The 144,179-nt window shown below is 32.7% G+C and overlaps 1 protein-coding gene across 1 annotated transcript; it reads left to right on the top strand.

The window, feature by feature from the left end:
* Positions 1-68,199: 68,199 nt before the first annotated feature.
* On the top strand, positions 68,200-140,965 carry LOC124367435 (clustered mitochondria protein homolog). Its single transcript, XM_046824245.1, is given in 24 exon segments — positions 68,200-68,369; positions 92,438-92,673; positions 101,984-102,145; positions 105,297-105,450; positions 108,916-109,046; positions 112,903-113,039; positions 115,130-115,359; positions 117,450-117,586; positions 118,623-118,817; positions 119,720-119,917; positions 119,919-119,933; positions 120,702-120,982; positions 122,637-122,748; positions 123,812-123,971; positions 124,564-124,769; positions 125,465-125,671; positions 127,845-127,946; positions 128,778-128,998; positions 130,601-130,730; positions 131,383-131,655; positions 134,042-134,167; positions 135,504-135,719; positions 136,249-136,457; positions 139,057-140,965. Coding segments are annotated over 24 exon segments (4,080 nt in total). The 5' UTR covers positions 68,200-68,281; the 3' UTR covers positions 139,211-140,965.
* Positions 140,966-144,179: the final 3,214 nt, after the last annotated feature.

Here is a 144,179-nt window from a genome sequence, read left to right as displayed (position 1 = left end):
ATGATTAAGTAAGTCAATTTATATAACCAGAAGGCAATAAAAAATTGGATAAATAATTTGTAAACACAAAACTACCCCTATATTTTCCCCAAAAATTTCATAGTTGAGAGTTATCCGTTGTTTGTTGCTTCTGGCTTCTACAAGAGTGTATTTAAAATGGTCGTGCTCGCGTATCTCTTGACAAATTCTATTAAAACTAGTAGAATTGCAATAAAACTCTCCAAATAGTTGGAATCTAGTACAATTTTTATAACTATACTGGTTTTTTGTTATTTTACTTTTAAAATTATCAACTGACCATTTTGTTAATATTAATGAAAATAACACATTTTTTATTTGACTCTTACCAATTGAAACCCATGTGCCAAATTTTGTTTCTTTAGCTTTACTAGTTTTAAAGATAATAATTTGTTAAGAACAAAATACAAAATAGCAGCTAGCGGCTAAACGAAATGCAAATTGTAAAAATGTTGTTCTTCATTTTTAGCTTAGAATCACACACAGAATTTGGAAATGCATAGCCAGACCAACCTTTTGTGTTACACCCTGTTTATATAGAACTTTGCGAATAATTTTATTCATATCGTTTAATGGAATCAGCATCATTTAATCATAATATTCATTTTGTTGTGTTTCCCTCTACAGTATAAAAAGTTAAACAAATGACGATATAGGGGAAAGTTTAAGGTTTACTGAGCTCTTGACCGTGTGCAATTAATAATCTGAAGTTCAGACAATACGAGGCCAAATCCTAGGTAAGGCTGCTACCACAAACAAAGTTGTATTTTCTCATTCCCTTGTAGTAACATTATATTGCCCATGTTGTTGGTTTAAAGCTTCTGTTCACTTTTCACCCGCTGGTAGACGTTTCTCTCTCAAATTAAATAAATTATAGTTCATTAAAACTTATATTACTTTTCTTGTCTTAGATATTCTTGTTCTCATTAGTAAATATAATTTGCATTACTGTGGTCTATAAACATATACAAGGATTAATAATTATGTTGTACTTTTCAGATTAGCCGTGCTAGTGTACAAAAAGTATGCAAATTAAACAAAATGATATATATATATATATATATATATATATATATATATATTTTATTTGCTCCTTTTAAAATTATTTTTAGAAGAGCGCATACATTTCTAACCACAAATATCGTATGATATTTTTACATTTTAAGCTTTAAGGTAAGAAATGCCAAACAGCAATAATCTATTTTTAGGTTAACATAGTAATTATTTTGAAATAATGTTTCAATAAAATAAACGATGTTTTGCTAAAATTTTAGATCTTAATATTGGAAAACCTACGGAAATTAACACATATATGGAAATGTAACATGTTTTCTACAGTATTTAAATTTTTTGCCAATATTTACTCCTTCTTGGGTATTTCGAGCCTACACTGATATTTCTATTAAAGTCAATATTGAGTTTAGCTCCAGTTCACCTTCCTCTTAGTGTTATCTGAAACGTCAAAATTCACATTCAACCCTTCCCATAATAGCTGCGATGTGTTAAACATCCGGTTGTTCTACCGTACTTTGGGATGGTGCTAAAACATCGCTTTGCATTCAGTTGTGATCCTTATGAGATGATGAGAATACCTCTTCACCGAAGTTACGCGATATTTTGTAGTCTTGGTGTCACTGATGTCAAAATGGCTAAAAGAGATCATTTTGAGCTTCTTCGAGACTGGATATTTTTCTCTTCAGAGGAACATGATTTCAGAATCGAGGAGGAAAGTCTGTGACAGCGTCAGATTCATTATATCATTAATAACAATATTAGAATTTGTGTCGTTTTACAATTATTGTAAAACAACATCCAGGAATTGCCATTTCTGTTATTGTAGAGATGTGTCAAGGTTTTGCTAACTAGTTTTAAAGTAATATCGTTGTTGGCTGTGGAATTTGTTTAATAAAGCTTCTCTTTTGACAGTGTAAAGTCCAATTTCTGAAAAATGACTTTATATTTTCAGTAATAAAACATCCCTTTCATGTCTAAACTCTTAGTTAACCATTTCCATTCTATGTAAAAGACCTTTCTTATTTACATGGCAATATCACCACCTAAAAATTTCAATTTTGAGTCGATTTATATACTATTACGTATAGGTTAGGATTTTCTTCACTGCACTTATCCTACATCCACTCTCAATATCAGTCCTGAATTTATAATCCTGAAAAAAGGAGCAATCTGATTACGTACTAAATATAAATTTTAAACCTACCAAACAACATGTACAGGTGGTTTTAATGTATAATGTAACTGGCAACTTCATTGCGATTCCAATTTCCAAACTTGTAAAAACACCTAAAACAAGAAATTCGATATTCGTGGATACCGAAAGATATTTATTAATTCACATTATGAGATACGTCTTTTTTCATGAAAAGAACAAAATTATCAATAGATATAAGATTTAGAATTTATTATTTATCGAGGCAAGATGTTTGTGGAAATAGTATTGAAATAAGTAGCAACAGAAACACAAAACACGTGTTTAAAACACAACCACGTAACCGAGACTTGTGCATTCTAGCGGACAACTGGATACTAGAATGAAGTTGTATAATCTTAATCAGTGTTCTTACGTATCTAAAGAAACTAGAACTAAAGCAATTTGTTGCGTCCCTTCTTGGTACAGAACTAGGACGAACGAAATTCCATTTAACGTTAATATGTTATAGACGAGTTGTTCAGACTGTATGTGATGTGATATTTCCAGGTGTTTTTGGTACGGTCTATAACAGTGGGGTGTTTATTAAATATGTAATGAAATCGTTGTTTCTCCAAAACAAATTGTACTTTAACTACGGCGTTTTTAAAACGTGTATCCAAAATAGCTTGTTTTGAATAAATAGTATAGGTCGATATTAAACAATTATGATATTGTAATATACGTTACAATATATAAATAAGTATATTTTCTCCTCTAACATTTATTTCTTTCCACTGCAGTTTATCACACAATTTTATCTTCGTTGATTTTGGTTCAGGTATTCTACTGTAATAAACGCCTAATTAGTTCTAATTTTACTATTTTATTGTACTGCTATTCCATTATTTGAATATTCTGCAATTAAACTATTTAAAAAGTCTCCCTTTGAAATTGAGAACAGAAACTGTAGTGAGTAACTTGCGCGTAAGGAAATGAATTCTACTCTTTGCGTACATCCCTACGACATCCCTCGATAACTTGATGTCCAAATCAAAAAGATTGACAGGTTTAATGATGTTTATGCCCTGTTAATTTCAGCCTTGGCTTTTTGTTATTCTATTTACATTGATGAACGTCCTGCAATCAATTATTAATTGGTAAATAAACACTTTGACTTTTATCTTTATACTTATGTAGATCCACAAGCTATGGTGTTGTGAATTTATAAAAAAGTTTTAACATTTGCCGATTTAAATTTTATTACATAGAACGCCTTACTCCCAACTAGTTTAGTTATGTATTACATACAATTTCGTAATAAGTTTGACATTTTTAGGGATTTTTAAGCCCCTAGAGGTTATTTTTGGTGATATACAAGTTTTAATAATTCCAGTACACACAGTAGGAAACGCGAATAATATCGGAGGAAATGTCGATACAATCAGGTGTGCATACCTCAGCGGCAATAACATTTCTAGCGGTAACCTCAGATAAGAATGACGTCATCTAGCAAGAATAGGATTTCGTATAATCACAATAATAGCATTGGGATTCCATTACGTAAGGCAAACATGAACCTTTCAAAAGCTGTTATTGGTCATATCCAGACTAGATTTATTGAAATGTATTAGTTATTTTGTTGGCTAATATTCTCCCTCGACCCCAATGGTACATATAATTTTAGTTTATTTTATGCACGTCTACAAAAGTCTTTTTGACGCTAAAATTATTTTTACACGTGGTCAATATTTACTTTATTTTTATTTTATTTTATGTGTATTTGATATAGAAAATATAACAGTTAGCAAACGCATACTACGAAAAATGTTTAAAAAATAGTTTGCATTCTAACTTGTCCTATTATACAAGTAAAAACTGGACTCATAAATGTGACTACTACTGTAGCAGAAGCTGTTGTAGACCTGACACTTATTTCACCCGGATGTTAAAAGAATACCGTAAAAACGTAAACTAAATTGTTATCTCCGTAACGGTTTTTATTTCACCCAGCAGGAGTCACTTCTGGTTGTTTTGTACTTTCTAGTTGAACCCATACTGGGCACAACAGAAACTAATGTGTCCCTCTGATTCACTAGGATTTTGTAACATAATATACACCATGAATAGCTTTAGCTTTGAATATTTGTATTTCCAGGAACAAGAATCATATTTCAGATGTTGAAAGATTAGAGTACCAGTAGCGTAGGTAGAGCAAGGCACTTAACTGTGTTGTTAGCTATAAGCAGATATTCTCACCGCAGTCGAGATACCAGTCGTGTATCACTCTACCGCTTTCGCTACTTACATGTGCAGTATTTGAAGCCAACTTATATTTAGAAATCTAATATTTAATTACTTGCTACAAATTTCTCTTTATATACCAGCTCCTTCGTAGTACGAATTTCAAGATTACGAACGTTTGCCATCATTACATTATGTTAAATGAACAACTATAACGCTTTGAGGATTGGAAATTATCAACATACTTCTTTTGGTGTCAAAAACGTAATATGCTGAGTGTTAGTGAAGACTATCACTCAACGAACTAGAAGAATTTTTATTCCTGTTTCTCTGTTTCTTTGTCTATCTGAATGTTTTACGTTCGGTATCTCGTAAACGAATTTACCGGTACACTTAAATCTTGCATGAAGCTTCATTCATTTGTAAGCAACAATGCGTAAGATGATAGTGCTTGTCACTTCATATGAATAATAATATATGAATAATATGAATTTTAACGTGTAAAATGCAATTCATAGTACACTAAGTAATATTCAACGTTAAAGTTGGTAGCAAGTTTTGATGTCAGCTTGTTCATGCGTTCAAATACCCTTCCTAGCTCACCGGATAATTTATCATTAATTTGCCACCAACACCACTATCACTTTAGTCAGTAACCATTGACGCCGCTAGATTAATAGCCAACGTTTGACAGATACAATCACCGTCAGTATGTGAATGAACAGAATCTCAAAAACGTCTGTGTTTTATTCATTTCACATTTTAGAATGTACCGATCATACAACACTGACATCTTTGACTCTGTAAAAATTCTGCTTGTACATCAAGTTTGATTTGTTTTTCAACCACTAGTTATTATTATAGAAGTAATCAATTTGTACTCTAGATCAAACCAGATTCTTTTGATGTATTCCCGAATGCATATTTCAAAAGTGCTTAAAACGTTATTACGTTAGTGCTTAAATATAGTATTATTGGTGTATAAAAAATTCAAGATAGAAAATAATGTTCTATAAAATAAAATATATTTGTGATCTAGAACGTATTTTTCATCCTATAAAGATTGAATTTCAAAACTGTTTCAAGAAGAATGAAACATATGGCTTATCAAACAAAACTTTTCATCCAATTCCAAAACCAGTTTTCACCAATTATTGTCTTACAACATAATTTTTGTTTGTCGTTATGATATCCATAAGGTTTTGCATGAAAGCGGGCAGATTTTACAGTAATTTTAATTATTAAGTTTAAGTCAATTTACGAGTAATGTGCTAAAAATATAAATCAAATGGTAATATTGGACATATCAAATAAAAGGTTGTCTAACCAAAATATCAAGATTATAAAACACACGTTTACGGAAAATCACCTGGTTGTTTTTCTTTACTATGAAAATATTTGTAAGGAACTTTTTCAAATCAACTCGATGAAACTTGAAACTGGATAACTGAAATTGAGTAACTTTAATTGGGTGATCAACTGATTTTTCTATAACTATTATTATTATATATTATCTCAATTAATTGTATAAACCCTATGTATCTGTTTACAGTTATAGCAGAATATGATATTCCATTCTCTTGGCAGAGTTTGCGAATGTTCATAATATTTAGATATTCTTAGAATAGAATATTATTTTTTTGATTTGATTCCACACAATGGATCAAATTATGAAATATAGTCTTACACAAATGGAATGTGGAATAATCTTTGCTTCATTTGTAAATGTTTAAATGTAATTAAATTTAGTTTGGAGGAGTATTAATTAACAAAACCTCTAAAACAACCCGAGCTACTGCGGTCACCTCCATACGAGTAAGAGGACACACATTATTACGCGGTACACTAAAATGTCAGTGGTTTTTATGATACTTTATACGTAAATAATTTGCAGGTCTTGTATTCATAAGATTTTTGTATAAACATTTTATCAACAGGAACAAATTTTAAATCTTATGATTTTCAAGCCTGAAAATTCCGAAATGGCTATATATACGATATATATATATATATATATATATATATATATATATATATATATATATATATTCAAAAGGAATTTATGCTCAATATATTTTGTACGGATTTAATAATTCCTTTTTAATAAACTTAAGTTAAGTATTTTTATATAAACTAAAAAAACCAAAATATTTTTGAAATCATATATATATATATATATATATATTTTGTTACCTTTTTGTCAACTAGATCAGTGTCGCCAGCAGCTCACAGAGTGTAGGAAAAGTTTCATGCAGCTTAACAAACGGAATATTCTTTTTTTCTATTATCGAGATTGAAACACCTTTTCAATAACTCGTTTGACAAGTTAGACTCGTGTTAAAGATTCGATGATAAATTCGTATTGACTGCAATTAGGCGATAGTGCACGACCTCACCGGGTGTGACGTTTGAGTGGAAGTGAAAATCAGCGATGTCACAAGAATGTAAGAGTTTGAGTGAAATTGAAAATCAGCGATGCTACAGGAATCTTAGAGTTTGAGTTAAATTTAAAATCAGCGATCTCACAGGAATGTAGTAGTTCGAGTGAATCAGAGATGCTGCAATAATATGGGAGTTTGAGTAAAGGTGAGAAATCAGCGATCTCACAAGAATGTAAGAGTTTGAGAAGAAGTGAGAAGTCAGCTATGTCACTCCTATGTAGGAGTTTGAGTGAAATTAAGAAGTCAGTGATATCGCCTAAATACAAGAGTTTGAGTGAAAGCCAGAAATCAGCGACATCGCCGGAATGTTGGCGTTTGAGTGAAAGTAAAATAATCAGCGAAACTGTCGGAATATATTAGTTTGAGTGAAAGTAAAATAATCAGCGAAACTGTCGGAATATATTAGTTTGAGTGAAAGTAAAATAATCAGCGAAACTGTCGGAATATATTAGTTTGAGTGAAAGTAAAATAATCAGCGAAACTGTCGGAATATATTAGTTTGAGTGAAAGTAAAATAATCAGCGAAACTGTCGGAATATATTAGTTTGAGTGAAAGTAAAATAATCAGCGAAACTGTCGGAATATATTAGTTTGAGTGAAAGTAAAATAATCAGCGAAACTGTCGGAATATATTAGTTTGAGTGAAAGTAAAATAATCAGCGAAACTGTCGGAATATATTAGTTTGAGTAAAAGTAAAAAATCATCAATGCCAAACGAGCGACATCCTGTAGGATAGGACTAATACCAATACTACACATCCTAAGGATGCAAATTATACGGAATTATGTAGCGCATAAATTCATCTCTTGTTAGAACAGTAAGTGTAAAGCGTGTACATTTTACATTTACATAGACAGTGTAATATAAACGCATTCTCCTTTATAAACACCACCAAAGATACTAAGTAAATTTTCTCTGTATAATTGAGCGCTAAAGGGTCCTTTTGAAGCTTTTACTGAGCTATATATCTTCGCTGTTATATTTAAAAAGTGAATTAATTAAACTGACCTTCGTCTCTTTCTTGTTTATTGTTATCATTATACATATATCGAGTTTAAAATTATTAATTTTTTTCGGTTATTTTCCCGTAGATACAAACTGATATTAACTATTTTACAACTCATTTGAATACTCGTTTTTCTATTATGTATATAAATACCTCCATATTTGTTTCTTTTTTATTAATAAAACCAGTTTCTCGTACAATTTATCTTCAGTTGTTATCCTTATATTTTGTTACAATCTAATTCAAATCTGGATTGATAACAGCAAAGACGATTAAATAATGCACTAAACCACAACACTTCTTCAATTACTGTGGATACAGTGTTCACCGAGAAACGATGATTAATTCGTAAAGTTTGCTTGAGGATTACGCAACTCTTAGAAGGTGTACTTTGTATGAAAGTAAACTACAGCAGTTTGTAGCGAGACTTTGTTTTATGAGTTTCTTCAAGTTCCAACTTTGTTATACAGCCATAACACTTGATTTTGTTGAAAGACTAGTTATTTTTTACTTAATATGTAAAATGCTTACTGAACGAACGATAAATAAATAAAGTTTTAAGCGGACTGAGAACAATTTTATGACATTAGTTCCACGTGTAACTGTGGACTCGATACTTGTCGTGCAACCACAGTACAGTTTCCACGTGTAACTGTGGACTCGATACTTGTCGTGCAACCACAGTACAGTTCCACGTGTAACTGTGGACTCGATACTTGTCGTGCAACCACAGTACAGTTCCACGTGTAACTGTGGACTCGATACTTGTCGTGCAACCACAGTACAGTTCCACGTGTAACTGTGGACTCGATACTTGTCGTGCAACCACAGTACAGTTCCACGTGTAACTGTGGACTCGATACTTGTCGTGCAACCACAGTACAGTTCCACGTGTAACTGTGGACTCGATACTTGTCGTGCAACCACAGTACAGTTCCACGTGTAACTGTGGACTTGATACTTGTCGTGCAACCACAGTACAGTTCCACGTGTAACTGTGGACCCGATACTTGTCGTGCAACCACAGTACAGTTCCACGTGTAACTGTGGACTCGATACTTGTCGTGCAACCACAGTACAGTTCCACGTGTAACTGTGGACCCGATACTTGTCGTGCAACCACAGTACAGTTCCACGTGTAACTGTGGACCCGATACTTGTCGTGCAACCACAGTACAGTTCCACGTGTAACTGTGGACTCGATACTTGTCGTGCAACCACAGTACAGTTCCACGTGTAACTGTGGACTCGATACTTGTCGTGCAACCACAGTACAGTTCCACGTGTAACTGTGGACTCGATACTTGTCGTGCAACCACAGTACAGTTCCACGTGTAACTGTGGACTCGATACTTGTCGTGCAACCACAGTACAGTTCCACGTGTAACTGTGGACCCGATACTTGTCGTGCAACCACAGTACAGTTCCACGTGTAACTGTGGACTCGATACTTGTCGTGCAACCACAGTGCTTGTGTTACAGATATTTATGAAGAAGAAAACAAAACTTGAGAGCAGTCTAAGCATGAGAAACATATAAAATAAAAAATCTGATCGTTCACATTGTATTATCTTTATTATACTGCTAAATAAATATAAAAAAACATCTGGCCCCAAGCACATTACTGTTGCCGACAGTACAGTTGCAGTTTACTAGCGCGCCTGGTGTTACAATGCAAAACTACTTACGGAACAGTGTGTTGAAAATCTGATCGCAAATCACCATCAAATTTATTTCTTAATTAAAAAAATTATAGTATTAATTATTGCCTTGGGCCAGCATAGATTTTGATATTTTAGTCAATAAATACTTTGTATATTAGTAAAAACTGTAAATTTTAAGTTATAAGATAAGTTTTATTTCATTTTAATTTGTTAGGCTGTATCTTCGGACTCAACATGTAGGAACAGTTTTACTGTTTGTTTCCTAATATTATTCCTAAATATTAGAGTGTAGTTTTAGAGCAAAGCACATATTTAGCAGAGCATTTAGTCTACGTACTGTTGCTGCTTGTTGACGGGGAATGATAATTGGAGCAAAGGATTGCGCGAAATATAGGGAAATCGTAAACTGAACCATGTTGTAGGGTTGATATCCTGCTGCCAAACATACACTCTTGGGTCATCTGCCAACAAAGAAACAACTAAGGGAATGATACTCTTAGTGGAATAGGGATTGGCCAGGACATTTTAATTTTACATGCCTTAATTATGAGGTAATTCTATATGGCCAAAAGGTATGTTTTTGCAAGAGATATATTGTTAAATAGGTCAGAGAAGTTTCATAGGATATAAAATTTAGATGAAATTCTGAAGTCGGCTCTATCTTTTAGGTAGGCTAACGACTGAGACTCGATAAAAATAGTGATATAGAATAAGTCGATATAACCATGAATATACTGTGTCCTATGAAACGTGACTAGTACTTTTGGAAAGAACAAAATTACACAACCTTTTAAAATAAGCATTGAAGAAGTGGTTAAATTCCGGTTATTGAAACCGTTATTGAAAGCGTTATCTAAAATATTTGTTTTAATTGGAATACGATGTATATATATATATATATATATATATATATATATATATATATATATATATATATATATATATATATATATATATATATACTTTATTTTAAGCATATATAGAATAGAATTTAAAATGCATTTAGTGCGATAATCTCCATTACGGTAAAATCAACATAGTTCAGACGGAATGTTGAGTTAATGTTTTTAATTATTTATGCTAAATAGATTAAAACAGTTTTGTAGAACATCAACTACTCTCACAGTTTGTTTACTGGAGTGAATTTATTCAGCAGTAAGCAGTACTCCATAAGTAAACACCAATGAAATGTATTTCAGTATAAATAAATAAAATATCCCCCTGAATTAATTTACGAAAAGTACATTGAATTAAATCTAATTAATGGTTGTGATAGTTTTCTTTAATACCGTTAACTGTATAAGGCAGACTTCATTCATATCGTACTGAAATGGAAAACCACCTCTGTTTCACAGCTACTGTATTTACACCCCTTACATTGTTAGATCTTACATTAGCGTATTAAGTAGTAGAGGTCGTCTTAGAATTACAATCATTGTATATTTTAACAATCAATGTAGCATAAATTATATATATATATATATTTAAACCTGGTAGTTGCATGAGACATAACCACGAAGAGGTTTAAATATTTGATTTTATATTACTTGCCCCATTTATGCACCGAACATTTTCAAACTACACATTTAACAAAATAGGTTTTTTAAAAAATATTCTGTTAAAATTAAAGCTCCTTAACAATTGTTAGAACCAAAATGGTGACATATTGAAGATTTTATCATTTTGCTTCCTATACAAATTTATTTCTTGAATTGATTACTGTGTTGCAGTTTTAAAGAGCAGCTGTTTAATAACGCTCATTTTTGAAAACAGCTGTTTGATTGAAAAATATTTTGTGATGTAAAAAAATAACCTAACCTCCTCCATTACAGTTTTACTGATATTGAACTTCGAGAAAAGGCTTTTAATGTTGAACAAAAAGTGAAGTGTTGTGTATGGCAACATTTTTAGCTAGGCCACCCCGATCCCCAGATTTAACAGTGTTTAATTTCTTTCTATTGAGTTACTTAAAGGAACGAGTTTATACTCGTAGCTTCAATAATGATGAGGAAATAAAACAATCAATCGAAGAGGAACTGCTTTGAATGCCGCAGAATTTCTTTGCAAGAGCTTTCGATAATTTTTTAAACGCTGTTACCAGTGTGTCTCTGTGGACGGATTACAATTCGAATAATTGTGCACTGTAATTGTAGGACTTTTAATAGACTATGTTCTAATTTTCTGATTAAAATGATTTATTTCTCTAGAATATGATAATAAATAATTTTACAAAACCAAAAATACAGTTTTATACCGTTTTTAAAGTATAGTGTTTAAAAATGGTACCATTTTGTTTCAATAATTGCTAGAGAGCTGAAATTTTCGCAGGATATTTTTTAAAACCTATGAAATGAATTGTGTAGAGTTAGAAAATGTTTTCATGAATAAATGGGCAGCAATACAAAATAAAACGTTTACATCTGTTCGTGTAACACCAATATATTTTTTTTAAATTATTCACATGAAAACGGAATATAGATGTTAAAAGTTGAGACGTTCGTTAAAAAGGACAGACTGAAAGTTAAAGAGAGTTTCACATTGATGTCGCTGGGATACGCAAACCATTGTTGTTGAGTCCCAGCCGTTTCCTGAAAGTTAGGGTCAACTTAAAAACTTTCAATCCAACCACGACCCTAGCTTTGTCCAACCCTCCCTCCCTCCCTCTCATCCTCTTTCCCTCCTTCCCCCTTCTCTCTTTCCACCCCGGGAAACTCTACCACCACAAGCTGTGCCCTATAGAGGCTTTTTCGCATATCACCATCTATATCACTAGGACACCAACTATTGTTTTGTGGACAGGAAAACTGTCGTAAGTCCATATTGAATCGTACTAACTTGGTACAGAAGTAATAATAATTATTACAAGTACTTTGCATAAGTTCTTTAGGTAATTTAATAACTAATAAACGTTCACTAGATGGTGAATGTTTTATAATTAGTGCTCAAGTATTATCTTGGGAATTCCATGGCATAGATTAAACCGGTAGCCACCTAAATTATAGTTTTATAATCGTCATAAAAATATTGAAAGTCGCCATTTTCTGTCTTCCATTTCAGATGAACGTGACTCCAGATTCCAGGAGTCATGTCTGTGACAGTATCAGATTCCAGATGCTGTGGAGGAATTTAAACTGGAACTGAACTCATCATTCGCATTAAATTTGTCTCTCTATTTCGAAAAAAAGGAATTCACACATGGTATTTTCCGATTGGAGCAATAATCTAATTATAACAGCTTCAAGGAAATAGGATTATCTGGACATTTGTCATCGTTCAGTAATACAAGATAACAAACAGTTTTTTTTTCAAAATCCTTCCATTAACGTACCGTTAAACAACTGTTACTTTATTATAAATGTTATGATGACATACATAAAATATTTTTATTACATTACGAATAATATGGTCATTAATAAGTAAATGTATACAATAAATTTGATCTTTTTGTTTAGGAGTGAAGAGGAATTTATCTATTCGCCCCTGAGCTACTCTCTAAACTTTCCTCTCTTCACATCAGTCGACACTTATACACTGACATTGTTTACTCATAACCTCAGGCAAGGCCTTTGAACACTCGATATGAGGGTGCTCTATCCTGTATATCACTGCTCTACCTCAACAAAACAGATTATAGAGTTCCAGCACAATTGCGTTACTGGAGCACGACTCTAACAAAGTTCTCAGGTTCTGTCTCAAATAGAAGTGACGATGTCTGAAACGTTTACAACCCCTACAGTTGGGAGGAATGTGCTCGACCGGTATAGACTTCATGAAGTTTCCGTGGCCTCTTTTAAAGATGCGATTAAAGATAGAAAAATCCTTTCGGACATTCGTAAAATTAATGAACAACGTAGTGTTATACATGAATAAAGGAATTGATTCCCTTGTCAACCAAAGATGCAAAACTCATCCCTTTCAATCAAAGATTAAAATACATTTGTTTCTTAACTAGATTTCCACCTTCAACTTCTTTCAGCATATAAACTTCATAGTCCAGAAACCTAGAACTTACTTGCATTGCATAAACACACAACCTGGTTTTTATTAGAATCTATAGGTATAGTTTTCTCCTATAACATAATTGATCAGCCCCTCTAGTTTTTGTGGTGGTCGCAAAGAGAAGGCATGAAAAGTGTTTTTTATTTTCTGTAATATTTTCTCAAATCACATTATTTAAACTTGACACATTTCAAAACAATTGTCATTAAATGTTACATCGCGTCTGCTAATCATACACTGACCCTGAAAGTTGCTACTGTCACTCTCTTTACCTAGTTATCTGGCGGTAATACAAACTAGATAATATGTGTTTAATAATGTATATGTTTATTGGTCAGTTTTTAAGTGTATCAAACTATTGAATAATATAACTTTGGAAAACGTGATTTTTAACCCTTTCAAAGGACTATTATAAGATTTTTACCAAAACTATGTTGGCTCATAACCGATTTTAGCCTAGGAAGGAATTCCTCTGACTATTGGTATAAAAAATAAGGTTGTGTGTTTATACAGTGGAATCAAGTACAATTTTTACATATTCCAAGCTCAACAACTGAAGGCAGTGAAGTAATTGAAATATAAATTATTTGCTGGCTTTAGAGATTTTATAGTTTATACAATTCTCCTGCTAATTTTGCAATTCTGATTTCAAAGAATCTGAAGCTGTACGTCACAAAGCTTTATTTTTATTGTTTTGAATTTTAGCAGATGGAGAATTTGCATGGGGATTACGAGATGTTACAATATTCCCTTTCCTGAGTCTGTATGGACTATATTATAACATAATTATATCAACTTGGTGACGCTGCATTAAATAAACGTCATGTAATCTATGGAATATGCAAGTTAAGGAGTTAGATATTCAGTGTGTTAATTTCTTTACATATTACAATTTACTAAGGACAGGATGCTGTAAAATAGTTTCTTAAATGTAAAAGATGGTTTGAATATTAGCCTACACTCAATGCCTTCTATCCATTAGTTGATGTTTTTACACGACTATGTTTGAGCTCGAATAGGACTCCTTGGGCGTTCCTCACTAAGATCAAACAAGTAACTTAATAGGAGTACTGGTCTCACCTGACTTTCCTCTCTCAACCAAATGATCGTGTCCAAGAATTGAACCTTTAGCAGCCCTTAAATGACTTTAATCAGGGCAACCCAATGGATATCAAGGAGTGACACACCACTAACAGTACATTTCAAGATATTGGGTTGAAAAGGTGGATAAAAGTAGTTTACTGTGAAGGATAATCTAGTCTAGTTGGAGTGGATGGATCTCCCTTTGTGTTAAAGGTTGTTCCTAACCTGGAAACTAAGGAGAGCTGTCACCTTTCCACTTTGACTGAAACAGCCTTCATCCCTTCCAAGGTGATATGCTTGAGATAAGAAGCCTGTTATCTCGACAAAAGGTAGCCCCTACCTCCAACCTTACCCACATTGAATGCCCTTCCAGTCCGGAAACAATAGCAAATCCTTTTAGGATCAAGTGCATTGAGAGGTTCCTTAGCTTCCATGATGATGTTATTAGAATCAGTGTTACAGTTACAGATTGTATTGCAGTCTAGTATGTACAGTCATCCAACACTAAGTAGGTGAATGTCAATAATTACGTCTCTGTCGATGATCATATCGAACTTGTGGCATCCCTCATCAGTGACACACACCTGCTTTTGTCTTACAGCCAAGCCTATAACTGTGTACAATGTGTCACATACAGCGGAGTCACACTTAATTAGACCACTGCGCAATCTGTAATACGTGGTCTACATAATCAGGTCAGCACCTAGATCTAAATACCGTACCACCTTTAACTTGCAGTTCCTATTCCTGAAGGAAGAAAACTGAGTTGAACCTAAATCATTTGGAAATAACCCTGATCTGGGATATAAAGGGGGAAAGACTGCAACCATGTTGTGGTGGTAATTTCTTGTTCTCTCTGTGTAATCATCCTTCTGTGTAGGAAGTTCCCTTTTAATATATATTAATGTTAATATTTACTGCTAATTATTCTAAAACTTTTGTTAGAAAATCACTAGTTTTTCAAGAAACTTTATTTTAGTTGCAGTTTATTGAACGAAAACAGAAGGATTTGAATGAAACAGACTACTGCTTTTCACAACTCGAGTGGCGTTTATATGTTTAACGCTTTATTCATGCCAATAAAACCATTAAAAATGTTTTGTATCAAAATAATACAAATTAGACCACAAAATTGTAACATTTGTTTCAAACTAAATGTTAAAAAATCCGAAATCTTTCGTTTCCAATAAAATTCTATATTCAATTTTACCACTTATGTAATCATGTAAATATTCCCACGTGTTTACGTTTGGACCGGCTTGGGCGTGGGAAGTCTATTGAAACGTGTATTTTGAACCTTTCTTGGCTTAATCCTCTTACATTTAATTGAATTAACTTATTATTATACAATCATTAACACTTTAAAACTATAGAAAGTCTTTATTTTGACGTAAATACTATTAGAAAATAAAAACTCATTTGGTTTAAATTTGAAAAATTTGAAATATGACAAAATCGATTTTATTGATATGTTGACTTGGATCACAGAGTTAAAATTGTGTTACATGCCTAAATAACCGTGAGTTTATTGTAAAAGTAAATGTAAAACATTATGTTACAGTATTCTAACAACTGTACTTACCATATTGTCAAGTAGAAGTAAAAAGTTTGTTTTTACAAAAACGCTTGCTTACAATGAGATTTAAAATTATTTATAACTGTACTAATGAACTTCCTTTAAACGCTTCAGAAGTGTTAATTTTGCTGGGAAAAACAATTTTTAATATTATGTGATTTTATATTATCTTTCAATCGATTTGAGACACTTTATATGAATAGAACACTATGCTATATACCGACGCCGTGTTTAAAAATCCTTTTATAATTAGGAATGAAATTTGTAACTATTTAATGTCTACTTTACTAGCTACGTACCGCTTATAAATGGAATAATAAAAACGGTTGGTCAACATGATTGTGTTTGATATTAAATGTTACATTAATCTAAATGTAAAAAGTAGTGATAAGGAAAACACCACATGCTGTTCAACCAAAGCGAACTAATAAATTCTTTCTAATTGATCATTTAGGTAAGCCCCCTCATATCGTTAGCGGAATATTCATTATAACCGGTCACTTCATTATATAAGTACCAATTAGCATAATGATATCGATTCCAAATATCGAATGATCTGCTTTCTCTTAACACATTAGTACCACTATTTGTACAAACGCACGATATTTTAATTTTACATTTAAGAGTCATAATGAATATTTAAATCGTTACAGCTTTCAAACATTTATTCAACACGAAACTTTGCATGTTTCCAAACAATTAATTCGGAATATTCCTTTATGGAACCACTGAACTAGGTGAGTCGAATGATCGTACATCGTATCAGCTCATACGATATTATAATCGATACATCCGATTATCGATATTACTGAAGTTCAAACCTACTTGTCTCTTGTAAATTTGCTCAATTAATCCTAGACTGTAAGAGAATGAATCTCTCTTCGAGGGTGGTAATTACTGTGGGGTTGGGAAGGGATCTTGAAGGCCAAGGATTAGGATGAATGATGCGTTTACTACACTTCCTGTATTTTAAGTAGGAAATACACAAATACTAATCGAAGGACTCGACAGAACGTAACATCTTAATAATCAGATGATTACCTTTTTATAAAACTAACCATTCTAACAAAAGTAACTTCACCATATTATGTGTAACTATTACAGACGATAAAATGCGATTACCAACGGCAGAGTCGAGCGTGGCTACTGCTTGGATGGGTGACCGCTAAACGATGTTGTCCTTGCAAGCGATACCTACCCGCCGTTGTCAGTGGTTCTGAAGTCACCTTCAATTCGTTGGTCCCCATGTGGAGTGTTAGAGAGGGCTTCTTTATTTCAACTTCACCTTGTGAAATAAGGCATTCTTTTCTTTGAGTCCACTTTACTTTTAAAATGTTATCATTTTACTCAGTTTGCTTACATATTGGTTTATTCTGTGACTACTTCGTTGCCTTCATAATTATTCACAGGAACCGTGTACAAATATTTTTACTCCAAAATCAATAAAATTTTTGTTTGGGCTGAATCCTATTTATCAATATACCAAATTTAAAATCTCGAGGGTCTTTCAATTAATATTTATTGCACAGATAAACACAAGAATATACAAGGAATCGATTTTTAGAAATCCAATAGTTGATTTTTTACCAGATTGCTTGGATTTCTAAAATAATTGGATTGTATCATCGACAATATCCTATTCCGTAAATGCACCTAGTCCAAATAAAACAGCTGATTACCGAATTAGTTCATTCATTTCTATGATTATATTATCAATAGAATCAAATAGAATCAATATTAAATTATTATATTTCTAGTATTTAACTAAGAAATATAATAATTTAATCCAAAATAAATCTTGAAGTTTTGCAGCATTCAAGTTCGGCCGAGCGAATTTCTTAAATGTAACTACGCCTTAGAGAGGTGTGAGGATGGATTACTTTGTTTCTTGAGAGTGAATTTCCTGTATCGTCCCCAGATATCCCGTAACTCATTCTTAACAATGGAACACTGCACTGATCCACCCTTCTCTGGTAACTTATTCTGGAGAAATGGGTTGATTCAATGTGAGAGCCTCTGCCATGATTTAAATTTCTCAGAGGCACTTTAAATTTCAGATTCAATATTATTAGATTTACTTGCAAGGTAAGTATTCTTTAAAAAAATACAAGTCTCGGTATCTGTACATAACCCATGTTACCAGTAAGATATTAAACAAAGAATTCTATTTACGTTAGAAATTTATAAATTTAAAATCAACATAATATTATAATTAGACATAAAGCTTACATGGATATACTAAAGAAGCAGTTCATTGCTACTATAAATAGATCCCTACTTTGTTAAATGTTCATAATAATTATTTAAATTTTTTTCAAGTTCATATATGTGTTGTGTTTCCAATTGCCTTTATTATTATTATAAGTGTTCAAACAAAAAACAATATTTTTTATTGAAACGGTTGAAATGATATTGATCACATTAAATCCGGTTTTTCAAATTTTATAATAGTTCATTTACTGTCATTATTTTTTCTTACGATTTCCCGGGGACAGGCAGACGGAAGACGATCATGCAAACAGAAAATTTGTCCATCCCTGCTAGATAAAAAGGGAATTGTACCAACTACCGTGTGACAATCTCCATGCGCAACGCTCAGGACAATCCCACTGATGTACATTTACCGTCACCGAAATCATTCTTGTCTGTGTAGAAATGAATTTCCATGCTACATTCAAAGTCTACATATGATATCTTTATTGTGATATCTTCCATGTAGTTAGGCTGCCTGGGTTACTGGTTCACATTTTAAAATAATTCTATATATTATATTATTGTAGATTTATTCTGTTATGTTTTCGTCATTGCCTATGAGACCAATGTAATAATGTTTGCTAACGCTCGTCCAAATTACATGAAGTGACATTCACCCACCGTTGTGTTTGATATTGGCTGTACAGAAATGCCATCAAGTAAAACTTCAATCTATGTCACTTCGTGCTCAATATATCAAGCGTACAGACAGACGGACAAACGAGTAAATGCATTTTTTCCAGCATGACGAGTAATAATCTTCACTAATGCTCAGCCATTAATCAAATCTAGGTACGTCATTAGTTGAATAAAACTACACTCGCTTTGATCGAATACATTTTAAATTATTTCAAAAGAAAACAAACATTTATTTCACAATAATTTCTAAAAAAAACACAATGCGTTTGAGCACTGAGTTAAAATTAAATTCTCTCTAGCATGTTACCACGCTGCGTTAACTCATTTCAGCATATCACAATGCATCAGCACTGGTTTTACATCCGTATATCACGTCACACTCGATGCTTACAACGTTAATTAGCGTCCTTTCGTGTTACCTCAGTTATACACGTTGGATGATCCCACCAACGACCAAACGTCGCTCTGGCGCAAGGCAAAACTCAGATAAAAGTATAAGGTTGTTTAATAATAGGTACCTCTATCGAACAAATGTGGTTTTAGGAGAAACTTAAAAAACCAAAATTGCAGGCACTTTTTGTAATTTTCTTATTAATTAAAAATCGAGGTTTGGTATTCCGCACGGTACAAGGTTAGTTTTGATTTGTACTGACATGTTATTACGAGTGAGGGGCCGCTTGAAACCTTACTAGTTAAATAGTTTCGATGTAGCGATAAAAATGCTGATCAGTATTTTAGATTACAAATTTAGGAAATATTTATTTTATTTTATTGTTGGAACCATCTTAAATACGTCTCATGTAGGAGTTCACGCATGTAAATAAAATATGTTTTAATATTGAGTAGAAAATAAAATAGTAATAAATAGATAATGGATTGAAAAAATAAACATGAAGGCATCACTATCAAAATTATAAATAGTACTAATTGTGTAAAGGCCAGGCATAATAATATTTACAAAGTGTAAAAATAAACATCAATTTATACAAGTACAAAGTAACATAACCTAAGAAACAAGATAGTGTAAAAAATGCTATAAACATAGTTAATAGTTAGTTACACAAAAATAGCATAGCTAAATAGTACAAGCGTAAATAACTAACTAATTTACTGCAATTTAAAGGCATAAGATTAATCAAACGGGTATCTAACCAATAGTATTAATATGAGGCAACGCGTCTAAAGGCAAAAACTCGTGGAAGAAAACCGCCTGGTAGAAATCATATTGAGAAATAACCAAGAATAAAATTATTCATAAACGAATTGACAAGTGCGGTATTGAATCTCTTTGTTTAAATAACCTCATGCCTGGATTGGGACTTAATTTCAACTAGAATACTTTTTAAACAGTTTGAAAAACTGCCAAACTGAAACATTAAGCGACGTAAAAAACATAAGTTTCTAAAAATTACTGAAAGTTATTATTGTTTATTTTAGGTACATGTTGTGTAAAAACCAAGAATACAATTTTGGAAAAATTTCCAAATGGTCATCAACTTATCATTAGTTGAGACTGGCTATCGAAACTCACACGAGACACATTTAAGTTCCCAAGCAGTAATTTAAGATAGTTTTAGAGGAGGAATTAATTAGAATAAATTCATTGAGAACAATTTGGTAAATATGTCTTTGTTTATGATTTTCGTTAAATTATGAAATTTTCATTATTAATTTAGTAATACCTTGATTGATTATTGAAAAAGCTTTACAGACAACAACGTGTAAAAATAATACATTTTCTATAAATATATTTAATGATAATGAATGAAATGTATGAATATACTGTAACCATTGCTCCTTGTGAATGCATGGGCGTTTGAATCTGGAACTGGAGTAAATGGGATCTACAGTGTTAAAGGGACTCATTACCTTTTGAAAGAGGAGTTGAAACTTTAGCGGAAATGTTCTAGTTGTCTGTCTTGTTTGTTGACTCTGGCCGAGTTTCATTATAAGAATAAAACATCGGTTTTATTATACATTTAATGTTAGTTGCTCTTTAAAAGGAGGTTTAGCTGTACTTAGTTTTATTTTATTGTATTTAGTTATTAACACGGTAATATTGTTTTACAGTACTATATATAAATAACAAGCTATCTTAGTGCTAGGACTTACTGCGAAAAATATGGTACGAGTAATACAAAACAAAAGTGTAAGAATAGTGATCATCAATTGAAACAAAGAATTGCATATAAACATGTCAAAAAAAGACTCTTTTAGTCGCTAGTATTGTGCATATTTTGTAAAAAAGTAATTTACTAAGAACTACTAAAGCAGCAGATACCAAACTACGCACATAGGTAGTAAAAACGTAAGAGGTATTAATTAAAAAAATACACAATATATAAATATACTATACCAATGAAAATAACTTGAGATAGTATCAAAAAAATAATGAGACATAACGATTGCCAATAAAAATACAGAAAACTATCAATAACACAGATTAAATATCAGCAATAAGACACTACAGTATTAACAGTTTAAAGCCATAAGATATAATAGCAATGATTGTAGAACATAACAATAACAAATGAGATGTAGGCTTGGGTCAATGTAGGCAAATCCTACTATTATAAACATACTGTATGGACAGCCTAATAAATAGGATAACAAATAATAAAACTGTAACATTAATATATATATATATATATATATATATATATATATATATATATATATATATATATATATATATATATAATGCAAACCAAAATAGATGCATTAATAAACATAGCAATAATATGGGTTACATATACACATATACAGGGTGTATATTATGTCTGGAAACACCCAAATATATCCTTTAATAATTTAAATATAAATTTGAAACCTCTTACAATCGTGATAGAGATTGGGCATCTACTTTTTGGAACAATGTTTTGTTATGTCACACCAACGGGGGACGTCCTGCCGAGGGTATCGTGAATATTCTTAATAGAAGCCTATATCTTGTGATACATAATTTTAAAGGTAATAGCTTACTGAATTGAATGCCACAAAACCGCATCTCAAGGGAATTATTCTATCAGAAAATAGAGCATTTTTAGTATTGAAAATTTACTGATGTTCAACAATGTAATTTTAACATGGTTCTTGCCACAAAATGTGTTGCACTAATTTTTTAGCATTTTTTTAAATGTTCAATTAAATAAAACAAATATTTCATTTTAAGCTGGTTCTATTAGCACAAATTTGCCAGTTTTTATTACAGTACAATTATGGAAATACTTATGTTATTGATTTCTTATTACAAATAAAAAATAATGTATGCTGTTAGAAAAGTCTTACAACAAACGTTTTACCTGCATTTGGTGTCAAAGCAATTGTTCGAACTGTGTTCCTTCTACGGTTTGACAATGAGCCAATCTTGTGTAAAATGATTCGACAGAGTTGCCTAACATTTCTTCAGTTATCAAAGCAATCTCCTCTATAATCCTTTTTTTTAGGTCTTCCAAATTATGAGGCTTTCTTCTATAAACATTGGATTTTAAATGACCCCATAGGAAATAATCGATTGGTGACAAATCCGGAGATCTTGGAGGCCATTCGATTTTCTCCTCTTCGGCCAATCCATTTATGAGGAAACCTTAAATCCAAATTACTCTCTTACCTGTCTCCCATAATGGGGTTGGAGCACCATCCTGCTGAAACCATACATTATCAAAGTATTCTCCTGATGCAATTTGAATAGCTGGGATTATTTCATTTTGGAGCATATTGTAGTAAAGTTCGGCATTTTAAATTTCCATTGATGAAAAAGGGTCCAACAATTTTGTTACCTAAAATTCCACACCGTACGTTCAGTTTTTGTGGTTGCTGTGAATGGGACTCAGTAATCCAATGTGGGTTTTCACTAGCCCAGTAACGGCAATTGTGCCTGTTAACATTGCCATTTAGGAAAAAAGTTGCCTCATCAGAAAATAGTATGTTGGTCAGAAAATCTCTATTGTCATCACATTTGCGCATCACAAGTTCACAAAACTCAACTCTTCTGTCGTAATCATCCTCACTTAACTGTTGGACTAAATGAACTTTAAATGGTTTGTATTTATTAATTTTCAAAATCTTACTCACAGACATAGGGTGCATATCATGTTGCTGTGCAGCTTTTCTGAGCGATGTATGTGGGTCTTCAATAAATGTTTGCAAAACATCTAGTGCATGTTCTTCATCTGTTGCAGATTGTATCCTACCCGACTTTGGCCGATTACGTACACTCCCTGTCATTTCAAAATAGTTTTTGATATTGTTGAAACACTTATGGGATTCCTTTCTGGGAAAGTGTCATTAAACAAATTACAAACTTCCCGATATAAGATCTTTGACGATCGCCATATCCTCGCATCATCAACAGAGTAGTTCGTTCTCTTTCAGACAATTCCATTAAAATGCCAAATAAAAACTGAACTACTGTAATTAGATAACTTGTTGACAGCAATGCTTCAGAGACACTGATTAACTCGACAGGAATGATATGACCTTTGTCCATTTGTAATTCCCAAGCTTAGACCTGTCTAGTGAAAGCTCCATGCTCAACAAACTGAAACCTGTAGACCAGATGATTAATAACACAATAATGTTTCTCATAGGCTAGTGACCTTTGTCTCTTTAAACCTTCCTGCTGACTGGAAAACACCAAGTACAGATTCATAAGTAATCAGAGAAAGTGACTCATAAGTTTTATTCATTGTAATAAAAACTGGTAAATTTGTACTAATGAAAACCAGCTTAAAAATAAATTGTTTATTTTATTTTAATTGAACATTTAAAAAATGCTAAAAAATTAGTGTAACACATTTTGTGGCAAGAACTATGTTAAAATTACATTGTTGAACATCAGTAAATTTTCAATACTAAAAATGCTCTATTTTCTGATAGAATAATTCCTTTGAGATGCGGTTTGTGGCATTCAATTCAGTAAGCTATTACCTTTAAAATTATGTATCACAAGGTATAGGCTTCCATTAAGAATATTCACGATACCCTCGGCAGGACGTCCCCCGTTGGTGTGACATAACAAAACATTGTTCCAAAAGTAGATGCCCAATCTCTATCACGATTGTAAGAGGTTTCAAATTTATATTTAAATTATTAAAGGATATATTTGGGTGTTTCCAGACATAATATACACCCTGTATATGAAATAACAATAAATTAATACAACTATAACTTGAAATAATAAATGTAAGCAAATTTATCATAAGTGAATACTAGGAAAACAATAACAGGTAATTAAAGAAAAAAAACAAACTTTCATGAATGAGTGTAATATCAAGACTTAAGTTAGGAACTCGTTGAAGCATATCTAATAGGTAACTTGTAAAAGTTTGACCGTATTGAAGCCGACGGTGTTGCAGACATCACTGCTTGGGCAGAGAAGTCTTGGAATGGTGAAATAGGACTGTTTCAAAGTTGGTCTCGAGGAACGTAACTTGATTGGTTTCTATTCGTTGTATAAACAATACAAAAATGTATATTTAATTTCACAATTGCAGTTCTTTTGATAGTTTAGACACAAAGTAGTAACAACCTATGTTATGTTAATGCTTTAATTGGATTGAGCCTAGGTTTACCCTACTTTAAATGTGAAAATAAACCATTTAGTGAAATAAAATAAATTTAAACTTTTGTTACTTTTCAATGTCTAACAATTTCGCAATCAAATTAATATTGACTGCAATTTTTATTTGAATGACATGCATTGAAGTATTCAAAATTATTTTAAGAGTTGTAGCATAATAATAATATATTATGTAACGAGTAATTATAAAAAATCCTAGTTGTTATATATATATATTTCTAAACAACCATATGAAGTGTTATAGCATCATATATTTGAAAAGTAATCTCATTTTTGTTTTTTATATCCATTGTAGAAGGTTATAAATTACACATTAAATACTAAAAGTCGTAACTAACGGATCGTAATAATAATTTTTAGTATTTTTGTTTGCTAAAAAATATTTCGTCTTTTTTGTGTTATTTATTATTTAAAATAAGGAAATAATTACGCTCATGTCTGAATAGAATTGCAAAGTAAGGAGTAATCATATAAATCCCACTTTCAATATATACATTTGTACATAACATATAAAATATTATATTATAGAATCATATGTTTTTAAAGTGATGTAATATTTATTTTTGGTTTCCATAGTAGAAAGGTAACATATCACATTAAATACCAACAATTGAAATTAACGAATCGGAGCAATAATTTGTAGTATTTTTGTTTTATAACAATATGTTTTCTTTTACCTTAATACGTGGTTTGTTTCATTTACTATTTACAATAAGGAAATAATTACGTATATGTCTGAATGGCATTGTACCCGAAGATGTAAACAAAATTTACTCAAAATCTACTACTAATTTAGTACAGTCACATCAGTTAAGATTAAAATCAATAGTACCCTTTGGTCTGAATAAAATATATTTTTGTTTGATGAATAATTGTCTGTGACGCTCGCCAAGAAAACAAACTTTAAATGCTTCAAGATATTTGATAAAAATTGAATTGCGAGTCATATGTACAAGCAAAAAGTTAAATTTAACAAACCAATCTACATAGTTTTTCAGTTCTTGATGTATCAAAATTGTTAATGTATGAGTTTTACTATGATAAACTTAATAAATATGATCCATATTTAAATTTATGTTATACGGATATAGATAGTTTTTTCTAAAAATGAAACGAGATCCTTATAAAATTATTAAAGAAAATATCGATGAGTATGATACAAGTGATTAACCAAAAGACCATGAATTTTTAACTAATAAATATAAGAAAGTCATAGGAAAAATTCAAAGATTAATTGAATAGCGAAGTTTTAGAAGAATATTGTGCATTGGGATCGAATATGTAATCGTACAAATATCTAGATAAAAACCCAGTTATATGTAAAGGAATTAAGAGAAGCGTTTGTAAATAAAACAATGAATATGGATAGTTTAAAGAAAAGTTTGTTCGATGATAAAGATGAATTTCGTGAGATGACTTGCATTAGAAGTTATAATCATCAAATGTATACAGTTAACATAAACAAGCTTGCACGGAGCTCGAAAGATTATAAGAGAATTGTTTTCGATAATAAGATCGAAACAGTACAGTATGGTTATGAAAAGAAACAAAATCTGATAAATTATATGAATAAAATAAAATAGGAAGCTTTGAAAATTGTTAATTATAAATGGAAGATGATTTAATTCACTGTCTCAAATGTAAACAGAAAGATTTTACGTTCCACGTTCACGTTTCAAATTGTTTCTAAGTAAATGGCGAACGTAACTTCAGAAGAAGCAAAAAAAAAACTTGATCAAATAGAAAAGAAATTAATCAAAGAATTTAAAATTTAAATTTATTCAACCTGTAACTTCTGCTATTAACATTTTTAAAGGAAAAGTTGAAAATGTTTTAAATAAAATGAAAATATGATGGATTTAGTTCCAGTTGTACGCCAATTTGCTGATATGTCTATTCCTTAATCTGAAGTAAAAGAATTTGAATTTCCAAAATTACAATCTTAAACACCATTTAGACCTCGAATCATTGAAGATAGTAGACTTTTGAATGATGTTATCAACAATATTTACCTTTTGAATTGCACGTTCCTGGATACCAGTATCTGGGACCTGGAACAAAGGTTGAAAAAAGAGGAGATCCTGGTATAAATAAATTAGATATTGCAGCAATGGAACTTGATAAATTTTATGCAAAACGTAGAGATACAAATTCAAAAACATATTGCAGATAAAACTTTTATAAGATAAAGCAATAGATAGATTTTTATTAAAAGTGGCTAGTTTAAGTGAGAGATTTGTTACATTTCAACAGCTGAAGCAATGTTATTGAAGAGAAAATTAGGAATGGGCATAGAAGAGAATTTGAAATTTTAGCTATATAAATGGAGAAGAAATCTGTGAACGTAAATTTTTAGTAAAAATCAGAAAGAAAAAATAAAATTTGCTTTTAAGAAAAATATACCTGTTAGTATTCAATTTAAAATAGTTAAAATAGATCAATTTAAAAATGGAAACGATGAGATATTTTTAACAAATAGACAGTACAATAACTCGAAAAACAAGAGAAGAATCAGAATAGAAATGTTCTAGAAATCAGTTGAGAGAACTTAAAAATGGTGGACTTTTGATAGATTTATTAGATTTTGGAGAAAATATTCCAGTTGTTAAAAATGTTGTTCCATATGTTAGAAAAGCTGCTCCAATTGTTAAAAAAGACGTGATTCCTATTGTTCGAAACATTTTAAATTGGTTAGATAAAGAGTTAGAAGATGTTACAGGATCTGAAAGAAAAAGATTAGATGAAAAAAACTTTTAAAACATTAAAAAAAAAATTTGAAATCAAACCATTAACATTCGGGGAATTGGAAGAAATGTGCAAAAACATTAAAATTTTATAGAAATTTTCATGCGTGATACATTACCTGAAAAAGTTAAGAAATTTGAGTGTGGAATTGTGAATTTAGACTCGATTATAGGAAGTGGAACGCATTGGATTTGTTATTATAAAATTGATGCGAATGCATATTATTTTGATTCGTATTGAAGAATTGAGGACAAACCACCGAGAGAATTAATCCAATATTTAAAAGTAACACATTTATTATAAAGATTTTCAAATTAATGACTTCAAAGATCTACCAATCTGTGGTCATTTATGTGTTTTAGTTTTGAATGAATTGACGATGGTAAGGATTTTAAAGAAGTTTTTAACAAATTATTACCTAATAAATATGGATTTGCAAAATATTTTTTGGTGTATTTAGAACAGAAATTAAAACTGAAAAATGTTCAAAAAAACTTTAGATTAGATTATTAGAAATAAAGTTAATAGATTTAACATAAAATTTGATGAAAATAATTTGTTTGACAAATAAGTTTGATAACAAGTTAGAAAATGTATTTCAAAACCTCCAGATTCGGATGTTATTGATGTAAAAATTGAAGATTTTAAACAGAATATGAAAACAAGATTGCAATTTACTAACTTTGAGAACAGAATTTGATGAAAAAATAAAAATATTGAAGAAAGAGTTTGAAGCTGGAGCGATAAAAGTTGTTTAACAATGATGTCTCATATCGAAACAGCTGATAAGATAACTGATTATGTGAGTTTGGCTAGTAAAAAAGGAATTTTTGGAGTAAAACCAAGTATTGATAAACGTGATGTTGTTGTTCAAGATCAGCAGAAACCTCTAAAATTATGAAGGAAAACATCGATATTTTTGATTTAAATGATCCATCTGTTAAGAATTCCTTAGATTTTAAAGGAAGAAGAATTTGACGTGTTAGTAAAGGAATGTTTCCGTTTGATGTTATCGTAAAAGAGCAATTAGATGATTATATAAACATTTTTGATGAACTAAAAACGAAAATTTTGAGAACCACAAAAAAGATGTTAAAGATTTTACCACATAAGTCTATGAAAAATTAAAAGATAGAAATAAAAGATTTATAGAACACTGTGATGAAATTAGTGGAAGATGAACAAACTTTGGAGAAAATTATAATACATTTAGTTCAGATGTTAGAACAGTTATGGAAAATGATCATAATATGTTTAATGAACAGCATAATGCACGTATGGAAAACATGAATAGAATTATTGATGACTTTGAGAGAAATTTTCAAATACTTGAGTTAAAATTCGAAACCTTGGAAAAGTTGCACAAGAAAGAAGTATTAGAAATTAAGGGAAACATTTCCACAATTGTGAATACATGTAAACGTGATTTTGATGATTGTATTCAACGCAATGAAAGAAGTATTGGAAAATTAATAACTGGAATAGATAAATTAAAGGATAATTTCAATAAATTTAAAGAAAATCTAGATAAAACTTTTAAAAATATTGACAACAGATTTAATGGATTAGATGGTTACGATGACTCAATTTAAATTTTTTTCTTTATAAATGGTACTCATGTATTGTGTGAGGAGTAAAGAAAATATTTGTAAAGATATAAAATATTATTCAAACATTAATGGAGTGATACAAATTTCTGGAAAATGTGCTGAATGTAACACCAGAAAAAGTCAATTTATAAAAACCTAATTTGAAATTTTTCGTAATAAATAGAGATGGCTGGACATTAGCAGTGCTTTTGATCTTTTTATAATGGAACCTGAAAGAGATTTAAAACAGGAACATTGGGATGATATTTCTGAAAAAATATTAATTATCTGAAGATATGATGAGATTGTACATTAACAAATTAAATTGGTATAACATTGCAAAATATCAAAATTTGTCCTCAAAATCCATTAAAGAAAATATTCATTACCAATTGAAAGAATACATGTCTGTTATTTGACTTTATTAACACTTGATTCCAGCATTTTTGAAAGAATTTAAAGATTTAGTTGATTGGAATAATATTATAGATAGTGGATATTATCCTATGCAAATTTTACTGAAACATGAAATTGTAAAATTTAAGGAAGAGAATCCTAAATATGATGAAGTAGATCATCACGATTCGTGAGCTATAAAGATAACTTTTATTAAAAATTCTATAATTTCTTCAAAAACTATAATTACATCTTATTTAAATTATTTGAAATTTTTATTAATAAATGGCGAACTACAGAAAGTATGCAAGCGCTATTGAAAAGGCACAGTTTAAAAATTTGTATCCAATTAGTAAACAGCATTTGAATGAACCAAATAAAAGAACCGAGTTTAATATAGGTTTTGGAGATAATTTTTGCTCGTCTAATCTCCAGTTTTATATTTGTGGAACTTTAACAAAACAAGATGGTCAAGCATATCTTGGAATAAATAATGTCAGATTAATTGCTAGTTTCTACCATTTTCATTCTCTAAAATTGAAGTAAGAAAAACAACAGAATAAATTGAAAATTGTGGTCAATTAAGTATAATTAAAGTAATCATATCTTATTAAAAAAATTATGTATTTTCAAATAGTTTTGAATCAACTTTTAAATTTGGACAATTTGAAGCGGTTACCGATTTAGCACATTTCGGCTTAGGATTCTTTAAAAAAAATGTAAATTTACCAATCCATAAAGGTGGATTTTACATTAGTTTCATAAGAGCTGAAGATGATGATGCTATATTGTAAACAAAAACTGGAAATGATATTCCAGTTGATGGAAAAAATTACAATTAACGAGTTTTTTATTCGAGTTCCAATGATAGATTCGGTTAATTGATGAAATTACAAAATATCAACATATTATGTTTACTTTTCTAGATTAGCAATGTATTTCAACAAAAATTTATTACTGGAACAACTTATCCGTTCGATATCACAAATATTTATATACATATATTGAATCCCAAGTTCGTTATTATAGGTTTTCAAACAGATAGACATAAAAATCAAGAAAAAAATCGTTGTATTTTCTATTATGTTCATCGGATAGTTTTTAAAATTTTACATAATTGTTAAAGACATTGATAAAAGTATTAATTTTAAATTATATAAAAAAGTTTCTAAAATAGGGATGATATTAGCTAAAATCTATTTCAAGGTCATCTTAAGGGTTGGACCGGAAGTGGTGATTTAAAAAAAATACTTTAATATTTACTGATCCTATGTACCAAATTTCATCAAAAAATCTCAAACAGTTCTCGAGATATAAGAGTTTTAAGATAAGGGATGATTTGGGTAGATTTTGAAAATGTTGTTATTTTATTCTTTAAGTAGGCCTTGCTTGTTTTTGAAGTTTCGGTTTCAAAATGGTGATTACACATTTAATGGTTTGTGTGCACTGAAATTGGTTTTAATAAATATGAAAACGTAAAACGTCAACATGATCGTTATATTATAATAAGCGCGTATACACATGGTCTCAAATATATCGCTCTCTATGTGAGATTATATATGTAATGATAATTTTGGCAAAAAAGGAGCTAATGATAAAACATCTATATTGCGTTATATACTGTATTAGTATAATAGCCTCGTATATACGTATTCTCTAATGTATTGTTCTCCACTGGTGATGGTTTTGTTTGTACTGAAAACCGCTTTATCTACTGAATAATGTGAATTTCATTTTTCAATGACACTTTTCACCAATACGATTAACCAATTTGATATAGACATAGCAATGATTTATTGCGTATCTGTGTGCATTATAATGGTATAAAGACATATACTTAAACACATTTCTATTTTTAGTTTTTACGTACAAGACACCCTTACGAAAACTTATTTTAGTTTTCCAGAATTACTGTGTCACCAGAGGTGTGATGTTGACAAGCTGCAAACAGGATTAAATACATATAAACATCGCCGTTAGGATATAGGTTAAACCTAAAATTCGAATATATGTTTTTTCGAACAATTACTAACTAACCCATATTTAATTTTCATGGTCATTCTCTGAGTTCAAGAGAGAGTATTTCACGATTAATCCAAGTTCCAACACAGATATCCTGAACACAATTTATTATAGCGTAAATTGATATGAACGTTCCTACGAACAAATATTATTTGAGAAGGCGCGTGCCTTTAGAGTCTCTAGACAGTCTTCCAGAGTAAATTTGCTTTCAGAAGAGGCCACTCGCTTTAATATACCCGTAAACCTCAAGTGACTGGGCAATCTCGAGGCTCGAGTCTAAGAATCGAGGACCTCCGAGAGGAAAAAAACATTTTTATACACCTAGAAATCCTAAGCGTTCTCGTGTCTTGAAATTACTGGAGGTAAGGGAATTCCAAACTCTAGAAGCATGTAGAAAGACGGTTATTCTAGAGGTTGTGAACTCTCTCAGAGTTCCCTGATGTTCAAAACATGTTCCAGTAATAGGGAGTTTCTAGAATCCTGGATTTTCCGACGCCGGAAGATTTCAGATGCAAGAAGTTTGTAAATCTTAGTCTTCCAGAGACAAAGCGTTAGCTTATAGGGGATATAATATTCTTGACCCGAGGGCCTCCTAGAGGTTCTGAGCATCCAATATATGTTGATTTCTAATAGCTTGCACTAGTTTCAATAGGCTTTAAGATTCGACAGCGATGCAAACCGATTATTTGTATGGTTTCATCGTATCTTTGAATTAATCTGAACATAACCAGAATGTTGGTGGCCAGGTTTTGTGAACTTTTTTTATTTACTGAGTAATAGCTTTTAAGGAGTATATTATAAGGGTTGTAAGAACTATAAAGGACGTCTATTACCATTATTTACATCAATAATTCTATAAATATTTCTATGTATTATATTATTCTATATTGTATATTATATTATACAATATATATATATGTAGTATACTGTTTAGATAAACTGATATTTTAATATCCGATAGTAGAATGATAAACAACTTTAAAAAATAAATAAATCAACGTTGCTCAATTTTTCTTTTGTATCGTCAACATTTCCCTAATGGACACATAACTAGTTGATAGCAAACTTGTCGTAATTGAATTAAAAACCAATTATTATCTCAAATACAATTTGAATGAATGATGCACCCTTGATGGAGCACATTGTAACACAATTTTGCGAAGCGATACATCAACATCTTGTGAACGGTTATTGGTGGAAACTTGAAACTGTCTGACAAGATAGTGACAAAGTCTAAACTTTCCGAAACTTTGGTTAACAAGTATATTGTGTTTTAGTTTGCTTTCATGTTTGATACTGAGTTACAGGCCGCTTTAACATCACTCTTCGCATTTCATATCTGGCAAAACTTACAATTATTTTTTCATTACACTTATAAAAGAACTATCAGTGTATTTTTTTTATATTTTCTGTTTATAAATATATTAAAACGCATAGCAATATGTAGTTTAGAATAGTTGTGTCATAAATCGTAATAAATAATATAAACATAAAAAGCGACAAAAATGTTTGCTATTTATTTATAGATGGTTATCACCATATTTACATATACTGTATTGACAACTATAATAATATAATTATAAAGATGACAAAACTAGTTGCAGTTTTAAAATAACAGGAGAATGTTTCTTAGTTGCCTGAAAAAAGTGTAAGAAATCTACAATAGTAACTATAAGAGGAAATTGCCACAAGGACTGCGGTAGTTATATATGAATCCTGTGTTCAACTGTCATGCAGAATAGTATATAACATTATTAGCGAATATAACTACTAATCAGTAATAGAACAACGTTTCAAATTCAGGATTGACTTATACTGGAGTGAAACTCTAGGGATTTGAAAACTCAAACCAATAGTCCACACTATTATAAAAATCGAATGGTGCCCTTTTTTGTTTGTTTTATTCAATGAAGTAAAAACTATTGCACCGATTGTATTACACTTTTGTATGAACATTCTTAGACTCCCTGGTTAATACTTGCGCCTATTTGTATCTCAAACATCCTTCCGGACTACGCCCCAATGATCTCTAAAATCGAGAATAATAAATACCACGTAAGTCTCTAAACTTCCATTACAACAAAAGAAATCTAGATGTAGCAGTCTGAACAGTCTTAATTTTAAAAAAAAATTAAAAAAACTGAAGAATCACTATTTGTCAATAGGCAATAGTACTGGCTACCACGAAGCTTGTTTTCGAGAAAAAGGAGTCCATGCAACAAAGATACTTTTTGATTAAGTTGACTAAACGAATCGAGACGTTGACACAATGACCCCGCAGTGTGATCGATCCTGTGGTTGCTGTTAGTTAGTTCCACACTGGTTTGTCAAATAACCACATTCAAAACGTGTCACAAATGTCCTCCGATTACCACCGGACCTTACAATATCGATGTAGCTTTTCTCAGCAATATCGTGGAGGAACACCATCATGATGCATGAATGTTAGTCTTGTATATTTAATTTAGTCATGAGCTTTTTTGGATGGAGCAATATGTCCACCAGAGCTGAAACATCACTCCCACCCACCCAATGTGAGGGGGGATCAGTATTGTAGTCATCAGTTATCTTTAGGTTTGTTCTCTTAGAACAAGAAGTTTACATAATTTCAAATAGTTCTATAATGCTCAAAGTGACAGGATACTCTGGATGGATAAGGTTGGGGGTAAGGGCTGCCTCCTGTCGAGATTCATGAATAAAAATTTAGGACACTAATCTCAAATCATGTCCTCGGAAGAAGAGAAAACCAGTTCTGAACCATATTCTCCAGTCAAAGCAGGCAGGGAGTGGCAAACTTATGTCTAGGCTGGCAAGAACCTTTAATCCTTAGGGAGCCCCACCAACTCCAACAGTCTACCGCAGTAGACTAGACCTATCGAGTTACCCTTGCGCCCCAGAATCTCGACATTTGCGGTTAGTGATGTGCCGCTCTTGGACATCCAATGAGGTTGCCCAGATTTAAGTGACATTGATTTTTGCTGTACCCAATGTGAGTTAAACTTGAAGGTATAAACCAGCTAAAAGTGAACCCTCTAAGGATTAGTTATCTTACAATCAGTCCTATTTTCTCTTCTGTTATCTATTCATTTGTTTTGATTTATCTAGTTGGTTGGCACTGTATAAAATTGTCTATCCAGGTACTCGTGAAATTCAATTAGCAGTGTGGTAGGATAAATCAGTAAATGGTGTAAGAAAAGTAGAGTTTGTGTACGTTTTATGAATGTATCATTTATATCATTTGGAAAAATTAGTTTGAAAACAAAGTTGCGTTTTCCAACAAGCCACGTGAGAGGATAAACGCACGAAACTTTTAAACCTGCAAACTGAAAACAATCAAAAGTTTTAAACCACGAAATTAATCGGTGAATTTCATCAGAAATCTTTTAGTCGTTGATTGGTATGAGGGCAGCGCAGTAATTGATACGCTTTAGATCAACTTTTGGGTGTAATTCATACATATTCTATTGGTCATGAATATATGCTAATGGAGGGTACATACTCCGGAATTACTTACTTTTATATATACATTATACATACATACATATATATATATATATATATATATATATATATAAATATATTATGTTTTATATATATATTATATATTATATTTATACATATTATATATATATTATATGTATATATATATTTTATTTAAGTCATCTAGTAGACACCTAGATATAGTCCTGGGTGCCTCTGATGTCGAAACCGATGGTATCAGTTAACATCGTAGTGCACCTGATGAGACAATGAGAATACCTCCTCACCTAGATTGCACTACGTTTTGTAGTCTGAGTGCCTCTGATGTCGAAACCGATGGTATCAGTTAACATCGTAGTGCACCTGATGAGACAATGAGAATACCTCCTCACCTAGATTGCACTACGTTTTGTAGTCTGGGTGTCTCTGATGTCGAAACGATGCACGAGTAATTCTGGACCGAGTGGGTCATATTTCCGACGCCAATGTTGAGTTTTCCTCCTTCCCACGATGAGGAAAATACGTCAAAAACTTTATATTTATGGCCATTATAGTTTTTAAGTATGTTTTTGTTAGCTTCACTTCTTTTCCGACAAGTAGATATATCAAAGATAAGGGAAGTCTACTTCTGGCAAAAGTGAACTAAGATGAGTTTTTATATCAGTCTTTAAATTTATAGTAAATATAATAATACTTAATATTTTATCAAAATTTACAGTTAAAAGTGCATTAATAATAATATTACGTGTTTTTTTCTTTATAAACTGAAAAAATATTGTTAATACTTTTGAACATATAGAGCTGGAATTGGTACATTAGTTGAAAATTAAAGTCCAGTAAACTGTCATGTAGCATAGTTCTTGCCGACTCATTCAAAGGGAGTCTTCGGTGTCAAATTCTGACCATCCTATGTTTTTAGGAAATTTTGTAAGATAAATGATTACTTACAAATAGTAAACCTGAACATAATAAACTATGTTTACACATAATAGTTGATTACATTAGAAATCCTTTTTAATTAATATTTCACATCTTTAGAGACCAAGGTGTGATTTTCATTACTTTAAATACCAATAGGGTGTGGTCCAGAGGTATTTTGAAAGAAGAATAGACCTATATTCATCCCAGGGACCGTAAGAATTGCCATGCAACATTTCAGTACAATCTGTTGAATAGTTTACGCATGAAAGGCACTTTCACATTTATAATATTATTAGGACGTGTATTGAATATTAGTGTGATAACTTCAACACAAGCCTTACTCTTCTAGTGAAGATTTATTTATTCTACATACAAACATTTCTCCGTTAAAAACTAATTACGCTGGGGTCTTGTTTGAGCGAGTTTCTAAGGAGAAGTGTGTATAACATTACCAAGTACAACGAGCAGCTTAAGCAGTAACTTTGCAGTGGAACAGTTTCAGGTTACAGTCATCTTAGCTTTTAGGCTCATGAGGCTTAAGTGTAAGATCAATGCTCAAATGAATCTAAAGTTCACCTGACTGCTCGTTTATAGTATCTTCAAGTTTTATCATTCTTAGATCCAATTAAATGTAAGAATCTACCTGTACGTTGGTCGCTGCTCAGGCCAAGAACAGGAGTCGCTAATGTTGTTACTGCAACCAGAACCGACATCCTCCACAACATTTGCCGTGTAACAACATCACAGAGAGGATTGCGTATTTTATAATTTCTAAGTCTCAGTAATAACGTAATAGTGATAAGAACAAGAAATACGAGTACGTCATTATAACTTGAAACTTCAAGCATCTTTATTTACACAGCTGGAAGTTTTTTGTACAGGTTTACTTTACATTAAAAGTAATATCAATATTCGTCAAAATAATATTAGCATTCGTGCATTAAGAAATCTGTTTACAGGAATACAAAGGAAATCACAGTATATACAATAAATTAATAAAAATTCACAAAAGTAGAACGAGCTGCTGATCACAGTCAGTTTAAAGTGGTTTTAAAATTATTAGCACTTTAAGGAATGCGAAAATTGAATTAAAAAGACCAAAAAACTAAAACTTGATATGAGCAATTAAAAGACGATCGATCAACCAGTCTCTACTTTTCTTGTGTCTAGTGTAATTCTGACTGAGGACTGAGCAGCTATGTTTGCTTTTAAACACAAAACTACTGTGTGATAAATCAGAAGTCTTGCCAGGGTGAGAGAACCACTTGATCGGAAGAGCTCTTACAGCTGTCCCCCAGACAACCAGTCTCTACTTATCTTGTGTCTAGTGTAATTATGACTGAGAACTGAGCAGCAATGTTTGTTTTTAAACACAAAACTACTGTGTGATAAATCAGAAGTCTTGCCAGGGTGAGAGTACCACTTGATCGGAAGAGCTCTTACAGCTGTCCCCCAGAAAACCAGTCTCTACTTATCTTGTGTCTAGTGTAATTATGACTGAGAACTGAGCAGCAATGTTTTGTTTTTAAAACACAAAACTACTGTGTGATAAATCAGAAGTCTTGCCAGGGTGAGAGTACCACTTGATCGGAAGAGCTCCTTACAGCTGTCCCCCAGACAACCAGTCTCTACTTATCTTGTGTCTAGTGTAATTATGACTGGGAACTGAGCAGCAATGTTTGTTTTTAAACACAAAACTACTGTGTGATAAATCAGAAGTCTTGTCAGGGTTGAGAGTACCACTTGATCGGAAGAGGTCCTTACAGCTGTCCCCCAGAAAACCAGTCTCTACTTATCTTGTGTCTAGTGTAATTATGACTGAGAACTGAGCAGCAATGTTTGTTTTTAAACACACAAAACTACTGTGTGATAAAATCAGAAGTCTTGCCAGGGTGAGAGTACCACTTGATCGGAAGAGGTCCTTACAGCTGTCCCCCAGAAAACCAGTCTCTACTTATCTTGTGTCTAGTGTAATTATGACTGACAACTGAGCAGCAATGTTTGTTTTTTTAAACACAAAACTACTGTGTGATAAATCAGAAGTCTTGCCAGGGTTGAGAGTACCACTTGATCGGAAGAGCTCCTTACAGCTGTCCCCCAGAAAAACAGTCTCTACTTATCTTGTGTCTAGTGTAATTATGACTGAGAACTGAGCAGCAATGTTTGTTTTTAAACACAAAACTACTGTGTGATAAATCAGAAGTCTTGCCAGGGTGAGAGTACCACTTGATCGGAAGAGCTCCTTACAGCTGTCCCGCTCGTCCAATCCACAGGCAACTGTTAATACTCGTTTTTGGATGCAGAAAACCTACTGAACTTGGTGAGCTTAGCAGAAAATCTGACGCTAACTTTTTATTCGAATAAGCCACTATAACCCAAGCTGAGAGTTTCCCTGGAGACAAAATTAGAAAGGAACCTTAGGGCAAAAGTCGTATAACTAGATATACCCAACTAGCAAGTCAATGTGGGTGCCCCAATTTATATTGAAATGAACTCCAAGAAATTTTTAATGAATAGAGATTGTTGAGAATATGAGTGTTGAGAAAAAAATTGGTTCGGGATGTTAATAGATTTTCGGGAATGATATTTCGTAAGATTCATAACTTAAAGTTCTGGGATTTCACCTCATAATCACTAAGGGGAAAACTAAACACGTTCCATCTGAAAGGAGGGTTGTTTACAGTACATTCTAATCTTTAGTATTTATGAAAATCTTATGGAAATCTATATCGTAAAGTATAAACAGCAACGGTCCCAGCACTAAGCCCTGAGGAACGCCTGTCTTAATAATGAGTTGTCCGAATGATGGTGTTGGCCTTTTTTTTGGTTATTTTTACACAAAGAACAAGACAAATCGTGTAAGACTGAAATCATTCCAGCGTTACACCCATTCCACGTTATTCAAATTTTGTTTTTAGAAACATGCCTTGATCGAATATATCACAAGCTCTGATTAATCGCAAAATAAACTAGTATAATAGTAAAGATTAGTTTGGTATTTCAATACTTTTGAAATGGGAAATTAAGAAACGGTTCTTCGATTTTTCTAAAAAGAATAATGACTAACCATTTGAAGGCCAAAGATTCACTGATGACTAAAAGAGTTGAATTTCAGTTCTTACTTTCATATGCAGAGTCAAATTTAACGATGATCTCATGTCTATGTGTGTATTTGATGTGATTATTATTAAAAGAAACGTTTTATCTCAACAGAAAATTTTCACTTTCCAAAGATAATGATGCTAATTATCTCATGGGTCAATATTGTAAGAGGAAAGTTTCTCTTCGTACTAATCCATTCTTTTTTTAATTGTACTAGCTTAAATAATTGAGTGCTTGGTGAAAAAGCTTTTGAATTTGATTTGAACTGATTGACCGGTATTGAGCTTAGCTTTTATGAAAATAGAATTAAAACTTTGCACGCTTAACTAAATGGACAGATACGGTATTGACAGGGTTAATTACTTCATGAAACGAGGCCAATTATCCTTCAAGGAAGTTAACGAGTTCAGTGAGACGCGACGTGAGGATCAATGGTATTTATAGTCAGTGGTAAAATCTTAAGCAGTAAATTAATTATGTCACGGGAAATACGACTAAAGTATCATTTATACTTGTTGCAAAAAAACATTTGTAAAAATATCTTTCTGCAGAAATAATTGAATAAACATTTTGAACTGTAATTATTAACAAACTAATAATACGTACTCTTTAGAAATTTCATCAAAATTTGAAATATAATGCAACATTTTTCATTACCAGCAATACACATATGATACTTTTCTTTATTTTTGTCTTTTTTAGAAGGCTATTTTTACTATTAGAGTACTACTCGGATGGTTGGTTAACCTGACTGATATTTAACTTTCACATATTGTTGGAAAAAGCTGCTTAGTGAAACATAGAAATCGTGTGACAAGATCAGTCTAAAAATTGCTTTTAATGAAAATTTTGTGCCTGATTATCACAATAGCATGTTACTTTTTAATTGCATCGAATATCGAATATTACAATATTTAATAAAAAATTAACTATAAAATATAATTAATCATTTTTCAATAATGAAACACCTAATTAAATATTTTAAAGCAGTGTTTCACTAAAACGCCTGAATCCAATAGTCGTCCACCACAGTAGACCAGACATAACGATGTAACCTTGCACACCATACTTCGTAATTTGTGATTGGTGATGTGTCCCTCCGGAACATTCATCGATTTGTCCAGATTATGGTGATTCATCGGTTTTGCCTGTACCCAGAAATGAGCTATCCTGGGGTACTTAAAGTTTATTTAATATGGCCATAAAACAGTACCATATTGGTTATTTAAACATATCGACCTACACTCAGTTCTGATTAAGTTATTTATATATTTAGACGTACATTTTTATTTATGTTTAATGCTTAGTATGCAGGTCTAAACTTTTAAAGCTGCACAGTTTCATACATTATAAGTTTTACCTATTTAAACATATCGACCTACACTCAGTTCTGAATTAAGTTATTTATATATTTAGACGTACATTTTATTATGTTTAATGCTTAGTATGCAGGTCTAAACTTTTAAAGCTGCACAGTTTCATACATTATAAATTTTACCTATTTAAACATATCGACCTACACTCAATTCTGATTAAGTTATTTATATATTTAGAACGTACATTTTATTTATGTTTAATGCTTAGTATGCAGGTCTAAACTTTAAAGCTGCACAGTTTCATACATTATAAATTTTACCTATTTAAAACATATCGACCTACACTCAATTCTGATTAAGTTATTTATATATTTAGACGTACATTTTATTTTATGTTTAAATGCTTAGTATGCAGGTCTAAACTTTTAAAGCTGCACAGTTTCATACATTATAAATTTTTACCTATTTAAAACATATCGACCTACACTCAGTTCTGATTAAGTTATTTATATATTTAGACGTACATTTTATTTATGTTTAATGCTTAGTATGCAGGTCTAAACTTTTAAAGCTGACACATGTTTCATTACATTATAAAATTTTACCTATTTAAACATATCGACCTACACTCAATTCTGATTAAAGTTATTTATATATTTAGACGTACATTTTATTTATGTTTAATGCTTAGTATGCAGGTCTAAACTTTTAAAGCTGCACAGTTTCATACATTATAAATTTTAACCTATTTAAACATATCGACCTACACTCAATTCTGATTAAGTTATTTATATATTTAGACGTTACATTTTATTTATTGTTTAATGCTTAGTATGCAGGTCTAAACTTTTAAAGCTTGCACAGTTTTCATACATTATAAATTTTACCTATTTAAACATATCGACCTACACTCAATTTCTGATTAAGTTATTTATATATTTTAGACGTACATTTTATTTATGTTTTAATGCTTAGTATGCAGGTCTAAACTTTTAAAGCTGCACAGTTTCATACATTATAAATTTTACCTATTTTAAAACATATCGACCTTACACTCAATTCTGATTAAGTTATTTATATATTTAGACGTACATTTTATTTATGTTTAATGCTTAGTATGCAGGTCTAAACTTTTAAAGCTGCACAGTTTCATACATTATAGAATATTAACAATTTAAACCTTCAGCGACCAACCAAACTCAAATCTAGATTAAGTTATTTAATATAATTAGACTTACATTTTTATTTAATGTTAAATGCTTAGTATGAGGTCTAAACTTTAACAAGCTGCACTTCATACATTATAAATTTTACCTATTTTAAACATATCGACCTACACTCAATTCTGATTAAGTTATTTATATATTTAGACGTACATTTTATTTATGTTTAATGCTTAGTAAGCAGGTCTAAACTTTTAAAGGCTGCACAGTTTCATACATTATAAATTTTACCTATTTAAACATATCGACCTACACTCAATTCTGATTAAGTTATTTTTATATTTAGACGTACATTTTATTTATGTTTAATGCTTAGTATGCAGGTCTAAACTTTTAAAGCTGCACAGTTTCATACATTATAAATTTTACCTATTTAAACATATCGACCTACACTCAATTCTGATTAAGTTATTTATATATTTAGACGTACATTTTATTTATGTTTAATGCTTAGATTATGCAGGTCTAAACTTTTAAAGCTGCACAGTTTCATACATTATAAGTTTTACCTATTTAAAAATATCGACCTACACTCAGTTCTGATTAAGTTTATTTATATATTTAGACGTACATTTTATTTATGTTTAATGCTTAGTATGCAGGTCTAAACTTTTTAAAGCTGCACAGTTTCATACATTATAAGTTTTACCTATTTAAAAAATATCGACCTACACTCAGTTCTGATTTAAGTTATTTATATATTTAGACGTTACATTTTATTTATGTTTAATGCTTAGTATGCAGGTCTAAACTTTTAAAGCTGCACAGTTTCAATACATTATAAGTTTTACCTATTTAAAAATATCGACCTACACTCAGTTCTGATTAAGTTATTTATATATTTAGACGTACATTTTATTTATGTTTAATGCTTAGTATGCAGGTCTAAACTTTTAAAGCTGCACAGTTTCATACATTATAAGTTTTACCTATTTAAACATATCGACCTACACTCAGTTCTGATTAAGTTATTTATATATTTAGACGTACCATTTTATTTATGTTTAATGCTTAGTATGCAGGTCTAAACTTTAAAGCTGCACAGTTTCATACATTATAAGTTTTTTACCTATTTAAACATATTCGACCTACACTCAATTCTGATTAAGTTATTTATATATTTAGACGTACATTTTATTTATGTTTAATGCTTAGTATGCAGGTCTAAACTTTTAAAGCTGCACAGTTTCATACATTATAAATTTTACCTATTTAAAAAACATATCGACCTACACTCAATTCTGATTAAGTTATTTTATATTATTTAGACGTACATTTTTATTTATGTTTAATGCTTAGTAAGCAGGTCTAAACTTTTAAAGCTGCACAGTTTCATACATTATAAATTTTACCTATTTAAACATATCGACCTACACTCAATTCTGATTAAGTTATTTATATATTTAGACGTACATTTTATTTATGTTTAATGCTTAGTATGCAGGTCTAAACTTTTAAAGCTGCACAGTTTCATACATTATAAATTTTTACCTATTTAAACATATCGACCTACACTCAGTTCTGATTAAGTTATTTATATATTTAGACGTACATTTTATTTATGTTTAATGCTTAGTATGCAGGTCTAAACTTTTAAAGCTGCACACAGTTTCATACATTATAAATTTTTACCTATTTAAACATATCGACCTACACTCAATTCTGATTAAGTTATTTATATATTTAGAACGTACATTTTATTTATGTTTAATGCTTAGTAAGCAGGTCTAAACTTTTAAAGCTTGCACAGTTTCATACATTATAAATTTTACCTATTTAAACATATCGACCTACACTCAATTCTGATTAAGTTATTTATATATTTAGACGTACATTTTATTTATGTTTAATGCTTAGTATGCAGGTCTAAAACTTTTAAAGCTGCACAGTTTCATACATTATAAATTTTACCTATTTAAACATATTGACCTACACTCAATTCTGATTAAGTTATTTATATATTTTAGACGTACATTTTATTTATGTTTAATGCTTAGTATGCAGGTCTAAACTTTTAAAGCTGCCACAGTTTTCATACATTATAAATTTTTACCTATTTAAACATATCGACCTACACTCAATTCTGATTAAGTTATTTATATATTTAGACGTACATTTTATTTATGGTTTAATGCTTAGTATGCAGGTCTAAACTTTTAAAGCTGCACAGTTTCATACATTATAAATTTTACCTATTTAAACATATCGACCTACACTCAATTCTGATTAAGTTAATTTATATATTTAGACGTACATTTTATTTATGTTTAAATGCTTAGTATGCAGGTCTAAACTTTTAAAGCTGCACAGTTTCATACATTATAAATTTTACCTATTTAAACATATCGACCTACACTCAATTCTGATTAAGTTATTTATATATTTAGACGTACATTTTATTTATGTTTAATGCTTAGTATGCAGGTCTAAACTTTTAAAGCTGCACAGTTTCATACATTATAAGTTTTTACCTGTTATATAAAGATAACTTTAAAGGATACGAGCATTTAAGACTATTACACGATAAATCACAGAGAATACTCGTATTTTGACTACTAAATTTCCTCCCCTTGAGCTAAAAACCTGACAGAAAATGAAATGCTGGAGAGAATTGTGGTAAAATGGCGGCACGCTAATCATGCAATCACCAGATGCTTTTATCTAGTCTATAACATTGTTATGTCGGATTATACTTCTATTGTATTAGCTTTTTAAAATTTAAACATTGATGTGCACTTTCCGGCACATGTAGCAAAATGAAATGATAGAGCTCTAGACTTTGACATTTTGCATGCAGCTTCGGCAGTGCTTGTTTCCGCGACACGATGTTTTGTTACACTCTAATATTAAAACATAACGTCTTTCCAGGGGGTTTTACTTGCAATTTAATGTCTTTTGGATGAAATTAAACGTCCAGCGAAACGTACAGCTTCCTACATTTGACCCAATGACGAATGAATATCCATATTCATATCCCTAACCGGCTGATCACTAACGGTACATCACTAAAAGGGTTAATCGATATCTTGACTGTGAAGGATGGACGGTTAGGGTGGACTGAGCTATGCTTCCTTTCTTCCAAGGTTATATGATATATACATTGCCAACTATTTCTTCACAAGGTAGATGTAACATCAGATCTAGACAAAAGGAAACCCTAATCCCTACCTTACACATTCTAAACATTCTGCTACTCAGGAATCAAACATAAAATTATTGTTTTAGGACTAATTGCAATGGGGAAGTTTCCTCGGCTTCTTTTCGTAAGTGAATAAATAAAACCATTAGTCTTGATATGTGCATTAATATATTTTTAATGTATTATTTTTACATTCTATAGCCCAGCGCTCTGAAAACATTTTTAGTCTAACTTGGTCGCCATTATCGTAAACAATTTTGGAAAACTGTTTACCAAAATTTTCCTGAAGTAAATTATTGCTATTATAAAATTTTATTTTGACGGCAGTTACCTAAGAATCATTCGGTTTTAAGCATTGACTGCCATACCAAAGGTATCACAATAGTTTCTCAGTGTACGTATACGCAGTGACATGAACATACGTACACATTTCTGGGAGGAAAAACAAACAGCTACAAAATGTCATGTCGTTTCGTTCAGTAATATATCTTGGGGGGGGGGGGGGTGGGGGGGGGGGGGGGTGGGGGGGGGGGGGGGTGGGGGGGGGGGGGGGTGGGGGGGGGGGGGGGTGGGGGGGGGGGGGGGTGGGGACAAGGGAATTGAGGTCTTAAAATGGTACTGCCCAAAGTGTTTGACCAAAGTGCCGTGTACAGAATCAAGAACTTTAGGTGACCATTTACTTTTAAAAACAACATACTTAAGATAGTTCCGCTTTAATTAGCATCATAACATCCGAACTTGAAAATATTACAAAAAAACAATTTGGTTATATGTGAAAGACTAACTCAATTGGCAAGTGAAAGTGAGGTTATGAAAATACAGTTGAATGAAGTTGTTCAAAATAACTGTAACCAACAAATCAGTAAGGAGAGTAGATCAGTTGAATCGTATAGTTCTGTGCTCGTGAACGGTTCCGTCTGAGGGACCGGTTTTTTCAACTTCCGACCCGGTATGTATCGGATGGTAAAGTACAAGCCACGTCATCCCAAGACCCAAACAAAGCAGAAACTGCATCAGCTCCGTGTGCTGAGTTGTCTTCTACCCTCTACCGACTCAGGCGACTTTCATGGATTTGTCTCGGCTGTTACATTGGACGGCCTAAATCGTAATAATATGTGGAATACTGTGGTTGCCAAGAAAAACAGAAAACTGAAGATCAGTTCTGAGAATCAGAAAGTGGTCATCGGCGATAAGTGCGATAAAGTAGTTGGTAGTAGTAACTTGAACCAAAACAATGACATTAGAAATGAGAAATATTTAGAGGACTAAGAAACCCCTTAAACCTAGGTTTGACGGACAAATTAACTCGAAAAGTAAAAAATCAGTTAATTTTATTATAGGATCTGCGACAAATGATAGGAAACTGACTGTAGTTGAAAAGAAGAAATTCCTTTTCGTCTCTAGGACTAGGTGAAGACGTTGATTGTGAATATCTCAAGGACTACATGAACTTTAAGGTTAAAGGTTCCCATGAGGTAAGCCAAATTGAAAACAGATACCCGGGTTACAGATCATTTAAAGTAGGTATTCTCCTCTTTCTATGGGACAAAGTCTATTCACAAAATTTCTGGCCTGATGGAGCCTATGTTACTAAATTTAACTTTTTAATTCAAAGTGAAAATAGGCCTAGGTCTAGTGGTGCTTCTGTACATTTTTTAGAGAAAGGAGAAGGTTCAAACACTATCAATTAATTAGCTTAAGAAATGACGAAGGCTTAAATCCTTCATTCGGCCTATCTAGTGTAAATCGGGATATTATAAATGTAAACTCTAACACGTTAAATTTATATCACCAAAATGTACAGTGCCTGTCTAATAAAATTGGCATTATTGAAAATTTATCTGTAGAATTGAATCTTGATTTTTTTATGCCTCACTGAGTATTGGATGGCAGAAGAAGAGCTGAAGCAGTATTTGTATTTGTTAATAAACAACCTTAAATTGGCTGTTAGCTTGGGTAGGGTTATGATAAGCGGACCCGGTTTTTTATATTGAAATTGGCAAATGATATTACTTAATCATAACCATCGATATAATCACAGGACTCGTACAGAAAACCCCATTATGTGAAATTTGTGGGAAAGATACAATGTTACTGTGAGAGGAGCAAATATGGTCGTCTTCAGTTTTCCTAATTTTTACTATAATAATTTGTTTGATCACTGTACATATTAAATTCATATTTTAATTTAAAACATATGATTGTTATTGAGGACTATAGATACTTTTATATCAATTGATAGTCTAGGATTTGAGATGCGAATATTAGGTATCAATGACTACATTCTTCAATATAAAAAAACCGGGTCCGCTTATCGTACCCTACCCGTTAGCTTTTGTAGATCTTCTTCAAAACGTGGTGGTGTGGCCATCTACACGAAGTACCACCCATCTCAGTTCAAGGTAATGCATAATTTTAACAAATTAGCAATAGAACTGGACTGTGACATTGCTTGTGTAGAACTTAGATTCTAACATAGTGCTTTTGACTGTTTATAGAAGTCCAAGTGGCAATGTTGAATCTTTTCTTAAAGTTATGGAACAAGTTTTGGTAAATCTTAAGATCAGCGACTACTGCTCCGATCGCCGTAATTTTTTTTGCATACTAACACAGGTTAACGTAATTTCACCGAAAAATTGTCCCGATTATCGCCGTAGCTGTTTACTCCCCCCCCAAAAAAAAATTTGAAAAAAAATAAAATTAAAAAAACCTGACTGACAGTGCATTTATTCGTTTTTTTGGTGTTATTAGTTCGTAGGGCAGTAGTCCAGGTACTACTTCTAGTATAAACTCGTCTTATCTTATCAGTGATAAACGCGCGCCGCTTATATTTTGCCTGTAATGAAACCTGCATTAGTTCTGTCTGAGTTTTGTGTGTGTAAGCAGTCATGGCGTGATCTGGGCTTGGAATTTGCAAGCTCGAGTTAATTTTTTTTCTAAAAGAGCAAGCATCGCGTGATCTGAGTTTTTGAATAGGCAAGCTAGGGTCTCTTTAGCGTGTGACAAGAACCATCGCACGCCATGTCAATAACTTCACTAATTATTCCTTGTCCATGTGGGTTTGTTTGTTTACGTCTGGCGGTCAATCGAAGCCGTCCTATAGGTCACGTGATCCGCCCGGCCAATCGGAAAATTTCCTGTTTGTCACGTGACTACTGTCAACTCATCAAAACGATCATGGTTGGCCATTGTTTTTAGTTTGATAGTCGAAAATCTTGTTATTTATGTGTTTTGTATTGCCAACATTGTACTGCCGAAAAACTGGTTTTTATATGTTAGCGGTAATCGGGATTATTTTTTTCGGTGAAATTACGTTAACCTGTGTTAGTATGCAAAAAATTACGGCGATTGGAGCGGTAGTCGCTGATCTTAATATTTACCCAAGTTTTAAGTTACTTAAACAGATTGAACAAGGACTTGATAATCTGTGGAGACTAGTCAGGATAAAAACTCTGAATTTTTTATAAATCTGTGTGGAATGAAGGAAACAGGATTTTTCCGGACATTTGCCATCGTTCAGTGAAACAAGAAATCAGTAACACTACGTTTCGAGATCTGCAATCTGATCTCTTCTTCAGGTAAAGAACTTTGTTTCACTGAATGATGGCAAATGTCCGGAAAATACTGTTTCCTTCATAATCCTTCCATCGTCAAACTGTGTGGAATGTTTGGTCTAAAAATGAAAATTTTTGAGCCAACTAGAGGGGTTAACTGTCTGGATAATGTCTTCACTTCTCTTCAAGACAACATTGCTGTCTTGGTTGAGAACTCCCACGTCAGTGACCATTTAGGACAACTTGTTTCCGTTAGCCCTGAACTTGAGACTGCCTAACCTAAATCTGAACCAGAACTAAGTTATGTAAATAATGTTTTAGTAAATATAAATGACGACTCCATTAGGATATTTAAACACTATTTAAATAAAGAAAATTGGAGAGATGTAATTTTATCTAATGACTTAAATACTAGTTTTAATTTATTTCTAGATACTGTAATTTATTATTTTAATTTGAGCTTTGTTAAAAACCGAAATAAAACTAAAGCGAACTTACCATTGCAAAAACGTAGAAATCAAAGTAACAGTACAAAGCGGTACACTGATGAACTAAAGTATATTAAAAATAGCCTAGACTTGTTATATATGTTATCCAAATCAGGGCTAAATCAAACTTACACTTACAAACTTATGTACAGTAGGCAAAAAGCACTGTATCGTTACAAGATTAAGGAAGCTAAAAAGAAAGGAAACAGAAGCTATATTGAGGAATCTTGTAATCAGACTCGAGCCTTGTGGAATATTGTAAATAACAAGAAACTCCTGATGATGTAAATACTTTTTTTGTAAATGTGGCAAGTGAAGCCATGTCAAAATCAAGTAATGTAAATATAGGATTAAGTTTTAACCAATTGTTGACTAATTTTAAGATTCCAGACAATGTACAGGAGTTTGGTTTTAAATGTGTAACTGAGAAATGTGTTTTGGAAGTAGTTAGACAGCTTAAAGTGAAAAAAGTAGAGACCACTTTGGCTTATCTAACACCCTGGTTAAAGACACCATTGCTTACTTTGTAACTCCATTCACTGTTTTAGTTAATAGATGTTTATCTCAAGGCACTTTTCCCTGATGTTTTAAAAATAACAAAAATCCTTCCTATCTTTAAGAAGGGAAAAATAGATCAGTTGAGCAACTATAGACCAATTGCACTTGTCCCTGTTCTATCTAAGGTTATGGAAATAATAATAGGTAAGCAACTAATGAATTACCTAGAATCAAACAAGCTGATCATCAATTCGCAATTTGGTTTTAGGAAAGGGCTCTCCACCACTGATGCCTTAATTAGTTTAGTTGACAAAGTTATGGAGTCATTTGAAAACAAAGCCTATGCTGCAGTAACGTTCTGTGATCTCAGCAAGGCCTTTGATTGTGTGTCACATAAGCTTCTTCTTCATAAGTTAAAATATTTAAAATGTAAAAAATGTATCACTTAAGCTTTTTGAATCCTACTTAGAAAATAGAGTTCAATATATCTCCTTAAGTAGTAAGTATTCTTGCCTTTTACATGTAAATTGTGGAGTGCCCCAGGGGTCTGTCGTTGGGCCTTTACTCTTTTTAGTAATGATAAATGACCTTAGCGCATGTGTTCCAACGGAGGTCATCCTGTATGCTGATGATACCACCATCATCAACACACAGAAGATTGGCAGTCGAGCATTGGCATTAGCAATATTCAATCAAAATTTTGTTCAAAATTGGTTGACTGCTAATGAATTGGTTTTAAATGAAGAAAAGACTTCCACAGTTCTTTTTGGAATTAAAGAAAAATCTGGCCCGGCTGATAGTCTTCCAAAATTTCTGGGATTCACTTTGGATCCCACACTTAACTGGTCACCGCATATAATTGGCCTCAAAAAGAAACTGAGCAGCAGTATTTATGCTCTGAAGCGTCTGTGTGGTGAGTTGGATCAGGATGGCCTCCGCCAAGCTTACTGTGGCCTGTTCCAGTGTCATTGATGTATGGGTTGATAGCATGGGGTAGCTCTGTCCATGCACATGATGCATTTCTTGTTCAAAAAAAGCAATTCGTACTATAGCTGGAGTTGGTAGGTTTGAACACTGTAGAAATTTATTTAAAGATCTTGGATTACTAACCTAGTTCTCATTGTATATTCTCCAATGTCTGATTTATGTACGGAAAAATGGAGACAGGGTACAACAAAGAGGTGAGATCCATGCATATGAGACTAGATTTAAGCATTATGTCGACAAGCCTCAAACTAGGCTCCATAAGAGTGATAAGAGCCCATTGATTATGTCTAGTAAATGCCTTAATAAAATTCCTCTAGAGATAAGACTGCTTAACAATGCTAGTTTTAAGATAAGAGTTGAGGAATTTTTGTTAAAAAATGCTTTTTACTCTATCCAGGAGTTCATGAATGGACAGTGGATAATCTTAGACTTTTAAGATATAACTGTGAATTTAAGGTATGATAAAATTTGTGACTTGCCTATGTATTTTTGTATGAAATATTTATGTGGCCAATAAATGATTCTGATTCTGACTCACCTCCCTGGTGTTCCAGAGAGCCCTGAGAGAGATCGACGATCCCGGAACTGTAGTGGTGTCGCAAAACCTGGTCTACATCAGCGTGTGATATCTGGAGCTGAGACTTAGACAGAAGTTGGGGGAGTTGTGCAGGATCCAGTGCACCAGTCTGGACCTGAGCAAGTATCTGACACTCTCGTCCGCAGACACCAGGTCTCCTCTGTAGGAGTTCATTGACAGGAGTTGTTGCGAGTAGTATGGCGGAAATCACTGTTCAACTGACCATCCAGAACAGACAGGCCACCATCTCTGTCGCCCCTTCTGCCGCCTCTCCTGTCATGATGCACAGCACTTAATCAGAAAAACCGTTTGTCTGTTGGAACTATCCTCTAGTGAAGATGATTGAAGATGCTGCTGTCCAACAACGTTTAATCACCTCTACCATTCATCTTCGACAAGAAGTTTTTGAAATTTTTGGTGGTAGAGTTCATCCCGAAGAATAGAATTTTGAGGAGAACCCATTCATATGTTACCTCCCCAAAACGATTCGCTCACAGACAACCAAAATTGTTATGTACGATAATAAATTTTCTTGTGTACAAATACTACTTTATATTGACCTGTGTGCTATAACTCTTTAGAATTCACTGCTTTGTGCATGGTTTGTCTGATCATGATATACAGTTGCTGGAAATTTTCGGAATAACAAATCTAAAGAATCTTGTTTTAAGAAATTTAACTACAAAATTCACAGATTATTTTTTTATATTTTAAGACAATTGTCTTAGTTAAACTGGTGTGAAGTTTTCCAGTTTTAAAGGGCCTAAGAAAGTTAAAACCACTGGAATTTAATTAATTATGAAGTCGATAAACAGAAGCTTTCAATATCAAATGTGTCACTTGCACTAGATGGCAAAGCATTGGCAGACCCAACCTTGGTTGCTAATGTTTTTAATAATTTTGAAGCAGTTGATAGCTTAATACTTCCTAGCATTTCTTCAACCAACCACGTAAACAATATTGAATGTAAGCACTCAAACCAAATGTCAACTACTTTAAAATTTAAACCAGTAAATGAGGTTGACCTAAAAGGAATAATTTCATCATTTAAAAACAAATACTCATCAGGATTTGATGAAATTTCAATTATTGTTCTAAAGCAGTCTTGCTCACTAATAGTGAAACCCTTAACGCATTTGATTAATTTTTCTCTGATATCAGCAATTTCCACAGTTAAGTTCAAAGTAGCTAAAGTAATTCTTATTTTTTTAAAGGAGATCCAAATGATCCTGCATGTTTTAGGCCAGTGTCTCTCCTGCCAGTATTACCAAAAATGTATGAAAAAGTTTTTTTTTAACCAATTATTATCTAGAATCCAATAATTTCTTTAAACAGCACGGTTTCCGATCTGGACAACTTTTACGATTACCGCAGGTATTGAGTTATTGATTAAATAATCAAGTCAGTGGTTAAGGGAGAACATGTGATTTGGGGTATTTTTGGACTTTACCCGAGCATTTGACAGTCACATTGTAAATAATCTTAAAATTAAAGGAAAGGAACTTCCATTGTTTAGTTCTTACCTTCAAAATAGGATCCAATACGTTGAAATAAAGCTAATAAATGTTTCAAAGAGTGCTTATATTGGTGCTGAGTTCCTCCTCTACCCAACTTACCACTACCAATGAATACACAGAATTCATTGCCATTACGAACATTACCGATAAAGTTATCAACTCATTCATTACTATCATCCATGCGGCATTGTCTCTGTGATCATTTATTTTTGGTTGGCCATTTTCATCATTTATTTTTTTACGCTGTTTTATTAAAATGTATGGTAATACTAATACATATTCTTTAAAAAATAGAAATAAAATTCAATCTTTTATTTTAAATTCAATTTATGTATTTTTTAAATTTTTTATGCATACGCGGGATTTATTATTTTACTATTATTGTGATTATTACTAGTTTGTACTTATCTAGATTGGATCTGGAAAGCACGCTCAGATATTGCTCTATGCACTGTCAATTTTCATACATTTTGCATGTACAACTTTTGGAAATGTCTTAAAAATAAATTTATTTGAGTTCGAGTACTTTTCTGAAGAAAAGGTTTTTACAGTTGTTTTAAAATTTGTTATAAGAATTAAAGTCATGAGATTATCTTGGATGGATTTAAAATCTCCCTATTGGAATGTATTTGAGTAAAAATTTTTTTAGTTACATATGGCCATGATTGTAAACGCAATTCTTATCTTATGTGTAGAAAAATGAATGCATGAACATTTTTCAAATAAATAGCAAGTTCATTGTTGGATGGATGTTAGTTCAAACCGGTAGGAATATTCATAGTCAAAGACAAGATTATCTCTTCACAGCAATCCTGGACATTCTGGCTGACAATAAAATTTAACCAAAATTGGTATGGACTTCTTTCTATTAAATAAGTAGTAACAGAATGATTTATTCATTTATTTTTTAGCCAAGAAAGTGGAGGCAAGGATTGTAAACATTTTTACAGAACTAGTTTGTCCCACTTAGCATAGACTAAAATCCAAGTTGTAATTTTTATTGTTTAGATGGGACTGACTATAACAAAATAAAGGTAGCTCTTTTGGGGTCATGGAGGCGTAGCCCATAGCTTTAACCATGAATCCTCAGAATGATTCATAATCAAGGCCCATAGGCAGGACAGTTTCCATTCACACAATGGCGGATCTGTGGAATTGGACATAAATTGGTAGGAAATGTTTTATGAAACATGTTTTAATCAGACATCATTATTTTCATGGACAAAAGAAACTCAGCTGCAGGGACAAAAATGTTTTCCCATGAATACATTTGTATTTTTCTAATCTCTTCAATGCATAGACTAAAAATTATTATACTTTATGGAACAAACATTTAACAAAGAATGTTAGAACTCTTTGGAAACGAAAAGAGATGTGAGAGACTCTCATGGCCAGGAACTCTGGGAGTCCAGGAGTTTTAGAGGCTGGTACCTCCCAAAGCTAAGATCTACCAGAAGCCAAATTAATCCCTGCCATTTGAACAAGATTTAGGATATTTTCAAAATTTTTGTTCCAAATTGTTGTTCCAGCATTCAAAGATCTTTAAAATAATGTACCACACAACCTGTCTTGCTATTTGAATCTGTGACACTCTTTTTGACACCCTATAATTTAAACGTAATAAAACCAATTTTGCGATGTTCGCTGTACGAGATTTATTAATGAAGGAGTTTATTCTATTGCTCTATTAAAATAGTTAAATGTGCATACTATGCTCTTTTCGAGAGTCATCTGAGGTACGCAATAACAGTCTGGGGCAACTCCCAGACAAATTTAACACTCAAAGGGTACTAGTGCTTCAGAAAAAAGCAATCCGTATACTAACGGGAACAGGACCTCTAGAATCGTGTAGAGGTGCGTTAAACAGCTAAGAATACTAACCTCAGTAGCCCTGTACATCTTAGAAGTAGTTGCATATGCAAATCAACAACGTCTGACAAGAGGAAATGACATTCACACCCTCAACACAAGATCTGCACACGACTACATACTTCCCACCCATCGTTTGACTCTCTATGAAAAAACAACCCACCTATGCTGGTGCAAAATTTCTTAACATCCTGCCACAAGAGTTCAAGAATACCACGGAACAGCAATAACTCCGTCGAAAACTGATCGACTGGCTTCTTGACTGGCCTTTTTATACAATAGAGGAATTCCTGAACTGGAGGACTAACTACCTGACCACATCTCTCGAACCACTGTGATTTATCTCAACTTAAAAAAAATTGTATTTTGATTAATGACACCATTCTTGTCTCAATGATAATGAATAAAGTATATTGTCTATTGTCAGTTCAACTACTGAACGTTGAGGCCAGGTGGGCTGAAACACCCTGTATATTATCAAAGAAGAGTAGCACACTACCTACTCATATAGGCCAATCGATGAACAGGATAGTGCAGAGTTTTATAACAGATCACACCAAAAAGTATGTGACTTTTTTGAAACCTGTCAGCATGTAGTCTAAAGTTGTTTAAAATATAAATTGAAGAGAGAGTAAATATTTCTAAATTTTTTAGGTGGGGTTTACAGAATTGTTTTTAGTTTAGCTGAAAAACAACTTTCAATATCGTTTTTAGAATTTTGAAATTTTAGGCACTGCATATTACTGCATACCTAAGCTGCAAATATTAAAAATAGTACTATACTATATAATGTTTATAGTACCTACAAGCGTGTGCATATTAAATAGCTTTAATTGTTTCAATTTATTACAAAAGAGATTATTCTCAGATTAAATCAAAACATACATAGTTCATTAAAAAAAAATTAATGTGATCTCTCCAGTATCAATTTATGTATTATCAAGAAAAGAACATGACCCAAAACTGACCCTTGAGGAATACCTTATCATTAATGAAGGAGTTTTGAATAACGTTAAGTACCAGATGAGTCATTAACAAGTATTCATTGTCATCATCCTTCAATTTAATTTTTAATTTTAATTAATTCACAATTTTTATTTAAGCAATAAATCTATTAATAGTTAATATAAAGTTCTGCAGCCCTCATTTCTACAGGAAACTAAACATAATTTTGTTACTTTTACATCATAATATAATATTAATAATATTATTAGAATGAAGCATAAAACACTGTACCTATAATAAATGTATTTCCCTTTCACTGTGTGCTACAGAAAATCAATGTCTGGAAAAGTACATTGTAATGTACATAGTCAAAAGTCCTTTAAATGCAGCATATAAGACAGATAATACATTGTATGCCTTGCCAAGGAACTAAATTCTGAAGGATATATCTTTTAAAGTTTAAACTACTAATTATTGTCTTCAAACACTTGTAGTTCAGTCTCAGTAAGTACTTATAATTGATAAACAGTGATTTTTGTTTTGTTTGGAATAATTATCTTTTGTTCTATTTATATAATTTGTTGTGTTGAAAAAATGGGTTTTAGTGTTAGCGACAATATCCTGTTTTGTAGTAGTTTACTTTATAGAGTACAGCTGGGGGCAGAAAGCACAATGGGCTAAGGAGTGAAAGTTTTATTATTTTTTCTTAAAACAAGCTGGGAGAATGAAGAATTTGAGCTACATTGTTAAAGTTATCAGGGGTCTGTTGTCCAATACGTATTCAGTAAAAGGTTTTATATTAAATTGTATTTATTAAAATTAGGCAAAAACAAAAATAACAAAGCAAAAATATATGCTTTGCTTCCCTTAAATAAGTTTATTTTTATGTAAATTTATAAAAATTAATTTAAAACCATCATATTTTTCAAGAAGACAATTACGAAATATATCATCAATCAGTTGGACACCAATTTTCATACGATTACGTACAATGTAATGTAGACAACATTTCAAGACGTACCATAGGCTACATTTTTTGCATGGCGAGGATTTTCAAACCTTCAGTAAAACTTTTGTTGGATTGACATTATATCATATATGCAATCATAACTGCTCTCATTTAAAAACAACAAATCTTAGGTCAGTTTATCTTTCTTTAGTTTGCTCCTGTGACTAAGAGTGACAGCAAGTGCTAAACTAGGAATATTGCAACATAAATTGAATCACACTAACTTAGAGTTTATGTAATTGGACTTTTATCACTCAATTTACTTATCTATTAAATGTGCTGTTGAAAATCTCCAAACCATATTAGGTGTCTTGATAACAATGTTGGTTATAATTTGAGTAAAATAACGCCCATCATCCAGAGTTTCAAATATGAAATGAAAAAAATACAAACATCATAACCGGATCTGGTCTTACACAGTAGATGGTAGAAAACCCACTCAGTGTTACCAGTTGTAAAGAAAGTAAATTACCTGACGAAGTAAAAAACCTAAAATTCATCTAGAAGTGTCTTTTGGCCTCAGCAACCTCCTTGGATTCAGTTTTTATTCATTCACTGTCACCCTCATTGTAGCATATCGATGGCACGGCTTTGGGATATCATCTGTATAGAGAATTTTCTCTTCATAAAGATTTATCTTAACATAGGACAAAAAAGAAGGCAAACATATATTTAATAAAGCAGAAGATTACAAAATGTTAAACACTAAAGAGACAGGTAAAAGAAAGGAAGATTCAAACATACAGATTAACAATGTCTTTAAATAATACTATTTAACATATTTCTGCTAGTAGACAGTTGTATATTTTGGTACTGTTTTCTTTAAAACACACTCCTTTCATTGATAACCAACTAAAATTCCAGGATCATATTGATTTTGTCCGCAAGAAATTGAGTTTAGGGACATTTTAAATTCATACTTTATCCAATTTTGCAGATACTCGAGTAACTTTGCCCGCATACTATGGGTTGATATGTTTTATACCTGTCTTATGCTGTGGCCATTTAGAGATTTGACTGTGAACGCACCAGGTCAATATTCAAACTTCAAATAGGGCATTGAGAGCAGCATTCAGGAAACCACGCCAATCTTCAAGGATTCCAATATTCTTACCTTTTCGTCCCTTTAAATTTTGAGTTGTTTAATCTTTGTGTGAAAACACTTTGATTTGTTTCACGTAACACACACCCCAATTCATTATAATCCTAGGCAGTCCAATAACAAAAATTCCTAAACATCACACAAGTTTCTTTGATCGTCATCTCTTTATTAGTGGTACTAAGCTTTTTATAATAATAATAAATTTGTTTATTTGTCGTAAAACATGTTACATGCATTGACAAAGTCTAATTCAGTTACAGACTAAATAGCATGGTCTCAAAATAATATTTAATAAGTATAATACAAAAATATTTTATATATATATATATATAATTTATTTCAATAAACATTGAATCGCAAAAAGTACTTGCTCCACCGGGACTCGAACCCGGATCTCTCACTTGCCGGGTGAATGTGCTCCCATTACACCACAGAGCACTCACTTTTTACGATTAAATTATTTTGTATTTGGCCGTTTCTTTCACATATGTGTTTAAATAACCAAACTAACATATGATTGGAAGACCAAATACCTGTCAAATGACTTCTATTTACATTCAATTAATTTGTATAAATGGCAATAGCCGAATTTATAAAAATTAATTGAATATATATATATATATATATATAATAATACAAGACATTAATTGTCTAGTTGAGAATTATACTAATTATATCATGAGTTTATCTTAAAACAATCATTAAAAGTCTACTTTGTTAATAGAAAAAAACTCATCAATATTATAGAAAGGGTACATTAATATTTAATGCACTGCCTGACTCCCGCAAGGCCGAAAGCTTTTGAAAGAGGTGTGAAAACTCTTCTTTTGAACAGTTACCCTTACAGCGTTCAGGAGTATTTAAACCGTATTGTTACGGCCATCTGAAAAATAGAAGATTTTTAGTACATGTATATTCTCAATTAATAATAATATTATTAGTTGAAGATTGTTTGTAGTAAAGGATTTGAGTTCTGAGTACTTTGGAAAAATATTAAAGAGTGTTTTACACACCAACTATATTTTACTCCCCAATACTAGTTTGGAATAGAATATTTCCAAAGCTTGTTTGTATGAGTTGATAATGGGTAATGGGTTAATTACTCCAGAAATAAAATACTATATTAGTATGTAAAGTAAATTAAGTCTGTTATGCACAGGCAGCTGTCTCTTTATTTTGAACAAAACAATCTGATTTCTGAATTGCAGTTTGGATTTAGAGAGGGAAGATCCACTATCGATGCAGTCATGAATATTATTGATCACACATTAAAGCATTTGATAGTAAGGAATCTGTAGCTTTGTCACTTTTGGATCTGAGTACGGCGTTCTATTGTGTCTCATTTACCTCTATAGTACAGAAACTTAAGTTTTATGGTATCTCAGAGATTTCATGTAAAATAATTACTTCATATCTTGAAAATAGGCAGCAATATGTGTGTGTGTGAAAGACGACAAGACAATTCTTTATTTTCACATTCATCAAGAAGGAAATGGCGTCAAATACAAATTATCTTAAACATTTTTCCCAGGTTTGTTGTCATTAGCTGCCTAGGTCTTCACATTCTCTGCGAGTCGGCTCTCCAATTCAAGAATTCTTTTACTGAGTAAAAGGGTCTCTCTTGGAACCAGGAGTGCAGGCTTTTCTTCAACTTCCTTCCTTCCATTTTCTTCAGCTCATCAGGGAGATTATTGAAGAATTTTGCTCCATGCAATAGACAACAATATTAATTTTGTACGAAGAAATATCAGTTTACCATTGATAATGTATTACAACCTTAACTTATCGACTACTGGAACCAGCCAAACCAGGATATAAAAAAACTGAATCTTTATTTTTCACCATTCAGACAATTTTAAGTTATTGACAGTTTTTCTCTGACCTCTGAATTTCAACAACAGGAGGAGTCTGACAAACCTCGACTCAAAAACAGTTATTTCTCTAACTTTTGAATTTCAATAATCAACTACATTTATACAATATTGACATTTCCACTTTTTGACAATTTGACTCCTCAAAATATTATACTTTTTTAACAAATTTATCTACAACAGGAATAAGACAAACCTGGCTGAAAAAACTGTTTCTACATTCAATAACACACTTTCTACACAATGTCAAACTACCCTTGTGGCTCCTGTGGTATAGGAGTCAAGTACTCCTCAATTGCTTGCACAGGGCCTTGCAAAAACTGGTTTCATGGAAAATGTGTGGGAATAACAAGTGCTGACCTTAAAAAAATTTCAAAGGCTGGTTACACCACCTGGAAATGCAAACGGTGTAGCGTGCTCCCTATCACAAATCAAAATGAGCACCATCTTAACAAAGAAGACATTCTACAGGATCAAGTATATTATACATCATATACCATTGTGGAAAAAATTCAAAATTTAGAGAATTCCGATGAGGTTGACCTTAATCTGTCTCTGGCTCTTGCGGCTGAAGCAGGAAATGCCCTTCTACAAGAGAATCTACAATTAAAAGCAGAAAAGGCCCAACTCCTTGAAAAGTGCACAAGACTCGAGGCAAAGTTGGCAGATACTACAGAAGAATTAGAGGAAGTGGACCAAATTAAGGAAAAATGTCAAAGTAAAGTTGAGAATCTGCACCAAGAACTGGCAAACTTGCAAAACCAACTAGACAGAGAAAAACAAAATCAAACTCAACTACATCAGTTCTTTGAAGAACACGACATTAATCAACGTAAAATCATTGATAGCTATGAGATCAAGATTGCCAACCTAGCTAACACCATAAAATTACTCAGTACCAAGCTAGAATCAATGACAAACGACACAGAAATCCACCAAGTCCCACACAGAAATGTCGATACACAAACAAGTCCACCCACTAGAGACGTTTCCTTGCCACTGGCAATCACTTGTAAACCGACTGACGATCAACCAAGCAACCATTCCCTAATACAGGATATGACCTATCTAAAAGCCCGACAAGATCAAGTTGAGAACTCTATTAAAATACTACAGAACCAGTTGCAGAATCATGCAGATGGACTCCAGCCCAGGCCAGCAAAGCACATACCCTCTAACAAAAATAAAATCACAACTCCAAACAACCACTTCAGTGTTTCCCTACAAGTTGCTAAAAATAGAGTGTGTAAGCAAAACAAAAAAGCTGCTCACATACCAGCAGTTAGTCCCCACCATATAGAGCCAACCGAGACTACACCAGTGTCTTCTGCAGAAAATGTCCGGAAAATGTCTAAAAACCCACCTTTGAACTCAAAGCAAAGGGCCAAGGATGAGACCTGTGAAGAGTTCTTCTCTAAACACATTGTGTTTTTCAAGAACCACATGGTCAAGCACTATGGCTACTTGAGTTCACCTGCTGCATTACCACACCTTAAAGATCCAGATCAACCATCCCTCACCTCAGTCGAACTGACACCTCCAACAACGTACTCTACCACAAATGACCTGCTACAACACCCAAAACATTTTTTAGACCACGACTTAATAAACAGCAAATTAAAGTAGCTAGGTCCCAGGCCACTACTTCAAAAACCAGAACAACTCCCATCACCATCTTCCACCAGAATGTTCAAGGCTTAAGAAAAAAGATAGAAAGAATAAATCACTTAATGAGTGACCTCGAACCTACTTTTCTGGTACTTACTGAGCATGGACTGAGCACAGAGGAGTTATTACTTACTAAAATCAGTGGGTATAATCTAATAACACACTTCAGTCGAAAAGAACACAGATCGGGGGGAGTTGCAATATACATCCAAGAATTTGCTAATACAGAGGTAGAAGAAGTAAATATCTCAAACCAAAGCATAGAGTTGATCATGGAAACGGCATTAGTATAAATAAAAATAAAAAATAAAACACTTTACTTACTGGGTATTTACCGCTCTCCAGGAGGACAGGCCAGACTGGCTGTTGATGTTTTATCTGAAATACTTGCCTCTTTTCAAGCAGAAGGCAAAGTCCTTGTTTTAATGGGTGACATTAATGTAGATAGGCTGACTGAAAATGCAGACAACATATACCTCGAAAATGAACTACAGACCTTTGGAGCAAGACGACTACCACTTCCAGCGACAAGAATCACCAACTACTCACAAACATCTATAGACTGTATTTGTACCAATATACAGGAGGATTTCATTGAATTTACAGTAGTTGAAGCTGGAATAGCAGATCACACAGGCCAAACATGCACTGTCACAATAGAAAAAGATGTACCTTTTATAAAAGAAACTACACAAAAAAGAATTTTTTCCAGAAAAAACCTAGACAGCCTAAAAGATGAACTCTCCAAAGAAAACTGGGACAGAGTTCATAGTGCTCCCGATGCTGAAGAAGCATACAATGCCTTTCTTACAACTGTAAGACTAAAATTGGATCATACATGCCCCTGTAAAAAGGTAAGAGCAAAGCGGAAAGGACAGAAAACCATTCAATATGATGAAGAAGCCAAAACACTAAAACAAGATTTTCTCGCCGCTCTACACAGATACCAGATCACTGGAAGTGAAAACGACAAAAAATCAATGGTAGACAGAAAGAAAAACTATGATCTGAAGCTAAGAAATCTAAAGCGAAACACTGTAGCAGAGTACATTACAAGTGCTGATAATAAGTCTAAGGCTATCTGGGAAGTAATTAACACAGAAAAACAATGTAAACAGAGGGAGGAACCAAATCTGCAACTAGAGATAGACGGAAACCTCGTAGTTCAGAGCCCTGCGGACATCGTTGAACAATTGAACAAATACTTTGTTGAAATAGCAGATGCAACTTTAGAAAGAAATAGAAACCAATTTAAAAATAAAACAATAACACATCCAATGATCCTACCACCTAGCAGGAGTTCATTTCATCAACAAGCTGCCACACCGAATAAAAAAATGCCCCAACGCTCAAGGCGTTCAAAACTCGTCTAAAACGCTTTTTAGCGACACAGGCATTTTATAATGTCGACGAGTATTGGCAAAAAACTGGGAGACCAGCCAATAGGTATGTCGCCCCGTCGCTGGTGGTGGGATGATTGGCGAATAAAAGGAAATGAATGAAGGTGAAATTGTATGTTTGATTGAGGATTTTGATGTAGAACGGATGGAAAAATTTTAGTTACAATAACGTTATTTGACGCATGCTATACATGTTAACCATGTCTTGGCAATAAAGAAATTTGATTTGATTTGAGCAATATCCAGCCATTAATTCTAACACCTACAACAACTGAAGAAGTTTTAAAAACAATAGCCTCATTAAAATCCAAGTTCTCAAGTGGAGTGGATGAGATTCCATCAAAAGCTGTAAAGCACTGTGCCAAACAACTAGCAGCTCCTCTTGTCAGTATAATAAACAAATCTTTCAATGTAGGTCAGTTTCCTTCTGCTCTAAAGATAGCTAAAATATACCCAAAACACAAAAAAGGCTCATACACTAAACAGGAAAACTACCGACCTATTTCATTAATCTCAACCTTTTCAAAAATAATAGAGAAGATCACACTTTCAAGAATGATGGCCCACCTGGAAAGATATGATCTAATTGCGAAAAACCAGCATGGATTTCTCAAAGGCAGGTCTACGACCTTAATTGAGCACACTATTGACCATCTGGAGGCTCGCAGGTACGTTTCAGCAGTACTGCTAGATTATAGCAAAGCTTTTGACTGCCTAGGTCATGACCTTATTCTGAAAAAACTGTCAACGCTGGGAGTAGAGGGAGTGGGTGGTCAGTTACTTGAAGGGCCGCAGTCAATTAGTTGAAATTCAACAAAACATAAATGGAAAAAGATGTACATATCGATCCAAACAGCTCCCAGTCACCAGAGGAGTGCCCCAAGGCTCAGTGCTGGGACCCTTCTTATTCATTCTCTTTACAAATGACTTTTCCAGCTTCATCAGTAAGGAAAATGTGGAACCTATAATGTATGCAGATGATACAACTCTTCTGTTTACACATAACACTCCACAAGGATTACACTCAGATATCCTATCATCAACAGATAAAGCACTTCAATACTGTCTTCAAAATGATTTGGCCATCAACCCCTTAAAAACAACACAGATAAATTTTAGCAGAAAACAGGAGCAACTCCCAGAAATTCCACAGTGGAAAAAAACTATAAACTTCTAGGTCAAACTATAAACAATTGATGCGGAACTTTCTTGGAACGATCACATACACAACTTGTCTAAAAAGCTTTCGTCTGGAATTTATGTGGTGAAGAGAATGATGTGGATAGGAGGTCTAGAAACAGCTAAAACAACATATTATGCTGTGATTGAGTCACATATAAGGTATGGATTGATCTCATGGGGAGGAACATCTGAAGGAAATCTTAACAAAATCCTAGTTCTCCAGAAAAAGGCTGTCAGGGCACTCGCAGGACTAAACTACAATGATAGCTGCAGGGAAGCTTTTAAATCCCTAAAGCTTCTAACTGCTCCAGCACTCTACATCCATGCCGTAGTCATGTATGCAAAGGAACTAGACCTTCCTAGGAATGAGGATTTTCACTCCTATTATACTAGAAGAGCAAACGACTACAGTCTTCCTGCCCATCACACAACCCAATACAGCAAGAAACCCTCATATATTGGTCGCAAAATTATCAACTCCCTTCCATTTTACCTGAAGACTACGCCAGTGAACAAACTAAAGAAAACACTCTGGGACTTTCTAGTGGAACGACCAGTGTACTCAATCAAGGAATTTTTAGATCAACTGGGACGCAACACTACCTGAACAAAATCTGAAAGTTTGTAAAGCAAGAAATTCTTTTTTACTACTGTGACGCCATTGTATTTCTTAATGAAATTACAAATAAAGATATTTATCTATTGTCTATTGTCTCCAGCATAGGTTGGTTTTGTTTCAGAGAGAGTTAACTTGTGGATTGGCAAAGTAAAGTTATTGGCATGCCTGGTATTGTAAGAGTGAATGTCTTGGTGCTGTTGGACATTATGAGTTGTAGCTATCACAATACATTCTACAATATAAAGGCTGACTACTGTTGATAACCTCCACTCTTTGAATACCCCTCTACAGCTCTCTCTCTAAATCCCAAGCCGGCCTTGATTCTTAGAGCCTTTTTTTTGAAGAATGAGGATTCGTTGAAGATTTCTTTCAGTTGAACCACCCCAAACCGCTAAGCCATATCTCATATGGCTTTCAAACAGAGCATGATAGGCTGTTATTGTGGCTTTTGTCGTGCTTATAGCTTTCGTCCTTTTTATGGCATAGATTGCTGAGCTAAGTTTAAGGCATAAGTTATTAATATGATTTAGCCATGAGAGTTTGTCATCAACAATGATTCCAAGATAATTAGTTGAGCTGACAGATTGAAGATTTGGTAGATCTGAAATGTCATCCTTCTTGTTCTCAAATGAAATTTGTTTCGTCTTTGATTCATTGAAAACCAGGTCATTGTTTCTACAGTAGTCCATAGCAATGTTAACAGCAATGTATGAATTTATTTCTAGATTTTCCACTGAGCTATTGGCAGTTAATAGCATAGAATCGTCAGCATACATGACTAAATTACTGTATGAATGTAAAACGTTAGGAAAATCATTAGTAAATAATATAAAAAGTACAGGCCCCAACACAGATCCTTGCGTACCGCTAGAGCAATCCAAGCGGAACCTTTCGCCCTGCGCTAGAGAAATCCCAGCGCCTCTTCGTCTTTCCCCGCTAGAGCGATCCAAGCGGAACCTTTCTTCCTGCGCTAGAGAAATCCGAGCGCCTCTATCCTCTCGCCCGCTAGAGTAATCCAAGCGGAACCTTTCGCCCTGCGCTAGAGAAATCCCAGCGCCCTCTTCGTCTTTCCCCGCTAGAGCGATCCAAGCGGAACCTTTCGCCCTGCGCTAGAGAAATCCCAGCGCCTCTATCCCCTCGCCCGCTAGAGCAATCCAAGCGGAACCTTTCGCCTTGCGCTAAATTATTGACAGGACCTCAGATCTAGAAATTGTAGTAATTCTTTTTATGGTCTGAGTCACTTCTACAACCTGGCGTCTTCCTTCAAGGTATGCTGAGAACCATGAAAGTGCTGTTCCTTGGATTCCTAGATGAAAAAGTTTTCTTATAATCAAGTCATGGCTTAGACAATCAAATGCCTTACTCAAGTCAAGTTGCACTCCCACTACATTATTTCCAGCCTCGATATTGTCCACAATGTGCTCAAACAGATCTACTATTGCAGTCATGGTGGATCGTCCCTTAATAAAACCATGCTGTTCCTCTGTCAAAAGGTTGTTCAGTTGAAGATGCTTGAAAAGTCTAGAGAGTACAATTTTCTCAATAATTTTGGATTCAGTTGGAATTAAAGATATTGGCCTAAAATTTTCTATGTGGTGTTTACTGGATTTTTTTGTGAAGAGGGATAACTTTGGAAATTTTCATACTTGAGGGGAAAGTACCATGCAGAAGAGACAGTTGTGTGATATGAAAAATCGGTACCGCTACTTCATTTTTACAAAATTTTAGAATTTTTGAGGATATTTCATTTAAGCCAAAAGAGGATTTTGTTTTTAGTGAGTCTATTACTTTACTTATTTCTTCAATTGATGTGGGTTCCATAGAGGTGAGTGGCATTCCAACAGGTGGGTTCTGAACAAATTGCATTGTTGGGTTGATGCACAGGTTCTGTTTGAGAGTTTCATCAGCAATAGTTGAGAAATAGTTGTTAAAATGGTTGGCTATATCTATAGGGTCGTCAATTTTGTCTCCGTTTTTAACTATGAAGTCAAATCCAGAAATTGTGTCCTTGTGCTGATGATTTCTCTCGCTGTTTATGATCTCCCAAACAGCCTTATTTTTGTTAGCAGCATTGTCAATATGAGCAGCACTAGCCTCTTGTCTTAAGGTCCTTAGTTTTAAGTCGTAAGCCTTCTTTAGCTGCGTAGAAGTTTGTTTATCCTCTTGGCTGCCAGAAAGACAACATCTCTCATTTGCTTTAAGAAAATCTTTCTTTAAGCGGAGAGCTTCTTCGTCATAGCATGGTCGAGCTTTTGGTTTTGCCACAACTCTGAATTTCTTGATTGGACAAGTGAGATCTAAAAAGTATGTTATTGTCTTCAAATATTGTCTGTAGGCCTCTTCCACACTATCTTGTTGAATTACATTAGTCCAAGATTCCTCAGCCAAATATCGTTTGAGATTTGTTAAGTTCTCTGGACTTACGTGTCGATGAGAGGAGGTAGTAGTTTTTTTTTATTCAACAGACAGAGGCAGATAACAAAGTTGTCCGAAATGGTCACTTATACCAGTATGGAGAATTTTCACTTGAGATTCATCAATTTCAGCATTTGTGCAGATAGCATCTATGGAGGACTGATGACCTTGAAATACTCTGGTCGCTGAAAGTTGGAGTCGTGTCATGTTATGGGACAAAAGAAATTCATCAAACATAATAGTTTCCCTAGTAGGTCTTAAAATGTCAATATTTATATCCCCAATCAAAATAATTCTGCTGTGAGTCGGAATGTTATCCAGAACTTTATGAAGGACCTCGATAGCTTCTGCTGTGATGTCAGTCAGATTATTAGGAGGCCGATATACACCTATCATATAAAGTTGTTCTTTTCCAGAAAGTTTGATAGAGGCAACTGTTACTTCACAGACTAGGGGTATACTGAGGTGTTCCATTTCCAAACTTGTAGTTTCATTCTCTATTTTGTTACTTTTGTATAGGAAAGGATCTAACACAACAATGAAAACTGTCACAATAGGAGTACCTCAGGGGTTAGTCCTTTTTTATTTTTAGTTTATAATAAATGATTTGCCAAACAATCTCAATCTAAACTCAGTCATCTATGCAGACGACACATCACTTTTTGTAAATAATAGAATTATAAAAGACGCAGGACTATTTATAGAGTGGCACCACAAGATCATTGTAGGCCTTTATTTATTCATAGCAAAATTTATTACAAACATTAATCTTTACATATACCAAATTTTAATATTCGTTAAAACTAACATTCATATTTTTTCAAGCAGGAGTGAAATTCATAATTAATTAACCTGCAATAGATACAAATTAGATATACCCCAACATAGATAGGCTAAAATTGGATCATCTCACTAGATAAATGCAATAAGATTTTTTAACAAATTACACAGTTCAGCCAGGAACACTTCTTTAACAAAGTTTAAAAAACAGGATCCTTGATTGGCTGCAAATAAATCCTTTTTATACGATTCAGGAATGTTTGAAATGTGATGTGGAGTTGATAGGTATTTTAACTAAAAAGATTTTATCTATATCTATAAATAATCTATTTTACATTTAATTAAAAATAATTTTCATTGTTGTAATCTTACTGTTTGAATCTATTTCAATGTTAAATTAACTATATTTATTGACGATTCCTATTTTAATTATGTATTGATCAATGGAATAAAGAATTTTGACTTTGACTTTGACTAATGTAGTAAACTAATCTCCTGGTTGGTTTATCACCCTTAGTGTTAGTACTAGCAAACTATTAAAAGTAATCCTAATAAAGTAAAATATTAAAGTTTCCGGGTATTATTTTCATTAATTGAGCATACATAAAGAGAAACAACGTTTAATTATCATACCAGCCGTTAACTTTTGAAGAATTAGTTTGCAGGCCGAAGGTTAAACAAATTCAAATTCCCCGCGGTTTTAGTCAGCTGATACTACTGATAAGCATGTAAAGAGCTAGTCTGTTTCTTGTGAAATATTTTAATACTAAGAGTCATCCTTGTTACCTTTTACGCTAGCGAAGAGTTTTACTAAATACAGTCCATTATTTTACTTATTAGAGCTATAATTTTCCACTTTTATTCATGATTTGACGATATCTATTGAACCAACATTGTATGGTAGCATTGGATTTGTATGTGTGGGATATTGGAATTGAAATAACTTATATAAAATTAAACATTTTTCTTAAATATATTGAAATTATCTACAACTTAATTTCATTCACTGATAAATTTTTATTAAATATTTGTTCTTATAAAGAAAATATGTTTATTTAGGCTATTTTTATTCAAAATAATATCTACCATCCCACTTTCTTTTAGCCAATGGTAAAACTTTACTCACGATCTGAAAGGCACATGTGCACAGTGCAAGTGCAGTCTGCAAAATTGTCTGTGGGGTTGTGGTTGTGAAAAGTGTGTGTGAAAATTTACCATGGCATTGGAATCCTCGGTCGAAAATGGTGTTTCAGAAGGAGAACTGGAAAACGGAGTTGACGTAGGCCTTGTCAAGTTAAACACAAGTAAGTACTTTGACGTTTTTAAAATTGTTTGGTAAGTCGGGTTATTCCTATGTAACCTTGATGATGTAACCGGTACAATCTCAACGATTTTCATCAATAATTTATAAAATGAATTAACATTTCTTGTCTCTAATAAATAATGTATTTCATATAAAAGTAATAAATCATATCTTTAACGATTTCATATTATTGTGGGTCTATTGGCGTAATAAAAATTATTCCATTCCATCTGATGAAGAGCATTTTGAGGAAAAAATTTTCCTGATCAATCATGAATGAAACAGCTGATATATGTTTATGCTGATTTCAGTATCAAAATTTGATAAACACAACCTATAGTGTATTATTGAATGAAAAATGTGAAACAGTATTTAATTAAATTCCTTGAGAGCTTGTTGTAATATCAGAATTATAACCTAGATATTTATGAATGAAAGGTCATATCTTCAGTCTTATGTATACTAGAGCTTATCGTGATGTACATATCTTTGTATAATATCGATAATAAGTTGAAGTTTAAGTTGTAGTAAACTTCGTAGCCTTAATTTAATTAAAGGCATATTGTAATATATGTTACGTGTTTTATAGTATAACCTTTGATTGTATCATTTACAGAAGAGATTACCCATTCAATGCTAGGATATATTGAGGACTGTAGTATAACAGACTTAAATAAATAAATAAATAGGCGAATTGCATCAAAATTGAATCATTGACATCTATGATCATATAAATTACTGAAACCAAAGTGTCGAAACAAATTGTGTTACAGGTACCTATTTCAGATCATAATAGCCTCTTTGGCTGCAGTATAATAAGAGGCCACCACCACAATAGAATTATAGTATATCCTTAAAAACAGTAAAAAGTAACTAAGTGTTAAACTGTTTTGTTTGTTACATTTTATACATACACAACATAGATAGTTTCTATATTTAACGTAATTCGTGTTAACATTTTTGTTTCTATAGTTTAGATAATCATAAATATGATTCTATTGTGGTGGTGGCCTCTTATTATACTGCAGCCCATTACAAAGAGTTGGCAATAATTAATTTTAAATAACTATGATTAGAATCTTTTCGGGTACTTTGGGGGACAGAGGGACAGAGTGGTGGTCGCCTCACTGACATCACTTCCCTTTGGGAGGCAGAAAACAAGAACCAATCTTTATAATGGCATATATAATTAACATAGTGAAATAAAGTCTGTTCTTTCTAATAATATAGTTTCTTAGGTTCCGGGTAAGAGAAACTTTTGCAAAAATAGTGGCATTTGGATGATACCAAAGTACCTGTTATTGTATTTAATTTGGTTCCTTGATTCAATTGTTGTGTTGACCGTGTACTGTACTGTAGCTATTGAGGCACAGCAAAAGTGAGTGCTCTTACACATTCTGTGTTGTTACAGATACCAAGTGTTAGCTGTTTTCTAAGTGTTTTAAATCTATATCTATAAGTTAGTGTTTTTAGTGAAAGTAGATTATAGAAGTGAATAGTGAAAGTAATGTACCACTGGCTCTATTCTTGGTCCTGTACTGTTTGTGTGCTATATTAAGGAATTGCTGTATAAGCTACGTACTGGGTAAAATTTAAGTGGTAAAATATATTTGCATGCCGTTGACTCCAACCGTATCATTTCTCACACATATTTAACTAACAAAATAATCTATTCGAATTATGTTACATTTACAGTAGAGGCAGGAGTCAGTGAAGCGAATATTTTGAGATTTAAGTTTTCAAACCATTGATTTATAACTCATCATGGAAACTGCTTTTTCACTAAGGCTACCAAAGGACAGTTACCTAAATAAAGCAGTTTCTTTAATTCTTTAGCTAACCTAGAAACGTAGTCAGCTGATTGTCCCACAGGTTAATGTATAATTTACAAGGAGAAACCAATTCAATTTGCAGGCATTACATTTTAATAATTTATTTATAGGTACATATTTTTGCCTTGAATAATTTTATAAATGTTAAAAAGAAGCTAAACTTAAAGCAATACTTAATTGCTGATCTTTGTATCCTTTGATCATTTTCTTCAACAACCGTAAAGACTGAAATTATGATGTACAATATGCTTCATTTATCATATTGACTAAGTTACTATAGATCAGGATTAGAGTTTATAAATTAGGTAAGACATGTAATCAAACAAATTTACACTATATTTTGTTTGTATTATATGTATTTGTAAAAATGTTGAATAAAGGTTGTTTTGAATTATAGTTTAACAATAATAATGATTATTTTTAGAATGCAATATACAAGGTGTCCAAAAAGTTCTGGGACAGTTAAATATTTTTGAAACGAATTAAGATAGAGCCACAAAACTTGGTACAGACTTATTGGACAAAAAAATCTAAATTAACTCATATCCAGTGACTCGCTACTTCCTCAAACGGTCTCTAAGGATTCAGAAGAAAATCTTAAATGTAAGCATGGATTGGTATGCACATAAAATTAAAGATTATCAAATTAGTAGAGTACAATACCGCAAACATGACCTCAAATAGACAACCAAGCTGGAAATGGCAACCATTAAAAGATGGCTTGAATTTTCAGTTAAGCAATGTAAATAATAAACTACTGATGCTTGAATAATTGTCATTTCCCTAGATTATGCCATTGTAATGTGATTCATCAATTATCAATTGCTCTATTTTTGCCTGTGAATAAATTAATCAAACTACTATGACCTTGGTTACGTTTACCTAATAATTGTAAATTTAAATCATTTTAAGTATTCACAACCTGGGTGATCAATGAGGAGGTCATCAGGTGGTTGAAATACAATACTATAAGTTTCTTTATCATGAAACACAATCTTGTACATAGAGAATGGTCAGTTAAATAAATAGTATTTATTACTAGATTACATGTGCACTACGCACATACACAAAATTACACTTATTAGAATTTCAAAAGTGAAAGATATTATATTGAAATCACATTTTCGATACAATATATTTTAAAACAATATGAAACTTCCATATATGAAACACAGTAAAACTAAGAGGCATATTGAAGAAGCCCATTTAATAATCTATGAAATAGAAATAATTTAGAGTGGAATAGAAATCTATTTGCAATTTTACAGTATACAAAAAGTTGAAGTTATATTCAAAGTTAGGAGATGATAGGCTTTATATAGTGTATTTAAAATATGAATTTGTATATTTTTATGACGCTTTAAAACAGTTGAGTAATTTTGGTGTAGGTAGGCAACTTTTTGTATTATTTGGCGTTGTTAAGTTTTTCTTACTTTAAGTAAATCTAAGCATGATCATGCGAAGTCCTCATAAGTATGAGGGTTACTCTGCACATACTACATTTGAGGATTTTCTTTAGACTGATGTATAAATTAAAGGAGTATTTTTTTATATTTAAATTAAACTCAATCAACGTTTAGAAATACAGTAATTAATGTTCTAACTCTCTCCAGTGTGTGTAGAGTGTAATATTTAATATTATGCCTAATGTAAAGATGCTTTGTACATTATATAACTGTAAATATAATATACATTCTTAGTTTTTGTAATTTAAGGAAAAAATTAAATTCATTAGTACATTAAAAAATAACAGAATGGTTGAGTTGGAAAATGCTACAATGAAGTTTACTATAGGATTGTCTGTTCCCTTATAAACGTTGTGCTTATTAATCTTTTCACTGATATGAACCGTTGATTTGTCACCAAAGATTAGTCGATCAGTGAATCCATCTTCATCAAAAGGATGCCAACACAAAATGCTCAATATTCCACCTTATCATTATTATGTAGTATTTGTAAGGTTATGTCTTCAAATGATTTCTCCAAATTCTTTAAAGAGATGGTTAAGATCTTTAGGTTCCACCCTTACCTTTGACTTTATTGGACTCCAAAGGACAGAAACTGAAACCTGTTGCCCATGATCTTGAAGCAGTTTTGGCCTTTCAGAACTTTTTAATTCACACAGACATTGTGTATTTTTTAATTTCTTGTACCAATTACACATAGACTGCCTACTTGGTGGATAAGGTTTTTTTTAAAAAGTATAACAAAAATTTTGTTGCACTAAAGTAAGTGATTGAGTTCTCTCTAGTTGAAGTGCACAAAAAAGTCTTTGTACACTATCATTAACCCTTTGAGTGCCAACGTCCGATTTTACCGGACGTTCGGGAAAAAGTCACTAAAAATTGTAACCTTTAATATTTTTAAATAATATCATATTGAAATGTTTGTGAAGAATCGTTCTTTTCAAAATAAATTGTTATAGTACACTTCCGATCAAACTTTAAATTATGAAACTCACATAATAAACATTTTTGGTTGCCATAGCTACCAGAAACAACGTGACAATAGTTTCTTAAAAGTTGTATAACTTACTCATTATTGAAGATAATAATATAAATTTTTCAAGATTTACAGACAATTGCATACACTTTCCAGTGATATGGACTAAGAAAAGGATATGAATTTTTTTGGTCATAATAATTTGGTTAAAAAATGAAATTAAAAAATATTTTTGAATTTTTTTTTAGGTAAGTCCATTTTAGGTATTCCTAAATTTAGTGTTATGGTAACTTTGTTATTTTATGTTAATTAAACAGAGTTTTCAGAGAAAAATAAAAAAAGAATCATGTTGATAGCTTATTAAATAATCAAACTGTGAATTCTTTACTAAAACCTTGCAAAATGCCTGCAAAAGGGCTGGCACTTTTAGGTACACCCACTAGAAAAATACCTGGCACTTTTCAGTATACCCACTCAATAAATACTTGGCACTCAAAGGGTTAACACTTTTTAACTAAACAAAAAACCAAGTGTTATCTAGTAACAATGTTCTAACAATCAACTTTTAGTATAAAATTTTAATTTATTATTGTTTTAGATTCACTAACAACATCAACATGACCACTATCTGTATTGTATTATATTGTATTGATTTATACTTGTATTTCTATTTCTTTTTTAATATATTTGTATTTTAATTAGTGTGGTTAGTTTAAATTTTTCTAATACACTAAACATTCTGTGGTATTAAAATTCTAATTGCATAAAAATATTGATTTATAAATTTTGCTCCAATACTAAATAATACGATGCAATATAAAAATGTTTTGTATTTTTATTATTATAAAAATAGACAAACTATTGTGTATTTACTATTGTGTAGTGTAATATTTTATTACTGAAATCCTCATGTCCCGATGTGACAGAAGTTACCCCTGAGGAGGTATAAAAACTGTGTTGATAGATTAAAAATAGATCTATAGAGTAGACACTCACATCTGGCAGACTGTGGGGAGGTTGGGGAGATGGTTATTTTTACCCCCTGCATAGAAAATGGCAATGAGCTTTTGTAACTGAACTATTTCTAACATTTCTAGTTGTTTCTGATCTTTTGCCAATCCTAAACTGTTTTATTTAAAGTACTGTCATTAATACAGATAGCAGCAAAGTGTTGTAAAAATTAAATTTTCATAACAAGCTGCTTTTTTTGTACTTTCCCTCAACCCACATCATGAGAAAAATTTTAGTTTTCATATTTACGAGCTTATTACGATTTGCAGGGATACTGGTTAGACCAGTAAAAGTTTTATCACATAGTCTGTTAATGCTTCAGTTTTATTTTGTCTCTAAGGTTCTATTGATCTTTCAAGAACCAATGGGACGGATTATTGTTTTTCTGTCTTCTCACAACTCACACACTACAAGTTCACACTAACTGAACAGTTTCTCCCACAGATGGGAGGTGTAGGCAATTAGAATATATCAAAACTATCAACAGGATGTAGGCGAGTAGAATATATCAAAACTATCAACAGGTTTTATTGAAAGGTGTTAAATTGTAAAATGATGTAATAACTATATGGTAATTTGAAATTTTACAATTGTAATACAATGGAACAGTGGCAAAACAAATCTAGACAAGTACAGAATATATCCTACCTCACATGCTATTGGGACATGTTCCAAAGGTTAGAAATACATTGTGTAATGGTTTGTTTAAAAAATGATGTAGCATTCATTTGATGTTAAAGGTTTTTTTTTTACATCAAACTTCATAAAGAAGTACATTGTGGTAAAATAGTGTGCTTAATCAACTTTTTTACTTCTTTCAGCCAAAACTGTTGATGTTGTCAAATTTTTGTAAATATACCATGAAAATTGTCCGTATTAAGAAAAAAGTCCCTAAAATTTGGGAAGCCTCTAAAAGTGAAATATTTTGTGCTAAAAATGAATCAAACTCTAATAATGAATTGAGAACTCATTCTATCATGCAGTTAGGTAACTAAGTTAAGTTCATAGCTGATATGAAAAAAGCCGTTCTTAACTTTACAGAGTCCCAATTTTTAGGAAGTTTGTTTTGAAAAAAATTATTCTCAGAATTAAAATTGTTATTTGGGCATACTAGTTTGGTGCATTGGTTTTTTATACAAATTGTGTAGTTTTTTGACACTATCTAATTAATTTGCTTATCTTTCATATTATTTAAAGCTGTCATATTTAAGAAGGTTTATCTTTGTTTTAACAGCTGATGTTATTGCCTTTCCAAAAGTGTTTTAGTGTGGTAAAAATGTTGGCACTATCACCTCAGGCATGAGCCCACAACAAGATGAGGTTTAAACACTTGATTGGATGGGTTGATAATAGTGAGCGAGTCAGAGATGGCATCCATCCTATCAACAGTATGAGCTCAGTGACGCAACGAGCGTGCCCCCGAATGATTGGCGACCCCTCCCCCCTCCGGTTGGCCTTCTCAGCTGCTTTACATATTACAGTTAGCTACTATCCAATAAATCATCATTAAAGCCATGTCCTCTTGTTTTCACTTGAGTTGTAAGCGTTTTCTCAGTAACCAAATACCAGTTAAATATTGAATTTATTAATTTACACAGTTTTATTACACCAGTTATATGTTTTTTTCATATTTAAACGAGATTGTTTACTAAATACAATCAACCACAGTGATATAGTAATGTCAGCTTTTAGATGTAATACACAGACAGCTACAATTCAAGGAATGAAATTTTAGAGTAATTAATTTTTTTAGTAAATTAACACATTTAAAGTAATTAAATAGTAAATAAAATTGTGTAAACCATCTAATTGCATCTGTATCAATCATATTTGGGTGTTTTAGTACAAAATAATTTCAAGATCCAATCCATCAAAACATCACATACTTACTCCCAAAAAAATTCTATAGCAAAATGATGAGAAGGAGCCAGTAATCCCATCTGTTAAGCAACAATCAGCTGGTTATTAATCAGCCGTTAAACAACATTAAACTTGATTAGTGATTTTTTAGTGACGGATGGCGCTCAATAAAACTTTAACTGCTCAGTTATAATTTGTCGTAGTGAAATAACTTAGTATCGTAATGTTCATCTAAAAGTAAACAATATTTTACTTTTCCTATAAATGTTCTCATATAGTGACTAGTGACTTGTTCTTATAAATCATCGTTTTCTGAGTTATTATAGAGTGAAAATGTTTTACAGCCGCCATTCTGATATTGTACTAAACAAGTCTTAATTAGACTAAAAATTTTTAAAATTAAAAATTTGTACCTTTATTCAATTGAAAGATATAACGTTTCTCTGAAAAAGCACTAAAATACATACAGATGGAAAATTAAGCAAGATAGGGCTTTACTCTATTTTACTTTTTTACTTATTTTGACCTGAAAAATAAAATGGGAAGTTTGTTAGAGTAATTTATGGACACCCTGTACATTTGATCATCAGTTTCCATTACAAACTCAGTCTATTTTCCAGACCTCTGTGGAATTATTGGTACTTAAAAATTTATGTGTGTGATAAAATAAATGATTTATTATTAACTGTGTTTTTAAAAACTTAGACAATTCCTTGTAAAATTTCCAGTCCATTTCCAATTTAAATTTTCACATTAATATTAGTTTTAATTTTTTTAGGAATTGGTTTAATCGCATTCTTTAACTGTTCATCTGAAAACGCAGTTTTCTTATGATGAAAGTCAGCAATATATGTGCGTAGCACTAGTCAACAAGGCTGAGCTTTTTAAGTTCATCTCTGTCTATCTTATCAGCGACCTTCAGACCTGGGCTCACTCCTCCCATATCTAAAATGGACTTAACACAGTTAAGTCAATAAATCAAATTTGTTTGCTCGCACAATTTTGTGTTATTTTGTTTCAAACTCCTGTTTGCCAAAGTTCTGCATTTGTGTGTATGTGTTTATGTCTAAATGGAAGTTTTTGGGAATTTGACTCTTTAAGAAAAGAAAGCGTTCAGAGTTGGTATTATTTGTTGGCCTAAGATTTTGTTTAACCAGCGCAGAAATAGTGTGATTGTTCTTTTCTATCAGTTTTCTTTTACTGTAATGTTGATCGTTCTATTGATTGATAAAATCGTTGAGGTTTAAACACAACACTATCTGTAAAGGAACAGAATATTTTGTAAATGAACTGTAGCAAAGTACTTGAGCAAATATGTATCTTTGAGATTTCTGACAATTTATAATTTTCTCTCAAACAAAGTTCAGTGATATTCTGGCTAAACAAGTGCTCGGTTACTGCAAATACAAATTTCTAGGCTCCATGTGAAGAATCCACTCTGAAATTTTTACTGTTGAATTTTGTAACTCTCTTTGGAATTCAATTTGGCACAATAATCTTAATCCTTGCAGAGCAAACTGCATATGATTGTCGGAGTTCAAAGTTACAGCAAAAGTGAGATTGTATACAACATTTCAAGTCTGAAGTTCATTTCATTCTTGAGATATCCTGGTAACAGGCAGGCAATCAGACACAGAAGAAATTTTTACTGCCCCCAGACAGACAGAAGAAAAAATATTTTGCTGAGTGATAGATATCCATAACATTTAGTCAAATCTCACGTACATGCACCTTCATTGAACTCATTCTTGTCTATAAAGAAATAAAACATTTTATGTAAAATTTACACATCTTTAGTTTAATACTACAGATGAAATCATTCTTAAGATATTCTGCGGATAGGCTTAGCCAAATTCCGTAGAGGGACGTGTCAATAATTTTTTTATTCATCGTATTACATACGGTCTGGTGCTTAGCTTTTTGCAGAGGTTGTTGATTTGTGTGGTGTCCAAGAAAGGTCTTGGTCAACTGTTACCCCAAGGTACTTGGTAAAGGTGGTGTCATCGGTCTCTGGTAGCCTTGGAGTTTTTTTCCTACACCTCCCTAGAATGAGCTGTTTTGTTATGACAATATTGGATAGCCATATTCACTGCTGTGTATGCATCTATTTGTAGTTGATCAGGAGTTCTTCTGCCGAGCAAGAGCATTGAGTCATCAGCATACCTGATGCTGTTGCTGTATTCCTGTATGTACTTAGGAAAGTCATTTGTGATTAAAACTGCTGATTTCTACTTATGTAATGGTGTAATTAAACACGCCATTACATAAGTAGAAATTACATTGCGTAATTTCAAGTCCATAGTTCGATTTGCTCTTGAGATATTCAACGGAAATCGAACACACGGGCAGATAGACAAAAATACAGACAGCAGAGAGGAGTTTTGCTAGAACTCTAAGTAGGCTAATAGCTAAGCAAAATGTACAACATTTCCAGGTTACTGCTCATTTCAATCTCGAGGTATCACCTTAAGTTATAGGTTTTAGTAACCTTCAGTTAAATTCCATTGAGGGACCATGCACCATCATCGAACTCTATCCTGTCTATATACAAAGAAATTATACAATGGATTATAGACAGACCCAATAGAAAGTAAAAAAGTTTTACAACCAATCCACCTAATAATTGAATAAAACAAAAAATAATAGAATTGAATGTCAATGCTAGAAGCCTGTGATGAGATGTGATTTCAGCACACTCTTGTGTTGTAGTACCCTCCCTACCTTATCGTAATTTTATTATTTGAACATTGCTATGAAATGTAACTTGATGAACAAAAATGTCAATGTATCATGTGGCAAGATATCTCGAGAAAGATTTCATGCATAGATTTTAAATGTTTCATGAAACTTAATTTCTACATAGACAAGAATGAGTTCTATGATGTGCATGTCCAACAATGGTAGTTTTTGAAAGTAATTTTCAGTCACTTTATTTTCTATACAATGGTCTATCTGTGTAAATGCCCGCAGTACATCTTGATTATTAAATGAGTTATAGGTTAGATTTTGCATGTAACCACAGTAAAACCTGTTACGCAACACATGAAGTGACGTACTCCCTCCTTGTAATAGAATGAACCAAAACTAAAATATGAATTATTCTGTTGTCAGGTAGCCTTAAGACTGAATGTTGTAGTGCTATTGGGCATTCCATTAAGCAAAAAAAAAAAAAAAAAAAAAAAAAAAAAAAAAAAAAGATTCACAGTAAAATAATATATTTATACTTTGCAGAGAAATAAATTACAGTTATACTATAGAGGTGTACGGAGCTGGAGCTAGGGCATATTTTCTATTCACATTGAAGTGCTCTGTGTTGGAAAAGTGAAGTAAAGGCAGGAAGAGAGTCTGTTGTGTTCTGTATACCAGTTCAAACTGGATATAATTCTTCTAGTACTCGTAACCAGTATTGTTTGCCTATCTTGCTATACAACAGTAAAACTGGAGTTAGTTGATCTTTGATGTAATAGCGATGAATAATTGTAATAATAATATTTGATTTTAGCTGTTATAAGATTATTTTGTCACACACAATTGTTTTGTATCCTTTTAATATTAAATTAAATGTAAAAAATAGGTTAATTTCAATTGTTTTTAAAATATACAAACCAAAGAAGCAGTACATTTTTAAAATATGTTTTTTTTAATTTTGAAAAAGCTTTGTAAAATAGTAGAGTTAACCTGACTATTTTACAACATTTAGAAATTAAGTTCACTGTGGATTCTTATGATAATGTTAATAAATTTTATATACAGGCTATTTTATTTTATTTATGTGAACCAGCCTCACTTGTTGTTAAAGTAATTAGGTGCTATTTCTTAGATGAGGGTTCCTATTTTCTTTGCAATCTATTTCATGTGGTCAAACGATCAGTTATGAACTGTGCAATGATCTCCAATAACGCAACAAGTAACTTGTATCGTGACAAGTAGCTTGTATCGTGACAAGTAGCTTGTATCGTGACAAGTAGCTTGTATCGTGACAAGTAGCTTGTATCGTGACAAGTAGCTTGTATCGTGACAAGTAGCTTGTATCGTGACAAGTAGCTTGTATCGTGACAAGTAGCTTGTATCGTGACAAGTAGCTTGTATCGTGACAAGTAGCTTGTATCGTGACAAGTAGCTTGTATCGTGACAAGTAGCTTGTATCGTGACAAGTAGCTTGTATCGTGACAAGTAGCTTGTATCGTGACAAGTAGCTTGTATCGTGACAAGTAGCTTGTATAGTGACAAGTAGCTTGTATCGTGACAAGTAGCTTGTATCGTGACAAGTAGCTTGTATCGCGACAAGTAGCTTGTATCGTGACAAGTAGCTTGTATCGTGACAAGTAGCTTGTATCGCGACAAGTAGCTTGTATCGCGACAAGTAGCTTGTATCGTGACAAGTAGCTTGTATCGTGACAAGTAGCTTGTATCACTTTGGACTGTCTCGTCATTGTCAGTTCAATTGTGTCAGATCCTGATACTTCTCTTGGTTATGTGTGAAATCTTTTAATAAAATCTTTAATTGTATGAGCCAGGTGATACGCAGAAGATTAGGTTAAAAGATTTATTACTGCCTGTGGTATTCGAAGTGCCTTCGGGGAGCTTAGCTTGCTAACTCTACCCAGCTTGTATATTTTAGTAACTGCATTTTGCTGTCTATTACAGTGTATATTGACTCAGAGCAGTGATATACACAGATGTGAGATAAGAGCTTGGGAACACTTGCAAGTCCAGCAGCATAGAATAGCAGAATTTGAATGCCTCCCTTCTTAGGCTGGGATCAAACTAATTAACAGTCTCCCTGAAACATTAAATTTAAAACCAGTGAATCCCAAAAAGCTCAAAGCCCAATCAAAGCACTACCTGGTGCATTATCCCTTTTTATTCATTTGATGAGTTCATGGAGCACACCTGGGATTGATATTTGCGGTAGGCAGTGTTGCAGTCCTCGGGATTGATCCCACGAATGTTTGTACTGTATATATGAGTGTGTGAAATTCTATGGAAAGTTGGGTAAACGGATTTAACTGATTTGGTGTTACTGATTTTATGCATCACTGAACAATGGCAAATGTCTGGAAAAATCCTGTTTCCTTGAAAATGGATTTAGTTTGTGAAATAAATACTGTCAAAAAGTGTAAAATTCCTTTTTATCGCATTAATATATTGTTTTTGCATCAACCTAACCTTTGACAATATACATTGTTTTAGTCTAAATTGGAAAATAACATTTTTCAATACTTTGTAATATACTCTGTAATTTTTACTCTCTATTCAATAAGTATTGCTCAAGTAAATGAGTAAACTTTCATTGTTGTTGATATTCAAGTTGATGGTAAAATTTTATTTCTTATGATTACGTGACAGGAACAGAATGTTCAACTGAAACTGAAGTTTGTTGAACATCATGTGTTCTTGCCACAGTGAGGCAAGAATATTTAAAGATTTGAATTGTGATGATAATATTATGAAGCGGTTTGAACTGGAAAAAACTTGAAGATTCCAGATAAAATTGTTTATCTTTATCCTGATTTAAGACTACACCCATTATAATGTAACAAAGTGATTATATGATTAAATGTGTAATGTAACAAAGTGATTATATGATTAAATGTGTATATTAGTATTCAACTTAATATAAAAGTTAAAAACTATTGCAATGCAATAACGTCAAAAGTAAGCATATAAGTCTGGTTAATAAAGTTTCAGTCCTTCCAGTTAAGATATATAAATATGTTTGGTATTTTTATGCACAGTAGACACATTCAGTGAATTATTATTTTATGGAGAATATCAAGAAGTCATGGTTTACGTAAATACCTCATTTTTATCAAGTTAAGTAGGAACAACAAATTGTAAGTTAAAAAAAGTTTAGTTAAAATCCCTACCAACTTTATCTTTATCTTTGTCAATTCCACTTTCTATGTTTATGAAAATAGTGTTGTTTCTCTCTTCTTTTTAAACTGTTATAGATTATAAAAAAATGTTTACTCTTTGTAAATTTTGTTTGCTGGATGTCCCCACTGGCTTATGTATTTTAGTGGACTGTTATTTGGCAGGTAGTTGTTAAGTGACTTGGCCTCTCCATGGTTGGCCGAGCCTTCCCATTACTGTCACTCAGAAAACCTCTCTTTAGCCAAAAACAACCCACTTATACTCAACCTTATAAATACAATGGTCATTAACTTTTTCAAATTCTAAAATTGATTTGTTGTTACCCCTTAATAAAATGTAATTTACTATAGTAAGAGACATATCAATGCAAGTCTAGATTGTGACGTGATGGGATAATCAATTCAATTCAGCAATTGAGGAATTGTTACTTCTCATATATACTTCTCATCTGTGTGTGTGTGTGTGTGTGCGCGCGCGCGTGTGTGCGCGCGCGTGCGTGCGTGCTTGCATGCATGCGTGCGTGTGTGTGTGTGTGCGCGCGCACGCTTTTTTTGTTCTCTTAGGACAAGAAGGTTAGAAAATTGCACCTAGTTCTGTAAGGACCTTTGCACTGCTTCTGGAGTGACAGGATATTCTAGATGGGTAAGGTTAGGTGTAGGGACCGCCTCCTGTCGAGATTCATGAGGAAAAGTGTAGGGCAGTTATCTCAAGTCATGCCCCTAGGAAGAAGGAGAAGCCAGCTAGTTTTGAGCCGGCCTCTCCAGTCAAAGCAGGCAGGAGGTAGCACACCCTTATGTCTAGGCTGGCAAGAATATTTGACTCTTAGGGAACAAACCCCACCAACTCCAACAGTCATCTCCCGCAGTAGACTAGACGTATCGAATTACCCTTGAATAATTGGATAATTGGAATCGAATTAGATAATTTAAAAGGGTGATATGATTGCGACATTTGTCATCATTATACGTTTCTTGTTCTCTTAGGACTAGAAGCTTAGAAGTTGCACTTGTCCTTAAGGGACCTTTACGCTGTTTCCAGAGTGACAGGATATCCTGGATGAATAAGGTTGGGGATCAGGACTGCCTGCTGTCAAGATCCATCAGGAAAGATTTAGGGAATTAATCTCAGACGTGTCTCCTCGGAAAAAGTGGAAGCCAGCTTTGAACCAGCCTCTCCAGTCAAATCAGGCAGGGGGTGGCACACCCTTGTGTCCTTATGTCTAGGCTATATACAGCCCTTAACACTTGGGGAGTCCCACCAACTCTAACAATCATCTCCTGCAGTAGACTAGACCTATCGAATTACCCTTGCTCTCCAGAATCTCAACATGTGCGGTTAGTGATGTGCCACTCCTGTACATCCATAAGGTTGCCCAGATTTAAGTGATTCATCGATTTTTGCTGTGGGTTCCCAGCCAGAGGTGAACTCTCCTGGGGCTAATCTATGTTACTGAATCTTTTACCTTCACGATTAAAATTAACATGTATTTATACTATGACACAGAGTGTGAGTCAGACATGATAAAATAAAAACATGCAGAATAATCGAATGCCGAAGAACAGAGTGGATGTAAACAACCGGAACGAAGCAAGACGAACAGAGTGGATGTAAACAACCGGAACGAAGCAAGACGAACAGAGTGGATGTAAACAACCAGAACGAAGCAAGACGAACAGAGTGGATGTAAACAACTGGAATGAAGCAAGACAAACAGAGTGGATGTAAACAGAGTAAACAACCGGAATGAAGCAAGACGAACAGAGTGGATGTAAACAACCGGAATGAAGCAAGACGAACAGAGTGGATGTAAACAACCGAAATGAAGCAAGACGAACAGAGTGGATGTAAACAACCGAAATGAAGCAAGATGAACAGAGTGGATGTAAACAACCAGAACGAACCAAGACGAACAGAGTGGATGTAAACAACTGAAATGAAGCAAGACGAACAGAGTGGATGTAAACAACCGGAACGAAGCAAGACGAACAGAGTGGATGTAAACAACCGGAACGAAGCAAGACGTTGCCTCTCTTCAAGTTGAGAATCAGCTGATATGACAGTGTAGCAACGCCGCAAGGTGAGGGGGAGGAGTGGTGCGGTAACTGCCCATACGGCCAGGCTTGCAATGATGTGTCTCGTACTATATAACATTTTAGAGAAGAAAAATTGTAAACATGTTTACATTTTGAAACAGACAGACAGAAAGATACACAAATAGACAAACGGCGGAGCTGATGTTTACTTTGTTTGATCCATTATTTACAGTACTTATTATAAAATAATTTGTTCACCGAATTTGCGTGAAAAAGTTTTTAACGTACGATTTCAGCATATATTTATTTGTGTATTAATACATTTTTTAAATTTAGATTTAAATATTTAGTAGCCATGAGCACATTATAGAGCTAAGAGAAGGCATTGGATGCACAATATTGGCTACATTAATAAACAAGAATTTTAATACTAAAAAAGAGAGTTACAGCACAAAAGAGTTACTCCTTTTTAGTTACATTCTTATATATTATTTTCAAAATAATTGCTGTATTATGTGTTATTACAATTAACCTATGTGCTAATTTGCCTACTATACATACACATATACACATTGTTTGCTGTGTAATGTTAGTGAGGCATCGATCTATGTTTAGACGTGTATTACAAAGGTCCGTTAAAGTATAAAGTACACATCTTGTACATCAATTGAATTGAATTGGATTGGTTCATGATTACGCAACATCTGTGCTACTGTTGTTGTAAACGATAGCTAAACTCAACTGTTTATCTCTCAAGATAGCCTGTGTGACCTTTGCTGGTGTGGGAGCAGTAGTTAAAGTAGACTAGAGTTTGTTTACTTATTTTATTACTTCATTTAAAGTACAAGGTATATCCAGACAATTCACTAATGAGTTAGTGAAAATCAATCACATAACCGTGATGTTTAATAAGACATAAAGAAACAAACGTATTTATTACGTTAACAACAAATCAATCACTGCCCAGCTCTCTTGATACCTGTAAAAACAGATTGACAAAGATGATTAACTTTAAGGATTATACAAGTATTTTCAACTTCCAGGGTATAAATTTAATGTTTACCTAGATTATACAGCATTGTAACTTAACGCTAGGAAAATGTGTTTGCATTTGTGATTCATTTAAGCTATTTTAATAGAATTAAAAATAACTATTTGGGAGTAATGATATATTATATTCCAGTTAGAGAGAATGTCTCGAGTTATATAAAATAAAATAAGTCTGTCAGGCACTGTTAACTTGCATATGGTGACTTTGCCAAGAATTTTCTTTGCTGGGGCTAGTAGAGAAGTATAACGAAAGAAGTGCCTGCTTGGTTTTGATTGACTGAATTTTTATAATATTAATCTCAAAGTATAAGCTGTTTAAAATTAATTAATGTAGTTGTTCATTGTTAATTAATATCAGTGATTGTGTAAATTATTACTCATTTTCCAATGTTGATTTTTATTTTGTGAGGTCTTTTGAAATCAAAGACTCCATCGTCAGACAACTTAAAAAAAATTATAAAGTTGCCCAACGATGAAACGTTTGATTTCAAAAGGTCTCACAAAAATAAAAATTAACCCTGAGAAATGTGCGAAAATTTACTATTGTTATCAAATTAAAATCTGTTCAATGCTTCAAGAATCATTGTTAGTTTTTTTTAAATATTGTTAATATATTTATTTAACCCATTGACCTATATTTACACTGACCATTGATTCGTTTGGTTCTTAAACTGCTCATTTCTAGCCTTTGGTTATCAAGCAGAAGTTACTTTATCTAATATTTTACATAACATTATTGGAAAAAGACTAATTCTGTTACTTATTAGACTCATTTAATAGCAAATACTTTTGTATCTATTCCAAGTTATTTTGTGTTTATTTAGTGTTCTGTGTACATTTTTGAAGGGGATATCCGAAGCCTCTGGTGCATTCACATTAGCAAAATTACAATAGTCAAAATCACAGCATAAGCCATTAATGCTTAAGTTAGGAGTGGTATAACTGGTTTTTATTTTTTTGAAAATGAACTTTAAAAAACCCCATTTGTAGAGAATTATCAGCAATGGGGATAGAAGTTATCTACAGGCTGCTATTCCCGCATTTGGGTTAGCAGCACCTCAACAACTGGACTGTTCTGACTCACTGTACGTGTTCCGTTACAGTACAAGGAAAAACAAGAACTTACCGTAACATTTAGCCTTGTGATTTTTTTTGTTGAAGTTGGTCTTTGTCTAGTCAAATGGGTGTGACATGCATACAAAGTCCTTAGTCACATATTTTAATTTGTCTAGAGCAAAAACTGACATAGTTCTTTTCTGAAATGTATATTTATACATTGATACACTCCAGTTGCCCTTCCTAGAGATAATCTACACTTGATAGATGACACAGCACATTGCATTCTTAATAATGTATTTATAATCCACCTTACGTTTACTCTGTAATTTGTTGACTTTTAAATCTGTAAAAAAGAGGCATTTAAAAAATTAAGTTACTATATATATCTAACACTTTACAAAATTAAATATGAATAAGTAAATTTTTGCTGTAACAAATACAACTACCTATATCAGTAGAGATAATAAACTTAGAAAATTGTCTTAAAGTAGTATTGAACTTATGGATCAAATCATAATCAGTAGAAGGAATGATTTTTAAAGAAACTTACTTTTTTATCATCATTATTCTTATCTGTGTGTTCTTTGCTAACTATATTTGCAATCGTGTTTAGGTTAATACTAAAACCTGGGATTTGCCATCCTCTACTTCGATGAGATACATTGATGATCTTGTTCAGGGAGGTGGATTAAGTGATATTCATGGGTGACATCATTTTAGTCATCATAATACTCAAACAGCAGTAACATGGAATTTAAAAAACCAAATTACCCCCAAAAATCATATTTAATATATTTATAAACCTTTTAAAAATAATCATAGTGTTAGTAATTTTAAAAATTTTGCTACAATAGTAATAGTTTAATTGTTAGTGATAACAGATTTGTAGTATGTTAGGACTATTAATACTGAAAAATCTAGAAAATAAGCCTTCAGAAGGGTTTTTTCTCTCAAATAATTTCTAAATATAAAAACATTATACTTTCAAATCTGAATTATAGTCTAATTGAAGACTCTTGGAGCAATTGGAAACATTTTCAAATAGTAGTAAATGTTATTAAAAACACTTTTCCAATGTAATTTATTTTTCAGACGAGGCCTTTCGAAACCAAAGGTTTCTTCGTCAGGCAACTCTATGAATAAATATTTACATAATTTTTATTACAATTAATATATAAATACCATATTGTGTAAATATGCAAATACAAAAGTTCATAATATTTATCCTGGCTGAAATATTTCCAAATTTATACCATATGGTATTATTTTAATATTAATTGTAATAAAAGTAATGTAACTATTTATTTGTGGAGTCACCTGATGATGAAACCTTCGGTTTTGAAAGGCCTTGTCGGAAAAATAATCTGTATTGGAAAAGTGTTGTTTTAATAACATTTACAAATACTCTATCCCATGTGGAATTACATTAAAATGGAGCTGTAATGGACTAAGGTGGGGTCACTTGAGTGACTGGAAAATTTCCATTTGTCTGTCTGTCTGTCTGCACGGTTTCTTGGAAATGAACTGACATATCGACTTGAAACGTTCCATGAAACTTCACTATATAAGTAACATCCAGTTTGATGGAGGTGCATGTCTTCTATGTGACTTTGATGAGCATTAGCGAGCAATTTACATTGTTATTAATGGATATTGAATACAATCATGTCACATAATAACACATGCAACCTCAATGAAATCTGTTACGTGAAGCATGTTTTGGTGTACTCCTACCTTGTATTTATAATATACATCATAGAAAGAATGTCCTATATATTATATAGGAATGTTATTTTTGATGTTGTAAATATATACGTGTGGGTTCAAAAGGGTTAAGTTGTTAAACTGTTACAGTACCCAGGTGTTAAAATGTATCATTTGTTTAGTTTTTTTTAATAAAAAAAAACTAAACAAATATTTAGCTTCTGTGATAAGTTAAACTGTTAGAGATACAGGAATAGGAGGAAAATGCCAAGTCATTGTGAATGTTCACCTGTGTGATTTTTTTTCCTGGCAGTGATACAAGGTCAGCTTCCAAGTATTTGCTTTGAGGCTCACAAATCAATTTGGTAATATAAAACATTTTATATAAGCTTCTGGCTTAATCGTTAATAAATTTACCACGTAACTCTGAAACGACAGACAATGATGGGATCATCCAGGCATCACACGGTATACAGACTAATATACAGACGATATCGTCCATGGCCCTGTAAGCATTTAACCTAGCAATGTTATTATTTTACAACTAGATATAATCAGAAATTATAATTTTGTGTCCAAAAAAGATACTTTTCGTAAAAAGAAAACTATTTATTTTTAAAAACACTCTTGATTTTTATGTCGTGTTTACTATAACATGGTTAACAAAACTGTATATATTGCTTCTGTCAATGAATTCTTGTTTAAACAACAATTGTTGTTGCAATAAATTTAATGTTGTGGGTTAGTTGCAATTTAAGCTATGCTGGAGAGAAATAATTGAAAATTATTTAATTATCCTGCTGTCGTTGGAACCAAAGGTCCACTCCTCCACCATGCCAGGCCTCCAACTTTTGCAAATACCTGAATTAGAATTGAGTTGTGTTATATTTAATTGCTAATCTATTATTTATGTTAATACCTATACGTTACATGATGTTAAACATATTTTTAACCCTTCAACTGGCCATTTAGTAACTTATATACATGCAAAACCATCTTGGCCAATTTGCAAGGGTTTTTCTAAACTATAATTCTGACAGTAACGTATATAACTTTCTCTTAGTTCTTGGATTAACTCTCTCCTTAGCTTTATTAATTAATAGAATATCGTAGATTGTCGTGTTTACTTTTTTTTTTACTTATATATTATGTAGGATGTATACAATGTTTTAGTTTTAAAATTATACCACATTTAGAAGTTCATTTATTTAATGTTAATGTAAGCTAGCAAAGTTCAATTAAATAAGTTTATTAGTGCTGCTGGACTGACTTAAGAACTCTAATCCTGCACACAGACGTGGAGTCTCTGCAGGTATTATTCCAATTTTCGTTTTACTATTTTATAAGTCAATTTGTATTCATGAATTGTTTGGAAATAAATAAATGAAATGAATGAAATAAAAATTTCTGATTGTTGTTGTGTTTTTAACTTGATTACAAAAATTAAGGCATTGTCTGTTTAGATTATAAATTAATTTCACCTCGGGAGTCAATTTTGATCAAATCAATCAGTTAGTTTGATTAACAATGGTGTTTAATACACATGTACGGATTGACATTTTTGTTGCTAAGTTTTTTTTAGATTCGAGAGGTAACAAAGTGGATATTTACATTGAAACTAAAAATTTATTTTAAAGAGCCATCATAATACTTTTATCTACGCTATTTATAGAATAGAATCGTCACATAGTTTGCAAAGAAACAGTTCATTTTCATCTCTTTTTTCCAGTTTTTAATATTTAAGTATACATAAAAAAAAAATTAATTAAAAATGAAACAAGACTTTTGTTTATGTGGACAAAATGAATTCTGTTGAGGTCAGTGGATTTATCTGTGTTTTAGCAAATTAAAAGTCAGAAATCGGTTATTTAGTCACAAAACTTCCTCGATCCTTATGACTGCATGGAAACATGGATGTATGTATACACATATAGACAAACACATTTATCATACTTACTGTTTTATAATCAGACACCATCAAAGGAATATTAGCAATACAAATATAATAAATTAAAACTTATACATTTACATAAACATTAATAACATTCGTGTGAATGTAGTTTTGTTTGAAGAAACTAGCACAGTGTTTAAGTGGCAGCCTTCTTGCACGATTTTGAGCTTACACTTATTAATGGGGCAAAAAAAAGAATTATATTTTAACATCATACAAAACATTTTTATTAGAGTAATTATACTTATATTTAAATTACCTATACATATAAATATATTTGATTTTGATTAAATGCCAAAACAGTGATTTAGTTCGTAAAGCGTAAAGCAAAAATAAATATTTTATCGAAGTTTCAAAAGTCCATCCCCTTATGACAGTGTGCTTCCTAGGATCATTTAGAATTATATCACTTTTAATTACAATTTCTGCTGTGATAAAGGAGAACCTACAAAGTCGAACCGACTGCAGTACATATGGAGAGAGCTGTCTAACAAAGGTATTTTGATAATGGGCTCGAAGAGCACTCACTCGTTTTGTGCCACATATTATCACTTATGCTGCTTAGTGACACTTTGCCATGTGTGCCGCGGTGCGACACATTGTACCGTTCTATGGTCGTGGAGTGGACGGCCAAATTTAAACTCCTCTCAGCTCCGTTATTTCGGGCCCTCGCCAAGGCCTTTGTCCTCCCTCCATTCAAAACAGTCAATGGGTTCTTCCCTGATTAATAGCGTGTAGGCTTCCTATTGTTGTTATTGTTTCTACCGCAGGTCACTTAATGCTCGGTAGCGCATGCGGCTGATAATTGTTGTTGCACGCAAGTTGCACTTGTAAACAGTAGAAAAACCCATTGTACCTTATAAAAACATTATAGATATCCGACATTTGACGTTAAAAAAAACCATTTCAGTTATTTAAATGCTTATATGTTTTAATTTGATTTTTTTTTGTTCATACATCTATCACATTTTAGTAGATTATAAGAAAGCGGTTAGTAAAACAACACTTATCCAAAATTATTTATTTTTTGGCCGAGGTCTTTCAAAACAAAAGGTTTCTTCGTCAAGCTACTTCTACAAAGAAGTTTTTACATTTTTTACATTACAAATAATATAAAAAAAATAACATACAGTGTAAACGTACAAATACAATAAAGTGATTAATATAAATCTTTTTATTATTTTTTTAAAATTGATTTAATTGTTGTTATTTTATTAGTTCTGTTATTTTAATTAATTGTATGAGTGTATTATAATTATTACACTTTATTGTTCTTGAGACCTAAGGCAGTGTTATTAATTATGCCAGTAAATGCTCAGGAGTGTGAGGGTTAACAAGATAAATGCCCAAATATGTCTGGAAATAAAGGTTGTAGCAAAATACTACTCTTGGGAGTAGCAAATTTTCAAAACAGTAATAATAAAAAATATTGAATTTTTTTTAAAAAGCTACAATTTTGGAGTTCAGTGGTCTTTTGGAGTCAAGAGTGTCTAGAATTTCATTTTTTGAGAGTTAACAGTGTTTAAAAAGTCAAAAATTCTTTATTGAGTGTTGTTAAACTAAACTAAAACTAAGTCTAAATATAAAACTTAAAAAACTAGCACTTTCAAATTGTTCTATAGAATGGGAAAATAATCCTGTTGTAAAAATTTGTGTTTCTTAAATAATATATTACAATATTGTTCTCCTTTAAATTTCCTAATGGTATTAAGAACAAAACATTTCCTGCAAATGTCATTTTCTTTTTATAGAATTTCAGGTGGTAACTCAAAATTGTATTTATTTTTATGTCTTGTTTTACATGGGTTAATAATAGTATTTTTTTGTACATTATTTTTGCATGAAAGTTATAGATTCTAAAATATGAAGCACAAAAACAGTCAAAATATCTAGATGTTCTTAATAATCTTTGACGAAATCTCAAAAAGTTGAGATTTAACATAAGCTTTGATTGTTTGTTTCGGGATGTTTAAAATTTCTATTAGGTTTTCCCTTTTTGTGGCTCCATATATATAAATCCTATAAGCTATATGGATCTGGATATGAGAATTAAAAATTATTGAATTATACTCAGAAGATATTATTAAATATACTTGGTCACACGTTTTGTCTGTCTGTATCTTTAAGTTATTGTTTGCTTTGCTCGTTGACTTGGATTGAAACTCGTTTTGTAGTGTGAAGTGAGATTATTGGAAACAAAGTCGTTGTTGGTTTCACTCGTTGAGCTGGATTGAAACTCATTTTGGAATGTGAAGAGAGAGTTGCAAACAATACTCTCTATGTAGTTGGGTTGAGTGGACTGAAACCTGTTGGCTCCTCAGTTAATTATATGTTGCCTTTTTTACTGCTGTCATTACATAATTTAGACATTCTGACTAGCTTTCTATCTAAGGGTTTGGTCATACTTACAACATTACTTGCCTACTCTTACACAGTCAATGTTTTATTGTCAAACACCACTGAAATTATTGTGATTAAATTATTTGTAAGGGGCTTGCCGTAATTGTGATTGTAAGTGGTGTATTGTGTCTAAATTTTAGTAGCTCCAAAGTTGAATATTTGTACATCGAATGAGATGACCACTGCCATACCTGTATTAGTAAACATGGAAAATCTTAATATTGTTAAGTAATTTAATTTATGTACCTTCTTATTAATAAAAAAGAAAACGATATAACTTCTTTGCTCACCAAATTGTTATTTTCCAAAGCCTCTAATCTTAACTATTAATAGTTCAAGAAATAAGATCCGAAATAATTCTCAAACTATTGTAGGACAAAATACTTTTTTCTATCAAAAATGTTTAACCATTAGCCAATGGTATATATTTACGTCCATATTAAACACATAACATAGACTCTGACTATATAAGATTTACAGTAAGTGTGAAATTTACCGAATAAACTTTAAAATATAACAATTTGCTATCATTGTTTGGTAGGTGGGAACAGTTATATGACATTATGTATAACAATATTCATACTAATACTTTTGTTTCCAAGTGGCACAGTAGTTTTGAGAAATATCGAGAAAGTTCATCCACAGTCAATATGCGGTTGTTACGAATATCCTTTGAGAGTCATTAACATTGTACTCAAGAGGAAAAATGCACTTCAGAATTCTACTATGTAAACCTATATAAAATAACAAAGCAATATTCAATTATTACATTAGCTAGTGGTTTATGATTGAGGAACTTATGTTCTTTATGACAATTTCTCAGAAATAAAAAATTGTAACTGTGTTCCAGGCAAGGAAAGCACAAAGGATCCCGGGGGGAAGCCGCTAGCCAATGGGGTGTGTGAGACAAAGGAAAAAGAACTAGTCAATGGCAACTGTAACGGAACCGAAGAGGTGGAGAAGGGAGAAACCGAGGCCAATGAGAAAGGAAGTGACAAGAAGGACGAGCCCGAGGTGGTCTTTATACAAGACATGGGCTTCACCGTCAAGATTGTCAGTCCAGGAACTGAGGCTTTTGATATTCAGGTGAGTTTCATTCTTTGACTTGGGATATAGGTTATACAAGACATGGGCTTCACCGTCAAGATTGTCAGTCCAGGAACTGAGGCTTTTGATATTCAGGTGAGTTTCCTTCTTTGACTTGGGATATAGGTTATACAAGACATGGGCTTCACCGTCAAGATTGTCAGTCCAGGAACTGAGGCTTTTGATATTCAGGTGAGTTTCATTCTTTGACTTGGGATATAGGTTATACAAGACATGGGCTTCACCGCCAAGATTGTCAGTCCAGGAACTGAGGCTTTTGATATTCAGGTGAGTTTCCTTCTTTGACTTGGGATATAGGTTATACAAGACATGGGCTTCACCGTCAAGATTGTCAGTCCAGTCCAGGAACTGAGGTTTTTGATATTCAGGTGAGTTTCCTTCTTTGACTTGGGATATAGGTTATAAAGGACATGGGCTTCACCGTCAAGATTGTCAGCCCAGGAACTGAGGTGTTTGATATTCAGATGAGCTCAAACTCAATACAGGATATTAGCATCATTGTCAAAATATACCTTGTTTTGAATAATATACTGCAAACATAACTAACACTGTTTCCAACAAATTTATCCTATCCCTAGAAAACATTTTTGTCAGTAAAAGTTATACAAGGATTGGCCACAAACTGAAGGCTGTTTAATATTTTTCATAGTTTTAATTTTACAAAAATCTTTCAAAATACATTTTAATAGTTTTAGTTTAGCAAAAAAAAATTAAGATATCAATTACCTACATTGTTTAGTTCTACTGAATTCACCTGCTTAATTCAGGTAACTGTCACAGAGGTCATGTCTTTCAACTCCCTGTTAAGTGTCATCAGGCCCGAGGTGGTCTTTATACAAGACATGGGCTTCACCGTCAAGATTGTCAGTCCAGGAACTGAGGCTTTTGATATTCAGGTGAGTTTCATTCTTTGACTTGGGATATAGGTTATACAAGACATGGGCTTCACCGTCAAGATTGTCAGTCCAGGAACTGAGGCTTTTGATATTCAGGTGAGTTTCCTTCTTTGACTTGGGATATAGGTTATACAAGACATGGGCTTCACCGTCAAGATTGTCAGTCCAGGAACTGAGGCTTTTGATATTCAGGTGAGTTTCCTTCTTTGACTTGGGATATAGGTTATACAAGACATGGGCTTCACCGTCAAGATTGTCAGTCCAGGAACTGAGGCTTTTGATATTCAGGTGAGTTTCCTTCTTTGACTTGGGATATAGGTTATACAAGACATGGGCTTCACCGTCAAGATTGTCAGTCCAGGAACTGAGGCTTTTGATATTCAGGTGAGTTTCCTTTTGGGATATAGGTTATACAGAACATCGGCTTCACCGTCAAGATTGTCAGTCCAGTCCAGGAACTGAGGTTTTTGATATTCAGGTGAGTTTCCTTCTTTGACTTGGGATATAGGTTATAAAGGACATGGGCTTCACCGTCAAGATTGTCAGCCCAGGAACTGAGGTGTTTGATATTCAGATGAGTTTAAACTCAATACAGGATATTAGCATCATTGTCAAAATATACCTTGTTTTGAATATTATACTGCAAACATAACTAACACTGTTTCCAACAAATTTATCCTATCCCTAGAAAACATTTTTGTCAGTAAAAGTTATACAAGGATTGGCCACAAACTGAAGGCTGTTTAATATTTTTCATAGTTTTAATTTTACAAAAATCTTTCAAAATACATTTTAATAGTTTTAGTTTAGCAAAAAAAAATATAAGATATCAATTACCTACATTGTTTAGTTCTACTGAATTCACCTGCTTAATTCAGGTAACTGTCACAGAGGTCATGTCTTTCAACTCCCTGTTAACTGTCATCTTTAGCTCCTCATTCTCCAAGCAAACTACATCTAAAAACCTCTTTGGCTTTGGGAAAATACGATAGCCTAATCATTGGGTGCAGGACTAGGACTGTATGGGAAGTGATCAAAAACCTCCCTCATGAAACAATAAAACTGTCAATCAGCTCCATGTTGTCTCAGAAGTGTGCATTCACATTCATTGTTGTGGATCAAACAAACTCTTTGTTACAATAGGTCACACCGCTGTTCTGGATGTCTTGTCAAAGTCTTCTGAGGGTCAAGCAGTAAAAAACAGCATTTATGGTTTCACCTTATCTCAGAAAATGGTAGCCATCAATTTGTGTTGAATTATTTTGTTCTTAGTACAAAAAGCTGAAAAACATCTCATTGCTTCTAGTTCAAAAAGGACCTTAGGGCTTGATTTCATAGTAACAGAAACAGAATGGGCAAAGATGGGGGAGTGGCCGTCTCCTGTCGTCGAGATTCTTTGGAGTGATAACAAGCACTATATCTCAGACTGTCATCTTAGAAGAAGGGGAGGCCAGCTGTGTACTAGCCTCTTCAGTCATCGATAGGGTAGACTAGACCTATCGATCTAAACTTGCACCTCAATATTGTGACATTTACGTTTAGTGATATGCCGCTCCTGGCATCCATAGGATTGCCCAAATTTAAGTTACACATCAGTTTTGTTGCACCCAGTGTAGTGTTAGCTGGAAGGTAGAAACCAGCTTGAAGTGAACCTCCTGGGGCAGTTGAACAGTGTATACAGTATTCAGCGAAATAAGTAGTTTTATACTCAGGAATTTTTTTGAAACTGAAAATATTTTTAAATACATAAAGGTAAAAAAAGTATTTATTTGATTTTTATTTGTTTCATGTAATATTATTATATGTGGTGATAAAGAATTTCTTCCTGAACAAAAAAAAAAAAATGAATACTTAGCCAAAAATATGGAACGTACAGGCAATAATGTATTAAGGTGATGTTGCGGTGCACCTTCCAGTATTGGAATTAATTATTGTGTATAAATAAAATATTTATATTTATAAATAATAGATTGGGAGACTATTTTATATGATAATGGCACAAACTACAAGTACAATAATGTTAAGTCTAATGTTACATTTTACTATAACTGTTTTCAGTAAAGTTGCTTTGCTGTCGTGTCAGCATATATAAAATGTTCAACCGGTTGCTTAGATATTTATTTTTTATTTTCTTTCTCTTTTTCTTTGTAACTATTATTTCATTTTGTAAGATTTGATGTGAGAGCTGAATTGTGTCTACAGTATGGATAGATTTAAAAATGTCTGTTCTATTAGCATTATTTTAAATAAGAGTCACGCACAGGCCTCACCCCATGTGGCGGTATTGTCAGTATAGTATGTTCGGAATTGTAATTATTGTATATTTGAAAATAAAGAGTAATTTGATTTGATTTGAAGTGGACTGTATTGTAATGATGTAATACAGATAGCTGATGCTATATGTAATGTAAAGAGCTATTGCTCCCTCTCCTAGTGTGGGAGACTGGTTTTGGGTTCTTGCCCTGAAGTGAGAGTATTGTTCTTCAAATGGGCCTTGAGGTCCAGCCCTTGACACCCCAAGGGGGTGACATCCCTTAGTTTATAGCTCTGGTCTACTTTCTATTCTTGTATTGGGGTGAAAGTTCTGAGAACAAGCACTTAACACCTCTAGATGACCCTGCCATAAATATTAGGGGTGTCACCCTTACTATTCATGACTGCAACTCTCATTTCTAATAATAAAATGACATCTATGACCCCTACAATAAGACTATATCTTAATAATACAATTATTTCTATGCAACATAAATTAAATATAATTCATAAACAAATAAAATTAAAAGAGCCAAGGCCGGAATGTAACAGGTGCCAGGTGCTGTAGTATCCAGATAGATATCACTGATATTCCTTGGGAAAAATGTTTAGTTTGGACGGTACACAAAGGGTTAATTCACATTTTAGAGTGATAAAAGTTTTAATTTAAGTTACTATAGTTTTAAGTTTATAGTTTTAGACATTATATAGTACAATGGAGAAACCATTCAGCAAAGGAGGAAGCCATTACTATGAGTAACTTATTTCATGATATGTTCAATCCTTTGAAGAATGTGCAAAAGGGTAGTCAAACAAGTGAGCATGGCATTTGCCATTTGGTCTCATAGGAGAGCATGGCAGTTTGCCATTTGGTCTCTCATGCGAGAGGATGGTAATTGTAATTGTATTCCTTATCTTATATTTTTTTAATTGAATAAAATAAAAAAATTCTTCAAATGCACTTCAAGCAATCTAATAAACTTTTTCTAAATTCATGATTTGATATTTGTTATTAAAAAAGGGAAAACAGCATTTTAGAATGTTTATAGAATGTGGGAAAATAATATTTCTAAAATTTATAGGGATTTCCTGTGAGTATGAGACTTGCTGGTGACTAAAAGTGTTAGTTAATTTGAGTTTTGTAACGAGTTTAGCAGATCCGTACTAACCCTATATTTTTATGGTGACCTGGTCACTGAAGGAACTTATTAGATTTCAGTACAGATTATTTTACAACTGATTTGATTAGCTTGTTTTCTTATCTGCATTTAATTGTGAATCTGAAACATCCAGTTATGTCATCAGTATAGCTTCCATTTGCAGTCATGAATTGCCAATGCATGTTGATAGTGAAAACTCATTACAAATGCAGAGCATGTTTTGCTAAAACATTCCATAATTTCTTACAATCTTCACCAGAGTAAGTCGTCAGCCCAAAAGTGTATTCCGAAATCCAACGAAACAGAGACACAAAAAGAGTAGTACATTTTCAAATATGTTAGTTTCTTTGAAAATATTAAAGCCATATGTGGTAGTGTAGACGATAACAAGAACATCGCTTTATTTGTGTAATTTGTTAAGGCTAACCTGTTAGAGCAGTATGTAGGTATTTTAAAACGTTCTCCGTTGCATCCAATGAAAATTCAGTTCACACAAAATAGAAGAATTCCCATAGCAGAGTGTGAAAAAACACACTGAAAAACAAATAAATAAAACATAATATTTATTAAATTTATAAATTTGATTCCTAGAAATCAAGATCAAAACTACAATTTTTCAAAAGCATTGATATTTTGTGATGAAGCTTGTTTTATTTGTGGGATAATATAACTGAGCAATCAAAACAGTTAAATTCGGAAGAACCCATGTTGTCATCATCATCATCAGACGTTTCCGTTATCACGGGTCGTCATACACAGCCTCCTCCACTTTTGTCTGTCATTCCAGGTCTCCTCTTCCTCCACCTGTATTTTCTGTAGTCCCCTTCTCTCTATGTCTTTCTACACTTGGTCTTCCTATCTTCCTCTCGGTCTTCCTCTTTGTCTTCTTCCTCTTTCCTCCTTCTCCAGTGCCATTCTAGGCATTCTATTATCTCCCATCCTCTTCACATGCCCCATCCACTGTATTCTTCTTCCTTCCATTGTCTCTTGCAGAGAAACTACCTTCAATCTTTCTCTTGTTATTTCGTTCCTTATTCTATCTCTTCTTGTACTCTTCTCTATCCCTCTTAAAAATCTCATTTCTGCAGTTTGCAATCTGCTTAAATCATTTTTAGTCCACGTCCATGATTGTGTATTCATGAAAATTCATTGCATCCATTTAGAATTGATCTTTGCGTGTTTTGTGCTTATACTAATTTTTATGCTTCTTTGAGATGTGGATTAAGATCTTTTGCAAGTGAATGGTGAGCATTTCCGGGACACTATAAGTTGGTAGTTTTTGACCTAAACTATAAAAGATAGATGTAATAAAGCAGGCTGCAGGCCTGTCATGCTGCTGGTGATGAAGTCGGCTTGTTATGAAACATTTTCAGGCCATGTGAATTAAAAAAAATGATGATTGTAATTAGCCTAAAGTTATGTGACTGTTTTAATTACGGGCATTTTAAGTCACTTGTACCCACAGGCCATTCAAAACTTCAAAGAGAAAATCTTTCACATGGTTCATGACATTCAACTGCTAGTGAATGAAAATGTGATTGATCAAAATCTTAAAAGTCTTGCCTTAAGCTGAAAGTAGGCACTTATTAGTCATAGTGTTTTATAGGCTTGATAAAACACCACATTTCTTAGTTGATTCTAACTAAATGTGCTATGGTGTATGTAAGTACATACTTCTACGTGCATGTTAGTCTAATCTTGCAAACTTGCAAAAATATGATAATGTACATATCATTTTATGAAAAATATGATTTGGGACCAAACCAAAATAAATTGTCTCAGTACATTGCAATTATTTTAAAGAAATTCTATCCTTACTATTTTTTTATGAATATGGTGTCATGCAAAGTTTCAAAAATAATCAGTAATATCTCTGAAATTATGAACAAAAATAAAAATTGTGTGTTTTTTAAACAAATTTGGTTTTAAATGTTTTTTTTACTTATACAATCATAAGTTTTCAATGGAATTGATTATCCAAGTCATATGTGAACACATAATTCAGGGGATATAAAGCAAACTTTGTATTGTGATTGTATTTAAAATCCCATAGATGAGTCGTTAAGTCAGTACAAATTTCAAATTGTCAGTCTTACAACACTTGATCTCCGGTTTCTGATGGTCTTAAAACGCTAATTGAAGAATCTTTGTAATGATTAAAGAATACGAAATGGTTACATAATACACTATCTCTGTGTTAATTTTAGTTAGGCATTACAAGTGTGGAAATCGGTGTTGACAGTTTGATAAGGGACAAAATTAGTTACTCGAATTGACCATTATCAGTGGTTATGACTTTTTCACTGAAATCATAAATAACATATTTACTAGAATAGATACAATATAATCTGGACTATTATTATTTGTTTTATTTCAAACCAAAAACTAAAGTGAGGTACTTACCGTAATAATCATCTGAGAGAGCTCTATAATTTTGTTTGTAATTAGAGAATCATAAAATTCCTAATTAGAGAATCATAAAACTCCTTTGAAGAGGGAATTTCAAAGTCGATGTCTCTATTGCAAAGGACAATGAACAATGAGGATAGTTCTATTGTTTACCACTGCAATAGGTTGTCCAGTGAGGTCTATTTAAAAATACATTAAACCGAATGTTGGGTAATTGTTAATAGTCTGTGAAGATGTACAATCTTACTCAAATAACTCCGCCTTCCTTATCTCGAAAACATTCTTGGAGTAGGTAGTAGATGCAGTAGTGAAGAAAGGGGATTAGGTTATCTGCGTGTAAACAGATTTGGTCTGATCAAACATACAGACAGACACACAGCACTGGCTCACACATCCTTCCTAATTGGACACAACCAGCTTCACTGTCACAGTACTAATTTAGCGCCATCATCCGTTCCGTTCCAACTCTTTCCGTCACTCCCCATTCCTGACTATTGGCTGTATCTGTGAACCAGTATTTATTTGTTGGCTGAGCGTCAGCGAAGCCTATCACTTGAGAGGCTGGAAACATTTCATTTCTGCCTGTCCAGATGATATCTCGGAAACAAACTGACCTATAGACGTAGAGTTTTGTAAGGAGTTTCATTTCTATAAAGGCAACACTGAGTTTTTGATGATGGTACATGTCACTCCGCGGTATTTGGCTGAGCGTAAGCTAATATTTTTATATTGGTCATATGGGTAACCAACGGGAAGGCAACGAGAAAATACACTAATCCATTTTTTAAGCAATTGAGTAAAATCATATAAGATTTTAACAAATTTAATGAATTAGTGGAAAGTCAATGATTAAAGATGGTCATAAGACTTGATTTCAGTGAACTCTTGTGTTCACCATGGTGAAAATGTTTGTGTCATGTAGCAAGATATCTAGAAGATTTAAAATGTAAACTTTAAGTTTTGCATGAAACATAAATTTTTTCTACGTGGTATACTCACCTTGTTTATTGCCAAACAAGTTCTTTAACAAATACAATCCAGTGTTACACAGATGGCTTAGTATTAATAAATAATAAAATCGTAACTTTAAAGCAATCTAAGTAAATATCACTAGCAGGAAGTGATAAAGCAACAAATTATGGTAATACTGATGAAGAAAATCAGACAGTATGAAGTGTAATTGAGGTAGCAAACAGTGTTAGTTGTTAATTACCACACAATCAATAACCACAACTAAAGAAAGGCCAAGCTTGGTAATATTCCTGTATGTAAATAAACACATACATAAATACAAGATATAAATAGCCTACAATAAATATTATGTAATATATAATAAACAATAGGAATATTGCAGTATATTCATAAACTAAATAAATAAGTATACAATGTATAATAAATAAACAAACACATTCAATGTCACACATGGGTAACATTCACATTATATAATTCTAAACTTCAAAGCACAAAACAGAAAGAAGGTAAAATGGGATGAGAATGCGATGCAGTACTTTATAACTATAATGCCACTTTGAACTGTTGTATTTTTAGTTTTTTAAGGAGATCTAAAAATTTAAGGTTGAAAATTAATCTCATTGTTAAAAATTATGCACTATGAATCAAATTTTTTCAAGTTAGAGTTTCAAAAGTAAGCAAAACTACTTTGGAAAATTACAAACATTTAATTTACAAAAAGTTACAAACACTGATAATACAAGATTTTAAAACAATTTTTGATATTTTTTTATTCCATGTTCCAAGTATGGAATACAATTTTTTTATTTAGTTTAGTTAACAGTTTTATTAGAATTTTACTTATTGCTCGGTTTGGTTATATCAAATAAGTTGTATCTGAAATGCTCCTTTTTCTTCATCAATTTCCAGTTAGATCGTGTTTAATTTGATAATTTTCCTATTTTGTTGACTTAATGTTAAATATTAAAAATCCAGTAACATTTAATGTCCATTATCACCCCTCAGAGCAACATCGAGTTTATTTCACTAGTTTTGTATTATTATTATTATTTATCATTAAATTTTCATTCTAGCCATTATATATTATTTATTACAATGTATTTGAAATGTAGTACAATAAGATATAAAAGTTGCTTTTAACCAAATAATGTAAATTTACTCCTGTGGTTAAGTTACTTTCTAAATTCTTAGTCTGTCCCTCTTCTTTTAATATATTGAAGTGAAGATATCAATGTAATGTTTTTTGAGCCTCACCCTTTTTAATTAAAATTTTCCAATTTAATATATATATTTTAAATGACATTGATTAATATTACATTAATCTTGAACAGTAATGCTATATTGTCATTGTTGACATATATTCCCTAAAATTAACTTAGATCTTGTTTATAGATAATAATAAATATCTATCTAATTGGCAAATGAATTCTCAATGATTTGAATATTGCACTATGATATCCTTGGTTCTGCAAAGACAAATGTTAAAGTGGGCAAGATCTTGAGTTAAATTTGTGTTATATAAGAATAATTACCAGAGAATGATTTTGAGAATAACATTTTGGGAATATAAATTCAATTGCGGTTGAACTCTGTGCACAGGTATCCAGCATGGAGCTAGTACAGGAGATCCATCAGCTGTTGATGGACAGAGAGGACACCTGCCATCGTACCTGCTTCTCTCTCCAGCTGGACGGAAACACTCTGGACAACTTTGCAGAACTCAAGAACATCGAAGGACTCAAGGAGGGATCTGTCATCAAGGTGAGGCGTCTTGTTTATCCTGCGAATCAGTAGTGAAGGCATGAATCTTATTTTTGTCCTAGATCGCTCAGTGATAAAAGTTTGGACCTTCTGGGATTTCTATTTAGAGACTAGTTGGTGGAACAGGACGAGTCAACAGGCATTCTAGTGCTAAATAGGGTCAAGTAGAAATCCATTTGTTGTACATGTAGACAGCTGGGTTAACTCTTGCTCTATAAATATCGTTATCCATGGAAACACTTCTTGTTGATTACTTTATAAATATCTTTATCCATTGAAACACTTCTTGTCGATTACTTTATAAATATCTTTATCCATGGAAACACTTCTTGTTGATTACTTTATAGATATCTTTATCCATGGAAACACTATTACTTTATAAATATCTTTATCCATGGAAACACTTCTTGTTGATTGCTCTATAAATATCTTTATCCATAGAAAAACTTCTTGTTGATTACGTTATAGATATCTTTATCCATGGAAACACTTCTTGTTGATTACTTTATAGATATCTTTATCCATGGAAAAACTTCTTGTTGATTACTTTATAGATACCATTATCCATGGAAACACTTCTTGTTGATTGCTCTATAAATATCTTTATCCATAGAAACACTTCTTGTTGATTACTTTATAGATATCTTTATCCATGGAAACACTTCTTGTTGATTACTTTATAGATATCATTATCCATGGAAAACACTTCTTGTTGATTGCTCTATAAATATCTTTATCCATAGAAACACTTCTTGTTGATTACTTTATAGATATCATTATCCATGGAAACACTTCTTGTTGATTGCTCTATAAATATCTTTATCCATAGAAACACTTCTTGTTGATTACTTTATAAATATCTTTATCCATGGAAACACTTTTTGTTGGTTGCTTTATAAATATCTGTATACATGGAAAAACTTCTTGTTGGTTGTGTAATGACTTCTTTCCATCCTCTCATCTTATTGTGCACCTGACAAAATATTACAACCTGTAATGTTCTTGATATAAGCATTGTGGGATTTGAATTCTTTGATTATCACGTTTAACTATTGTTTGAAAAATGAAATTCAAAATACTGAATTTTCAATTTATATGGGTATACAATCTATCTATCTTATATCTATCTGAATAATAGAGTAAAGTTGACTGACGGCTATGCCGTCTTTATCAGTTTACAGTATTGATGAACGTTTATGCCGTCGGTTATCAGTTGGAGGGTTAAGGGTAAAAATATAACTACTGTATTTCAAATATAAATTGAAAATTATTTAATTAAAGCACAGAAATCTGAAAGGTCATTTAGTTTTAAACTAGTAGGAGTAATGTCATTTAGTTGGAATTGAACCTAATGCAATAGTTCTGAGGATGCTAGAGTTTAAAAAAGTTGCACATCATGATTATATCTTAGCAGCTTACAGTTTGTATAAAATCTTTGTCAAACATATGACAATTCAAAAAAAATTTCTTTAAAGTTTATTTTTTCAATGGAGGATTTTTAATCATACCAACTTGCAGAAACCAGAATTCACAACAAACTTGTGCGTTGAACTTCATGCACACTATCTCTAAAGCATGCGTTTATTAAAACTAATCTGTGTGTCATAACACATAGGTATTATATGTTCACTTAACCTACATTGTTGTCTATCATATAGTTACCCACCTGAGGAGGAGATTAGATTGCAGAACTTGAAAGGCAGTGTTAATGTATTCCGTTTCGTTTAGCAACAGTGAATGTTCAGCAAGTTCTGGTAACTTTTTTACTTTGTCAGAGCAGTCTAATTCTTGACTATTCAGATTTTATTTAAAAGTGGCGACAAATTAAGTTTTTCTATACTAACAAAAAAATTTGTTTTTTTTTTGTTTTTTTTTTTTTTTCATTAGTCTAACATAATACACTGTGTTGTTTGATTCATTACCTTTCTTCAATACAGTACCTGGATATTTTATATTATTATTTTTAATATATCATAATAAAAGTAAAATTAATATCTATCAGAGATTCAAATTAACCATTAAACTTTTTAACCCTTTTAGTGCCGGAACATAATAAAAAAGTTTGTCCCAAACTAAAATATCCGTAAAATCAAAACAGTTTTAGATAAACTCTTAGTTTTTATTTTATTTTCTTTAAAGATGAACATGAATATAATGCATATGCTGCTAATTTATTAAATAAATAAACACACAAATAATTTACCAAAATGTTTTTGAAACATTTTTTCAGTTTCGTATGCAAAATAGCACTTGAAAAAAATTTTCCTCAAGACATCTATACTGCTATCAACAACTAAAATTGTACACTTATACCAAAAATTATTTTACTATAAATAAAACTGTAAAGATAACACTTCTTTTTGTGTAATACTGTTTTAATTTTTTCTTGCTTAGTTTTAATCTAAACACATGACAGTCAAACAAATTTTATAAAATAAATACACATGCCATCACCGAGTTCTGAACAAGTAAAACTTCATTTAGAATAAGTTACCAGAAAAATAATTTTCCTTCATAAAAACCACACAGCAAATCTTATATTTAAATGTAATTTAATTTTAAATATTAAAACAAAAAAACAAATTTTTGTGAACACAACATCAAGTTATCCTTTTCTGGCGCTAGTAATATGAGAAATAAGCAGGAAACTAACATCTAAGTTTTCTGGTTCAGATCCCTTCAAAACTGCTTTACTGAATTAATTCTTTAAATGTTTCGGCTTCAAAAGTTTATCAAAAGAACTGTTGGCTGATGATAGCTCTCCACATCGAGGCTGAAACATTTCAAAAATGTAATTGTCTAAGCAAAGTTTGGACGTGGATTGATCTGGAAATCTTAGATGTTAGTTAGGAATGGACATGTTTAAAGGTCACATAGAAGAACTTGTGTCATCAGGGTAACATTTTGTCATCACACTCTGACAGTTCTCATCCTCAAATTATATAACATATTATATCATCAGTTAACTGGTGGTTTTGTTACATGACATTCACCAAGGTCTCGATTATATGGGTTTTAAGTACATCTTAGACTCTTTGTATCCTAAGTGCAGGATTGTAGCCAGTTTTCCTGCTAGCTGATACATGAAATGCTACGCTTTTGTATTGTAAGAGGTGGAAGTTTGATTAACATAACTGTGATGATTGTACAGGTGGTAGAAGAACCGTATACAATGCGGGAGGCACGGATCCATGTGAGACATGTCCGTGATCTACTCAAGTCCCTGGATCCAGCTGACGCTTACAACGGAGTCGATTGCAGCTCCCTGTCCTTCCTCAACGTCATCACACAAGGTGACATCCTAGGTACATGTCTGGTTATGCGTGCGTCCATTCATGTGTTACAGAGAGTATAATATGCTGGTACAAGCAATGTTATTAATGACGTATTGATCAAGTTTAAAGATGGATCAGGAACCACTGGATTTTTGTAACCAGAAGTTGCCAGTTTGCAGTATTACTGCTCTACCGTCCTCTTTAATATTATTGATAACATTACTGTCATACCTATGTTGAAATGTTTCTAAAAGTTATCTAATGCCTGGCTATTGTTAAGAGATAAACTTGGAACCATAGCAGTAATTGCTCAGTGTGCAATCAACACAAAACGTTGTAATGTAGTTTCTAAAGTTATGTTTATAAGTAGACTAGCTGTTTCCCGTGGCTTTACACGCTTTTTTTAAGCTTTGCCCGTGTATGAGCACTTCTGGTTCAAGTGAATTATATTTCCAACACTGATGTAGAGTTTACCTTGTTGCAATGATCAAGAAAATCTGTCAAAAGTGTATGTTTATAGCCATTGTACACGTACATGTACTTTCTTATAAAGTGGTCTAACACTCAAGCTTTAAGTTCAACCAGAAATTTATTTTAAAGACAAATGTACATAAAAAAAATTAGAGCCTTCAAATAGTGTTTGTCTATTTAATATACTTAACTGTCTTGTAATTGCAGTTTATAATATGCAGGTGCTTTAATAAATTTTATATTTTGCAGCGCCACCTGGTGGTGAGTTACATCAATGGGCATAGCATATAAACCTTCTCTGTGGAAAAATACATATACATACAAATTTTCATAATGATCAGTCAAATAGTTTCTGAGTCTATAAAGGACATACAGACAAATGTATATATATATATATATATTTCAATAAACATTGAATCACAAAACAGTACTTGCTCGGCCGGGACTCAAACCCAGATCTCTCACTTGCCGGGTGAATGTGCTACCATTACACCACAGAGCCCTCACTTTTTAGGATTCAATTATTTTGTATTTGGCCGTATCTGTCACATATGCGTTTAAATAACCAAACTAACATATGATCGGAAGACCAAATACCTGTCAAATGACTTTTATTTACATTAAATTGTATAAATGGCAATAGCCTTATTTTAATTTCAATAAACATTGAATCGCAAAAAGTACTTGCTCCGCCGGGACTCGAACCCGGATCTCTCACTTGCCTATATATATATTTAAATTAAATTATATATATTTTAATAATTATATATATATTTAAATGTTAATATATATAATTAACAAAACCACACTATTGCAATTGTCCTAATGGTATAACCTACAAAACATTATGTATGTATAAAATGTAGCTTGTGAAAATGATAACTGTCCTAAAATAAAACCCACCCAAAAAAGTTGAAACTTGGTACAAAAATTGATCTTATAAATATTTTGGCTATGTTTATTTCCCAGCTTGGTGCACCATTTCATTTTTATGTGGCAATTCTTCAAACTTGTCAAAAATTCACAAATTCGGACGTATAAATAAAACTAAAAAAATGTTCTTAAATGCTTTTAAATTTAATAAAAATTGTATAGTACTCAATTTTTTAAAATCTCAAATGGTTTTGAAGATATCGATTAAATGAAAAACTACAAAAAATAAATTAAAAATATTGCAGTTATAAAAAAATCTATGTATTTCTTCCAACTGAGCCAGATGTATTTTTTTTAGTGTTTCAGTTGGCATGACAAGGACTAGTTGAAGAGATATTATTGTTTTATATTTACCAGTTCTGAGTAAGGCTTTAGCCATGTTTTGACTGCTCTAAAGAACTATTTTCAATGAAACTATCTAAAGGGTCTTGACAATGAATGTTGTAGGGACCCAGTTAATCACACTGCATATATTATTCCACAGACATTTTTACATTTCCACTATAGTGAAGTCCTCTCTTTTACCCAAAGTAGTTAGCAATAAATAATACTCATCTTGAAACTATAACATTTATGCGTAACAACTTAATTTCCCAAACTCCTTCCAAGATATTTGGCACCCTTAATTCCAGACATCTGGCATATGTCAGCTCAAGCTTAATTTATGTACTGTGTATAGTGTATTTTCAGATGACTGTATTTCAACCGGACATATATGTCCCAACTTTTTTGCTTAGCAGAATTGTATATTGGAAATTTAAAGTTAAATTTAGAAACATGAAATATTAATCTGTGAAAATAAAAAGATTATTTGAAAAATAATAATTTGTTTCGATAGATGTAAACTATTGTGCACTATTGTTATTGTGCCATTGAACGCCAAATGCCTTTCAGTGCTTTGTTGCTGAAAAACTGAGCACAAAAATGCTTTAATTTGGAATATTTTGTTTGAAATGTCATTCATAATTAATTCAATGTTAAAGATAAAAATTGTTTGTTAGCATATTTAACTGTGGAATACAGTTATAAAAAAGGATTATTCGAGGAAAATGTTGCACAAATTTGTACAAAAATTTAAAAAAATGTTTACATTTTATTTATTTTTTAATTTAGCCTCAGAAAAAATTGTTTTTATAGATAACATTTTATCTTATTTTAACTTAATTATATTTATTTACACTATTACAACATTTATAAGCTATCTATATATGATGAAAAATGTGTTTTAGGTAAATTTTTTTATATAAAATTAAGCTTAGTCAGCAATACAAAAAATGTATATTTTTAGCTGGTAAGACTTGTAAGTTCATCTTGACAATTACCATTATAAAAGCTATTTATTTAGGAACATTTTTATTTCAACAGGCAATTATTTATGAACTCTACTTGAAACAAATTGAAGAAGCGTACTTTATAGAGCTAGAGACGTGTATTGTTTATCATATAACACATAATTTGTTTACACATAACACTCTGTTGTTTACAGGTAATTAAGAGGTATATCAACGATTTTATTATAAAATTATAATGCATCATAGTACAATTGTATCGGATTTACAACACATTTAAATAGTGCAGACCTTTAACACCTATACTAAGTGGTGAAAGGTATTCTCATAAGACAGCAAGTCCACTAAAGCCTGTGTTGCGTGTTGCAGCCAATGTGTTAAGAGTATAATTTACTAGCCTTACTATCAAATTGCACTTTTTGATTTATCAAACATCAAATTTCGATTACTTTTTCATTTAGATACTTAGTTGAATTAGAATTAATATGTTGGCATCACTTATAATGCATTTAATGTCATTTCTTAATGAACATATTCATCTACACCCATCCAAGTACACTACCCCTGCTAAGTCCGTGTGGGGGGTTAGTAAGTTTAACATGGAATATTTGTTGTAAAGATTTAAAATTTTAGATGGTTTGGCTACTCAAACATGCCATGATTCAGATGTTATTTAAAGGCATTAGTCCACTGTTTGTTAAAAAAAGTTAGATACGTCTTTCAGACAAAAACTGCCCTGTTGTTTGCAGTCTCATGTAACTCAGCCATATAATTATCAATGACCATGATCTCTGTTACATAGAAAAGAAGAAGAGTCGAGCGGAGAGTGTGGACTGCACACCCCCAGACTACATCATGCCCAGCTGCAAGGAGAGACCCCTGTTACCCCTTCAGCCCTTTGCTAAGGAACAGAAAGGCCCCCAATGTATCAAGGTATAGTGAAAGTAGTATAAATTTCTATTGCGAGTTGTTAAGAGTTGGTGGTTTCTTGGTTTAGACAACTTGAAGTTTCCCCTGTAATTGTTCTAAAAAATCATATTAATAGGTGTACATTTTTTGAGATAAATGGATGTTCAACATTTTAATCTTAATAAACACACACAGTTTTTTAAACAACATAGTGATAACAAAATTAAATGAAAACACAAACTCAGAAGATCAACAAGATTAATTTATTTAGATTTTGAATCACATAAATTTCTTAAAAAAAAAAACCAAAAGTATAACCTTGTGCTAGTTAGGCTCGGTTTGAAACAACAAAATGAGTCTTTGATGCTTTAATACATTAATTATTTAATGTGTTGCGAGATTTGCTATTTATATTCTTGGCCTTGGGCATCAGCTGGAATTTACGATGGAAACTTTACATTGTTGAAAATTTAAATCTCAACCACAAGATCTTGTCATTTGAGAAAAAAATGGAACTGATCTGTGAACACTTAAGTGCAATTAAAAAATGGAATTGACTCATAACTATTATTTTTCATGACAAGAGAACATCAGTGAACTTAACCCATTGCACGCCACTATAACGCCAAGGCAAGTAAAAAAAATTTAGTTTCTTTAAGTTCAAAGCTAATTTTTATTATAATTAAGTTATGAAAGATAAAACGAAAAAAGTATAAAACAGAACATTTTACTTAAAATTAGCGTATTTATTGATAAAAATAAAAAAGCTATTAATGAAACTGTTTATTTAAATTAAAATTCAATTTCATTTTAAGATGTAATTTAACTGAAAATACGATGAAGAATAATAACGAGATACGTAGTAGACGTACACTCTTGACAACCGAGAAAGCAGTAATACACACCACGGATATGTTTGGTTATGGCTCTGTAGGAGACACAGAACTGACGAGCAGGTGGTTAGAATTAGACAAAGGGCACTCGCCTTCCCCTGCCGCAGAGTGAAGGTCGTTTATAAATACTTTCTTGGCAACGGCAATAGGAACGGAGTGTGCACAAGGCATTTTGAAGGCCTTTTGTGAACTAAAAACTCTTAAGAGACATAATCTGTAATATCGGATATAACTGTATTAGGCATTTTGGTTAAAGTCTACCATTCTAATATATCTGTCTACGGCGTGGGAAGGGTTAATAAATTATATAGCGATAAAACCCCATCATACAGAATTTATAAAACTGGTACAACGTGTTCAAAGGTGGATGATGTTCACTCTAAGATGAAATCCATGAAGGCAATCCAAATTCTTTTGTTAATGCCTCAAAACACTGATGCTGTGCGTGAATACAAGATTGTCATGTGACATACCGTGAGATTGAGACATCTTTGGGCATTAGTGTGACTAGCAACAACAAGATATAATAGTACAAGATCATTTGGCCATAAAAAGTTTTCCTCCCATTGGATCTAGTATAACCTGACCAATGTTCAACAGAAGGCTGATGCATTGGAATTTTGAAAAAAAGTAGCAGTCGTGGGACTGCCGATAGAAGTGAAAACGGAACTATTAAGTTGAAAGTAATTAACAATACGTTATAGTAGCAGTACATCTGTAATTGTAAATGTGACGCGTTTTTAATTTTCCAATTTTAAAATCCACGAAAAAATATTATCAAATAACTAGAAATCTATTTTACCACGCTAGTAAGATAAATCTTATACCGTAATAATACTCATTTCATGATGAAGAGGTTAAATATTAAAAACATAATTAAAATGAATAATGCTAAATTTTAAATACAAATATTCGTACAAATATTAAAAATGTTTAAAAATATATTCGTTGTTTTCATTATTCATTTATAAGTGAGTAAACACCGAGTGAACAACAGTGAGTTCAACACCGTTGTAAATAATACAGTTATTGCTACGGATAAAGTATATAATTGCAATAACAATATTAAACCCACAATATTTTTAAAACTAATAAATTAGTTAAATTAACTTGGTTCTTTCGTAAAGGTATTTTTATTGCACAATAAACTAATTTATTGAGTTAATACGGTATCAGTGAGCCAATGCGCCAACTACAGTTCCGGCAGAAACGTTCACTCATCACTTCATACACTACTACAGGCTAAACTAAACTTCCAATAAAAAAAATGATAAATTACAACAAAAATATTCATCTATTTTCACACAACTTTCTCGCTGACAAATTTTGTCTGACCAAAAAATAAAAAAAATCCTCGCTTACTACTTTTTTCTTGTCATTGTAAACGCTATGTAAAATGTAAACAATAATCAAAATTATTTCAAAATTTTTTTAATATTTAAAAATGTAACCAATAGATTGCCAATATTAAGAGCTTTAATTTGACGCATCTTACAGAATTGTACGACATTGGCTTCATTTTTAAATCGCGAGAGGAAGCCGTAAAGGTCACTGATTTTCGCCGTCTGTTTTCATACTCCGTCGGGACAGTTTTAACACAGCGAGACTGACTTTTTCATGCAGGTTAGTAGTCCGCGGCCAAGTCTACGGTTAAAAAACACAGCGAGACTGACTTTTTCATGCAGGTTAGTATCATTAGCATGTCAGTGACGCGAACCGAGGATTTTACCCTCTACCAAAACGCTCAACGCGCCTAAAGAAGTTTTCACTTCAAAAATGTTGAAATGTCCATCAAAAACTGTGTACAACATTTGAATAGTTGACGAATCATGGATCTGTGAATTTGACCTTGAAACAGAACAGCAATCAACTGTGGGTCTTTCAAGATGAACCAAATCCAACAATGTTGTTCATGAAAGAAACACATAGAAGCAAATGGTTACCTGTATCTTTGGCATTACTGGTCATATAGCCACAATAGCGTTGGAGCAATGTAAGACTTTCAGCTCTGTATAGTACACTACTTTCTTTTTTAGTATATTTATTTAGTTAAAATTTTCATATAATTACTTATTTATTCTATGTTACTTAAAGAAATTTTAAAGCCAACTAAGTTTTACATAGCATAAATGATTTATTTTATTATCAGTATACACTGATTAGCCTAGCTTAGTTCTAAGGTAATATGAACACTGCTGTGACAAGTTATAACTCATAATACTAAATATTAACCATGTCAATATTGCTGTATGCCTTAAGCCAATAAAGAATTAGATTTGAATATTGTTGCATGTAGTCTTGAAGACCATGCTTTAATAAACCCTTGGAAACGTGGAAAATAGTCATAAGATAATCATTGCACATAAAAACTTTAATAACTAGGTTTTTAAAGCAATTAAATTATTTTGTAATATGAAGAAAATTGAACATTTTTAGTAATCATAAAATTATTTACAACAGATTTAATTTTTAGTCGTAGTAAAATATATTTGAAACATTATATTTTTAAGCTGTATTGTCATTATAAATAAAAATAATAAGGCTCCAAAAAACATTTCAGAATGAAAATGTTTTAGTAGGAAGGGGGGGGGTTCAAAATATCAAACAAAAGTATATTACAAAATGACAGTCCTTGAAAAAGTAGTGATTTTTTCCCAGTGCACGGAATTTGAGACCATATGCTTGACTAACATATGATTAATTATGCCTCAAGAATTTATGACTTCTTGAAAGCTTATTTTTTCTAATGGAAGAGTATAATGGTTGACCTGTAAGTTTTCAAATGCATGGTTAGTTAGAATTGAGAAATTTATAAAAATATTAATATTGCTAGAAATAAAGTTCTTTCTTTATTTGTTTTTATGAATGTACATGCCTGTTTGTAATTAATAGTTAATGCAGCTGGGACAGACTAAAGTAACATGAGAAGTCAGCTCTTGGCTTGGTGCCACCTGGTGGCAAGATGTAACCAGTTGTCTGTATTGCAGGTGCTGACCACCTCTGGGTGGAACCCCCCGCCCGGGTACCGCAAGATGCATGGAGACCTCATGTACCTGTACGTCGTTACCCTGGAGGACAAGCACTACCATATCACAGCCTGCACTCGTGGCTTCTTCCTCAACCAGTTAGTCTTATTCTCTCATTACTTAGGTCATAAAAAACGTTAGAATCAGTTTAGAATCTTTTAAATACCCTGAATTCAACAGTGGGTCTTATAAAAATGTTATGTTCTTACTCGAGAAAAAATTTATCTAATATCTATAAACCTTTGATGTGGTGTATGTTTAAACCTTTTCCGGCCACATTACCATGAATTTTCTGGTGCTACTGGGATGATTTGATTAGATTGCTTGCCACAGGGAACACGTATGCTTTTTTTTTTTTTTTTTTTTTTTTTTTTTTTTTTTTTTTTTTTTTTTTTTTTTTTTTTTTTAATTTTATCAACTATTTCAACAAGACTGTTACATGCTACACATGGTTGTAAAGATTTATTAAATGCACTATAAAATGATGGTATTTGAAAGATTATTACTCATGGTAAATTAAATTTAAATGAAACTCATTTGTACAAGAAATATACAGTGTATTGCCATATAGAAATAGCAGGTTTTTATGTATAGTACATGTAACTGTGAAAACAATGTAATTTAATTAATAATAGATCATTAGTTCTGTAAAATAGCAGCACAAGTTAGAAGGAATTGTGACAGAACTGATTATAAAACCATTGATATTACTCCTATATAACATCCCTTGGTGTAAAAGCATTCAATGAATGAGACAAAAATGCTGTCAATAAATATTTCCATCAACAGTAAATATTTCTAAAGTTGTTACATGATGGCAGCACAATACAGTGAGCAGTGATAAAGCAGTTGGAGGCAGTTGGGCTTAGTGCCAGACTGCCCATAAAGGATATTTCCAGAAAAAGAGTTAACAGATATTTTATGTTTTATACACTTGCAAAGTGTGACAAACTAGGAATACACTCATTCATCCCATAATAGGCTTTGCGCTTGGTACTTATTTCCAGTTTTACGTATGAAGAAGCACTTTTCGTTCGAATGAAATGTATTTCCAATGCCATAGTTGAGTGTGTCTTGTTACTTTGATTCAGAAATATATATATATGGCACTGGTGACTATCTGCTTCGTTTAAAAAGCATTTACTTCCAGCCCTTGTAATCTACTTCCATTATAAGGTATATCCTGTGCCATAACTGAGTCGCCTTGTTCCCTCTATCAAGAAAATACACATAGATAGGTCTGAGAAGTCTACTTCCAGTTCTAGGGGTTGATTGTAAAATCTCAAATTCCAGCTGTACCTTACTATTTGATACTAACTTTGCTGTTAAACTTCTTGGCTGTACGTAAATCATACATTGTTTTTGAGAATATGTGTACAAATCCATTCTTACATACAACTCCTCAATGTAGGCCATTTATTTTGTAAGGACATTGCAAATATGATTTTAACCCTTCGCACACCATAATAAATCCTTTAACTTTCCTATAACGCCAAGGCAAGTTCAAAGCTAATTTTTATGATAGCTAAATTATAAAAGGTAAAAGCAAAAAAAAGTATAAAACAGGATATTATATTTAAAATTAGTGTATTTATTGATAAAAATTTAAAAAAAAAACTATTTACAAAACTGTATATTTAAAATAAATTTCAATTTCATTGTAAAATGTAACTAAACTGAAAAGTTTAATTATATTTTACTATAAAACAAGATAAAAATTTCAAACTAATCACAACACTACCACACGTTGAAGAATAATAACGATATACATAGTAGTCGTGTCATCTGAGTAATACATGCCACAGATATGTTTGGTTATGGCTCTGTTGGAGATGCAGAACTGATGAGCAGGTGGTCGGAATTAGACAAAGGGCGTTTCCCTCCTCCTGCCGCAGAGTGAAGGTCGTTTATTAATACTTTCTTGGCAATTGTGATAAGCACAGAGCGTGCACCGGGCATTTTGAAGGCCTTTTGTGAACTAAAAAACTCTCCAAGAAACATAATCAATAATATCGAATATAACTATATTTGGAGTTTTGGTCAAAGTCTACCATTCTAATATATCCGTCCATGGCGCGGGAAGGGTTAATTGTCATTTCAAGGTTTGTTAGAAGAATTTCACTGGGTTCCTTCCAAAACAGAAGTAATTAATTCAAGTCTCTACTCTCATTAACTTTTTCCCCGGTAGGTGTACAGAAGAAGAGTTCAACGCCAAGCCTGCCGTCCCCTCGCACCTGTGCCACTCGTTGATTGAACTCCTGAACCAGCTGAGTCCAGCGTTCAAGCGGAATTTCTCAGTGCTGCAGAAGAAACGAACTCAGCGGCACCCGTTCGAACGTGTAGCCACGCCCTATCAAGTGTACGCCTGGGCCTCCCCTCTCACAGAGCACACTGTGGATGCCATCCGTGCCGAGGACAGTGAGTGCATTAATGTTCCATCATTTAATTGATAACTTTTTTTGCACATTAATGTTACATTGAGTTACACTGCAATGTATACTGGCAAAGGTGTTGAAACGCCCTTAATTTTTTGTATTAATTAATTTATTCTTTGAAATAACAACAATGACAAATCATTTTGTTCATAAATGCAAAAACCCTATTTGGGTTTGTCTGAATTTTCACTAAATATACTAAATACTAATTCTATGCTCTGAAATTAATTTGTGGTCAAGTCCATGCAGTTTTATTACAAGAGTAAACACCTCACAAATAATGCAGTTGCAATATAAAAAATAATAAATACAATCTCAAAATAACATACCAAAAGTTCTCAAGAAAAACAATAGTAATAATTAACATTTCTAAAAAAATATATAAAAATTAAAAAAATTTAATCCTAACAAAAATTAATACTGAAGCTGCTATGATTATCACTTACAGACAATAAATACATAGAAAAGAGCATATCTATTATTATCCTCAGCTGTATACAGTTATTTTAATTATACTGCTGAGCTTTACATGTTAACAGTTTTTAATTGCAAACAATATCAGAAATACAAGTTGTTGCTTCAAATGTCCACAGCATATTGATTATGTTGATTACTTATTCATTTGCCATCTTCATGGCTCTTTGTGTGTTATTTTGCAATCTGTATCCATTGAATATGTTTAAATTGATTAGGATAAGCAATTAAACATTTTCTTAACAACACTGCTTCGAACAATAAAGGCAGGGGTACATCATTAAATCTACAGAAGCTTTTTTTAACCCCTATTATAGTATAAAATAGGGATGGTTCGATTCCGATACTAATTTTCTCAAATTGTTTTATTTCAAATTCACAAGTCACAATTTCACGAATTTTAGTGGAGTGTCTGAATTTTGAATCCACTGAATCTTCAAATAAGGCTATTCGCGGATCACAACCGATAAGTAGTGCGCAAATTACTAACCGCTAAAATGTATTATTGTCATAATTTTTGAATAGTGAAGTGTAGATAGATAAAATAGTAATTATAAGTTTTAAAATAATCTTTTATATATTTATTATTGCGCGTAACTGTGATTCTGCTGCGTGTTCACAGACAACAGCTGATTGTCAGTATGCAAATACTGATCTCGGAAATGTGTTATTGTTTTGCTTCTTGTATAAAAAAAACATAGATAGATAACCAATTCGATAAATCACCGTTTTTTATAAATAAGTTTTATTTACAGTTCGTATTTTTTGTCTTATCTAAGTTTGTGTATCACCGCGCATCTGTGCGTATTTGTCCACTGCTCAGTAGTATACAATTAGAGATTCATACATTTTTGTTTATCTTGTAATTTATGTACTTGTATAAATATTTACTCTATAAGAATATATCTATGTCAGAGCTGATTCCAATACTGTACAGTGAAATATTAGTCAGGTCTACCAAACTATCCGAATAGTAGAATAAAATTTCCCTTCACAGAACCATACAAAAGCGGGGTTTTATGAATTCTTTGATGAAAACCACGTGGGAAACATTAACATATATGGTGTTTTTGAAATCAGTAAAAAAATCTGCTTTCTTTTGATTAAGTAAATTGCGTTTAAAAAAATTGATACAGAGAATAAGCTTTTTGAGAAGAAATTTCAGTCAGGCAGATTTCATGTAAATAAACGTTTCAATTTAGATACTAATAAGAGAGCTGTGACAGTTTGAAATTTTAGACCAAAAACTATTTTTTTTAGCACAGCGAGTGAACACAACTAATAATCAACTTGATGCCATTAATTTGTTGGTCTTGTTATCACACACAACTTTGTCCATTTAATCTTTGCTGTATCTCTTATAGTTTCCAAGATCCCTTTAGTGTGCTTAAAATTTGGAACACACTGTATATATGTAGAAAATTCTATTACATCAACCCATGTTATGAATTATTGATGTTAACTACCTAGCTACTTCAGTCTAATGGTATATCCCTGATTCAAATAAGTCCTCACCCAACCCATCCTCTCCGGTGTCCCACCAACACTTAGTCTGAAGTTACGACCGTAACTGTGATAGCTGTGCTCGACTGCTTGTAGCGTTCTCTTCGAAGTTGGGTTACGAGGAACACATCCCTGGCCAGACGAGGGATTGGAATGAGGAGTTGCAGACGACGCGGGAACTGCCTCGCAAGAACTTGCCGGAGAGACTGCTCAGGGAGCGGGCGATATTTAAGGTGAGGAGGTTGGTGCTGCCATTAATACCTTAGAGTTGTATTGAAAAGTCCAAGCTGTGGAATTTGTGTCATAGCTAGTAATCTTCTGCAGCTAGAAGAAAAGAACTACATTTCTTTAATTTGAAGAGTCAATTTAGGTGCAACTGAAATTGAGATTAGTTTTATTTATTGCTATATATATACACGTATGTATTTATTTTGACAACATGGTACTGCTTGTTTCTGACTGTTTCTTTAAGAAAGGTAAAAATCAGAAGCCATCAGTCTGATGAACATTAGGCAAAGGATTGTTGCAGTTGTTGCTAATAAAATAAACCGGAAATTCTAGCCTCAGTGACTATATTGCAATCTTATGAAGGTGGGTCTAAGCCAGACTGATGAATGCAGACTCTGTGGAGAAGCAGAAGAATCAGCGGAACAATATGGCTAGACTGTCCTGCCATATGCAAAATCAGGAAAACATATCTGGGGGCATATCTTCTCAGCCCTAAGGATATCAGAGATAGGATCCCTCAAATCATATAGGCTTCTGTAAAAGTCTCATATTCTGAAGGTCTAAACGTTAAGTAAGAGAGGCGTAAAGGTCTTTTCGGGACTACGTGGAGACTCTTGTCTCTTTCCCAACTATCGTGAAGGTTTACAACACCAATTTGACAGAAGTATGTGTTTTAATTCATGTAGTTATAAACTAACATTGTTCAACATTTCAGCATGGAAGTTCAGTGGTTACAGTTACTTTTTTCTTTAAAAAAATTAGAAGGCCACTTTATTTTTAGAGGTAACAGTGCTTACAAAATATTTCCCTTTTTAAAGGAAGAGAATTTTCATTCTGTAACTGAGTGATTAGTTATTTTTATACCAAAAACTTTAATATGATTATTGTTTGGCTCATTCTTGACTCATTATTTTGCTTGTTTTATTTTTTTACTTACTTTTAATTTATCACCTATACAATCTATTATAACTATTTTGTTGTAAATGCTGGTTTGTCCTGTAAGACAGCCAAAGTTTGACGTAAATATGTGTTCGTCGACAGGTGCACAGTGACTTCGTAGCGGGGGCGACACGTGGTGCGATGGCTGTCATCGACGGCAATGTGATGGCCATCAATCCTGGAGAGGAGTCAAAAATGCAAATGTTCATCTGGAACAACATCTTCTTCTCGCTGGGATTCGATGTGAGAGACCACTACAAGGAGTTGGGCGGCGACGCTGCTGCCTTTGTAGCCCCTGTGAGTCTCTTCCACAATATAGCCTCCATCATTGCAATACATTATAATCTTACAGCAAATAATTCACTGAAAGAATACAGTGGAAACCACTTTTAACTTTCTCCAGAATTATTAAAATTTGCTCAATTGATACTTTAAAACTCCTTTATTTTTTTGCTTATGTAGACTCTGCAATTGCGTTTGGTTTATGCATTTATGGGGCTACATCAAAATTTATTTAAAATAGGATACTAATATTACAAAAAAGGTGTATTCGTAAAAAAATAATTTGGACCTTGATTGGAATGATACAGTAAAAAATAAATTTTCTAGTTTGGGTCTCGTGACAGTTTATAGTGATTACATGTACCAAGCTATTCTCTACACTAATCAATTAATAAAAGCTAAAAAACTACCTTTATTAGGAAGCAATCACTGTTATAATACCTATATAGGGCAATATAGCAACTGAATCCCATAAATTGGAACTTTTTAAAAAGAAAACAACTTACATTAGTGCAAAATATTTAAACAACCTTCCTGCATATATAAAAAATGAAAAGTGTTAAAAAAATTCAAATATTATCTAAAAGATGACTGTATTAACACAACTTTATATAACTTTTTAAGAGTTTGAAGCATATTTTTGCGTTATTTATGAGATTTTAAGAATTGTAAAATAGGGTTTTATTGAATTCGTTTTCGCTGCATTGTTTGGGGTCAATACATAATCACAGTATAGTCCTTCGTCAGAATATATAATTGCTATTTTATTGTAAACGCTTGACACCATTCATGTACATTTTATGTACTAACATGAATAAAGATATTTAATTTAATTCAATACTAAGGTGTTTTCACTTGACTAAACAGCAAGTTGGTGTAATTTACCCAGCTGATAGTGGGCTGACTCTGTGTTGTAGAGGAACGACCTGCAGGGAGTCAGGGTATACAGTGCGGTGGACCTGGCAGGCCTGTACACTCTGGGCACAGTGGTCATAGACTACAGGGGCTACCGTGTCACAGCTCAGAGCATCATCCCTGGCATACTGGAGCGAGAACAGGAACAGTCCGTAGTCTACGGCTCCATAGACTTCGGCAAGACAGTCATCTCCCACCCTAAAGTACATGGATCTGGTTAGTCAAACTGTCATCTTATGTTTGTTAAATAGAACACACAAGCTTAATCTCAGAATTAATGTCATTCATGGTGTTGAACTTTCATTTATATTTTTTTTAATGTTTTGAGTTTAAATAATTTTGACAATAACTTGCCAAGAGTTTAGATCGATCTATCTAGCTAACGTGCCTTTTGAATCCATCGAACCCATTTTAGTGCACATTATTCAACTGGAATTTGTCGCATATAAATGACAAATCAAGTTTTGAAAATAATTTTTTGGGTAAAAATAGAAAATATGTACCATTAGAAATACCTTTTTTCTACTTAAAAGAATGTTTACAAGAAATTATTTTTTATTACGTTGACTAGTAGTCGTCAAAATAAGTGTTAAAATAATTTGTCTGTGCCAAAGCGTAGGAAAACAGATATGGCAAAAATAGAACAGAATAGTGTGGAACGACTTTGGCACTGCTTGTGAAAAGCATGCTGAAATAGAAACACTGACAAGTTGTAAGAATGAGATATGTCAAAGACTTGATTGATTCTTTATCCTTAACCAATTGTACAACAGACTGGTGTGATTGTAATTATTGATTGATATTTTAGCTCAGTTGTAACCATGCAGAGTATTTGTGGTTTTCTGCCCTGCATTCCAATCCACAGTGTTATTTTGCAAACAACATAACATTGTTCGATTATGAATGGCTAATTAAAACTATTTGTTTTCCTGCTTTATGTTTTCATTCACTGGTTAAGAAATGAATATTTTGAAATATTGACAGCTAAGCAAGGCGGCCCAGCAGCTGAAGATATTGCCACACAAAGTGATGAATGACAAGGGAGAGGAGGTCGAACTTTGCTCGAGTGTTGAGTGCAAGGGTATCATTGGCAACGATGGACGCCATTACATCCTGGACCTGCTGCGGACCTTTCCTCCCGATGTGAACTTCCTGCGGCTGCCGGGTGAGGAACTGAGCCGCGAGGTCATGGCACTCGGTTTTCCTATCGAGCACAAACACAAGCTCTGCTGTTTGCGGCAAGAACTCATCGATTCGTTTGTTGAGTAAGTAAATTACCAAGATATTTCATTTGTTGAGTGAGTAGATTACCGAAGATATTTTGTTTGTCGAGTGAGTAGATGACCAAGATATTTTGTTTGTCTAGTGAGTAGATTACCAAGGTGTTTCATTTGTTGAGTGAGTAGATGACCAAGATATTTCTGTTTGTCTAGTGAGTAGATGACCAAGATATTTTGTTTGTTAAGTGCGTAGACTACCAAGATATTTTGTTTGTTGAGTGAGTAGATGACCGAGATATTTTGTTTGTCGAGTGAGTAGATGACAAAGATATTTTGTTTGTCGAGTGAGTAGATGACCAAGATATTTTGTTTGTCGAGTAAGTAGATGACCAAGATATTTAATTTGTTGAGTGAGTAGACTACCAAGATATTTTGTTTGTTGAGTGAGTAGACTATCAAGATATTTCGTTTGTTGAGTTGAGTAGTTGACCAAGATATTTTGTTTGTTGAGTGAGTAGATTACCAAGATATTATGAAACAAAAACTGATATAATCATTGTATTGTTTTAGAATTTTATTAACTTGATTAAAAGTTAACATTCACATTGCTCACTGAAACTTCATTTATATTTGCTATAAGAAGAAATCATTACACATAATGTAGCTATTGTAGGGAGGGTTGATTCAATTGAATTTTGAGTTCAGCTCCAGTTCACCTTCCTTTTTATTGCAGCGTCTGGTACCTGACGCTGTCTCAGACTTGTCTCCTGGAATCTGGAGTCATGTTTGTATGAAGAGATCCAAAGTTATGAAAGTCGATGACGAAGAAGTTCAAAACCAAACATCTACATCGTTTCGATATAAGAGACACCTATAACTAGGTGAAGTAGTAGTCTCATTGTCTCATCAGGTACACAATTGGGTGCACTACAATGTGATAGACACAATCTCTAAGCATGGGGGATCTCTAAACACAATCTCTAAGCTTCTTCATCGTCAACTTTCTTTGTATCTCTTCAGAACAAAATTCAATTGAATCAATCCGTCCTACCTTAGCTACGTTATGTGCAAAAAACTCAGTCTCTCCACCGCGCTTAGAGATTGTGTCTTTCACATTGTAGTGCACCCATGTGTGTACCTGATGAGACAATGACTGATGACTACTTTACCTGTGTCTCTGATGTTGAAATGAAGTAAATGTTTCAATTTGAGCTTCTTCGTCGTCGACTTTCTTTGGATCTCTTCAAACGAACGTGATTCCAGATTCCAGGAGTCAAGTGTACGACAGCGTCAGGTACCAGACACTGCAATAAAAGGAAGGTGAACTGAAGATGAACTCAAAATTTAATTGAACCAACCCTTCCTACCATAGCTACATTATGTTCTCTAACCATTATCCTCCACAGGTCTATCAAGTTATTCACTTCATCACTATCTCTACATTTGTGATTATTGTTTGTGCTGCACTGGTCTTGAGTTCTTATTGACTTGTCCAGATTTAAGTGACAAAATCAGTTTTAATTTTACCCAGCTCATGTGTTACTGATCAAGTATAAGCCAGCAAGAAATAAACCTTCATGGTGAGCAGCAGTTCTGAAATATTTTACTTTAAGAGTAGGATACCTTTTGAAGTTGAGGTTTACTATACCAAATTGAGCTGGAAAGGTGAATCCTTTTTTACATTGCCCTGATGAACCAGGTCCCGTTACATGATGTTCATCAAGTACGCAGCCTTCCACTTGCAGCAGTTGGGCGCCAAGAAGCAGCGTGAGCGTGAAGCCAGAAGTCAGGAGAAGGAGCTGGACTTAAAGGTGAACTACCGTACTTCTTAGTACCGTCACACTGGCTGTGAAAATATCTTGTTTCTTGCCAAAAATCAACTTTAATTGACGCAACTATCAAATTTTAATAATTTAAATAGTTGGATTTCAGATCTGAGTAACGTTTGCCCAATGTAAAATATTTGAACCATCAGAACAGAAAGATAAAGTGTTTACCCTCATAAAGAAAATTGTTTGAATGAAATTTCTTTGTCTTACTCACATATTCTCATGTACGGAGAAATATTCAGAACACCATACCATAATTTTAATGCATTCAAGACCTTTTAAAGTTAAAAGGTAGATTAACTCTTCTTTCAAATTTTAAATGGCCAAATTTAAGATTGACAATTTTGTATATAATTTCTTCTCACTGATGCTCTAATTAAAAATTTAGGTGTATGCCAATTTAAATCTTTTTATCTTGATTTCAGAAACAGTTTGCTTCCTTTCAAGACTTACCTGTATAATTATTTAGTGATTTAGCATTTTGTTCTTCTTTCCAATATCAATTTGAATAATGTGTTCGTGTATATTTATTAATTATGACTAGATGAGTTTTGAGCACTCAAATAAGTATTATGGTGAAACCTATAAATATCTTTTTTGCTTGTGAGTTGTACTGCTGTGCAATATTGCATATTTTAGTAACCAATATTCAGGAATTTGTGTATTAAAATTATTTAAAAAACAAAAATAGATAGTAAATTTGCATGCAGCTAACAAAAACTAGCAAATTAAAGTTGCACTGATTCCAATAGAAGTATATATGCAACAAAATCATCATCATGCCACTATCCTTTTATTTTTCATTAAGTTTCAGTCATTTTAAAATGTGATTGTAATTTTGTAACACCTATCAGTATGTAACTGGAATCTTGATGTAATGTTTTGGTTGAAAAAACTAGATGATGGTCAGATCCTGAATATTAATCAAAATCAAACACAATTCTGGTATCAAACATTTTTGAATCAGTGTATCTCTGTCAAATTCCTATCAACCGTTTAGTTTTCATATTAATTATGCCAAATAAGTTCTTCTCTTGGTTTGTAGGATAAGGAGAAGAAGCCTGTGCAGAAGGCCATAGATAACAAATTGGCAACGAGAGCAGAGGTGGAGAAAGTAGCGGAGGAAAGTTCCATGGAGGCTGATGAGGCCAAGAAAATCGTTGAAAGCATCACAGATTCCATCACCAGTGGGGAGAAACAGGAGTGTAAGTTATGTTTGGAGTTAACATTGTGTTTAGTAAGAATGTTAAGTTCAGCTCTAGTTTACCTTTCCATTTACTGCAGCGTCTGAAGTCTTAACGATGTGACAGATTTGACATCTGGAATCTACATTTGTCTCATCTGGTCATCAGATTAGACAATGAGAACACCACAGATTAGACAATGAGAACACCACAACCTAACCTAACCTAACCACTTCATTTTGAATACATTTTTTATAGTCCAGGTGTTTCTGATGTCGAAACGATGTAGGGAGTTTGTTTTGAGCTTCTTCGTCTCGAGATTGTTTTGGATCTCTTCAGATGGATGTTGATTCCAGGAGTCAAATCTGTCACAGCATTAGACTTCAGATGCTGCATTAAGTGGAAGGTGAACTGGAGCTGAACTTAACATTCTTATTGAATCAACCCTTCTCACCATTGCTTTGCGTTATTGTGTTTAGTTTTATAAAGCTGTAAGAGCATTGTGTTCTGTATTATGTTGGAGTAATAAGTTATTGTAGAATGGTTTAACCGTGTTATTGATAGAATTTTAATATTTTTGTTCTCATTGAAATTACTAACTGTTGTTGTGCAGTGGAGGAGAGCACCAAAGAGATCGTGAAGAAGGCAGCTCTGGCTGTTGGTTCTCTGAAGGAAACGGAATTTGATGTGCGGTTCAACCCCGACGTGTTCTCTCCCGGCGTGCAACACGCGAGTCCAGACGGGCAGAGTCTCAAGAAGGAGCGGCAGCTGGTGAAGGACGCAGCGGATTTCCTTGTCACAGCACAGATTCCAACTTTTGTGAGTGTTTCTGGCAAAAACATGGATTCAATTTTTAAGTTTAATACACTACAGGGTGTATCAAAACTCTACACAAACTTTAGGATATTGTTCAACGGACCAAGATGAGTAGAAACTAAATGTAACCAATGGTCTGTCTCTTTTCATTTACCGTCTGTCTGAATTTGTTTTTTTTTTAGTTTTTATTTATTATTGCAGAAACCAGTAAAGATATAAAACTCAAATTTGGTACAATTATTTTTCTTGCAATCAAAAATCAAGAAAAAAATTTGTTATATTATCATATCAAGTTTCAAGATGAAGGACGTTTGGAAATTTTAAAACTTAATACTGTAAAAACTAATAAGATTATGACATTTTTTAAAGGAATAACAAAAGTTGATAAATCTAATTACAAACATTTTGACACATAGATCATAAAAATCGGTAAGTAAATAATGTTGATATAAGCCATTTAAGTTTGCAATGCATGGCAAAATTTTATTGTTTACAGCATCATTAATCATGATCTACTGGAGTCTTCAATAAAACTGGTGGGACCTATAATTTTTAAATATAAGACTGTTACTTAAAATTGATTAGGATTTATTTTACTTATGTGTATTCTAAATAGTGTAACAAATATTTCAATGGATACTTTGTAAAATTATTGCCTTTTAAGTTGTGATCTTTATCAAGAAGACTTAATCTGTCAGATCCGAGACTGCCTGGACCACTCCGGAGCTCCCATGGATGGTGTCACACTCTCTGAAGGCATGCACACGCGAGGTATCAATATCCGGTACCTGGGCAAGATAGCCAACATGCTGGCCAAGGTGAAGCAACTGGAGTACCTGCTGAACATTGCTGTGGCGGAGTTGATCACACGGTCGGCCAAGCATGTGTTCACCACTTACATGCAGGTGAGAAGCGGCTGAACAATGAAGTGTTTTTGTGGTGTTCTCTTTGTAATTGTTGCTGCAAGACAGAAAAATCTCTTGTGAGCAAGTCCCAGATCAGCAGTATAGAAAACTTTTTTGAATTGCTTTTGTCTTGTAAGCATGACCACTTTAATTTAACGTAGAATGTGCATGGAGTTGTACCCTTTTACTGGCACATGAAGGCTTAGCTTTGAAATTTAAGTTTTGTGAAGGTTCAAAAAGGAAACGAAAATCTTCTGAAATTATTAAAGTTCAAACTAAAATAAAACTTCTTCTTGAAAATAATCACTGGATTTAAAATTAAAATAATAACTTCTTGATGACTTTTAAGTTCAAACTTGTAATATATTAGTCACTCAAAAAATGTAAAAAGTTCTCACAGCTTGTCTTTTATTCAATTTTCAAAATTAAAAACTTTCACACTCTAATCTGATCTGGCAGTTCTTCACTTTAATTTATCTTTAAAATTCAATTTTATTCTGTTACTTCTTTACTTCTTTTTCTTGTTGAATTTATTTACTTTAAATATCAACAATATTTGTATTATAAAAATTCTTCTGTGTTAGAGAATTAAATTGCTGAAAGCATCTGTAACAACCACAAAACTCTTTTAGTATTTTTTTACATAAAATTTTATATACATGTGCTCACTGCACCAACAAGTTTTATATTGCACAGATCAAAAGGACAAGTTCCTAAATTCCCATTTAATTTAATTTTCACAATATTTCTTTCCCCAAGATTATTCAAAATAACTAAGAATGAATATTGACTGGACTCCAGTTAAAAAGTTCACTTACCCGCAGGTTCGATGACAATTAGCAAGAAACAACTCTAAACACTTTCAAAGGCTTTAATCGTTACCACTACTACAGATCAACTGAGATGGGAGGTACGGCTACCTCACCCCACCTCTCAATTTCGTTATCAAACTCTCCCATCTGCGATGCGCGCCTCGCTGATAGAAGGCTTTTTGTACTGTCCAGTCCTTATCATTCTTTTGGGCCTACTCCTTCCACCGGTAATCCAGTTACCCCAAAATTACTATTTAATACAATCGGTACAGAGTCCTTGTGTGCTTTGTATACTAGTATTAACTTATTCAACAAACTTTTGTCAGTTTAATTAAACTGTAATTAGATATGTAGTTGAGTGGGCATGGATTAATGATGCATCTCTGTCAGACTTAGCTTGCCGTAGACTTTTGGACTAAATTCTAATGTACTAATGTGTCTTGGAGTATACAAGATCATGGTGTATTTCTGTAGTCCATATTAATTTCCAAGACTAGAACATTTTGTTTCTATGTTTAATTTGTGAAATTAAGTTAAAATCATGATTTTGCATGCTAGCTTGGGTTAAGTGCTTGGTGTAGGAGACAACTAAAGTTTGCCAATCCAGTCTTTCTTTTGGAATGGTCTACGTAAATTGCAGGAAATGAGTTTTAGTGTAAAATCTGTACAAAATGTGTTTTTTTTTTTTTTTACCCATAAAAAAGTCAAGTAACATGTCAACTTAATTGTACTTTTATAAGACATCTAACAACCATCTAATTTTTTTTAACTACAAAGATGACCACACGATTTTGATTAAGTCACAAGGAGGGCATTTCTGGCGTTTTAATGAGATTTTAAGCGTCAGTTAAATAGTAAAAAGTATTTTTTAAATTTCAATAATTGAATTATGAAGTTTTATTATTAGTGAAAATAAAGTACTCTATAATGTTGTCAGCAAAATATATCTACGTATCTAGATAGATACTGCTATTGTCCAGAAATACAATTCACACATAAGGACAACTTACCAGTAACAATGTTGATTATCAGTAGGAGCATACAAAAATTGCCATGCTCTTTATTAAAGGATGAAATGTCAAATGCAATGCACACTTAGTGAGCTATCCTGTGACACATTTGTCAATGTGTTGTGATTTTCAGCACTTACTATATCTCAAAAAGGCATGAATTTAATGCAATGACGTATTGTGGTATAGACGAAATGTAGTATATGCTTGTTCCAGCACAATTATTGATCAAAAGGTACAGCACTAAAAAAGTAATATGAATAGTGAAACAATTTTGAAAAGGTTATTAACAAATAACGGTTTTTATATTACAATTGATTTGATGAACAATGAATTGATTGGATGTTTCAGAGTACAGAGCTGATGAGCTTATCTGCTGCTATCAGTCACTTCCTCAACTGTTTCCTGTCCTCCTGCCAGATGCCACACCCAGTGCAGGCTGCTGATGAGGTAATTTACAACAGTAGAGAAGTACAGGCCAATCGTCAATAGTGTGCATCATTGAATGCGGATCTGTTGGAAGTCAAGCTTTTTGCGGATCATGGTCTGAAATTAAACCCTAAGAAATGCTCAATTGTTCATTTTCAACCTCTTCCGGTGAAACATACCATGAAGTGTGATTTGCGGTATGGGAACCTTTGACAGTATCCGAGACTATAAAGATTCTTGACGTAACACTGGACACACAGTTAACCTTCTCAAGTCGTATTTGGACTGTAAACTGTACCACAGCACAAGAGTTTTGTCTTTGCTTAGAGGGTTGCTCTAAGAGCAATCCAAGTTACAAATTGTCAACAGGGTTATTTTCCCTGCCATGTTATATGTTCTTCCAGTTTTCAGACAACACATGTATGAATATCCCTTGACAACACAGTCTCTCTTCAAAGAGACTCAAAGACAACCTCATACTATTGGGTTTGTGTAAGTTGAAAAATGCTTCAAAATAAAGATGTTATAATGTTGTATAGCCTCCTCCTTTATTTGGTCTATCTGCATTAAAGATAGTTTGTAAGAGCAAGGGTTTTAAGACAAATACTGGCCAGTCATCAATAATGTTGTCTCACCTCCTGTTTGGCCTCTCTGAAGTAGAGATCAAATGTCACTGGATGAATTCTTTTTCATTATATTGTATAATTTATGAAAGTTAATCGTAGTTAAATAATACAAAAGAGGATTTCCATTACTAAAAAGATTAAATGAATGTTTAGCCCTTTGTTAAATAATAGTTCAGTATTGAAGTTATTATCACATGTACAAATTAGTTTTAACAATCCTCTGCATGACTACAGTTACAGAGCAAGACGTCGAAAACGACGCAATAAACGAAAGGGTCGGATGAATGCGTTATTGTCGTCGGACAGCAATGAGTGGACGAACCTCACGCCGAAGAGTCTCTTCCAGCAGATCCGAGGTGACCTGAAGGCCTACTACGACTGGGAACTGACGGCTGACTCCATGGACGCCACCCTCGAGCAGTACTCACTACAAAAAATCTCCTTGCTGAGGTCAGTTGGCACCACTGCTGGGTTTATGCCGGGTGTGATAAATTGAACAACGTCCCAATATATTTTTTTCTTGTTTATTTAACATGATCTGAACTTTACTTCCTAACAAGTTAGTCTTTTTAAGCACATTTTAATGTAGATTGTATTCTTAAAATGTTTAGTGCTTCTGACAAATTATTTTACACTTGGTACATAATTACGTTCACTGAAAGATTGCAGATAGCCTTTACCTGTAACATATTAGTGGTACGTAATAAGAAAAAAAATCATTACAGGATTTAGTGTAACATCTGATTCTTAATCTAGCATGACTTAAAATTAATTGTGTGTTATCAGGAAGGCTTAAAATGTAAATAAAAGTCAATAACTATGTACCGTTATGACGATAACACATGGGGGTGGTGACTTCTGAGGTCGTAGTAATAAATAATAGAAATACAAAGTTTACTTATAAGTTCAGTTTAATTACGAAAACTTAAAAGTACCACTTTTAGATGGTAAAGGAAAAGTTATGTAATGCCACGTTGCTGCCAATTAGAATATAATAACTAAAAAGTATGTCTTCTAGGTGGGCCTAAAATATCCAATGTTCTATTGAATTATGCCTACGACGTTTTACTTTACAAAACAATAATATTTCACTTCCCTTCACAATAGGTAGACTCACAACCCTGTAGTCTAAGAACGGTTATTTCTAGAAGAGGAGTAGAAGTTGTTGGGAAATGGTAGCCATCTATTCAAACAACATGTGAGATACATCAGCTACGTAAACTCGCCTAAAACAAATTCGCGACGGTATTAGCCATTTAATGATACAAATTACTATTTATAACAACGTGCTCGTCGCCATAAGGACGACGCCACAACCTTTATCTATCTCCATCAAGCAAATAACAAGATCTTCAAGGGTAAGTTACTTTACTATTCACATCTTTACTTTACGTTACATTCATTTTATTCGTTTTTGGCATCAAAGGGCTAATTTTAATAATACGAAAAGATAAATTTTACTTACGGACACAAAGCACGCGAGGTCTGATCGGTTACGTAGTTGGGCTGCTACAAAGGGTTAGAAGAAAAAATTCATACGCGTGCCAATTAGGGAGTTACTCCGCCCAATAATTGAGTTCCGGAACATTGGATGTAAAATAATATTATATTATACTGGCTGATTAGGTTGCGAAATTTACATTGTATGAAATTTAATTAACTAATTTACGGTACAACTATCAAGTGAATTTTTTTAATATGTTTTGTAAACCTCTTGAGATATGCATTTAGTCCAGTATTTTTAATCCTGTAAAATAATAGAACTGCAACTTGCAACACAAACGTATGTACAGAAACTGTGCTAGTACACCATTTTTTAAATAATCTTGAGAAAGTAAGTATGTACAAATACTTATTCTCTATAGGTTGATTGACACCACTACTAAGAATATATTGTTCTATTTCCCAAAGCCTGATTGTAATGAGGACTGAATTGTGATTTAACAAACAGTTTTGTCGTAAATGTATAGTTTTCCAAATATTTTGCATTTTAAGAATCAATCAGTGCAGTTTTGATATATTCTATCCGTTAACTTATTCTATCTGTTTTAGGTCATTTTGCCTTAAGACTGGTGTACAAATATTACTACGAGAGTATTCATTCGATGCCAAAAATAGACTAACGTTCTTTGAGGAGGACATTGTCAACATTTTCCCCGTAGTCAAACATATCAATCCAAGAGTAAGTATTATGTAATATTATTTTAATTATAAACTGCAGAATAACTTATTATCACTTGCTATTAATTTTTTGTTATTGAAAGTTCTCAGAAATTTGTTGAAGCTCAGTTAACCAAGAAAAAAAGTTTTTATTTGTTATAAGGGAAAAACTTTATTTAAGGTTCTTTTTTGTTTTCAAAATCAGCCAATTGCAATTTTCCTCAAGGTAGTATTTAACGGAAATTTCTGTGTTACTTCACTGAACAAGACCCTCTGATCCTTTTGTTCTAAAATGAATACATATATAAAATATGCTATATAACGCAGCTTGTGGAGACAATAACTGTCCCCAAAAAGCCTAAACAAGCTGAAACTTACAAAAATTGATGTTTTAAATGTCTTAGCTAAGTCATCGGCCAGATTGGTACGCTATTTTGTTTCAATATGGCAGCTATAAATTTTCAAAAGTTTGTTATTTATGAATCTAGAGAAAAACTGTTTTTGAGGCATTTGAGTACATGTAAATCCCAAGAGAATAAGTTTAATAATATTTCAGTTTGGTACAAAATCCACTTACTTCTTCCGACTAAGCCGGAAGGACTGTTTTATATCAATCAAACAAAACTAAGAACTGTTACAACTAGTCAATATTCTGAGCGAAGTGTTTGGAACAGGCGAGTGATGCTTTCAACTTCTACACGACGGGCCAGAGCAAGATCCAGCAGGGCTACCTGAAGGAGGGCTACGAGTTGATCAGTGAGGCGCTGAACCTGCTGAACAACGTGTACGGCGCTATGCACCCGGAGATCGCGCAGTGTCTGCGCATGCTCGCAAGGCTCAACTACATCATGGGCGACCACGCGGAAGCGATGGCGTATCAGCAGAAAGCGGTGCTCATGTCCGAACGAGTCAATGGAATCGATCACCCGTACACCATCACGGAATATGTGAGTACGCTGTACTGGTGCATTACTTTCCCGTCTATTTACATTTTTCAATGTCTTTCCTTTTACAAAAAATATCCCCAAAATTTCACTGTCACCAATAATGTTATTCATAATTACCGTTTAAGGATTAGAAATGGCCTTGACAAAACAAAATTATTTGAAAATCAGTGCTTTTATGCCTGCATTTGCCTTTTTAAGTCTTGCCTCTTTATGAAAAGTGTTGCTAATGACAGGGAATTCCTGAATAAACTTTAAAAGTTACTTATTTTAAAATAATAAACCGTGTTTGAGAATACCTAGAAGAGAGAAAAATGTAGACCTTCATAATTAGTTTACACTATTTTAGGTTTCATGGGTAACTGTATTGATTTCTTACTTTTATATACTGCATCGTATATACATGTATTTTGACGATTGTCCATGCATTTTATGTTTTTAGACACTAAATGAATTAAGGTGGTTAATAAGTTTTATTAGAAGTTATCCGTTAGTTTTCTCAAAATGTGTATAATAAATACAAAATTAATATTAGTAGATAACGGGTTAGGATAAAGGAACGATGAATTTTATTTACACATTAGTTTGCTTTGTTTCTTGGCGCAAGAAATTATTAGAAAAACAGTGGAAGCATGACAGGTCTATGTGAAAATCAGGTTCCTGCATGTGTTTTGTTGGAAGGTTCAAAAACAAAAGTTAATAAGTTTGCTTAAGCTGTTGGCTCATAATCAGATCTTAGGAAAACAATCTCTTTAGGGAAGTTGGAAATTATAGCATTTAGAATGAGAAGACCACATTTTGGTCACTTTAATAAAAGTTTGTCTCCTGCCAGAGGATGATATTGGAATTATTTACAAATTCTCTGTAACATTATGTGAAATATCGTGAATTCCAATACACATTATTTTCAGAATTTTTGAACGGGGGGAATAGGAATGCACTTCTTGGCAAGATGCCTGGTCATGAAGGGATTTCTGGAAATAAAATAGCAGGCGCCCCGGCCTAAAAAGCTTTTTAGTAGAACAGGAGTCGGACTGTGGTGTTGCTTTTCCTACACCAGAGACGAAATATCTGGGAAAATAGGGTTAGATCTGAGACATAGAGAAAAGTCTTAGGACTCAGATGATCAAAGCGTAAGTGATATAGGCCTAAAACCTAAGATATGTACATTTTATTTTATTTTGGCTTCAATCTTTAGGGAGCGTTAAATTTTAAGGCAATTGTTTAACCCTCCGACTGATAATAAGAAACTCCCAGAATGATACACTGGTTTTTGTCTTTGCGCAGCATATTTTTTAAATAATTTTGAAAGTATGTGCTAAATGCAATTTTTTTTATTTGTACATGAGTTGAAAAATGTGTATTTTACATTTTTTTTATTTCTAAATTTCACTCTACTTAACTTTCACATAACTTGAGATAGTAAGACACTGTAAATGTACAAAATATATACAGTTTTGTATTTAACAAGAAGATTATAACATATATACACTTATTTACAACACAAAAAAGTTTTTTGATAAGAATGTAGAGTATTTACTTCCTTTTTTTGCAGTACATGAAGGGTATTGGTGTTTGATGAAATTTAGGCAAGAGTAATGTGAGATAATGATGAATCTTTTCGCCGTCACTATCAATTTTCACAACCCAACTCACATTCCACCGGTTTATAATCATCCAAACTACCAGACAACAAATCTGACAAAGAAATATCATCATGCACTTCATTTTCCGATATGTCACTTTCATCATCCAATAGTTCACATATATCATTTGGACATTGAGGATCGCCCATTTCACAACATAACAATCAATTATAAACAACTAGCCTGCATAATAACCTAGCAACAGTAGCAACAAAGAACGTCAAGTCTGTGCATGTCACCAGCTACATAGTCTGTCAGCTGTATGCCATGCGGCATTTAGATTGATATCAGCTGAAAACGAGTAATATTACGAATATAAATCATATAAAATGAATTGGTATTTATGAGTGGAGGAATCGACTGGTGAAATTTACGCCTTTATAACCTAAACGGTTTTCGCGTAATAATAGCGGACAGTTGACCGACAGCTGTGATGTCTTTATCAGTTCACAAGCGGTATTGATGAACGTCTGTGTCGTTATTCAACAGTCGGAGGGTTAACAATTTACTTTATGAGATATAATGTGAAATGGTACTATGACGTATTTTAATTTAGTAATCTAAATTAAACCTATATTTGAGTTATTTACATCCGAATTGAGAAATCAAATTGTCTCAATCAAACTCAAATTTTTGGGTATTTTAATTCTTCCTTTTGCTTGTTTGTGATGAGAACCGTCTCAGTCAATGTGCTGGACATTGGATCTCTCGATAAGTTGTCGATACAGTAAACATTGTTGCAGACTCACCTGGCCCTCTACTGCTTCGCCAACAGTCAGATCAGTACAGCCCTCAAACTGCTGTACCGAGCCAGATACCTGGCGCTGCTGGTGTGTGGGGAGAACCACCCGGAGATAGCGCTGCTGGACGTAAGTTCGCGATTTGTTACAGTCTAAAAATAGCGAATCAACTCAAATATTTGGCTTGTTTGCCTCTCTGTCAGGTGATAGTTGTTTTGATTATTTTAACGAGGAATACAGCCTTCTACATTTGTGTCGAGTCTCCAAAAGTGTTGTGAGACTATATTTTAGTTAACTTCCCTTTTAATATGACAAATATTTAAAGTCTTACATTTTAAATTGTAAAGCAATAGGAGGTCTAGAATTGTTTGATAATTACTACTTCAAAGTAGGACTTGGATAGGAAATTCAATTTCTAACTGTTCACAACTTGAGGCAGATGGGGATATCACAGAAAGGTTACGATAGGTTAGTGAAAAAAGGCTTTAGTATTGGAATCAGCCCTAACCTGAATAGCTAGTGATGTAAAATTTCCGGGAATATTGCTAAAATTCATAAATTTCCGGGAATTTATGATTTCCTCTTAAAAGCATAGGTCAGTGGACACCCCAAAATTTTTTTTTATTCCTTAGATCTAATATATTAATATGAACATATAAATCAATTCTTAAAGAGTTATATTCAAAAATAAAAATCATACAACTCTTAAATTCCTTCACACAAATTTTAAAATTGTGATACTTGAGTTTATCTTTGAATGTTATTGAATACCACATGATTGCTGGGTGGATCACTGCCAGCCATGTTTTCTAATATTAAAGGAAATTTTTAAACCTATTACAAATTCTTGCATATTTGTTGTAAAGCAGTGCAAACTACTCCCAAATTACTAATAGGTCATTTTAACTTATTAAACTCAACTGTAAATTTAAATATTTGAATTTTTAATAATTTACATTATTTAAATTAGATTTGATATATTCACTATTTTTTCAGATCTGGTCTTCCAAGAAAAAGAAAAAATATATGTTTGTATTAACACTTTATTGGCTATTATTAAATTGTGCACAGTAAATGAGTGTAGCCTAGTCGTTATGTGTTAATAATTAGTTTTATCATCTTCATCGCATCATCATGTCCAAACTCATTTCAGTTTCTTCCATGATGAAGTTTTTGCCATGGTATATCACAATATTTGATAATTGATAATTTAGAACCTATTCCTAAAGTGTTTAAAGATAAAATAAAACCCATTTAAATGAGTTATTCCATAAATTCCCTCGTTTTGGAGACTTATAAAGCCTTCGGGAAGTTCCCTGGAAATATTCCCATTTATAAATTCCCTTCCCACTGGGAATATTCCCGGCTGTCGTTGAGGTTCCTGGAGAAGACATGGGTACTCAACATCAAAATCCCTTCAAGTATAACCGTACCGTATGATGTGCAAGTTGTGTGTTGTTGACAGAGCAACATCAGTTTGATCCTACATGCAGTTGGCGAGTATGAGCTGTCGTTGAGGTTCCTGGAGAAGGCGCTGGCACTCAACATCAAGTTTTACGGACCCAAGTCATTGAAAGTAGCTGTGAGCTACCATCTAGTGGCACGGACACAGAGCTGCATGGGCGACTTCCGGTCGGCGCTCAACAACGAGAAAGAGACATACGCCATATACAAACAACAGGTAAGATACATTGGATGTTTAATCTTCACTCATTTTCATTCCAAAAAGAATAGGTGTTAGATAATTACAATGTTCTCATGGTATGAAGTTTACATAATTTTGATAATGATATTAACAACTGAAATTGGTTAAAATACGTCATATTTGCTTTCAGAGGTAGGTGTGTTAATCTTGAACTTTTCAATGGTATAGATTGATTTATCTTCGAAGCAGATGCTTAGTCGTCTTTATAAGGTCTTAGGAATCAAATTTTTCAATGTCTTGCGGAAGCATGTTGAATAGTCTTGCTCCAAATTAGAACCGTTTCTTGGAAAAAAGTGTAGTTTTTTTGTATCAGTTAGGAAAATGCCATTTTGTGTGTGACTGTCTTGGATAGTCCTCGTTCTTAGTGTGATTTTGCCAATGGAAAAAATAACCTTGTATATTATTTATGATAGTTGTACATGGTATCATTTTCTTTAAATTTTCATTTAGTAAGAAGTTAAAAAAATATTGTACACACCGAAACTGACTCAATATAATGTAACAGCTGGGAGAGGATCACGAGAAGACAAAGGAGTCGTCGGACTGCCTGAGACATCTGACACACCAGGCCGTGGTGCTGCAGAAGAAGATGAATGAGATCTACACAGGCAAGCCGGGTGTGGGTCTGCCCCCCATACAGATCCAGCCCCCCAGCATGGGCAGTGTCCTTGACATGCTGAATGTCATCAACGGCATCCTCTTTGTACAAATTAGGTACTATACAGTCTAGCTCACTCACTGGTATTCATCGTCTTGCATGATGGGTAAAATTATAATTTATTTATTCACTTTTTTGTAAGGGGGGGCTGAAACCTTGGGCTCATGGGATTGATTTAGTTTTTTGGCTGAAATAGAGAAGCGGTAATCGGATGGTCTCAATTTAGAGACATCTAAGTTTATGAGGCCTTCAGATGAGGTATTATACAATGGAGTTACTGTTAAAATTCTTTTATTTACTCCTAAAAACGCCCATTTTCAGTGAGGGATAATACATTTTAACAATAACCATATCTTGTGACACCTCATTTTTAAGATCTAAATGAAAGAAGAATAATGATGAAAATTAGAGGTATTGAATTGATTCACCTTCATTCAAATGGTACCATTTTAGAATAAAGTAGTCCGAAATTGGTTTTGTTGGGTTCATCTCACAAGAACTGAGGCGTGAAATATGTGGTCATCCATAAGTTGCTAGCAGTTTTGAGTGTTTTATTTTTGTGTTTTTAATGATACCTTAGAAACTCGTTAAATTATAGAAAAAGATACTTTTATGAATGAAATCCTTGAGGCTTCTTCTTTTTGTGATTTAGAAATTAATTTTTATTATAAGTATACAGAACAATTTTATATCAGTTGTTTGAATAAAATAAGAACTCATCAACAAAGTTGTCTAAACAAAGAAAGCAAACCATTCTTTTTTACATAAAAAAAATGTTCATTGAGATTAATAAAACTTTTGTCAATCTGGGTGAACCCATAACATCAGCCTGAGCCTGCATATTGATAGAAGAATTAAACAAATAGAGCTTTTGATTTGGAAACAAGGTGATATAATAAATTTGCGCATTGATTCTAGTGAAAAATTGTTTGAGTAACGACATAATAGATATCACAGAGTCAGCGGAGTCTGTAAAATTAGTGATTATATAATACGCTAAAATTTAAAATGTTTGAAAACGGGAGTTTCAGCGTTCTGCAATATTAAGGTATCCACACTAAAAAGAGTCAATTTTAGGTATTACTCGATGATTCATCCCTTTAAGTTATTTTTGGAAAGAGGGGTTTAATTTGACAATTCTTAACCATTCTAAAGTAAAGGTTGGACTTAAGAGACATTTGATATAATCTCCATCCATCCAAAACTGTCAACTGTCCTATCTATCCTATCTATGTTAAATATTAGGGTTAATTGTAAGACAGGGCCTTATGGCCCTAAATTCGCCCTTTTGTACATTATGTACTTACTTACTCCCAGGGCCATTTATATCGGAGGTGATATTTAGCCGCACCAACAAAGCTCCTCCATCTTGAACGGTCCTCTGCATCTTCCTCTGAAGTGCCCATCTTCTCCATATCAGCCTTCACCTGGTTCCACCATCTCACTTTCGGTCTCCCACGGGGCGGTCTTCCTTCTGGGTTACCGTACATTACCCTCCTCAGTTTGCATTCCTCTTCTCTTCTCAAAACATGGCCTGCCCAACAGAGTCTTCTGCACTTTATTTTCTCCTATTACATCCGTACTATTGTAGAGCTCCCTGATTTCTCTATTATGTTTTCTTCTCCATACCCTTGTTCATATGATGGCCATAAATTTTACGTAAAATTCTATTCTCGAAAACTAGAAGCTTTTTCTCATCCTTCTTATTTAGCCTCCACGTTTCGGATCCGTACAAAAGCACTGGACATATAATTGTTTTGTATATTCTAGTTTTAGTTTTGTGAGAGAGAGATTTGGTTGAAAGTATCCTATTGCATGCATATACACATCTATTTGCTGAGTTGATCCTATTTTGTATCTCTGGTTCATCTGTGTTTTTATTTGATATTGTGACCCCAAGGTACTTAAAGTTCTCAACTTATTCGAAAACATGCCCATCAATTTGTAGGGGTCCTCCTCTTTGATTTTGATTCCTTCTAAAGTGCATATATTTAGTTTTTGCATCATTCGTCTTCAACCCCACTTTCTCTGCCTCACTCATAAATAGTCTAGTTAGTGACCTCAAATCATCTACATTTTCTGCAAATATGACAACATCATCTGCAAAAGCTAGGATGTTTAGTTTAGCTCCAACTTCCACCCCTAAATCCCTCTCTGCTACACTCTGAAGTGCTTCTTCTATGGCAATATTAAATAAGATTGGAGAAAGACCATCTCCTTGCCTGACTCCTGAGTTTATCCCAAAAGGTACACAGTCCCGACCATTAATTCTTACTGAGCCTCTTGACTCTGTGACACTCATCTTAACTAAGTTTATTAATTTTCTCAGGATGCCAAATTTATCTAGTTGTACATTATGTATATGATACAAATAAAGTCATTTGAATTTAATTGAATCTATCTAACATTTTCACTAGATGTGTTGGGTTATTGTAATAATTGTTTATCAGCATTTAGGACTACACAGGTAAAATATTTTTTAGGAATATGCCATCATTAATTGTCAAATAAAACTTAAATTATATAACAGAACAATGTGTCTCATTTTGATCTTTTATCTAACTCATAAAATAAATAATAACAATAATTTGTTTGTTAGATCTCATGTTGTTAACAACTTGTGCTAATTACTCCTCATTGTTTATGTTATTATAGCCAACAAGATATCGAGAACTTCAAGGCTGAAATAGAGAAGCGACAAGCCAAGGAAGAGGAGGAGAAGAGCTCAGCGACTGTGACCGATGCCCCTTCCCCTACCCACAACCAGAACCCGACTCCTTCCCCGACCCCAGCTCTGCCCGAGAGTTGAGCGACCCCCTTCCCCCGCGTAGATAACCTGTAGTGTCCACTTTCGAACTCAATATTTTTGTACAATGACAGACGGTGGTTGGTCTTGAGGTGTCGGTTCGGAAATTCGTGAGAGGCGTCAGCGCTGCAGCCTACTTACGGCTTTTGCCGGCAGCAATAATTTTGTTTGAACTGTTATATCACTGTATCGTACCTTTTACAGTTTAACGTTATTGTTGGAAAATTGTTTTTATTCACGAGTCACTCATTGTTGAAAACTGATCGGACCAACAATAGCAATGTTGTTTTGTCCTGTGTACGCTTTTCAGGTGATAAAATAGTCAATGCATAATGACCTCAAAAATGGTGGCAAATGTTAGCTTCAAATCCAAATAACAGTGCGACCCTTTAAAGGAGTTGTACGTATCAGTTGGTTTGCAGGAAATGTCCATAATTTTTGTTTTATTACTTTAGTTTTCAAACTTTTTAAAATACCTGTTAAATTCTCACATCTTTTGTGTAGATTGTACTGTAAATTTTATTAGTTTACAAGTTTATTAGCAAGTTTTTGGCAGTCAGACAATGGAATAAATCACGTGCATCTACAAGTATTTCTTGCAAGCCAACTCTTACAGTTATGCCAGTTTTCTTAATCGATGTCATTATTTATTACTGCTCATTTGCAAATGGCCTTTTATAACTTGGTTTACTAGTCTTTGTTAGAGTTTGTTTATTAAAATAAAGTTATTTATTGTTATTGTTTCTGATCTATAGTAGATGCTGCACTGCTTGTGACTATATTTTCTAGTAAATTGTTTTATCGGTGTTTATTATTGTACTATCTATACAAATTATATTTTGTAGTGGTTCAATTTACTTAATTTTTATTATGTATTATTTATATATAAAATAAAGTGTGAGATCATGTTAAGATAAATTATGTGTTACCACACTAAAGAAATCGTCGGTAAAAATTTTGAATCAAACTCATTGTTATTGCTGTATTTATTTTTTATACGCAAATTTGTTCAACAAAAAAGGCATTCTTGTAGTTAATAATAATATATACAATTTCGTCAAATAAATTATTAATTTATTGTCTTTGTTGAATAAAATATTGATTACTTTATTTGTAAAAGAGAGTATTTTTTCATTTTATTTATTTGATATTATATTACGTTTTCCCCATATATTTACGTTGAAATAAATAGCATATGTAAAAACCGAATAATATGTCATTGTTATAGAATGATTGATTAGAATGCCAATTTATTGTAGGTATTATAGGAAGGTTTTTGATTGTTTACGTAATATGTACAATGCTACATGTTTGTTGTATTGTATCGTAACTAAACAATACAGGTACTCCTGAAACATGATTATTTGAAGTATTGGCAAATATACAGAAATTGTCATTTACGAATAGTTTTAAATATTATAATACGTATTTCTGTTCATTCGAAAAGACAGACTGTTGTTGAAGAGTTTTTGCACAACTGTTATTTAAACGGGAATATTCACCTTTGGTGAACTGAGAAGGATCTATTTTCATAATTTGAGGAGACACATTAATGTACAGATATACTAAAAACTGAACCCATGTACTGACAGTATCCAATCAGATTTTTGTACAGTTTTTTGTTACTTATACTCTGTTTTTTTGTTATCTTGATCGTTGTTCATGGCTTGTGTTGATGTTAGTCAATTGTTCTATAAATAAATATTTGAAAATAATGTTTTCCATAAACATAAAAGTAATAAAATATATCCTACTGAATTTTGTTTTGTATTCAGCCAAAATTTAAGAGGGAGAATGACAAAAATTTAGAAAAAAGAAACAAAAAATAAATGCAGGTTTTGTACAGTTAATTTTGAGTGCTTTTCTATAATGAGGAATTTTTAGAAAAGTTTGAATGATAAAAAGTCCTGTAGCATCTCAAATTCAAGCTACATGATTTACTTTAAATGAAGAAAATATTTTTAGTTATACACTTTTTTCAGAGAATAAAAATATTATTGAAAGAAAAGCTTCCAATAAAAATAATTTAAACTTCCCATTACTGGTAAAGAACACCTTTTAATATAATATGCTCATTTCATGTTGATTGCAAAATTAAGTTTTTTTTTAATCTGATATATTTTAAAAAGTATTCTTCTAAAATATAAGATTATAAAATATTTTAGCGAGATATGCATTGTTAAATATATAATGTCAAAAGATTAAATTGTAAACGTATTATCAATTTTCCATAAATTAAATTTAGTGGAATTTGCAAGTGAAACTAACATTTTAAATTTAAAGGATTTAAGTGGTTAAATGTGGCAGTAATGCATGTTTAAGGTGGTTCCTGAATACAATAAATTTTAATTGTTAAACCTCAATCTAGTGATTACCAAATAGTGTGTGTTGTTTTAGTTTAGCCTGTACCGTTATGAGAACAATTTGAATTAACATAAAATTAAAATAAGATCTTGTGGTTTTATATTTACTCGAAAGTTAACATTCATAATGAAGTACAGTAAGCTCTCAAGTGTTCGGAGAGTTGACAAGCACGGACTGCGGATATATGGCTTTTATAGGTAATACAAATCCAAAAACGGCTTGTTGCTTTTTCAGTTGATTTCTTTTTCTACCACAGAATAACAACGATCGTGTGTGAATCATCCTAACAAGTAAAAGTATAGGTGTCTTATTTTACAAAGCAAAGTTAGGACGAAGAAGACCTCTCTAACACAACCTGGGGACCAACGGCTTAAAGGTGACTTCCGAACCACCACCAACGGCCGGGCAGGCGGGCTGCTTGCAAGGACAGGATCGCTCAGCGGTCACCCATCCAAGCAGCAGCCACACTCAACGTTGCTTGATCCGGTAACCGTTGTATCTGCTACACTACGCCATTGGCAAAAATAAATAAATATATTCTCATCTCACTTCATCGTGTTTGTTTTTTCAAGGAACAATACAGTATTGTAGTCCTCCATCATTTCATATCACTTTAATAGATCTGATGTATTTTTAAACTATTAAAACGTATTTGAGTGTAGTTTTGATGTAAAAGTTTATGCCATGGGTAGTTCACAAAGCAAATTACCACCCACATATAGTTGAGAGTTTACTGTACTTATTGTTTAATTGTGTTTAACAAATTACAGTAAAACCGAGAACTGATCTTGTGTCAACTGAAAACCTGGTTAACTGAATCAGTCAAAATGGAATATTTTAAGTTTAAAATTAAATTAATTATCTGACTGCTATAATAATTAAATAAAACAATTTTGAGATCTCTTAATATCTAACTAATTCAGTTTCCCTATGAACTTGGCCAAAGAATCAAATAACCCACTACAGAGTACAATAGCTGTTATATGTAACTTGAAAAAAATAGCAATTATTGTTTAATTGTATATTTTCAATAGACCTTTATTGGTTACTTGTATTATTTGTTTACATCAGTTGTTATTTACTAGTAAGAGCCGATTGTAATGGCTGCCATCTTTATTATAGCCCCATAAGATTTTAAACTTTAAACACTTTTATGACATTATTCTTAGTCGTAGAATTTCCAATATTTCTAATTTTAAAGATACAATTAATAACGCATCAAAACGGTTTATATTTTTCATAAAAAGAACATCATCTTTCTACTACTTCATCATTTTATGATAAAAAATGTATACTTAAAGAACTAAAAATCGTTTGGATGCGTTTGAATTATATCTTTAAATTGAGGGAACTCTCTCAATTCTACAACAATAAATAACGGCGTAAAGTGTTTAAGTTTGACATTGTCCCTTTTGGGCTTAAAACTCAAGGTCTTCTCACTACAGCTGATGCGTTCTAACCGTTTTAAGTTTAATAGTGTTAGTTTCCCTATTTCTTTTCAATTTATTAAACTACACAATTTTCCTACGTCTACAGAAATTAGGTTGTAATCATGTAAAAAATCTCATTAATTAGTCAGCAGATTTTTGTAACATTTATACGTCTACATTGATACATTTTCAATTATCTGCAATAAAAAATAAATTCTAGTACTAAAAGATTCTTCTGATATTTAAGATTTACTATTTTTACAAGTACTTGTTCGTACACGAACTAAACGCCTTTTTGTCACTTACATAACTGTAACTATACATACATGCAGCAAAAGTTTCATATCAGTAAGGTAGATGCCTTTGGCATGTTTTCCATTTCTAAGAACAGGATAATTTAGGCCTGTATTCATTGCATTTTCACTTTCTAAGTCCGTAACAATTTCAATTTCATGTAGGCATATATTTTGGAACTCTTGGGCAAAGTAGATCTCAAATTCGCTGTCAGAATCTTCTGAATTGTAAATCATCTGTAAGGGTGTCAACTTCATTGTCTCTAATATTAAATTGTTCAGCCATAACGGTCAAGCCACGTAAAATAATAACGTTTTGCCTAATACAGATGAAAAACAAACATAAACACGAATGCCTACGTAGACTGAACACTGACTGTTGACGTGGTTCTTAATTCGAACCATTCTTAACTTAATTTTCTTTTCAAATATATATTGAATTTACTTCAATATAGTTTCAGTGCTAAAGACCGATTACTCGTTCAATTCTACAACGTAATATCCTATCCAGATGATTAAAACCAAAAATTACGTACAAAACGTACTTGTTCCAGACATATGTCAAGGAATGTACTGATTACGTCAAAACGTGCAGAAAGCGGCAGATGTACTGGGTTACGTCCCAGTACGCTATTGTATTAATCCCTCACATACATTTTTATTCAAAATTGTCTGTGGTATGTGATATAAGGCGTGTAATGATAATTATAGTGAAAAATTATTGTTTTTTCTTATTTTGTCATAAATCTCTGCATTATGCCTATCTCTTAAATATTATGGTTGTCAACCTCTGTTCACGATGGACATTCTCAGTCCTTACCTAAATAAACGACTTATCACAGATAATGTCCTCATTATGTATTTCGCGATGTTGTTTGGAGCATT

The sequence above is a fragment of the Homalodisca vitripennis genome, chromosome 8 (genome assembly GCF_021130785.1).
Source record: "Homalodisca vitripennis isolate AUS2020 chromosome 8, UT_GWSS_2.1, whole genome shotgun sequence".
Lineage (NCBI taxonomy): Eukaryota > Metazoa > Arthropoda > Insecta > Hemiptera > Cicadellidae > Homalodisca > Homalodisca vitripennis.
The sequence above is the reverse complement of the archived record's forward strand: the minus strand, read 5'-3'. Positions and strand labels throughout refer to the sequence as shown.